A 144,179-nucleotide genomic window follows, 5' to 3' on the forward strand; every position below is an offset into this window, starting at 1 on the left:
GCGTCGAGTTTCTGTTTTCGGTGGATCCGGGTGGGATTGGCGGTTTCTGATCGCCGGGCAGCCCGGCCCACAGCGTCCGGACACACACGCGCCAGTGGTAGGAGAAGCGGTCAAAATAGAAATGGGATCCGCCTGCGTCTTTAGATTTCAGCACCAGAGGTATAGGTAGGAGTGAGGGTTTTTTCCTGTGTTGAGCTTGGAATGCAAGATATGAAAGGTAAGCCAGTAATCAAGTATCTTTAACTTGAAACGGTTTTCAGAAGCTCACTTAACTTCCCTCTAAATAGTTTGGTGTGTCAGTTGTCAGAACTTTAATCTCAGGGCCAAGAAGTCCAGACTCTGTTCTGATTAGAATCCCGTTCTTTGTCCCACTTGGTTTTTGTCTTCCTTCTGCTGTGGCAATAGTCTCGGTGACGTCGAGGTTCACAGCAGGAGATGAGGGATTTCACCGAAACCCATTGGGTTGTTTTCACTATCTATGTGTACAGGACTATAAGGAGGAAAAGCTTAGGAGAGCTAAATCTGTCCCTTGAAGAACAGTTTGAGTATTACAGAGAAAAACAGAACCAACGCCTGGAGGTGCCGGGGATTGAACCCGGGGCCTCATACATGCAAAGCATGCGCTCTACCACTGAGCTACACCCCCTCGCTGGCTACCTTCTTGCTAATACTTTTCTGGAAATTAATTTTATTTCCTGGGGTTCTGGATTCCTGAGCGTCTTGACAATAGCGTTTAATGCCAAGTTTTACGCCGGAGACCCTCAGAAACCAAAGAAGGATATTGATACTCTAGCCTATAGAAGTTGTGCCAGGGATCAGCCCGGGGCAAGGCAAAAGATTGGAACTTACCAGATAAGCTCAAGAAGTTTCCACCGTGGCCTTAAAACGTGGTTGGGTCTCCTATTACGCTTGACAAGAAATCAGATCAAGTCTCGGTATCTGGCTCTTAGATTTCCTCCAAATATGTCTTAGTGGCTCAGTGGTAAAGAATCGGCCGGCCAATGTAGGAGGTGCAAGAGATGCGGGTTTGATCCTGGGTCAGGAAGATCCCCTGCAGTAGGAAATGGTAAACTACTTCTGTATTCTTGCCTGAAAAATTCCATGGACTAAGGAGCCTGGCAGGCTACAGTCCATGGGGCACCAAGAGTCAGACATGACTGAGCACACATGCACAAAAATGCCTTAAACTGAGACATCCAAGGCCACTGAAATTCAGCTTCTTTCTAGCCTAAAACGCTCCGTGGTATTTGCTATTTGTTTGTTTCATGGGAATTTTAAGGACTAGATTTGATGGAGGAAAGCCACAACCAGTAAAACACCTTAGAGCGAAGCATTCAGCCCTGCAGTCTGAGGGGCTTTTTTTTTTTTTCCCCCTCTTCTAACCTATGCACCGGGGTAATTCAGCGGACCCATCAATGATCCAAAATCTCTTCTTCATAAGGCATAATGAAACAACAGCTTTAGCAATGGAGAGGAGTGTTAGACTATGAGAGTGAGACCAAAGACAAACAGCCACAAGATATTAGGGATAAAGATAAAATATGTGTGTGTTTGCTCAGTCATTCAGTTATTTAGGAAGGCAGGAAAAGCCATGTCATTACAAATGGAAAAAATTGCAGAAAATGTTTTAAAAATTCTTTTGGAAATGGGAGAAAGATTGGAAATGGAGAAGATGAGCAAACTTTGCTCTTGTTAAACTCAATATCTATGTGGTGCACGCTTGTGAGAACATTACATGGCAAACTCAATTACTCCCAGCCTTGGATTTGTGAGTAATCAACAGACACATGGATGTGGATGGTGGATAAAGACAGAAAAGTGTGCTCATTAGTGCTATTCGTAGGAAAATAAGCTTGTTCCTGGACATTTCTTGAATACTGGGATTTACTATGATTGAAACTGTGTTCTTTGAACTATACAAGATCACAAGAAAACACATTTTCTGACAGTAGATTTCTAGTGGTTAATACCTTCTCCTTCTGGTTTGCCCATTAATGAACTTTTGCCAATATTCACAAAATAATTTTGAGTTCCTCTTGAAATTGGAAGAATATAATTTGCCTGACAGACTTGTACCTTCAGTATTTTTTAGCTCGTGAACTGCTAAGGAGGATTATTGTGACTGGTGCTATAAAATATGATGCTTTCCAATATTAAGAAGGTTGGCAGAAACACTTCTGGGTCATAATGTGTTGCACCTGGAGAAAACTGCCTGTCTATTGGATTCTCAGGGATTCATAATAATAAGGTATACTTTTTTTTCTTTTTGGCCCATGAACAAGTTGGGAATTTTAAAAATTAAATATTTAGAGCTATAAAAATGTTGAGTAACTATTTTGTACGCCTGAAACTAATATGATATTGTAAATCATCTATACATCAAAAAAATCTAGACTATGGATTCATTTCATATAGAATTCTTATGAGGAATTAAACTTGTAAATTGAGAGACAGAACACACTCATGCCATATATACTCAATTCAGAAAATCGGAAAATCAATGACATACAGATTTAATGCTGCACTGTCCAAAATGGTAGCCACTAGCCACTTTGAGTATTAAACACTTGAAAAGATGAGATGTGCTGTAAGTGTAAAATATATACCAGACCTCAAAGACTTAATATGATATTTAAAATTTAACCCATATCACTAATAATTTTTATTGACTACTTATTTAAGTGATGGTTGATATACCAAGTCATTTATATAGTCTTCTTAAATTAAGACCATCTATTTTTATTTTTAATATGACTACTACAAAATTACAAGTTATAAAAGTGACTCATTTATGGCTTTATTATATTGCTATTGGATAGCCATAGCTACAAGAAGATATTACATGTTTAGGTGTTGTTTTGGGAGAACCCCAGAACCATTTGTGTGGACATGACACAAAGCATTTACTTGCATGATTTCCTTTGATAGTTATAGTAGCATTTTTGACATAACTATTATTAGCCTTATTTTTAAGATATTGAATGGAAAACTAATTATGTTTTGTGAATTACCCAAGACCTCTCACTTCAATAGAATATAAAGGGATCATTACTGAATTAGGCAATACAATTCTCAATGATGCTGTTTGTCCAATCAAATGTTTCTTTATGAGATAAAATGCAAGCTACTGAACTGAGGAGGGATAAGTAGCAGCTAATGGATAGTTTCTAACACCAAGTTCCTGTATAGTGAATGTCTCCATATTGCCCCTACTGCTTCTAAGTTTGTAACAATTTTCCATTTGCAACTTGATGCAGTTCTAATGTTGAAATATTGTTGCTTATTTTCTTCTGACTAATGTCCAAGAATTGTTAGTAGAAAACAGACACTGTGAAACTGAAACAGAAATTCAAAAACAAAATAATTCGAAATGACACAAGGGATAACAAAGAGTTTCAAGGGAAAAAAGTTGAAACAAAAAGGAAAAAATGTATTTGTATCTGAGTCTTGATGACTTTACTGTCAATTTGCTCTCATTTTTCAGTATTCTTGGTCCCTTTGTGAAAGTTCAACAGAATAATTCTTAAAGAAGTGCTTATTTTCATTCTTTCCTAGATAATAAAATAGAAATAAGATGTGCAAATTCTAAATAGAGGTGCAAGATTGAAGGAATGTCTTGTCAAAAGCAAAACTTGTGATGGTCTTGTAATTGTTTAAAAGTTTGAGAATGTTCACCAAAGCTCCTATTCCAACAGTTTAAAAAGGGGGTGGACTCAAGATGAAAACTCATATTTTCTGATTGGAAATTTTTTCTTGTGTATACCACTTCCACATATATACATTTATACAGTGTAGTAGTCCTTTTTCTACAGCTTCCCCACCCCCACCCCCCAACCACCACCACCAATTTTTGTGATTAAAAAGATCACACACATGTCGAGTCCAGCTCGACAGCGCAGGTTCCTGAAAGCACGAGGAGACAAAAGAATGAGAAACACTCAAGAAAGTTACAGTGGGGATCAGGGGACCAACACCACCACGAGGTGAAGGTGCCCAAACTGATCTCAAGCCTGCTTTATTATACTTTTTGAGACTTGCTTGTACCTGTTTACATGAGCATAGCAGGCCAGGTGGCCTTCAATGATAATCCTGTGCAGTTAACATTTAACATTTTTGTATCCCTGTTTTTCTTCCTCAAGGACAGACCCAGTTAATCTTTATGTGCCTCCCAAAGGATGGTTTTCCATCCCCAGGCATACATCTTGCTTTCAAGATGTTTTTTTTGTTCCTTCTTGGATTCCTTCAGGAGACACATAACTGAGTCATGTCCCTTCAGCAAGATTGTTTAATTCTTTTGTCAGGCCTTTTAGTAGGCTTGTCTCCGAGACACACACACATCAAAGCAGAAATGAATTTTAAGTGCAAGAGGTTGTAGCATGTTGTAATTTCTTAGCTCCTAGGAAAATAATTTCCTGGGTTTTAAAACTTTAAATAAAATACCTCAGTGGGATAGCAACCAAAAGGGAGCAACCCACACACACACACACACACACACACACACACATTCTTTGATTGCATTTGCGAAAAGCCGTAAATACTGTTGTCAGATACAGACTCGCGATTGTAATGTAATTGTTATCTAACGGGTTGGTAATTACACGAAAGTAAAACCGAGCTGCCGAAACCCGGGATCGAACCAGGGACCTTTAGATCTTCAGTCTAACGCTCTCCCAACTGAGCTATTTCGGCTACTTGCGGGCACTGTACTTAGCTGTTTCCCCAAAATAGTGGAGTTTTCAGTCGTGAGGGCTAAATTTACCTCGTTCAATATCGCCCATTCATTCGCCCCCATATATACTGGCTCCCCTGAAAGCCATGTCTAAAAATAGGATCCAATTTTAGGAGACAGTGGATGGGTTGATAGAAAAGGAGGGAAGTAGAGGGAAATAGATTAAAAACAAAAAGCTGCATATATTTTTGCTTGGTCACATTTGGCTACTCCACTAACTCAAAGACTGCTCAGAAAACTGAGGTAATTCAGAATGAAATTATCGACTCATCTTTCAGTTTTTTTTTTTCCGTCTTGCTCTTCAATGACAAGGCTAAAAGAATGATTGGGCACGTTAATGTGGAGACCGGCTTCTTGCTTCGGATGGAAAAAATTAGGAAGGAGCCAATTCTCTTTTATTCACTCTCTTTTCCTGGCTTTCCTTATGCTGACACGTGGCCAGTTAGTGCCGGGACCAGAGAATAGAAACCGGAACCACTTAAAGACAATCCGTCAGATAATGTGTTTATTTCCGTATGAGCAAGCAAAACGTGTTTTTTAAACGAGAAAAGTAGATGCATGTGTATGGTTTCCAATCCTCTCATAAAGAAAGGATACACCATTACTGAATGACACCTCTCATAACAGAAAGATCCTGAGGATCCTTTTTGAAATAGTAATCATATTTCTGAGGAAGTCTTCAAAGATTGGATAGTTGGCCAGACACAAAAGCCATTGTCTCAAATCCCACTATTTCTTAAACCTTTAAATTATATCCTCTTAACCTGCAACCCTGGGAGAAATGGAAGGGTAGCAAACCAAATAATACCGTTTCTGCTCTTAAGTCATTTCATCCCATCAGTTCTTTCTAAGGTTCCCGCCCCAGCAGGAACCTCAACTTCCTGGAGGTATTTTTTCTGCAATGACCAGGACATATTTCCTAGTGGAACTTTCCCCCTGACTTCAACCTCTCTCCTCTTCTCTTTCCTATTCTTATAAAATTTTTCAGCTCCTCTCCTCCTTAAGAAAAGATGAACTACAGTCTGAGAGAAGGTATTTCAATGCTTATGTTTAAGGAAAGACATTATCCGTGAAGAACTTTTACAAAACAGTAAGAAAAAGACTAAAATCTCATTAAGAACAAATTAACAGCAGGTCACAAAAAGAGGATACCAAAAATAGCCAATAAGCAATTTAAAAGGTGCCCAACATAATGTGCCGTGAGAGAAATGTAAATTTAAAAACCAAAAACCGAATGAAATAATACTTCTCTTCACTGCTCAATTACCTAAGATATAAGCATCTGAATGCAGAGTTCCAAAGAATAGCAAGAAGAGATAAGACAGCCTTCCTCAGCAATCAATGCAAAGAAATAGAGGAAAACAACAGAATGGGAAAAACTAGAGATCTCTTAAAGAAAATTAGAGATACCAAGGAAACAAGTCATGCAAAGATGGGCTCGTTAAATGACACAAATGGTATGGACCTAACAGAAGCAGAAGTGTTAAGAAGAGGTGGCAAGAATACACAGAAGAACTGTACGAAAAAGATCTTCATGACCAAGATAATCACGATGGTGTGATCACTAATCTAGAGCCAGACATCCTGGAATGTGAAGTCAAGTGGGCCTTAGAAAGCATCACTACGAACAAAGCTAGTGGAGGTGATGGAATTCCAGTGGAGCTATTTCAAATCCTGAAAGATGATCTGTGAAAGTGCTGCACTCAATATGCCAGCAAATTTGGAAAACTCAGCAGTGGCCACAGGACTGGAAAAGGTCAGTTTTCATTCCAATCCTAAAGAAAGGCAATGCCAAACAATGCTCAAACTACCGCACAATTGCACTTATCTCACACGCTAGTAAAGTAATGTTCAAAATTCTCCAAGCCAGGCTTCAGCAATACGTGAACCGTGAACTTCCAGATGTTCAAACTGCTTTGAGAAAAGGCAGAGGAACCAGAGATCAAATTGCCAACATCTGCTGGATCATGGAAAAAGCAAGAGAGTTCCAGAAAAACATCTATTTCTTCTTTATTGACTATGCCAAAGCCTTTGACTGTGTGGATCACAATAAACTGTGGAAAATTCTGAAAGAGATGGGAATACCAGGCCACCTGACCTGCCTCTACAGAAGCCTATATGCAGGTCAGGAAGCAACAGTTAGAACTGGACATGGAACAACAGACTCGTTCCAAATAGGAAAAGGAGTACGTCAAGGCTGTATATTGTCACTCTGCTTATTTAACTTCTTTGCAGAGTACATCATGAGAAATGCTGGACTGGAAGAAACACAGGCTGGATTCAAGATTGCCAGGAGAAATATCAATTACCTCAGATATGCAGATGACACCACCCTTATAGCAGGAAGTGAAGAGGAACTCAAAAGCCTCTTGATGAAAGTGCAAGAGGAGAGTGAAAAAGTTGGCTTAAAGCTCAGCATTCAGAAAACGAAGATCATGGCATCTGGTCCCATGACTTCAGGGAAATAGATGGGGAAACAGTGGAAACAGCGTCAGACTTTATTTTTTAGGGCTCCAAAATCACTGCAGATGGTGACTGCAGCCATGAAATTAAAAGAGGCTTACTCCTTGGAAGGAAAGTTATGACCAATCTAGATAGCATATTGAAAAGCAGAGCCATTACTTTGTCAACAAAGGTCTGTCTAGTCAAGACTATGGTTTTTCCAGTAGTCATGTATGGATGTGAGAGTTGGACTGTGAAGAAAGCTGAGCACCGAAGAATTGATGCTTTTGAACTGTGGTGTTGGAGAAGACTCTTGAGAGTCCCTTGGACTGCAAGGAGATCCAACCAGTCCATTCTGAAGGAGATCAGTCCTGGGTGTTCTTTGGAAGGAATGATGCTAAAGCTGAAGCTCCAGTACTTTGGCCACCTCATGCGAAGAGTTGACTCATTGGAAAAGACTCTGATGCTGGGAGGGATTGGGGGCAGGAGGAAAAGCAGACGACAGAGGATGAGATGGTTGGATGGCATCACTGACTCGATGGACATAAGTTTGAGTGCACTCCGGGAGTTGGTGATGGACGGGAAGGCCTGGCGTGCTGTAATTCATGGGGTCGCAAAGAGTCAGACAGGACTGAGCGACTGAACTGAACTGAACTGAACTGAAGAGAACTGATAATATCAAGAGCTGCTGAGCATGTGGAGCAACTGGAATAGTCACTCTCACACTGCTGATGAGACTGTAAACTGGTGCACACACATTAGGAACTATTTGCAAACACAGACTAAAATTAAATATACATATAAGCTATGCCCCACCCAATAAAAAAACTCCACAGCTGCATTTACACCCAAGAGAAATGCGTATTTTCCTTGAAAGACATATACAGGAATGCCAGTGACCACATTAGACATTTCAGACCGAAACTTTGAGCAGTCTAAATATACATCAACAGTAAAATGGATTTAAAAGTTTTGATGCATAGTATTCATACAATGGATTACTACGAACAATGAAAAAAGAACTACCAATACTAGCAACAATATGGATGTATTCAACTTTTAAAAAAATGAATGAAAAATCCATACTCAAATCAGTACATACTGTATGATACTACTTATATTATTTCAAAACGCACAAAAAACTAATCCATGGTGTTAGAGAGTGGTATTGATTGGGATGAGTCACAAGGAAGCTACCGGGGGTTGAAATATCAATTATCTTTCCCAGAGCTATTGGTTACATGGCATATAACCCATCAAACTGAATAATTAAATTTCATCCATTTTTGTTGATATTAATTAAGCCTCAGTTTAAATAACAAAATAAAGAAGAGAAGGAAAAAAAAAGATATCCTTGGATACCCCTTTGCCTCTAGTACATCTTATCTCTTTATTAGTATTTGAATTTCAGATTGTGGTCTGCAGGCTGATATCTGGCTAAGAATTGTTTTTTACCCATCTGAGAGCATGAGGAACTTTTTATATAAAGCGGACAGTACCAGGACATAGGAGTACTTTTGTTGAATACAGCAGAAACAATTTCAGGGGCTTTCAGAATTTCAGAAATAATAATCTCTGGAATGAGGAAGTGACAGCACCTGAGAGGCACCTGCCAAGTGAATTTTAATAAAAATTTATAAAATGTGTAAGGCTTCCCAGGTAGCTCAAATGGTAAAGAATCTGCCTGCAATAAAATGTGTATATCTGGACAAGTTCTCAAATCTCAGTCTCTGATTCGGAAAGAGTTGAGCTTTTTGCCTTTAGCTAAAATTCGGTGGGAATGTAAATTCAGATACAAGTCTTTAGACAGCTTCCTCTAAAAAATATTTTAGATTCTCTTACAGATTCTTTCTCCCTCAGCATTCCTCTACCAATCCAGGTTTTACCCACTACAGCCAGCTGTGCACCTCGCCCCAAATCAGACCAAGCCTCAGCTTATGCAGGGGAAAGGCTGAGCTGGAAACTTAAGGAAAGTAATTAGAACGCAATGTGGAAATTTACACATGAGTGTCAACACGGAGATTGAAATGCGACTAAAAGTGAGCAAAACTACTGTGCAAATTCCATCGAGGAGCACATAGGATGAAAGAGAGGAGCCCAGCTGACCCGAGAAGGAAGAGGCGGGATGGGGTGAAGTGCAGGAAGTAAAGGAGAAAAGGGACGGAAAGGAAGTGGACAGAGGAAAAGCATCCTCAAAATTATTAGGATTTGAGGGGAGTTTGGGGGTCCAGGCTCCATATCTTTCTGTCTCCGTCCAGGTATGAGAGGAGAGATGCGTTCTCAAGGGATGTAGGCTTGTCACAGAAAAGGATCTGGCTCCTCTAGTCCAAGACCATTTTGGCTTTGGGAGCGCCTCACAGCTCTTTGCATCATTGGATGGACAAGTGGAGTGCCTTGGGGATGTACTTGAGGTGAGTTTTCATTTAAAGTCCCGGAACCGCTGGGATGGGTAGCTTGGAAGCTGCACAGATGCCCCGGTTTTCGCGCTTGGATGCTGTGAATCGACCGGTTGCAGCTGCAGCTTTGAGATCCAAGGAAGCGTCTTACTTCTTAAGGCTTTGCTTGAAACGCGAAATATGAGAAAGTTTCTGTTGCTCCCTCCACATACTTTCAAATCTTGCTCCTGAAGAAACTCTTCCTAACATTTGCAACAGGCTCCTTTACTACTTACATGATGCTAGGAGTCTCAAAGGAGTCTGAAGAGCAGAATGGGAACTGAAGACCTTGGTTGCAGAAAGCCAGTCACAGAACAAAGGGTGATACCTTCAGAGGAAACCATTCTCCCCTCACTCCTTGTACAGGCACAAAGGCAATATAGAGGAATCATTCACAGATCAAGGGGATGACCTCAAAATTGGCTGTACAGGTGACTTGTGACAACTGATGGACAGTTACAGCTTCCTCTGGAGATTAAGAAAAGGAGAGGGTGCATTATGGAAGATCTCCAGGTTTCCTGGCTTTTGTAGATGGAAAAAGAGACTGCTTTCTGAACATTTAACAGATTTCTTGCCTGGTTTTCCCTTTTGTGACTGAAAAAAACACTTTTTTTTTTAAAAGTGTATCCTCCTGTGGATCTCTGCTTAGGCATTGTGAGGCCAGAATCTGAAACTGTACAAACAGCTCTAACCTGGAGATATGCATTGTTCAGTAGTTTGGAAGAGGGGTGTCCCTGGAGAGTAAGTAGATTGAAGTTGAGATAGATGTATTGGGATTGGGAGCACAAGAGTTCATTATCTATCTGCAGAAAACAAAGAAATGAATTTTCCCCTGGATTGACCTTGGACCCTGGAGTTCAGAACATTTGCCATCTCAGACTGGAAACTTCCCTAAAATACCCCTGTGTGCTAAGTCTCTTCAGACTCTTTGCAACCACATGGATTGTAGCCGGCCAGGCTCCTCTGTCTCTGGGCTTCTCCAGGCAAGAATACTGGAGTCGGGTAGCCATGCCTTCCTCCAGAGGATCGGATCAAACCGGTGTCTCTTATGACTCCTGCACTGGCAAGCGTTCTTTACCACTAGTGCCACCTGGGAAGCCCCTTAGAATACCCAGAAAAGCACTATTTCCCTTTATAGATTTCTGCCGAGGTGACTGCCATTTTTTCCTCATTTATCATTTGTTTGTAGTTAAACAACTTTTCTGTAAGCTCCAGTTTGAGGGTCTCTGATGGAAAAAGTGACCACCAGTGCATCAAGTTGTTAACCACTGGCAGTGAAGTCTAGTGAAATATTTTAGTGAAATCTTCTTCACCCTCCTGCAACCTGGGTTAGGAAGGAGCTAGAATAAAAGAACCACAAAAGAACTTGAGTGATTAACTTTCTGACAAGGAATCAGGTGGTCTGTCCATTAGGTCAACACAGACCGCCATTTGCTGATACTTTCAGATTCCATACAAGTGGGAATTGGATGGTTGGGAAAACTGCCACTTGCTTTTTATAACATTTTGGCGGTGGCAACTGCTGAGAATGCTTAGAGAGATTCGGTCAATAACAGAGCTAACAATGGGTAACCTTAGCGAACGGGCACGATTCCTTCCTGTGTAAGGTTAAGAAAGAATTGCCATAGCCAAGAAGATTGAGTGTGACAAAGATATTTCAGGCAGCAAGAGGTCTTAGGGTACGTTGGCAAGAAGAATATATGAAAATGTGGGTACTGGGGATGGAACCCAGTGTCTCATGCATGCGAAGCACTGAGCCATACCCTCAGGTCCTCACTGAGTTCTCAGAAGATTTTTCATACCTTCTAGTGACCAGCATTGCATCTGAAGACCAAGTTATCAAACACAAAACAACCGTAAGTTCAATTCCGCTATTTCTAAACTCCTTAGCTTTATCCTCTCTCAGGCATAGTTGTTCCAGGAGAAAAAAACCTTAATAATAGAAAGGCACTGTTTCTGATTTGCAGTCAGCTTGTGAGGAACTTGCCTCAAAGTTGGATTCCCATCAGATTAGATTGCCTGAATTGCACTTCCATTCTATCACTTGGGTGAGTCCTGGGACAGAACATTCTCCTGCAATGTTTTGAATATTATTCTCTGTATTCTTTTGACTCTTGGATACATTACATACTTCAAAAAATAAAATAAAATTTACTTAAGTGCATGTGAAAATACTCCAAAATTGAGTATGAACAGAAAAAATCTAACTGTATTTCAAAAGGATAATATAACCTCATTCAAGAGAAAAATAGAGGACACATCCAAGTAAACACAGTACTTTATCTCAATTGAAAAGACAAGAATAAAAAGCAAACAAATCATAACCTCTATGTAGAAGGGTTATTATTTGTAGTGTTAAGTGTATGTCAATTCTGATATTTTGTATGAATTTTACTTTTATTTGCTATGTGTGAATTTACCTTTGTGTGATTGGGAAAATTAATACATGTATTGTTGAAATTCAGGGCTTTCACTATGGGGTGAAGGAGGTAACAAGTAACTGTTGGCACTGGATAGAAGATGTATATGTGTGTGTGCACGCAAGTATGTATGTGTATCTGTCATTTTCCCTCTAGATCTGTCTAATAGGGCTAGGAAAGCTAATATCTCAGTATCAATAAGTAATGCTAGCCCAATATCTTGATTTTTGAATATTGATCCCCACTAAAAGGAAACAGAGCTACCAGTAGGATTCACAGACTCTAGGACTGGACCAGAGATAGTATAATATGTACCTAAGATGCCTTTCTATACTATACTATGCTGTCGCTGCTGCTAAGTCACTTCAGTCGTGTCCGACTCTGCGTGACCCCAAAGACGGCAGCCCACCAGGCTCCCCCATCCCTGGGATTCTCCAGGCAAGAACACTGGAGTGGGTTGCCATTTCCTTCTCCAATGCAGGAAAGTGAAAAGTGAAAGTGAAGTCGCTCAGTCGTGTCCGACTGTTCGCCACCCTATGGACTGCAGCCCACCAGGCTCCCCTGTCCATGGGATTTTCCAGGCAAGAGTACTGGAGTGGGGTGCCATTGCCTTCTCCATACTATAATATAAGTGCTCAAAAATCATGAGGATAATTCAAAAGGATCCAGAAACCAACATGAAGGGCCTCTCCTTGGTCAGATTGGGGGCACTTTGAGATGAATAACGACAATAAATGATTACGATCTTTGGATACTTAAATGAATAAATATGGAAGAAGGGAATTTTTTCCTTACAGTGGTATGCCAACTAATAAATGCAGGGGAAATAATGAAGTTTTAAAATCACCATTTACACGGAGAAGGATCCACTCCAGTTATTATTGCCTGAGAAATCTCATGAACAGAGGAGCCTGCCAGGCTATAGTTCATGGGGTCACAAGAGTTGGACATGACTTAGCAACTAAACAACAAAAACATTTGTGATATGTCTGGCTTTCCTACTGTTATGGATTGTCATATCATTGTGGTTGGAAAATAAAGTTAGAGTAATTTCAATTATATTAAATTTGTTAAGACTTGTTTTGTGACCTAACACATTATCTATCATGGTGAGCATTCCATGTATGCTTGAGAAGAATGTGTATTCCAGGGGTATTGGATGAAATGTTCTGCATATGTCTATTAGGTTCATCTGATCTGATGTGTAGTTTAAGTCCAATATTTCCTTATTGATCTTAAAATAGGGAGATTACTTTGGATTATACAGCTAGGCCCGATGTACTCACAAGTGTCTTTAAAAGAGAGGGACAGAGGGATTTCACATACAGAGAGGAGAAGGCAGTGTGACCACGGTGGCAGAGACTGGAGTAAGGCTGCCACAGGCTAAGGAATGCCATCAGCCACCAGAAGTTGAAAGAGGCAAGATTGGACACACACACCCCCAGAGCCTTGGGAGGGAGCACCACTCTGCCAATACCCTAATATCTGTCTAGTGATACTAACTTTGGATTTCTGGCCTCCAGAAGGGTAAAAGAACAAATTACTATTGTTTTAAGCCGCCAGGTTTATGCTAACTTGTTATGGCCTCTGTCGGTTACTAATAGACTTGTACTCTGCCAGCTACCTTGAGAGGTTTTGAGGGTCATGAAGTTTAAACAGTGCACCACTGAAACGAATGTCTTAGGTTCTTGTGAGCAGGCAATGAGTAAAGCAAGAAAATACAACTCAAGCCACAGCTGGAGGTGCCGGGGATTGAACCCGGGGCCTCGTACATGCGAAGCACGCGCTCTACCACTGAGCTACACCCCCTCACTGAATTACCATCTGTGAGGGTTCTTCAGGAAATAGCTCACCACATTCTGTGGGCCTCTCCCCAGCTGATGTTTGTTGTTTTAGCAGTATTATGTGTTGCAGCAGGATTTATGACTTCTTTAAGACAAAGGAAATAAGGGAGTTGTTAAGGATACTGATTCTTTAGCAAATAAAACTTGAAGTGGAACAAAAAATACTGAAAACGTGTCAGAAAATTGACCGAGTTTTCCTTAGATAAAACACTTCTTGCTATTTGATGTTTGCTTTACAGGAATGTTAAGGACAAGATTTTAATGGGAAAACCCCAGGTGAAAATAAAAATCACCATCAATTCTTCCAGCGATTCATTCCCAACACTCTATTCATTTTTATTACATCCCAAAGGCAACTAAGAAGGTTCATAAAATGGTCTAGGAGAACAGTGCTCAAGGTATGAATTAAATGGGCAGATTCAGGATTGGAAAGAAGTGTGGAATTTTAAAAGCAAGTTAGTAGGTAGTAAGACAGAGGTTGGAGAGACCTACTGGGTTTACAGAGCAAGAAACAAAGTGGGAGGCAGATAAAAAAGAGCCCCATCATTCAAGAAATAGGAAGAAAAGCAAAAAAGTTAGTTGTTCTTTTGCATCCTTGGCAGTGAAAGTAAGGAGTCCTAAAAACTGGTGATTCGTTTCATATATGATATTATACAGGTTTCAATGCCATTCTCCCAAATCATCCCACCCTCTCCCTTTCCCACAGAGTCCAAAAGACTGTTCTATACATCTGTGTCTCTTTTGCTGTCTCCATACAGGGTTATCGTTACCATCTTTATAAATTCCATATATATGCATTAGTACACTGTATTGGTGTTTTTCTTTCTGGCTTACTTCACTCTGTATAATATGCTCCAGATCATGATGATGTGATCACTAATCTAGAGCCAGACATCTAGGAATGTGAAGTCAAGTGGGCCTTAGAAAGCATCACTACGAACAAAGCTAGTGGAGGTGATGGAATTCCAGTGGAGCTATTTCAAATCCTGAAAGATGATGCTGTGAAAGTGCTGCACTCAATATGCCAGCAAATTTGGAAAACTCAGCAGTGGCCACAGGACTGGAAAAGGTCAGTTTTCATTCCAATTCCAAAGAAAGGCAATGCCAAAGAATGCTCAAACTACCGCACAATTGCACTCATCTCACATGCTAGTAAAGTAATACTCAAAATTCTCCAAGCCAGGCTTCGGCAATACATGAACCGTGAACTCCCTGATGTTCAAGCTGGTTTTAGAAAAGGCAGAGGAACCAGAGATCAAATTGCCAACATCCGCTGGATCATGGAAAAAGCAAGAGAGTTCCAGAAAAACATCTATTTCTTCTTTATTGACTATGCCAAAGCCTTTGACTGTGTGGATCACAATAAACTGTGGAAAATTCTGAAAGAGATGGGAATACCAGGCCACCTGACCTGCCTCTACAGAAGCCTATATGCAGGTCAGGAAGCAACAGTTAGAACTGGACATGGAACAACAGACTCGTTCCAAATAGGAAAAGGAGTACGTCAAGGCTGTATATTGTCACTCTGCTTATTTAACTTCTTTGCAGAGTACATCATGAGAAATGCTGGACTGGAAGAAACACAAGCTGCAATCAAGATTGCCAGGAGAAATATCAATCACCTCAGATATGCAGATAACACCACCCTTATGGCAGAAAGTGAAGAGGAGCTAAAAAGCCTCTTGATGAAAGTGAAAGAGGAGAGCGAAAAAGTTGGCTTAAAGCTCAGCATTCAGAAAACGAAGATCATGGCATCCGGTCCCATCACTTCATGGGAAATAGATGGGGAAACAGTGGAAACAGTGTCAGACTTTGTTTTTTTGGGCTCCAAAATCACTGCAGATGGTGACTGCAGCCATGAAATTAAAAGACGCTTATTCCTTGGAAGAAAAGTTATGACCAACCTAGATAGTATATTCGAAAGCAGAGACATTACTTTGCCAACTAAGGTCCGTCTAGTCAGGGCTATGGTTTTTCCTGTGGTCATGTATGGATGTGAGAGCTGGACTGTGAAGAAGGCTGAGCACCGAAGAATTGATGCTTTTGAACTGTGGTGTTGGAGAAGACTCTTGAGAGTCCCTTGGCCTGCAAGGAGATCCAACCAGTCCATTCTGAAGGAGATCAACCCTGGGATTTCTTTGGAAGGAATGATGCTAAAGCTGAAGCTCCAGTACTTTGGCCACCTCATGCGAAGAGTTGACTCATTGGAAAAGAGTCTGATGCTGGGAGGGATTGGGAGCAGGAGGAGAAGGGGACGACCGAGTTTGAGATGGCTGGATGGCATCACGGACTCGATGGACGTGAGTCTGAGTGAACTTCGGGAGATGGTGATGGACAGGGAGGCCTGGCATGCTGCGATTCATGGGGTCACAAAGAGTCGGACACGACTGAGCGACTGAACTGAACTGAACTTCATCCACCTCATTAGAACTGATTCAAATGTATTCTTTTTAATGGCTGAGTAGTACTCCAACTGGACCAGGCTGTGCACCCTGCATTAACCACATGTTACTTTTATTGTATTGGCATATAATCTTTAAAATTTCTACCCTCTATTTCCTATGGTTTTCTCATACTAAGTTCCTGACTTTTCCACTCAATCCTCTTCTCCCTTGGAGAAGTCTACGATTGGAAAGGGGGAAAAAATTCCATTTGGACCCAAGCCCTAATATAATAAATAAAACCAATGGTGAAAATTCATGATATTCTTTTACATGTTTTGTCTATTTGCCTTTTGCAACTTGATGAATTCCTGTGCTTCAGTTCAGTTCAGATGCTCAGTCGTATCTGACTCTTTGTGACCCCATGGACTGCAGCGCGCCAAGCTTCCTTGTCTATCACCAACTCCTGGAGCTTGCTCAAACTCATGACCATCAAGTTGGTGATGCCATTCAAACATCTCATCCTCTGTCATCCCCTTCTCCTCCTGCCTTCAATCTTTTCCAGCATCAGGGCCTTTCCCAATGAGTCAGTCCTTTGCATCGGGTAGTCAAGTATTGGAGTTTCAGCTTCAGCATCAGTCCTTCCAATGAATATTCAGGACTGATTTCCTTTAGGATTGGCTGGTTGGATCTCCTTGCAGTCCAAGGGAACTCTCAAGAGTCTTCTCCAACAACACAGTTCAAAAGCTTCAATTCTTCAGCGCTCAGTTTTCTTTATAGTCCAACTCTGACATCCATCCATGACTATGGGAAAAACCATAGCTTTGACTAGATGGACCTTTCTTGGCAAAATAATGTCTTTGCTTTTTAATAAGCTGTTTAGGTTGGTCATACCTTTTCTTCCAAGGAGTAGGCATCTTTTAATTTCATGGCTGCAGTCACCATCTGCAGTGATTTTGGAGCCCCCAAAAATAAAGATTGTTATTGTTTCCACCGTTTCCCCATCTATTTGCCATTAAGTGATGCGACCAGATGCCATGATCTTAGTTTTGTGAATGCTGAGTTTTAAGCCAACTTTTTCACTCTCCTCTTTCACTTTCATCAAGAGGCTCTTTAGTTCTTCGATTTCTTTCATAAGGGTGGCATCATCTGCATATCTGAGGTTACTGACATTTCTCCCAGCAATCTTGATTCCAGCATGTGTTTCATCCAGTCCAGCATTTCTCATAATGTACTCTGCATATAAGTTAAATAAGCAGGGTGACAATATACAACCTTGACATACTCCTTTTCCTATTTGGAACCAGTCTGTTGTTCCATGTCCAGTTCCAACTGTTGCTTCTTGACCTGCATACAGATTTCTCAGGAAGCAGGAAAGGTGGTCCAGTATTCCTATCTCTTGAAGAATTCTCCACAGTTTTTTGTGATCCACACAGTCCTATGTTTGGAGCATGTGAATACATTTCTCTTAATGCAGTAGATACAAGTGGCCAAAAGACATCATAAAATTGTACTTCGAAAACAAAAAGAAAGAAAATATGTCAACAAGATAGAAAATGACCTATTACTCCTATTAAAGAAAGTCTGGCTCCTAAGTGCTAGCTCTTACGCTTTCTTTGAAGAGGTAAATCCTAAAATGAAGACATTTAACTTGGAAAATATCTTATCCTACTTAAAATGTTGATGAAATCAAAACTACAGTGAGATATCACCTCACACCAACCAGAATGGCTATCCTAAAAAAATACAGAAGCAATATATACTGGAGAGTGTGTGGAAAGAAGGGAATCCTCCTACACTGTTGATGGGAATGTTAACTGGTACAGCAGCCATTGTGAAGCAAAATATGGAGAGTCCTTAAAAAACTAAAAATAGAGTTATCATATGACCCTGCAATCTCACTCTTGGGTCTATATCCAGATAAAAACATGATCTAAAAGAATACATGCACCTCAGTGTTCATTGCAGCACTGTTTACAGTAACAGATGCAACCTAAATGTCTATCAATAGAGAAATGGATAAAAAAGTTGTGGTACATATATTCAATGGACATATATACATATATACAATTCAGCCATTAAAAATGAAATAATACCACTTGCAGCAACATGGATGGACCTAAAGATTGTCAAACGGAGTGAAGTTAAGTCAGACAGAGAAGGAGAAATATTATGACATCCCCTACATGTGGAATCTAAAAAACAATGTATACAAATGAACTTACAAAACAGAAAGAGACTCACAGACTTAGAGAACAAATTTACGGTTGCCAGGGGGGAAGGATGAGGAAAAGGGATACTTAGGGACTTTTGATGGACATGTATACACTGTTATATTTAAAATGTATAAGCAACAAGGACCAATTGGATAGCATATGGAACTCTGCTCAATGTTATGTGCAGCCTGGACAGAAGGGGAGTTTGGGGGAGAATTGATACATGTATATGTATGACTGAATTCCTTCAATGTCCACCTGAAACTATCACAACATTGTAAATAGGCTACAACCCAATACAAAATAAAAAGTTTTTTTTTAAGTTGCTGAGCAGCAAGAAAGATATGAGCTTCCTAGTTCTTATTGGAAGTTAGCACCATCTTGACTGCAAAACCTGCAAAACATTTTATTTAAAAGAAACTTGACATCTAATTCAATTATGTATACTGATTTAAAAAATACTAGTAAATATCATATTACCACGAGAGGGGAAACAGTGTCAATTATAAGAATACAAAACTGGTTCAACAATAGAAATACCTTTTTGCAATTGTTTTTACTACATTAGAATAGGAAGTTGGAAAATTATTAATAAAATAAGCCATATATTTATAATATATAATCATTTTAACCCGCACTGGAGCACTCAAACCAGTGACTCTCAAATTTTAACGTGCAGAGGAAACACTTAGGGATCCTGTCGAAATGCTGCTTCTAATTCAGTAAGTCTGAGGGGGAACTGACAGCCTGCATTCTAACAAGGTACCACCAACTGCTTTAGTCCAAGGACCCAGGGTCTGGAAAATTTCTTTCCGATAGAGGGCGCAACAGTCTCAGATAAAATTACTTCTGCAACAACTAAATTATCTAGTTAAGTCCTATTCTCCGGTAAGAGTAAAAACAGACCAAAACTGGAAATTAATCTCTGACGTTTGAGATCTTCAGCCCAAGGTACTTCCCAATGGGGTTATTGATGCCTAAGTGTGACTTCTTCACATCCACTGATGAAAATAAATTTCTCTCCAAGTTAGGAACGCTGTCTTCTTACTCAATCTGCAGTCTAATCGTGGCCAACACGGCTCAGAGAACAAAACAGACTAAAAAAAAAAAAATTGGCTTGAGATCGTGTGTTTTTCTTTTGTTAAATTCTGCCATCTTTGTCTCTTCTCTCCTGCTATTTAAATATTAATAATACGGCAAAGTGAAACCAAAGGCAAAAAGGCTCGTCAATTTGGTGACGGGCTTTCTGTTCGGAATCTCGAGCTGCTGAATGAGCCCAGGCTTTGTCTTTTCGTTTCATCTTTCCCTTCTTACGCAGCCACCCTGACTGTTGCCAAACCGGAGGAGTAGAAAAAGAACAGCACTAACACTAGCAGCAAATAGGTTTCTTTTTGAGCAAGGGAAAGAGTTCAAAAGTGGAGGTGCCGGGGATTGAACCCGGGGCCTCGTGCATGCTAAGCACGCGCTCTACCACTGAGCTACACCCCCTACCCGGTAACAAGCCCTCGGGAATTTATTCAAGACAGAACACAGTTTTGGGTCCGTTTTACAACAATTAACATTAGGCTAAAGTGTAGTGTGTCAAATTTCACTTACTTCCAAAAACCTTAAAACTAGAACTTAAATACAGGTCCTGTATTATACTTTGCTAAAAGAAGAGTAGATTGCATTCTAGACGGAGAGCCCCCGTTGGTGGTCCTGGGACCTTTTTGCTTCTGTCTGGAATCACTTCCCTCCCGCAGTTAGAAGAGCTTGATGAAATATTTTTTCTCCTTTCTTCACTTACTCTTTCCTAGGTGAAAAGCAACCAAATTAGCTCCAGAAGAGAGAAGACGGAAGGACAAATGGAGTGCCGTTTGTTTCGGCCGCCGAGAGAGGGGGTTCCTTGGCCACGATCGCACCCCTTTAGGGATAGAATACAAGGCCATTTAAGAAGGTTAATGTGACGCGCCGACTGAACTGAACTGAACTGAATGTGATGCGCATTAACCCTCGGTTAAAAACTCTGCTGGACTAGTTCACTCACCACAGCCTTCTCACAGGCTCTGAGCCTCTCGCGTCCAGCCCCATAAACCAACAGAGCCTCAGTTAACCTTGGGAAAGTTGTTTAAACGGGCAAAAGACACAATAAGGTACTGAGGTAAATACTTCTCCAGTCAGAGATGAAAAGGATGTTGATAACAATAGCAAATAATGAACTCAGTTCATTATGAACTTTGTTCATGTTAGAAATGAACAAAATAAGTCAAAAAGAAGGAAGGGTTGATAAAGACGAACGAGAAAATGAGGGTTGTTTTGTTTTTTTAAGTAGAACTAGTTAAAGAAAAAAACTGGCTATTTGAAAAGTCGACAAAGCTCTAACCATCATAATCAAGAAAAGGAAAAAAAAAGTGCAGACACACAAAACTAGAACTGATGGGAGGAAATATCTATCAAATAACTATCAAACAGAAAAACTTTTTAAAAATCATAGACACAACTCAGCAAATGACTTGAAAACTTTAGATGAAGTGGATTTTATAAACGCACTGTAACTTAGCATATTAAAAAGCAGAGACATTACTTTGCCAACAAAGGTCCGTCTAGTCAAGACTATGGTTTTTCCAGTGGTCATGTATGGATGTGAGAGTTGGACTGTGAAGAAAGCTGAGTGCTGAAGAATTGATGCTTTTGAACTGTGGTATTGGGGAGGACTCTTGAGAGTCCCTTGGCCTGCAAGGAGATCCAACCAGTCCATTCTAAAGGAGATCAGTCCTGGGTGTTCATTGGTAGGAATGATGCTAAAGCTGAAACTCCAATACTTTGGCCACCTCATGCGAAGAGTTGACTCATTGGAAAAGACTCTGATGCTGGGAGGGATTGGGGGCAGGAGGAGAAGGGGATGACAGAGGATGAGATGGCTGGATGGCATCACCGACTCGATGGACATGAGTTTGAGTAAACTCCAGGAGATGGTGATGGACAGGGTGGCCTGGCATGCTGCGATTCATGGGGTCGCAAAGAGCCGGACATGACTGAGCGACTAAACTGAACTGATACCCAAATTACGTCTTGTAGAGACAGAAAGTCTAAACATGTCATTACGATAGAAAAACAGTTGAACAGGCAACTCCCCAAAAAGGGAACCAAGCACAAATACTTTCACAAAGAAAGTTTACCAATATCAGAAAATCATGATGCTACTTAAAATTTTCAAAGCATGAAGAAGGAGCTCTTCCAGTTCATTTTATAACATGAATACAATGTTCATCGCAAACTTTTTCAGTTTGCACAGAAAATGAAAAAAAGTCTAATTTCACATAATACAGAATGTCCTGCTAAGTCACTTCAGTCGTGTCCGACTCTGTGCGACCCCATCAGGCTCCCCAGTCCCTGGGATTCTCCAGGCAAGAACACTGGAGTGGGTTGCCATTTCCTTCTCCAATGCATGAAAGTGAAAAGTGAAAGTGAAGTCGCTCAGTCGTGTCCAACCCTCAGAGACCCCATGGACTACAGCCTACCAGGTTCCTCCGTCCATGGGATTTTCCAGGCAGGAGTACTGGAGTGGGGTGCCATTGCCTTCTCCATACAGAATGTCCAAGTGGGGTTAATTCCAGAAATGCAAAGATCACTCATTATCAAGGAAGACATTAACAAAGATTCTCTCCTCTACCAATCTCTACTTAGGATACCCTGAACTCTTTCCCAAAGAGAACTTGACTTTTGGATTTCTGTTTTCTTCTCTGTGTTGTTTGTTCACTTTTAGCAAGAATCCTGTTAGGCTGGTTTGGCTAGAATCTTCTATTTGCCTACCTGGTTACCCTTTATATCTATTTGTGTTCCTCATCCTCTACCATCCCCTAAGTAATGTCTGATCACCTTGGACTGCTTTCAGCAGAAATCTTGTTTGGTTGGTTTAGCCAGAATTCTGCCTTACCTCAGATGTTTCCTCTTAGTAATTTTCTATCCACTGAACCTCAACCCACCCTCCCCTGCTCCTTAGCTATAAATTCCCACTTGCCTATGCTGTATTTGAAATTGATTCTAATTCTGTACTGAGGCCTTTCCCCCATCACAATATTCCTGAATGAAATCATTTTTACCTCTTATCTACCATCCACCTCTGGTTTATCTTTGACAATATTAATATAATCCATCAAATTAATAAAAGTAAGGAGAAAAACCATACATGATCATCTCCATAGTTGCACAATAGGCACTGACAAAAGCCAACATATATTCAACACTATAGAGGATTGAATAATGTCTGGCAAAAATTCATGTCCACTTGGAACCTGAAAATGTGACCTTATTTAGAAATAGTGTCTTTAAAGATATAATTGGTTTAAAAGACATCATATTGGATTAGGGTGAGTTCCTAAATCCAATGACTGATGTCCTTACAAGAAGAGAACATGCAGAGACCGAGATACAGAGGGATCAAGGACATATGACGATGGAGGCAGAGATTAGAGTGATGCAGCTACAATCCAAGGATTGCCAGGAGCCACCAGAAACTAAGATGAGGCATTATTTGAAAAAAGATACAGATGTAAGGCAAATCTGGTTAATTAAACACTCAGAAATAAATTTTAAAAACTCCCACACAACTCAGAAGCATGGCAGCAGGAAGAACTCCATGAATGTGCTCATCAGATAATTTGCGGAAATTTTATAAATTATCCAGAAATGGTTCTAAGGGCATATGTCATATGAGAAAGGTTAATTCAAGAAAATGTACTAAAGTTCAGTAATAACAATGAGAATCTTTGTCATTTGAATCACAACCTACTCCTTCCCTCTCTCTTCCCAGGCCAGGCTGACAGAAACTCTACTCCAAACTATACAGCCAAGGAAACAAAGTTCCCCCTCCCCCAACCCATGGCACCCCAACTCCAGTCCTCTTGCCTGGAGAATCCCATGGACGGAGGAGCCTGGTGGGCTGCAGTCCATGGGGTTGCTAAGAGTCGGACACGACTGAGCGACTCATTTTCACTTTTCACTTTCATGCATTGGAGAAGGCAATGGCAACCCACTCCAATGTTCTTGCCTGGAGAATCCCAGGGACGGGGGAGCCTGGTGGGCTGCCGTGTATGGGGTTGCACAGAGTTGGACACGACTGAAGCGACTTAGCAGCAGCAGCAGCAGCAGCAGCAGCAGCAGCAGCAGCAGCAGCAGCAGCAGCAGCAGCAGCAGCAGCATCTTTCCTCCATTTCTAATCATACCCTCAGCTCCTTCTTGCAGAGACTAAGTTCTGGGAAAGTGCAGCTAAGAGGTGAGGGCTCTCATTTTTCCACTCATGGAAAACGGGTTCTATTTTATTGCAGGGCCCCTTCATCCCCATCATGAGACGGAGGTTCCAGGACAGGCGAGAGCTGCCTAGAAAACCTAAGGCTGTTGCCTCTTGCCCAGCACCCAGCTACTATAACAGGAATGTTACTCAGAAAGAAGTATGCTACTGTCTGCCCCCAGCTGAAAAGCTAAAGGGAATCCTTCAAGTTGAAGCAAGAAACTGATCAGCAGCAATACAAAACTGAACAAAAATATACAACTCCTTGGTAAAGGAAAACAGACAGATAAATATAGAATCCTGTAAAATTGTAATGTAGGTGTATAAGTCATCTTTAAATCTGGTATAGAATTTAAAAAGCATAAAACTTAATTATGACCCTAAGTTAATGATTACACCATATAAAAGATATTTTGTGTCATCAATAACAAAGTAAGAGATGGCAAAGATTATTATAACTTTTAGATGTTTTATGTAATTGCATTGATAACCACAAACAGCTATAGAATATACACAAAGGGAAATGAGAAGGAAATCAAAGCATGTCTATCTCAATCAGTTGCAGCAGCTATAACAGAATCCTCATGTATTCTAAAATAAGCCCCCTCATTCTAATAAATATTAAATCTATTGAAAATCAGGAATTAGAATAGAAGTCAAAATAATTTGGTTGAGGAGAGAGAGAAATTATTGATGCCATGTGCTGTTTTCCGTAAGAGGTAGCTGTTTTCAACCAAGAAAGAAAAAAGAGAGAGAGAGACAGAAAATATTCATAGGTGGAAAGAGTTCTGTTGCCTTTTTAATTTTCTGGTTAAAAACTGAAAGGAGATTCTGATTTAAATCCCAAGAGGTCCTCTTGAGGCTTTTGCCCTGAAGCATGATTTAAAGTGGGGAACTGCTTTTCATACACTAGGTCCCTCTCACAACACTGTCCCAGAGACCAAGCAGTCATATTTACTTAGAACCAATGGTTCTTCTCATGTTGGCACAGTTGTTTGTCTCAGCAATTTTTGTAAGCTCTGAAAAGACATGGATCATGTGAGCAAGAACCTACCAATGTGGAAATTCTAAAAAAGAACCCAAAAAAGATGCAGACCAGAGGAGGCAGTTGTCTAGGCTAACTGCTAAGCTTTTCAGAGGCAGGAGGTCTGGCGAGGTCAGATATGTGCGTATTCAAAAGCTGATGAGGCAGACTGAGATCACCAGAGTTATCTGTTGATATGACTGTATTAATGAGTCTCCTAAGATCCCTCTGTCAGGTAGAGAAAGGGGGCTTATATCCCTACTTCTATACGCTGACTAATGTTCCCCCGAGACAACTCTGATTTGTTGATGATCTATATCTTCAAAAATTCAAGGTATACTGTGCTGGAGACATAGCAACTTCTTAACACTCTGTAAAGGAAGGTACCCCTTTGCCAGTATCTACTCAGATGACTGCATTAATAGTTCTAAAGTGAGGATCTTGCTAAAGATTTAGGAGGTAACACCTATACTGAGAGTACATATATCTCGGCTTTTTGTGATTTTGGAATGCTATAATATAGAAACATGGAGATTTTTATTTGTCTTGGCAATCTCAATTAAAAATAGGAAAATATTGGGAGTTCCCTGGCTGCCTAATGGTTAGGATTCTAGACTTTCACTGCCATGGCCTGAATTCAATCCCTGGTCAAGGAACTGAAAGAAGGCATGGCCGTCTCCTCAAGAAACGAAAATGCTAATGATTTTTTAGAGGAAAAACAGTTCAGTTATGAATAGTGACTAGAGAAGGAAATGGCAACCCCCTCCAGTACTCTTGGCTGGAAAATCTCGTGGCCGGAGGAGCGTGGTAGGCTACAGTCCATGGGGTTGCAATGAGTCGGACACGACTGAGCGACTTCATTTCACTTCACTTCATGAATACTGAATCCTACTCTAAAGGCAGAATTTTGAAGTTAAAGACAAATGCCAAGAAACATGATTTTAAGAATCTAGAAGGACATATTAAAAAACAGCAATCTACCATTACAGGGAAATTTTGGCCATCTCAGAACTCATACATAGGAACGGATTTTGGTGTTCCCAAGATGACCATTTGGTGGCACCTAAGTCATTCTCCAGAACTTTGATGCTTTACATCATGTACAGGAAAGCATTTACAACGCAAGGACAAATTCCTCCATTCTCCAAAGTTATTATTAGGAATACCTACCAAGAAGCTCTTTAGGTAGCTGAATCTTTGCTATCTGTATTTATCATACCTCCCCTCCCAAAAAAGAAAAAAAAAATTACTAAAGTTATGGCAAGGCTTCAGTCCTTTATCTCAAAGACACTTTGGATATTTACAAATAAATTTCATTCAGTTGTCCAAATGTTTAAAAAATTAACTATGTTTCACATTCTACTTTGTCAGGTAAAAAGGGCAGAACTTATTTAACACAGTAAAAACTCTATCTAGATGTGAAGTTTATATTATAATTTAAAAGTTACTCAGGAACAATAAGTTAAAGAAGCGCATATAAAATATAAAAACAGAAGGAGGGAGCGGGGAAAGAAGGGGAGGCTGTAATGGGGAAAGAGTGGTAGGGAAGAACAAAGGAAAGCTTTCCTTCCTCTCCTCAAATCTATTCCTTGACCCAGCAACAGCCCAGAAAACGAAGGGATCTAAAGAAAATTTCCTGTGGACTTCACATTTGCTCTTATTTTTTCTGCTTTCTGTGTTTCCTGCTCTTAGATGATACTGCGAAATGTAACTATTGTAGTTGGTTTGTTAATTTGGTACCTCGCTTGTTTTTCGGTTTCCACAGTCCTGTGCGGCTTGGTACTCCCTCAGCCTCTTTAATCGTGTCTTTTGCCAGCTGACTCAGCTACCCAAGGTGGTGTTAAGGCCCTAGGGCAAAAATGGGTCCATATTAAAAATAAAATAGTTCTTGTTTTTTGTGTGATTTAAAAGACCTAAAAGAGAACAAAAGAACCAGAAAACACGACAGGTGGTGGACGTTCTTAAGAAACGAGGATGCGTCTATTGCTGTTAGAACCCAAAACACAAGAAAACTGGAGGTGCCGGGGATTGAACCCGGGGCCTCGTGCATGCTAAGCACGCGCTCTACCACTGAGCTACACCCCCTCCCACCGCAGTGTTTTCAGAATTATTCCTATGACCCATCGATACATCTTCCGCAAAAGAAACTTTACTTCATGTAATTCAATTTTTGAACTTTCTCTACTGAATACTGTCTTGTAACTAGGCTATAAGAACGAAAACTAAATATTATACCGAAAGTGCCCTCTGGTCCTGAGCTCTCTCACTGCGGGTCACCCTCTCCGACACCAGCTCGACGGCCATGCCTGTGGCGAAGGGGGAGCTCCTGACTGGCCGCCCCCAGGGGGAGGTCTGGGATAAGACCTCTGCTTAAATACGTTGCCAGAAAACCGAAAGTATAATGCCGGAGGATAAAAAGAAGCCCTAAACGGAGCCATAGGGATTTAGGTCCAGGTAGGAGAGAAGACTGGGAAGCAATCGTGACAGGCCCGCTTCGGTCGCTTCCCTCATTCAGGTAAGCTCCCGCGTCAAGACTCAGAGTCGGGAACACGCATGGTGGCTGCGTCTCCCGAGCTTTTAACCTCGGGTCTCGAGAACCACCGAGACGTGCGCGTGGAAGAGGAGAGAAAGAAACCGAGCAGCCGTAGAGCGCCCCCTGTCTGAACGGAACGGTACCCAGACGGAAGGCGTTCTATGGCGTAGGCTTGATCGCAAAATGATTTAACTGTATAAACCCTTCAGGCTCCTGCAGTAGTTAGACCCCTTGACCCCCGAGGGGCAACCCTCAGGCGCTTCTCGCCGTTCTCTGACCCAGAAATGAGTATTGGGAGCAAATCCTAATTCATTTTCCAGCTAAGCTTTCTTCTGATTCTCACTCCTGTGGACTCTTGGAGACCTGAAATCACCACCGCCCTTTCGGCTCCTCCCCAACTCCGGATCTGGCCGTCCTGGCGGATCCGACCCGGCCGAGCCCCAGAGGACTTGCGGGGGTCATTGGGTTTTGGTGTTCAGTCGCTCAGTCGTGCCCGACACTTTGCGACCCAGTGGGCTGCAGCACACCAGGTTTCCCTGTCCTTCATCTCTCGGAGCTTGCGCAAACGCCTGTCCATTGAGTCTGTGATGCCATCCAATCATCTCTTCCCCTTCTGCCTTTGGATATACAACGCTTGGGCCACAGGCGACTCTCAGAGAGGCTAAAGGGACATATGAATGTTTTTTAGACAACACTGTGGAGGGGGGAGGGGATTGTCGGGGGGATCCATAAAGATGGAAAATCACCTGGAGGAACTGAATAAAACTATGGATTGCTGGGCCCCACTCTCTAGATGCTGAGTGCTCTCAGAATCTTGAGTTCTTAAGTTATTCAGCTGAAAAAGGGAACCTCCTACACTGTTGGTGGGAATGTAAGTTGGTGCAGCCACTATGGAAAACAGTATGTTGGTTCCTCAAAAAACTAAAACAGAGTTGCCATTTGATCCAGCAATTCCACTTCTGAGCATATACCCAGACAAAACTACATTTCAAAAAGATACATGCAACCCCTAGGTTCATTGCATCCCTATTTACAATAGCCAAGACATGGAAGCATTCTAAATGCCCATGGACAGATGAATGGATAAAGAAGATATGGTGTATATATACAATGGAATATATCTCAGCCATAAAAAAGAAGCAAAGAAGGATGAAAAACAAAAAAACAAAAGCAAACAAAACAAAAACAAACAAACAAAAGAAACAAAGAATGCCATTTGCAGCAGCATGGATGGACCTAGAGGTTATCATGTTAAGTGAAGTAAGACAGTGAAAGACACATATCATATGATATCACCTATATATAGAAACTAAAATATGACAAACTTATCCATGAAACAGAAACAGACTCACAGAAATAGAGAAGAGACTTGTGGGGGAGGGGGGAAGGGACTGAGAGTTTGAGATTTGCACATGCAGATTTGGAGAAGAAAATAGCAACCCACTCCAGTATTGTTGGCTGGAAAATTCCATGGACAGATGAGCCTGACTACAGTCCATGGTGTCTCAAGAGTTGGAAATGACTTAGCAACTAAACCACCATCACCAGGTGCAGACTGTTCTATATAGAATGGGTGAACATCAAGGTCCTACTGTACAGCACAGGAAACTATATGTTCTGTAGTAAGCCATAATGGAGAAGAATATAAAAAAGAATATATATATATATATACACATATGTGTATGTGTGTGAGTGTGTGTGTATATGTATGTATAAATGAATCATTTTGCTGTACAGGAGAAATTAGCATTGTAAGTCAACTATATACTTCAATAAACTTTTAAAAATTATAAATGTCCCTCAGTTGAATCTGATAAAAAAACTTAAACAAACTAGTTTGGGAACAACTGGACCTGAAACTCTAGGAACAGAAACTGACATGAACTAGGATCCTGAAAAAGTTAATACAGGAGGAGGAGAAAACAAGAAGGGAAAAGAGGGCACTGGCAAGCAGGAGACAGAAAGATGGGAGGAAGAGTGCTGAGGAGTGAGTCTTTCAAAGCTATGGTAAACAAAACAGTATGGTAAGGTACTGGCATAAAAAAAAGACACACAGGACCTTCCCTGGTGGTTCAGTGGTTAAGACTCCAAGCTTCCTGGGAGGGGAGGGGAGAAGGGAGGGGGAAGGGTGGCATAGCTGATCAGGGAACTAAAGATTCCTGGTGGGGTGCACCAAAAAGATATAATTCAGTTGCTTTTAATATTAAGGGCTTCCCTAGCTCAATGGTCGGAGAAGGAAATGGCACCCCACTCCAGTACTCTTGCCTGGAAAATCTCATGATCGGAGGAGCCTGGTAGGCTGCAGTCCATGGCTGAGCGACTTCACTTTCACTTTTCACTTTCATGCATTGGGGAAGGAAATGGCAACCCACTCCAGTGTTCTTGCCTGGGGAATCCCAGGGACAGGGGAGCCTGGTGGGCTGCCATCTATGGGGTCGCACAGAGTCGGACATGACTGAAGTGACTTACCAGCAGTAGCAGCAGTAGCTCAATGGTAATGATCTGCCTGCAGTACAGGAGACCCAGGTTTGATCCCTGGGCTGGGCAGTTCTCTGCAGAAAGGAACGGAGACCCACTCCAGTATTCTTGCCTGGAGAACTCCATGGAGAGAGGAGCCTGGTAGGCTACTGTCCATGGGGTCTTGAAGAGTTGGACAGGACTGAGTGACTAACACTATGATAAAATATCTAAATTTAAAAAATGAATTAAAAACTTGAACAATGAAGAGGAGGAAGGAATAAAAAGTACCCAAAAAAAGGTACAAAATTGAGTTCAGTTCAGTTCACTTTAGTCATGCAGTTGTGTCCGACACTTTGAGACCCCATGAATCACAGCACGCCAAGCCTCCCTGTCCATCACCAACACCCAGAGTTCACTCAAACTCATGTCCATCGAGTCGGTGATGCCATCCAGCCATCTCATCCTCTGTTGTCCCCTTCTTCTCCTGTCCCCAATCCCTCCCAGCATCAGAGTCTTTTCCAATGAGTCAACTCTTTGCATGAGGTGGCCAAAGTATTGGAGTTTCAGCTTCAGCATCAGTCCTTCCAATGAACACCCAGGACTGGTCTCTTTTAGAATGGACTGGTTGGATCTCCTTGCAGTCCAAGGGACTCTCAAGAGTCTTCTCCAACACCACAGTTCAAAAGCATCAATTCTTTGGTGCTCAGCTTTCTTCACAGTCCAACTCTCACATCCATACATGACCACTGGAAAAACCATAGCCTTGACTAGACAGACCTTTGTTGGCAAAGTAATATGAGTTAGGGGAGATCAGTTTTTGCTTGCAAATGAAATGGATGCCAAGATGAAAATCCAAGAGAATCCACTAAGGAGTTTAGACTTCAAAAGTTTGTTTTCTCCTCTGGAATATAGTCACCTGTTTCCAAAGAGTGCAACTTGTGCAAAACTCATTTCCAGCTAGCATCAATAGTTTGCCTTTAAATTTCTAAATTTGTTTGTTAGAAGGTATTAAGATTCCTTCAGTCTATATTTTCACTCTTGACCAAACGATTATTAATAAGATCATAAACTCTAAAATGTTCTTTTCTTGAAATCATGTGTCAGAATGGTTTCATTTCTGCAGTATCGTCCATAACAGAACTGAAAATGGCAGGTCTGTAGCTTGTTGAGCTTTACATCTGCCTCCATTTCCTTTTTACCTCTCTGAAATGTAAACTCTAAAGTTTTAAACTCTAAAGTTCTTTTTATGCAGTGCAAATACTGTGATTTCTATATATGATTGGGGGAAGAAAAATCTGTTAAGCAGTCAAAGTAGTGAAGGCAAAGGAGAGGGACAGAGTTGATTTAGAGAAAATGTGTGAAGATGAAATTTGGGGTCAGATAAACCTGACCATTATCTAGGTTTCTGAGAAAAGAAGATGCATTCCTTCTTCCCGTTTCAGTTCAGTTCAGTCCAGTCAGTAGAAAAGCCCCCTACCCAGCCCTGTCTACATAAGTTTTGTACTTTACGTGAGAAGGGTCTCTCACAGTTGGCCGCGTGGCCTAATGGATAAGGCGTCTGATTCCGGATCAGAAGATTGAGGGTTCGAGTCCCTTCGTGGTCGCTTCTTTTCCTATTTGCTGGTCTGATTCCCTGCCAGGTTGGAGAGGCTTAAAATCTGATTTGCTTCCTCTTCCCTCTTGATGCTGTTGCCCAGTTGTGAGTGAGTGCCAACAATTAATCGATCAATGCGTTCTTATTTAACAATTATATATTGGAGGCCTGATGTTTCACGAGTGCTTTAGGCATGAACGAGGAGGGAATAGCACGTGTCCTCAAGGAGCTTACTTTCTACCGAACCCGACAAATGAAATAAACACAGAAACAAAATAACTAAAACTTGTTTCATGTCCTATGAAATAAATAATTTATAGGCTGAAATAAAAAATTAGGGATGGGGGCTTCTTTAGACAGAATTTTATTATTCCTGGCTTAAGGGATAATACTGCTAACTTGCTGAGAATATGAAGGCACTTGGCCTTTACAAAGCTGAAATACTGAACTTTTGAGGGGGCAGGGATCACTTAAAAAATCAACTAAATGGGGAAATGGCGAGCTAAATTTCTGGAAACAAATATCTGACTAGGATTTCTGTAATTGTAGCTCTAAATGGTTTGAAATAGATGTTCTCCAGATTTTCATTAGCTACCATAAACATAATTGCCTCCACCTACTCCCTTTAGAAAAGCATAAAGGCAGAAGCCACCAAAGGCTTTCATTCCAGCTGAACTGTCCTCTAGAGCAACTTCTGTGTAGTCACGAGACCTTTAGTTTTTAGCAAGAGTGCAAATGCCAGAAATGGAACTGAACAGCAGGGAGGGTCTTCAAATAATTTGAAAACAGAACTATGGTATGATCCAGCGAACTCCACTTGTGGGTATATATTCAAAAGATTTGAAAATAGAGTCTCAAAGAGATATTTGCACCCATGTTCACAGCAGCATTATTCACAATAGCCAAGAGGTAGAATGAACCTAAATATCTTTAGAAGGATAAATTGATGAATAAAATGTGGTATATACCACGTAATATTATTGTCTTAAATAAAAGAAAGAAATAGACCTTGAGGACATTATTCAAAGTGAAATAAGCCATTCACAAAAAGACAAATACCGTATGATTCCATTGACACAAGTGTTCAGTTCAATTCAGTCACTCAGTTGTGTCCGACTCTTTGTGACCCCATGTACTGCAGCACACCAGGCTTCCCTGTCCGTCACCAACTCCCTGAGTTCACTCAAACTCATGTTCATCAAGTTGATGATGCCATCCAACCATCTCATCCTCTGTCATCCCCTTCTCCTCCCGCCTTCAATCTTTCCCAGCATCAGGGTCTTTCCAAATGAGTCAGTTTTTCACATCAGGTGGTCAAAGTATTGGAGTTTCAGCTTCACCATCAGTCCTTCCAATGAATATTCAGGACTGATTTGCTTTAGGATAGACTGGTTGGATCTCCTTGCAGTCTAAGGGACTCTTAAGAGTCTTCTCCAACACCATAGTTCAAAAGCATCGATTCTTCAGTGCTCAGCTTTCTTTATAGTCCAACTCTCACATCCGTACGTGACTACTGAAAAAACCATAGCTTTGACCAGACGGACCTTTCTTGGCTAAGTAATGTTTCTGCTTTTTAAAAAGCTGTCTAGATTGGTCATAATTTTTTTTCCAAGGAGCAAGTGTCTTAATTTCATGGCTGCAATCACCAATCTGCAGTGATTTTGGAGCCCCCCAAAATAAAAGTCTGCCACTGTTTCCACTGTTTCCCTGTCTATATGCCATGAAGTGACGGGACCAGATGCCATGATCTTAGTTTTCTGAATGTTGAGTTTTAGGCCAACTTTTTCACTCTCCTCTTTCACTGTCATCAAGAAGCTCTTTAGTTCTCCAAAGATATATAGTCCAGATATACGTGTTTGAAGGAAGCAGCAGGTCACCATTACCCCTTACAGAATTAGGAAAACAATATTATCCTTTAAGAAATTACACCGCTGGCATAGTCAAGCAGACATTCCTATCTTTGTATAGGTGCACATTGTACATTAAAGAGGGCCCTGTCAGACAGGGCCTATGTTATGTTCAAATTTTCTTGTGCAGCCCTAAAAACTTAAATCCTATTCCATCATAGAGTATATGAAATAATCAAATTCATAGAAACAAGTAGAATGGTGATTACCATTTTATGGGAGGGAAGTAAAAATGACAGTTGTTTAATGGGTACAGAATTTCAATTTTGCAAGATAAGGGTTCTAGAGATCTGTTCCACAGCAATATGAATAGTCCTAAAACTACTGAACAGTACATTTACAATGGTTAAGACTTTTTTTTACAATAAATAAATATTTGTTAAAAAACCAGTTGGCTATAAATGTATGGGATGATTTCTGGATTCTCAATTGCATTATATGTTCGTCTTTATGCCATTACCATATCATGTTGGTTACTATAGCTTTATACTAAGTTTTGAATTGAGGAAGTCTGAGTTTACCTTTGTTCTTCTTTTTCAAGATTTTTATATGTTCATATTGCAATTTGGTATGAATCTGAAGATTGGCCTTTTCTGTAAAAAAAAGTTTTTGGAATTTTGATAGAAATGAAATTGAATCTGTAGATCACTTTGGATAGTATTAACATCTTAACAGTATTAAGTCTTCCTATTTAGGAACTTGGAATCTCTTCACTTATTTGACTCTTCTTTAATTTCTGTCATCAATGTTTTGTAGATTTCAGGGTACAAGTCTTTCATTTCATTGGTTAAATCCATTCATGGGTATTTTATTCCTTATGTGCTATTATAATTGAAGTTGCTTTCATAATTTTCTTTTTGGTTTGTTTATTGCTGATATAGAAACACAACTGACTTTGTATATTGATCTTATACTCTGCAACTTTGCTGAATTCATCTATCAGTTGTAGAAGTTTTCTTGTGATCATGTCATGATATTGCCATCTGTAAATAGAAACAGTATTACTTCTATACTTTCCATTTGAATGACTTTGATTATTTTTCTTGTCTAATCGCTTAAGAATGATGTTAGCTGTAGTTTTTTCTATAAATGTTCTGTATCATATTGAAGAAGGGCATGATATTTTAAGTGGTGAAATACAGTTTGCTTCTCACCTCATGTTCCATGAAATGGAGATATCTGTAATAAAAATGTATGAAGTTGGGTTAAAACAGGAATATGGTCATTTCAAGTGCTACCTTTTATAGCATTTATAAGAAATTGAAGGATACTAGAGCTGATGAGTTAACTGACTTCTCTAGTAAATTTCATAGAGAAACCAGACTTGTACTATGGCTTTCCTAGGAACCCGCTGATGGTAGACCACACTCATCTCATTTACAGTCAGATCTCCATATCTGCAGGTTCTGCAGCCACGGATTATAACAACTCCATATCAAAAATGATCAGAAAAAATATTCCAGAAAGCTCCAAACAGAAAAACTTGAATTTACCATGCACCACCAACTATTTACATAGCATTTATGCTGTACTAGGTATTTAATCAAGAGATGATTTAAAAGTATAAAAGAGAATATGTGTAGGCTATAAGCAAATAACTATGCCACTTTATATGAGACTCAAGTATCCATGGATTTTGGCATCTGCTGGAGGCCCTGGAACACCATGGATACAAAGAGACAACTGTATATCCACTCATCAATAGGCTTGTGTTGTAGTGGTTATAGTTTGGTCACATTTGGACCTGCTTTCTATATTGGGTATTCCACATTTTTTTAAAGTACCTTTTTAAATTTCAGCTGGAGTTATCCATAATTTAGTTGAATTTTTAACTTCACTTTAAAAACCTTAGACTTGCTTTATGCTAGTCAATATTGGTTCGGTTGATCATATGAAATCAGTTACTAGGATGAAGTTTATCATTCTAATAGCTTAGTCAAACCTTCACTTATTGATACTTTAACTTTTAATTTCTTGTCAAATTATGGAATGCTTCACAAATTTGCGTGTCATCCTTGAGCAAGAGCCATGCGACTCATTTCCAGCTTTAGTATGTGTGCTGCCAAGGCGAGCACTATTCTGCATTATTTATTCACATTTTAAAAGCCAAACAAGTCAGGCACTCATTCCTGCAAACAATTTTTAGCTAGTATGCAATCAGTGTTTTATAACTTTTTGGACATAATGAGCATCTTTTTCTGAAACAGAAAGCAGGGAATCATGAGTAATATAAACAACTATTTTTACAAGGGAAGTCTCAGAGTAAGTGAATACTTCCAATATTTCACCTATCTTCTGAGTTTCAAAGTTTTCAAATAGCTACAGGCTTTAATTTTCAAATAAACCAGCTTTCTTTTCACCCACCTAGTCTCATACATTTTGACTATTTCAGGATAAAAATCAGTGATCAAACAAGTAGAGTCATGTGTGGTCATAATGACAGAAATACATTATCATGCATATATGAATCTTCAATAGCTGGCATTAGTCTTGGGATCTGGGATATGTATATTCTTCTCCTGAGAGATAAGGAAATCCTGGAATATGGTGTTCCTGAGCAGAATCAGTCATTTGACTGGAATATAAGCAGCATAGGGTATAAATTTATTTTACTCATTTTAAAAAATTAAAATTTAATTTTAATTCTATCCTATTCCATTTTATTTTTATACTTTTACTGCCATGGCTCCAGAACTGCATTCCTTGGTACATAAAAAGCACTCATGATATACTCGTTGGAAGAATGGTGATTAAAAATACCCTAAATGTCTAGGGGGAAAAAAAAGTGGATAAATGTGTACCGCTTTGCAACATTTCATTCTAAGGAAAAAGATTGTGTTTACACGGAAAGAGCCCAAGATACATTAGGTTTAAAAAAAAAGTCAGAGAATGGTATACTTCCTATGACTGCATTTCTGTAAAAACAAAATATTTATATATTATATATACATGAATTCAGAGAAAATAGGAGTGTACAAAATATAATAAAATATTGTTGGTGGTTAGATTTGGAGGAGGAGGAAGGTATAACTTTCACATTTTATTCAGGAGTTAAAACGGCACTCAATTTTGACTAGGAAACAAAACAATAATTATTAGATGCCAGCGAGGGTGTGATTGTGCCTAATTTACAAAGGAAATGTTTGAGAACTAATTCATGACTTTTGAACACGGAGAGACCATGTTCAATATAAAATAAATAGATCTGTATTAAAATCCATAAATTTATATTTATATAAGATTTATAGATCCATAAAATCCATAAATCTATTATCCTTCAATTTCTTATAAATAATATAGATCCATAGATCTATATTAAAATCAATAAAAATCCAATAGATCTATATTAAACATCCATATAAAATATCTTTGCAGGCAGGAGTGTGCAGTGGTAAAGAATCCTCCTGCCACTGTAGGAAACTCAAGAGACGCGGATTCCACCCCTGGGTGGGGAAGATCCCCTAGAATAGCAACCCGCTCCAGTATTCTTGCCTGGAAAACACTATGGATACGAGGAGACTGGAGGGCTGCAGTCCATGGGGTCCCAAAGAGCTGGACACGCCTGAAATACTGAGCACAAACACGAGCACTAACGTGAGCCACAGGTGAGTGGGCTTGGCAGGGAGTGCAGCAGGAAGTATTCAGGGAAGGGCCTCAGTCTGGAAAGAAGCGGAAGAGCAGCCAAGAGAAGCAGGCGGGGCACCGGACCACGCCCACTTTCCTTCTCCAACACCAAGGGGAAGGGAACTATCTTGAGTCCCAAATCTCGCTATTTTAACATTTCCTCGCGCTGTCTCAGAAAAACCAACCTCTTGTACTCTCCCGTCGTTATTAATCGTTCGCCCCAAATCTCGTGACTTCCAAAAATATCGCGATGTTTCAGCTTTTACTATTTTCGTAAGCAACCCCTGTGAGAAAATTTTTTAAGTCCGTTTTTAACACTATGTGTTGTTAAATTGTATATGCATATTGCTCTTCTCAACATATTTTATTTTAGAAATTAGAGGATGGGAGAAAAAGGGTGTGTCAGAAGTGGGATTCGAACCCACGCCTCCATACGGAGACCAGAATCCCCAAGGCGGGGAAGCTCTAAGCTTGAGTCTGGCGCCTTAGACCACTCGGCCATCCTGACACCTCGGAAAAAGCACGAAGATTTTGCACTAAAATAGATACAAAGATCAGCGTCTCTGTGACGTACAGTCTAGGAAGATGTTAACTTCCGGATCGAGACTAAAAGGCCACCCATGGCTTGAAAAGGAGAACAGCTTATGTTTCTGGAGGGAAGGAAAGAAAGAACCGAACGACGTTTAGCCCAAGTCGCTTGGTAGGTTTCCCAGCCTCTCATCTTTACCGAAACCTTGAGCGTGGTTTTTGCCCCAGGCTTATTTTTGAAGACTGAGGAACAACAAAAATCCAACAAAAGCCCCAGATATTATGCGATAGACCATTTTATTGTCTCTGATTCCTTTTCGTCCCCAGATCTGCCTTGCCACTAGAGAAGTGTTTGTTTTGGGCTCCGAAAGTGACGGCCGAGGAACAGCCTTGGAAAGTCCTCGTAGGGCGACAACTCCCGCCGATGCAAGACTTGATGAGACAAGTTTCTACGCAAGAGTTTGACCTATTCCAGATCCAGAGAAACTCAGTGACACGCTTGCTCCCGACCTTCCTGGTCACTCTCAGATATTCCTGATTGAAAGTCTCCGTGGCGTCCATTGCCAGGTAGCAGATAAAATGGCGATTTTAAAAAGGGATGGCGGGGTGAAAATAAGCGGAACGTGCCACACTTCCTGACAGACTTTTCCAGCTCTTTCTCAGCTTTGTGCGAAGTAATATGAGCTTTGAGTCTGGAAGGTCACATATTTTAATAAAACCTTGAAGGGTAAACAGTAAGAAATTATTCTTACAACTAGGCTGAAAACTAAATATTTTCAGATGTCCATAATTATTATTTTAAATTCTACAAGTGGAATCACTAGATCTTTATCCAGTTTAACTTTATATTGGCGTATAGTTGATTTACAATGTTTTGTTAGTTTCAGGTGTACAACTCAGTGATTCAGTTACATATATACATATATCCATTCTTAAAGTTTATCCAGTAAGCTTTTAAAACACACTGCCCACCTACCTCCCCAAAATTTTGAAGCAATTTAGAGTCATGTCCATGGTTTTTCAGGCAAGAATACTGAAAAGTGAAGTCTCTCAGTCGTGTCTGACTCTTTGCGACCCCATGGACTCTAGCCTACCAGGCTTCTCCATCCATGGGATTTCCCAGGCAAGAGTACTGGAGTGGGGTGCCAGTGGGCTGCAATTTCCTTCTCCAGAGAATCTTCTCGACCCAGGGATCGAACCCTAGTCTCCCACATTGCAGAAGATAACCCAAAGATGACCAACAGAATACTATGATTAAACGGTTAACAACAAAACATTTTGCTGGGTGACAGTTTTATTAGTGAGGTTCAGTATTGTTTCAAGGATTTTTATATTCTTCTCTAAATTGCTTACCCAACCTTTGAGGTGTTCATCCTTCCTTGATTTGTAAAATTCATTTTATGAAAAATAAACCCATCTGATAATCTTTATTTACAAAGAACCCAAGAAGAAATTTCCTTTACTAACAAAATCCTATTAAGTCCCTTAAACACTACTTTCCATGTATAGAAACTATAGATATTAAAATCAAGCTGTGGCCCACATTTCATGTCCTTATAATGTTACCATGCTAACATTTACTTTTATTCCTGGTCATTTTTTAGTTCCATCTCTTTCCTCCTTTATGGAATATTAAACTCCTGATATTTTGATTTTATGCGTTAAATGATTTGAAGTACTTTCCAGAATAGGTAAGGTATAATTAAATATGTAAACAATTTTACAATTTATTAACAATATTTATTGTGCAACAGGACTTCCCAGAGGCTAGTGTACATTTTTTGAAAACAACTGAATGAAGGATTTTGAAAGGCCTCAAAATTTGAAAGGGTGGGGCTTCCCTAATGGTCTAGTAGTTAAGACTGTGCTTCTACTGTGTAGGACACAGCTTCCATCCCTGACAGGGTAACTAAGATCCCACATGCCTCGGGGCTCTACAAAAAAAAGATTTTAAAGAGTGGAGGGAACTAAAAAAAGATGACTGTGTTTGTTTATACCAATTTAAATAACAGGATTTAATTTCCAACCTTGAAATTAATTTCTTGACTGTTTTATGTGGAAATGTACTTGGGGCAATACTGTCATATTTAAGTATTATTTGCATAATGTGAAATCTAAGCTATTAATGCTTTATAAATATTCTAGCAAAGTCAGTTCCGCTAGAATAATCTACACTGGTTTGACTGAACTTTCTCACTATTCTTTACAAAGACCTCACAAAGAAATTACTGGGTTATAGGAGGCGCAAGAGTGTAGTGATTTAATTGCATAATCAAGTCAAAATTTATTGCAGGACCATGTTAGTTTGTAGTAACCTCTCAACCTCAAGAAAAAGTGCACTAAGGAAGAAATGCAGATCTAGGCTTTCAGTTTCTCCTGACCAACATGGTCGGCACTGAGTTTTCCTGAAAGCACAGTGTTTCATTTACCCACAAATGGTCTTTTGCCTCATCCCACTATTTCATGTTATTTTTTTCTCTTCTTAATTGACTTTATTAATTTTTCCAAGGACAGAGTCAGGTTCTCTTGTATTCTTAACAGTCAAGTTCATCTGGGGCACCTAACACTGTTTAACTTTTTTTTTGAATCAATGAATTGTCATGCATTTGTGAAGAAGCAACCCACAAATCATTGGTACACTAAGGATCTTTCTAGTTTTATTTTGCTGGGAGATGTGCGATTTCCATCCATACTTTGGTCACGATCCCTGATGAAGATGTTAACAAATGGATCTATTTACTATATGCTAGCTCTTGCTCTTACTTTCATAGTGCTTTTAAGTGTTGCCTTTAAGGCAACTGTCACGTGCATCCTCTCATCTTGTCAGCTGCATATCCTAGATGGCAGTTTCCTTTCATTCTCTGAAACTTCCCTTCTAGGCCTTGTCTACTCTTGGGGAAGATGCTCTTCTGTACCCACCAGATCAGTATCAGAGAAAACAGGAGCAGCTGAAGACTAACACAATTTTCCTGAGGCAACAACAACAACAACAACAAAAAACCCAAAAGAATGAGTGGTTGAAGCATGAATATGTAATTAACAACTTCAGATGTTCTGAGGAAAGGACCAGAGAGGAACCAGAAGAACTGGACCCCATGTTTGCCTAAAGGGGTCCATATTGTGACCTGATGAATTCAAATGCTTACCTTCTTGCAGACTGTCTGCAAAGTTCATTTAACTTCATTCAAAATGACAGGTTAAAAAAATTTGTTTTTAATACCTCTAAACCCACCACCCATAAGAATCATAGGATAAACAGTACAAAGCACATCAATTCACACCCTCCTACTCTACCGTCCTCCACATGGCCCACTGGTAACCACAAACCTTTTGTCCATATCATAGAAAGGGTACTGTAAAGTATACAGTCTTTTTGAGACTTTTTCCCATTCAGCATTGTTCGTAAGATTGTCTTGTAGTATATCCCAGTTCAAATTGGAAGTAGCTTTGCTGAATCCAAAGAGGTTGCTTACCGCTGCTCCAGCTGCTGCTGTTAATAAAAATTCATTAAGATGCTGCTCCTATTAGTACTGAGTCTACTGGAGATAAAGCAGACCCCGTGTGAGACCTTTTGTTAGCCTGGAGACAGCTCCGTCAGTCGAGCAGCAAGGATCAGGGAGTCTTTCCTAGGGGCACATTTTCTTGGCACTGGTACCAAGCAAGGTGCCCTCTTTATGGGCTCTTATTCTTCCTCCTTGTCCCAATGGACTATATTAAGTAAAACTGAAATGCGATTCTGACTGGGTCTCTTTACCCAGTTTTCTAGTTGCGAATTCTTGAATCTAGAGTAGACAGACTTACTGTTAAAGGCTGGTATCCCAGGTCAACAGACTGGCACCCCAAGGCCTCAGTCTCTACCTTTCCATGCAGAAAAGCATAATCCATAGATATTGTGAGGCAGGATACGATGTACGTGGACATGTATTTCACCTTGGTCTGAATCCTGGCCCTGTTGCTTCCTAACTGTACACCTTGGATAAATCACTACCCTCTCTATGCTTCAATTTTCTTGTGTAAAATAAAGGCAACAGTATCTACTTTATCTTGTAGGGTTGTTAAGAGCATTAAATAAGCCATTGTACACAAAGCACTTCATACTATGTGCTGAGCATTGCTCTTTATCTGTGTAGTAGTATTTTATATACATAATATATATATATGTTCAGTTCAGTTCAGTTCAGTTCAGTCGCTCAGTCGTGTCCGACTCTTTGCAACCCCATGAATCGCAGCACGCCAGGCCTCTCTGTCCATCGCCAACTCCTGGAGTTCACTCAGACTCACGTCCATCGAGCCAGTGATGCCATCCAGCCATCTCATCCTCTGTCGTTTGTTAGCACATGTATTTATATCTATTGAGACTATTCAGCAAAAGCTAACCTAGCCTCATGGAAGCCCCTCTCTGAAGCTCCTGGTTATTTCTCTTAAACCTTTTGAATAAATAAATGAATCAGGACATATCACCAATGCATGATCTTCAGCCATGAACCACAATGTTGGGTACAAGACTAAGACCACAAAATCTTGTCGTCTTGAGGTCATGTCCAAAAGCAGAAAAGATCGAAAACCCCTGGAAAAGAGCTGTCCTCTCAGCGTATTTTTCCTCCTTAGAATGTGGTGCCCTCCATGACCCTAAGGGCTTAGGCTGCTGCTTCTGAGGTGGGAAGCAAGCTCTGGGCGCTCTGATCTATACCCCATTGCTGCATACCCCACTGTCAGTTATAAGCACTTGAGAGAACACTTTTCCAGAGACGTGACAGGATTAGCCAATACAAAGCTGTAGGCTATGGAAGTCCAACACTACTTTCCAAGCACCAGTAGAAAGCAGTGACATGGTACTGTTTTTATCATCCAGTTGAAAGTAAAATATTGACCAGAATGAGATTCTCAAACCATAGAGGTTAATAGTGTTGATTTCCTCCAATATCTATGAACCCAGTCCTACCAAGACCCAGAAAATAACAACAGTGTAAACAACATCCATACTCACTTTATTTTTAAACAGAGGAGCATGTACCCAAAGAAAGATAAGACTAAGAACCATCATGGGGGCTTGTGCTAAGTGATCTGCCTTGGCTTTCTGACCTCAGAATGCCTCGTGATCCAATGGCCATAGGGATGGAATAGCCCCTTGATGGTACACACATCAGAAAGGTAAAGTCCCTCTTCCCTTGAAATAGAAGGGAGAAATGGAGACAAGTCAATGAATCCCCTGGAATATTGCCCCAGAGTCCTTCCAGGGATAGGGTATGACTGACCATCAGTCCACAAATGGAAGTGGGAAGGGAGGTAGGAACAATGAGTGGTGTTGAGCAGAAAATAATCCCAGATGATGTGCATCCAGGACTAGGATACACTTTTCATTAGAATGAAGGGAGCTGACAAAGCCCTCAAAAAGATAGAGGCAAAGAGCACATTGATTAGAACATTATCTCCTAACAGAGGTGGGGCTATTTCCCACCATTACTGTAAAATAACTGTAACTAATCAAAACACATACAGGCCTCTTTAATGGAGTTAATAAAACTACAGCAGATTGGGAATCAGGGGTAGAGGTACTAATCTCAAAGGAAAAACTGGGACAAAGGGATCCATGCTGACAGGACTTTATAGTCCAGCTGTGGGTTCTCAGAAAGAAGCCCTGGTTCAGAAACGACAGCAAATACCCATGATCACTATATGGGGCTGAGCCCAGGTCTAAGAATCTTGAATGGCTCTCCTAACCCAAGATTATCCATATTCTTTATCCCCTCCAGTAATGTATAAGACCAAGAAGTGTGGAACACTGGAGGTGGACATCTGGTTTTTTATTTCTGGGCAATCTCGATAACTTATTACATCTCACAATTTTCATGGGAAGGGGGGGATGGCAGAGAACACAGACATCCTGTCTTGCACTGCAGGGCACGGAAAGTGCTAAGAACATCCAGCTGTGATGGGCAGGAAGTGGCAAGGCAACAAGATGCCTCATGCCTGGGGTGGGAGTACAGCCAGCAGCCCTTCTGGCCTGAGTTCACCTCCTCAAGGGGAGGTCTCCATGGAATGACCATGATTCCCAACATGGCCAGAAAACCCATCGATGCCACTCATGGGGCAGATGATCAGAGGAGCTGCGCTCTTCCCTCCAGAGTAACTCAGACTGAAGTAGGGCCGGACAGGCCCACAGAAGGTAGCATGAGAGAAAGTGAAGGTGTGACACCTCTCGGTCACGTTGTAGAAGGAGACCTCGCCAGCATCATAGTCCAAGAAAATCCCCACCCGTTGGAGAGGGGTCCGCAGGGGGAGGGCAGTCATTGGGGAGGTGAGAGCCCAGTATTCTTTCCCATACCACAAGGACACTGCCCAGAATCCATTCTGGGGGGCTGAGGTTACCCCACCTTTTCTGCACACTGAGTCTTCACAGACACCTATGGTCCACTTGGCTTTATCTCCCACCTCTACCTCCCAATAGTGTCTCCCAGCGATGAAGCATGGAGAGCCCAAGACACAGGGAAACAGATTGAACCGCTCAGGGTTGTCGGGCAGGTCCTGCTGGAGGTAACTGTACCGCACTTGCCGCAGGTTATCAGAGAGGATCAGGCTGGGGTAGGCTGTGTCTGGGTCCAGAGTCACATCCACTGCAGAGAAATACAGGGGCAGAGGAGGATTAGCCAAGCACCAGGACAGCCCACTCTGAACACTCAGCTTTTCTCCTATCCCTGAGAAGAGAGTAAGAGCTCTCCAGCAAAGACACATTCATTTTATACATTTAAGTCCACCCTGAAGCTGACATTCCCAAAATTACTGTTTGGATTAGGCAGTTATCTCATTTAGCTAGGATATATTGGAAGTACTGAAATATTTACCTTGCTTTTCCACATTTTAAACCACAATATCCATTATAAGCTGAATTTAAGGTTTTCTTATGTGTATGTCCAACCCCTTAATCCGAAAGCCTCAGGGGCCAGAAGTTTACAGTATTTAGACAGAGAGGGTGTGGTGTAGCACTCTACAACCAATACTAACAGGTCTGCTGTGAAACATGGATATTCACATTATGTCAGATAAAGACACTAAATAGTGCCACATACATCTAACAATCGTGGTGGTTTCCAGTTTTAAAATCACTGACATATTCTCTCACTTGTTCTTCATATCTTGTTCAGAAGGAAGATTCCCTAACATTATCTCTCTGAACCATAGTTCAGGTAGGCTGACTGTCTCCCACAAAAGGCTCATGACAACTGGTGGAGGTGACCAAGAACCTCAGAGGCATGGTTCGTGGTTCAACAATGTGTTCACAACAGTTCCCATTTATTCCCTCATGTCATGGGTAGACCTCGTACCTCCAACCAGACATTTAACTCCAAGGGTAGGTCACTGCCTTATGCTCTTTGGTTCCCTCTACTGTACCCTGTGCAATATTAGGAAATTTAAGACATAAGCAACATATTCAATCTTGAAAGAATTAAATATGGATCACAACCAGGGGACATTAATGAAAGAAGACCCATTGTTTGTAGAGTCCCTCTGTTCATGATGAAGAAGGAAATGGCAACTTGTTCCAGTATTCTTGCCTGGAGAATCCCATGGATGGAAGAGCCCAGCGAGCCCCAGTCCATGGGGTCACATAGAGGTGGACACGACTGAGCAACTAACACACATGCTGTTTGTCCATGAAGAAGATCCCATGAAATAGAAGGTGGTCATGTGAATACAAACCTCAGATGAGTTTGAGATCATAGATTTACCCAGTCTGTGAACCTCAGGTGAAGGTGATTGTCAAGGGGAGGGAGAGTTTCAACTCTAGATCTCAGACAGAGAAGGGATGACTCCAGATTTTTCCTAGACTTTCCCTAGCTCTCAGAATAAGAGGCAAGCTCAATCTTTTTGGAAGGATGCTTTTGTAAACCACACACTGCCCAAGGCTGGGTGGGCACAGCAGTGGACTGGTGTACTAGCAGTGGCAGTGTGCTAATTTTTGGAAACTGTAGTTTCAACTCTATAATCCTTCCTAGCATCTGAATTCAATTTCCTCCTCTTTCAAAGGTCCATGGGTTCAGATTTGAGGCCTTTTAGGAAGCAAATATTACAAACACATAGAAATAACAAATGTTTTGTGATTATTATCATTTTTTAAAAAATAAATGTAACCTAAAGGATTCAAATTAAGGCACTTTCCAAAATCATTCACAATAGTAGTGAATGTTAGTGAATAGTAGTTAGGTTGATAAGGATTTTTACTCCTTTTTCCAAATGGTTTTGTCTCCTATCACCCACCTGAGTATAACTGGGCCTCTCTCAATTCTGAAAAAAAAAAACAGAAGAGAAAAGAAGTTATGGAAGTTATCTGAATATTTCTAGGAAGTATCCAACAGAAGGAGATTTAGGAGTCATCATAAAGCAATGGTTTCCATTAGAACTCCTGCTGTCAGTCCTGCATTAATTTTTTTTCATATAGCGTTAAGACTCCATCTTCCAGCCAAGAGGTCAAAGGGAAGAGGGGCTGGGAACTTTGAGCATAAAGATAACATAAGCTCGACACTGGAAGCATATGGGGTCAAACTGAGGCAAGATTAAGGATTCCACTCAGTGGGTCAGCTGGCTCTGCAGGGAGAGACATGGTTCTAAGTCCACATCATACATAACTCTCGGATTCATAAGCTACCTGTTCTAGGGGATGTGTGGTTCAAGTGACACCAAGCTTGCCCCTACCAAGCTGGGGCAAACTACACCATTTGCAGCAAAATGCATTTACAGTTGACAAAGCATTTTCACAGCTATGTTCTCAATGGGCTGCTTAAGTGCAGAAGAAGAGCAGGAAAAATAAAGGAGAGTCAGATCAAGGAATGTCGTGTCTGAGCTAACCACTTGTGGTATTAAGTGGAGTTTCTCCCTGTTCTGCTTGTGAGCATTCCCTAAAACCATGTTGCCAGATGTGAAAAACATATGTATCTGAAAAGATGCCATGCAAATAAAGTTTTAGCACATATAGGAAATTATAAAAATTATGTGGATTTGTAATTTATAGTAAATATGAAGGGATTATGTACATATAAGGGTTTCAGATTCTATCAAGCTGCCTAGGAATTTCAGCATTTTGTACACAGCGATATGGGCTAAGGCTTCCCTGGCGGCTCAGTGGTAAAGAATCCACCTGCAATGCAGGAGCTGCAGGTTCAGTCCCTGGGTGGGGAAGATCCCCTGGAGGAGGGCATAGCAACCCACTCTTGTCCTGAGAACCCCAGGGACAGAGGAGCCTGGCAGGCAACAGTCCATTGGATCACAAAGAGTCAGATATGACTGAAGTGACTTAGCACGCACGCATATGTGTTATATGCTTATAAGTTACTATGAGCAGAAGATGTTATATTTGAAGAGTGCCCCTTAAATACCTAGAACACTTTATTTAATAAATATACATGAAGGTTCCCTTCTAGAACGCTTCAGAAATTGTAAGTAAACCTAATCCTTATAACCTTGTGAGGTAAGAGCTATCAGAATGATAGCTTATCATTCTGTGTAGAATGTAGAATGCTTATCAAGTGGCAGAGGTGGGCCCAGGACCCAGGCAGCCAGACTCCTGAACCCCTGTTCCTACCCAGGTTCCTGCCCTCGAGGTGTTGCCTCAACCAGCAGCGATGCTCAATTCTTCCTCCTCCCGGTCAGTACCAGTACCCATATGCAGCAGAAAGTCGATAAATTATAACTACAAATACTAGCTCAAATGGAATATAGCTAGGATAGTTTCTCTTGATTCTCTTTCTCAATTAAAAATAATTTTAAAATAATCAAATTAATTCTGCATTAATTGTTGGATTGTATATTTTCCTCTTCCATTACTGTAGATTGAAAAATAAGTGCATTTAGTTAAAAGACTTCAAACTGCAACAAGAGGCTATTAATCAAAAAAATTAACAAAGCCAAAGAAAGATGTGAAATATCAGGGAATCCGGCCATTTCCCATTTTCCCATACTCTGGTGCGGATGTTTATCTTTCCAGGAAACTTCAACATCAACAGTCCATTAAGTAGATAAATTTACCTTGGATTTTCTCCATATCTGACTGCATTTTTTCTATGGGGAGAAAAGAAGATATTCAGTTTGCATTCCATTATCTAGCTGGAAAACACTTCCTCTCAGGCAATACAGTTATTCAGAGCATAAACCCTCAGAGATCCCTCTTCTCATATTACCTGTGAACTGCTTCAGACTCTCAGTCAAGAACAGACACTTCTGAGCAAAAATGTGGATTTTCTCTTGCAGATCTGGAGGTGTGATCCACGGTTCAGGAATCCTGATTCTTTCAGCCCTAAGTTTAAAAAAATCCATGAGTGAATCTCTCACCCCCACCCACACCCCAAACTTCTTTCAGGGTCTAGGACAAAGCCTGGGCTATACTGGCCAGTCAGTGGATTGGTGGACAGTCTTTAATAGCAGCCAGTAAAGCCCTTTTCCTATTCTCTTCCTAGACTGTGATCCTCTGGACCAGAATAGGGGAGTATCTTACCTTCATATTCTCCCACAGCATTAGCTTCTGGCTTTTCAAATGGCATATGCCCTCAGAACGATTCACTGAATTAAACTTGACTATAAGTGGGACCTTGCCAGAAAGCACTAGATTCCATGATCAAGTCCTTGGTATTCATGGCGGACAATGACCCATAACCCTCAGGTTCCCAAATATGGCAAGAATGACATTTTCAGACAGATGGGTACTCTCTGGACAATATCCAGTTACCCATCAACCCCCTCAAAGGGTCTGTGGCAAACACTAACTGCTAATCACATGCCCAATATCCCTTCTCTCATCTTCCAAATTTTACTGGGTTCATGCCTGCCTAGTCTGAATGTGACCATGTGACTAAGCTCTGGCCAATGAGAGCTAAGAAGTATCTTGCACTAATTTGAGAAGTCTGCTTAAAAAGGAATGCAACGTGACTTATCTCTTTCCTGCTGGTTAGCATTCTAGGAAGTTTCTTGGGCTGTAATAATGAGGAGCATAGCTTATGTATGGCAGAAGAGTAAATAGAAAGAAACCTGAGAGTCTGATGATAAACACTGGAGCCACCAAACCAGCCCTGGACTAGCTATCTGCACATTTCTTTAATGGTGGCAAAATGTTTTAGTTATATTTAAGTCAAGTCAAAGATTAAGTCAAAAAATTTTCAGAGTCAAACCCAAACTTAACGTTCACAGATGCTAGAACCTAAAGGATCTATCTCTGTGTTAGTTCAGAACTAGACTGACATCAAAAAGTAAAAGCAGCAAGTGAGGGCAGTATTTGTTAGGGCCACTTGGCAGGGACTAGTACAAGTGCTAGCTCAATACCATCCCATGTCAGCAGCCCTCAAAAAGCTCAGCTCTATCAATAATTCTATTCACATGGCCCTTCTAGCCCATCTCCTCTTCAAATGCTCTCACACAATCAAGCTGCACTTCCTCTGAAGGGTTTTCACCCTTCAGGGTTTTACTTAGCTTCAAAGTTCAGTTTCCTCAGTCAGGCTTTACCCCAGTAGGCATTCCTACAACAAACATAATATTCCCCAAGGTCTATCCCATCTGTCCTTGCCATCCAACACTGAAAACACAATTTAATTGTGGCTTCTTGCCCATTCTGGGCTTTTCCCGCTTGGTCATGTTCCAGCTCCCAGGGAGCTCTTCCTCACTGTCCCTCTGATGATACAGTAGAGAAATAATAAAAACAAGAGCCAGAATCCAGGTAACTCATGACTCATCTCCGAGCTGGTCACACTTTTCTTAGTCTGTATTTTCCCCACTACAGAAAAAAGAGAGCCAGAAACAAAGACAGATAACAAAAGAGAAAGGATTCTGAAACAAAAACTATAAAATACCCTTGCACTTTGCCCGAGGCCCTGTGAGTCTCCACCCTCTCCATAGAAGTGTCCTCATAAACTACCAGCACCCTCCCAAGTGGGCCTCCTACTTCACTCCTCACCCTCTTATTTGTCAATAATTCCTTAGTTTTACTGAGAAGAGCTGCAGTCCATCTAGTTCTTTGCACACTAGTGACTCAGTTCGGGGACAGACAGGATATGTCTCAAATTTGGTAAGATGTCCTCAGGCTCTGGGCTCCTTCCAGAGTTTCTAAGTATGAGGGGAAGTCTACTCAGGCTTGATTTAGCACTGGGGAAAGAGAAAACTGTACCTGCTCAATGTGTCCCCGATGTCCTATAAGAGAAAGGAAAATGAAAACCATGAGAAATCATTTATAATGTCAGTTTTCTCTCATAGATGTTTGTTAGAAACTGAGCTGCAGGCTGGCCCTCCTGGGAGAAACCAGGGAGACAAGGAGCACACACTGTGTAAAACCTGGGCAGAAGAAACTGGGATACACACTATTTGCTATTCCAGCACCTTCCTGCATTCCCTTCCTGCACCCTGGTCAAAGATCTCAAGGTTTCAAATTTACTAACTCAAGCATCTCACTCTTGGACCACAACTGCCTACCTGCCTGCCCAGCTTGCTTTCTTTGACCTATTATTGTGTGTGCACACGCAATAAGTTGCTTCAGTTGTGTCCGACTCTTTGTGACCCTATGGACTGTAGCCTGCCAGGCTCCCCTGTCCATGGAATTCTCCAGGCAAGAGTACTGGAGTGGGTTGCCATTTCCTCCTCCAGGGGATCTTCCCAACCCAGGGATCAAACCCATGTCTCCTGCACAGGCAGGCTGATTCTTTACCGCCTAGCTACCAGAGAAGACCCCGATATTGCCTTAATACAGGCTAATTATTTTAAAAATATCTCTCCACTTGGGTTTCCCAGGTATTGTCCCATGATTAAATTCAAGCTTACATTGTGTCTCCTTCTAAAGACACTTGCTATTTACTTTCCCTTTATAGGTGGTATGTTATAGCTACTATTTTTCCTTTTGTAATTAAAAAGTAATCTCAAAGTGACACTTTGAAATTAATGTTCCAGCCCCTATTGAACTCCCCCTCGGATTTAGCATCTGTAGATAATTATTGTCTAAATTACCTTTCACCATGATAGCTGCCAAATGATCATTTTCTTGCCTCAAAATTCCTTGCACATTACTTAGTCAACAGTTTACTGGAAGGAAGACTTTCCCCTAATTTATTATTAGTGTGGAACCATCAATTCCTACTTTATTCAATGGGTTATAACTCATCACTATTCTTAACTATTTCGGCACTCAAAAAATCTGAGACTTGGTCAGAGAATCTGTCACTTTTTTCCTATCTCTTCTCATCTCATTCTCCAAATTATTATCTGGTTTATCATTCCAGTGTTTACCTTGCAAATACCTACAGATACATGTATTTTCTAATTATCTCTTCTTTCTTACACAAAAAGCATAATCTATATTTTGCACTTTGATTTTTTTCACTTCCCAATACATTATAGAAACTCCTCTATATCAGTTATATCATAGGTATCTTCCTTTTTCTTTTTTTATAGTTGCATAACATTCCTCTGTGTGTGTGTGTCCATACGTTAAAATACTGTTAGACAACAGTGGCCATCTTGCCCTGTTCCTGACCTTAGTGGGAATGTTCTCCTTCTCCACGTTAAGATTCAGTTTACTTTTCAAATGACTTCTACCATGACCACTCTCCCCCATGGAGTCCACAACTTGCCCTCTTCTTTCTCTACTTTTCTTTATCATCCAGTTTTGATTTCATGGTCCATGTGTTCAGAAATATTCTCACAAATACCTTAAAAAAATAAGCAAACCCATGGTTGCCACTGGGTAGAAAGGGATGAGGAGTGACTGTATAATGGGTACGAGGTCTCCTTCTGAGATGATGAATGTGTTCTGGAACTATACAGCTGTGATGGTTGGATAACATTAAGTTTACTAAATGTACCAAGTTGTATACTTTGAAATGGTTAAAACAGTTAATTTATGTTATGTATATTTTATCATAATCAAAAAGCCAGAACAGGGGGAGTTCCCTGACTGGTTCAGTGGTTAGGATTTTGTGCTTTCACTGCCATGGGCCCAGGTTCAATCCCTGGTCAAGGAACTAAGATCCTACAAATAGTGTGGCAAGGCCAAAAACAAACAAAAAACCCCCCCTCACATCTTGCAAAGTCCTAACCCTGGATGAACCCAACTACCAGCTTTCCCTAGGCCTGGAACCAGAACAGTCACAATCATAGAAAGCAAAGCCGGGACGGGAAAAAGTCACACACCTGGACAGACAAATTCTGATATAAACTGACGTTCACTGACCAAGTAACTCGACTATGTCTTGCGAACCAATTTGCTTTCTCATACTCTGAAACAATAATTTCAGAACTTTCCCACAATCCTCAAACTCATTATTTTCTCTAACCCCTGCTCAATGGCAGCCAAAGAGGATAGAAGCCAAGACGTTTTTGCTACCAATCCTCACAACCTGCTGCATCTACCTGTCCCCACCCTCCTTTCTTCTTATACAACAGAGGATATTTCAAAGCTAAGTCCCTCCTACATGCTTCAGTTACCCTTCCTTCTGCCTTCTCAGAAACAGCACATCAGAGATGAGTTCATCCTTAGAGCTTCAGTAAATTTTCTTCACCTGAATCTTTACAACAGATGCTCCTCTCCACATTTTTTTTTTAAAGATATGTTTAACTGGTTTCTTTAAGCATCCTCTTCCCATAAAAAGCCCCACAATTCTACCTCATCTCCAAGTATTTTCTTTTTATCTCTTTCTCAGCCTTATTTATTGAACTAGTCATTTACTCTCGCAGCTTCCATTCACTCGGTCACTACAACTTCTCCTCACGTGGTTCCTGCCCAGACTGCTCCACTCGGGCAGCTCTACAAAAGTTTATCAAGGATGGTCATGTTTTTAAACCAAATGGCTCTCAGCCTTCATGTTATTTCACCTCAACTGCATTAGACTCTGTTGTCCACTGCCTCCTTCCAGAAACATTCTTCCTCCCTGATCACATATTGCCTCTCTGGTAAACTATTCCCCCTGCAAGCTCTTCTCTAACAATTAAATATTGGTGTTCATTAAGCTCAAGATTAAGCCTTCTCTTTTTAATGTGAAGTAAGAGTTGGTGAACTTTTTTTAAGAAAAAGGCCATACAGTCTCTGGCACAACTACTCAACTCTGGTGCAACAGAGAATACAAAACAAATAAATGGGCTATGTTCTAATAATAGGTATGGACAATGAAGCTTGAATTTTATGCAATTTCACATATCACAAAATAACAAACATTCTTCTGATTTTTCTTCCCCAACTATTCAAAACTAAAAAGCACAATAAGCTCGCAGGACACACAAACACAGGTGGTGGCCCATAGTTTCTTGACCCTAAACCCATCAGCCCTTTTTTAATGGCAAAAATGATGATACTTGTTTGTTCAATTCTTTATCATATGATCTTGACATCAGAATTTAAATTTCAGGAGAGCTTATTTATCCACTTAATTCCAGTGCTTGACCCAGAACAGAAAATTCATATGCATTGAATGAACAAACAACAGACAAACAATCAGCTCATTTCCTGTGGTCTTGCTGAGCTGGGTCTACTGCAGCTTTATCACTCATACAACCAAGATTAAATCCCAAGACTGCTTGGGCTGACCACTTATTGTGGTACTTGTTATTTTGTGGTTGTCATAGTACGCACATACATGTTACAATTATAGGATACTGGGGTGAGGAGAATCTTTAAATGACATGTGGGCCAAATTCCTCATTACATGAGTAACTGAGTTCACTGAGGCCCAGAGAGGTCAAGAGCCTTGCCTGTGATCAGACCACTTATCAGTGCAGGACAGGCTTGAGCAGGACAGGTCTTCCTTTTGACCTTTCCACAACACAGTGCAACTGACTGACCCAAGCTGTGCCAACCAGGGCCTCTACTGTACAGTTCCCTTCTGACATGCCCTTGCTACAATCAGAGTTTCAACAAGGGAGTAGGGGGCCCTGGATACTGCTTGGCAGAGGACTTTCAGTCTTACCTGCAGGAGCTCCCTGGTGGGTTGCTGCTGCTTCTCTTCCAGCTGGGCAATCAGGTTGCTGAGGTGGGAGATGTTGCAAGAGAACTGAGTGATGGCACCATTGATACTGTTGTAAATGGCCAAGTCTAGCTCCTCGAGACGGGCCAAAAGGCGATACTCATGCTCCTTCAAGGAGTGATACAGCTGCTCAAACTCCCAAACAATCTTCTCCCTCTCCATCTGGGTCAGGCTCTGTGTAGACCACAGGGAAGGGCAGTGAAGAGAGGAAAGGCTGCTTCTAGAGCCCTTCACATTTCTCCCCTGTCTATCAACCTCAAGACCCCATTATTTCATCCCAGTATACAAGCATCTTGTTCACTCACTTATTCTTTTCCAATGTTTATTGACTGGATATACAATGGCAGAGAACTGAATTACCCCAGTGATAACCAAGGCAGTCTGAAAAAACTAACAAAGAAAAAACCACAGTCTCTGCTCTCAAGGAACTCAGTCAAGTGAGAGTCAGGTTCATGTGATACATGTCATCATGGCTAGTTAAGCACAACGAGGGTGACAGCATTCAGCAGAAGTTGATACAGTTCTCAGAAGCAGTGTTCACAAAGAGTCTTGAAGGATGACTAGAAGTTCACTTTATGGTCAAAGAACAGGAGAGCTTTCCAGGCAGAAGAAATGCCATGGACCAAAGAGTGGAAAGGCAAATGATGGAGTCTGGCTGGAGCACATGAGTGCTTGTGAAGACGGCAGATAAAGTAAGAGATGAGAAGCCTGGTAGGACTTCACTGCAAGTGGGAGCCATGAAAGACTGTCAGAGAAGTCACATGATCAGATGGGTGCCCTGTGGAGGATGGTTTGGAACATACAAGCAAAACTTCTACAACAATCCTCACAAAATAACCTTGATTAGTTTCCTTAAACCTTTCACATGTAATCCATTCTCTCTATCTGGCCTTCTGTCTCACTGGCTTTGAGCACAGTTCTCTACTGGCACAGTTTGTTTGCCAAAGGTTATCTGTCCTTCCTTCTCCACCACTTGTCCCACTGAGAGACTCCACAAAAGCTTATTTCAGAATAAAGGGTCAGCAAACTCCCGTGTTTACTCCCTTGGAGTAAAAGTTTATTGGGAAACAGATCCACTCATTTAAATGGTGTCTTTAGCTGCTTTTGAGCTATGACAAGGGAGCTGACTGGTTGTGGTAGAGGTATAGGCCACAAAACCAAAAATATTTACTCTCTAGTCCTTTACAGAAAGGTAAGGGACTATTTTTTCCAGAACAACCACCCTCTCCCCCAAATATCCCTACCACAAAGGCCTTGGGAAACTAGGAGAAGGGAACAAAGAGAAAAGTTCAGAATAGAATCATTGCCAAGAAAAAGAAGATTCCAACAAGAAGCAACAGTCAAGTTTATGGAAAGCCACTGCCAGCATCTGTCTGCAGAACAATACAAAAGGCTGCTAACCAATGCTCAAGAATTTCACCAGGATCAACCCTGATCTGCACAAAGCTAGCAGATTAAACTTTTGCTAGGTCAGATCTCCAGGGGTTTAAAGTTGACTATTCCATCCTTTTCCCCCCAAATGTGGGAATCCCTTGGTTCTCCAGGTGAATTCCTAACTGCCATGTAAGGTTGTTCCACCCGTACCTGTAAGTTCTGGGTGATCTGACTGCACAAGGTTAAGGAAAGTTTACAAGTCTTACAATATAAGAAAGCGACCAGCAGAACCGATATTATCTACGAATTCTCAGGAACCTCACCAAGAGTTCAGCTCGCGCCTGCTCTCCCTGTGCCCTTCGCCTCTTCTTTAAGTCTTTCACTCTTTTTAGGTGGTCCAGCTGGTTCTGGATTTGCTCCTGAAAAAGCAAAAACAGGTGTACAGCTCAAGATAAGGCAGGCCTTAGCAGTGTGACTCTTCTGCTTATCACCTGTGTAACCCACATTCATGATGCCAAGTTCTTGGTGAGAGCCTGTCCTTGGATCACACTGCCATCACCGTGGCACCACACCTCTCCTTTGGTAGTTTGTACCTTAAATGGTGGGTCACCTACCTGCCTTTGGAAGGATACTGCATGGCTTAGTGGAAAGGTGAATGAACTAGAAGGCTTTAGTTGTCGAGCTTTCAGGGACAGGTACGGAGAGAAAAGGACTTAACTTCTCCTATTTTCCCCTGGTGTGACATGAACCAACACCACCTTCTCAACCTAATAGTGTTCAGTGTGAGTAAAATGGTATTTTTGAAAGCACCATAAATGTTCAGTGAATAATTTTGCATGAACATACTCACATTTACACATGTACATAATTGTGTGGATGTTCTCTGCAGTCCTCATACACAGATTATGTGCACACCTTGAATGTTGTCTTACAACTATTTTATATTTAATACTTTATTTTCATGCTATTGTTGAGCTGTACAAATCTGTTGGTGCACAAGGGGATCCACACAGCATTTTATTTCACTCAGTCTTCATTAAGTCTTATCTCCTATGAGTCACACAGTGGTTAAATGACTTAGGCAGTAAGAAACTTGTTCTTTTCCGGGAGGTTCTAGAAGAGGACGGAGCACAGGGAAGTGCTGGGGGACAGGAGAGGTGATGGGCATCTATTTGATGTGAATACAGCCGGGCAACGTCCGACTGTGTTTTGTCTGAGATCATCTAGGAGCCAACAGGAATGCGAGCGTCTCTGAAGCTTGTCGCTGCGTACGTGGTTTTACAGATATCTAATATACAGTCAAGAGGGGTCTCCATGGGCCGTCATGTGTAATGTGCCCGTGAGAGGGTAAACACAGAGGCACATACGCAATGAGGGTGGGGAGACTTCTGGCTTCATCACCAGCTACAGGTTTTCCTCCCAAATCTGAGTGCCGAGGCTCTGGAGCGGACAGAGGAAATGACGGCTGTGAACCACACGTCCGGCTCAGCCATTTTCTAGGCGGAAAAAAGGAAGCCCCTTTGGCTCTCTCCTCCCTTTGTCCGACTCGCGCTCCGGCCCCTCCCCGGCCCGCGCGCCCGGCCCTCACCTTGAAGCCCTCCACCGCCTCCTCGAGCGGAAGCACGCTGTGGCCGCGGTGCTCGCGGGAGCGGTCGCACACCACGCAGATGGGCATCTGATCCTCCTCGCAGTACAGCTTCAGGGGCTCGCGGTGTTTCTCGCACACGCCCATCTCGCCTCCGGGCCCCGACGGCCGCTCGGTGCGCAACTGCTTCACCAGCTGGGTCACGTTGGCCAGGTGCCGGTTGGGCCGCATGTGCCGCTGCGGGAAGGTCTCCCGGCACTGCGGGCACGACACATTGGTCTCCGCCGCGCCCCAGCAGCGGGCGAGGCAGGCGCAACAGATGTTGTGGCCGCAGTCGAGCATCATGGGCTCCACAAAGTACTGCAGGCACACGGGGCAAGTGGTCTCCTGCTGTAAGCACTCGGCCACGCTCCCGGAGGCCATGGCGCGGGCCCGCGGGGGCGAACGGGCATGGGCCCCGGTGCCCAGCCCAGCGCGGAGCCCAACTCGATTGCTCTCCCTCCCGTCCGCTGTTTCTGGGCGGTGCGGAAAGGCCAGCCGGGCTGACGGAGGGCGACGCCTCCCGGGCCGATCCCAGACGCGCCCGCGCGCTGGAACCGTGGGGTGGCCGGGCCGCTCCCTGAGCCGCTGCGCCGGGCGGAGGGAGTATGGGGATACCGCGGCCCCACCGAGCCCAGCGACTATGTGAAGGGACAGCAAGATCGCCGCCGATCGGACTCCCGGAGCCGGGCGCTCAAAACGCGCAGGACAACGTGGCCGCGTCGGAGCCGATCCCAGCGGCCGCGCAGACCCCACCCCTGCGCGAGCGGAAGGGGCGGCCCGGGGGCGGGGCCTGGGCCGGACCTCCTGCGTGAGGCTGGAAATTGCGGCCTCAGGCCTGGACGGATCCTTTCACAGGGAACCCGGGAGGCCTCGCCGCCAGGGCGGGGGCGGAACGCGCGGGCGGAAGCTCCTTGGGTACGGGTCCTAGAGGCAGGCGGTGTCCACGGGGTGCGGCGGGGTCAGGATAACCCCTGCCTGCACGCTCCAGGCGCCCCCGACGAGCCTTGGGCCTTGGGCCTGGATCCCGGGTCTTTTGTTGGGTTTCTTCTCTGGTGCTCAGGCCTCTGCCGCGGCGAGAGAAAGCTGGCTTTGTGTTGGCGTGGGAAGAAGAGACATCTGGCTTCCCCGGTAGGCCAGAGGGCTGGGAGTAGCCGACTCAGCCCCACCCGGTCTGTGAGGAACTTTATCAAACAACCCCATTGACGGGCGCTCGCAGTTGTGTTTCGTAAAAGAAAGGCTTAATTATTAGATGAAAACATTTCTGTGACAGAAACAGGCAAGCCCAGTTCTGCTACTTCCTACTGTGCCTAAGCAAAGTGGTCTACCATTCTGAGCTTCAGTTTCCTGTCTGGTGAAACGGGAGTAATTATACCCCAGCTCCGTACACTTTTTAACCCTAAGGAGGTTTACCATTAAAATAAAATACCCACTGCCTAGAACTACTAAGTAGAACTTAAACATGCTTGCTCATTAATAAAATACCTAGTGCCTAGAGCTGTACTGAATAGAACTAAACAGGCCTGCTCCTTCCCGAAGTATAGGGGGAATGATAATCCTGTGAGTAACACAGGCTGTTTTCATTATCCAACAAACTTATAAAATTTTTGCGTTGTTCGCCCATCCCTACTTTGGTGTTTCCTGTTTTCCTTTGCTGTTTTCTCGATATTGTCCTTCATCCTCTAAATTTAATTGAATTTGGACAGCCTTGCCTGTGTTTATTTTAATTTCCATTATTATATTTTGAACTAAGTGATTTCAACAATGTCAGTTTACAAATCTTTTTTAAATGAGTTAGTAACTGGTTGAATGTGACCTATTCCACCAGTTCCCTTGTTTATACTCTTTTTCTCTAACCTATTTACACAATGTTTCAAAGAAACAGATCAGATACTTCAGTAACTCTGTGAGGACAGAGACTTCTCTCCAGACCTCCTGGATTGCTGTTATGCCTTGTATGTAATTATATGAAAGGATTTCAATATTTATTGGATTATTAGACTAAAAATTAACTTAATGACTCCAGGGTCACATTCTATGCATACTTCTTATCTTCATCACAGTTGTTCAGTTGCTAAGTCATGTCGGACTCTTTTCAACGCCATGGACTTCAGCACACCTGGTTTCCCTTTCCTTCAGTATCTCCTGGAGTTTGCTCAAATTCATGTCCATTGAGTCCGTGATGCCATTCAACCATCACATCCTCTGTTGCCCCCTTCTCCTGCCCTCAATCTTGCCCAGCATCAGGTCTCTTCCAGTGAGTCAGCTCTTCACATCAAGTGGCAGAAATATTGGAGCTTCAGGTTCAGCATCAGTCTTTCCAGTGAATATTCAGGATTGATTTCCTTTAGGATTGACTGGTTTGATCTCCTTGCTGTCCGAGGGACTCTCAAGAGTCTTCCCCAGCACCACAATTCAAAAGCATCAGTTCTTCCTGTAGTTCAGTTCTTCCTGTAGTTCAGTTCAGTCGCTCAGTCGTGTCCGACTCTCCGCGACCCCATGGACTGCAGCATGCCAGGCCTCCCTGTCCATCACCAACTCTCGGAGTTTACTCATTCATGTCCATTGAGTTGGGTAAGAGCATAAATAAGTAAACTATTGGGAGGGTATTGGCAAACTGTAAGAGAATCTGATTTGGAATGTTTAGGAGTAAATACGTGGAAGAAAATTTGGACAGACAGTACTAATAAATTTGGTTAGATAAAGTCATGAAAACAAAGCAATGGTGATAACATTGCTTGTGGAGGACAGACCCGGTATCTGGGGGGAGGTTCCACTGATGCTTTGCGAACACAGAAATGACAAATTGATGGTGCAGGTCATAGTAAGGCAATACCGACTAGGAGGACCCATCTAGAGACTAATGCAATAGTGACACAAAAGGACATTAGTAGAATAAGAGCTGATAAGGAACAGAGGAATGGGAAAAGAATCAGGATACGCAGTGCCATTCTCCTCAGGTATTTCTAAGGAAAATGAAGGTGAAACAGGCAAGGAGGAGAGAGGCATTGTAAGACAAAGCAATAAAGAGGTGTGTAGTAGTGAAGTATGCAGGAAATAGAGGAGAGTAAGACATTTGATAAAGGAGAGGGATTTGGGGGTAGAGGATGAATTGGAAGATTGGGATTGACATATATACACCATTGATTCTATGTGAAAAATAGGTAATTAGTGAGAACCTACTGTATAGCATGGGGAACTCTGCTCAATACTCTGTGGTGACCTGAATGGAAAGGAAATCAAAAAAAGAGGATATATGTACATGTACAGCTGATTCACTTTGGTATACAGTAGAAACTAACACAACATTGTAAAGCAACTATACTCCAATAAAAACTTAGAAAAAAAGAAAGAGGGATTTGCTTGCACTTTGGAAAGCGATAGAAGTTCTCCTTTTCAACAAGTGTGGCTTTGTGGTTTTCCGACCATCTCCCAGCAACCCCACCAAAAGAGAACCCACAGGGCAAACTCTCAGAATGGACTACTATGGATCTAAAGGAGGACTGAGAATGGGGGGGGGGGATTTAAGAAATTTTTGAAGAATAATTGATTTGTACCAATTCTTCCTCTTATTCTTCCAGATTGATGGGGAAGGAGAGATGACTTTTTCATTTAATAAGTACCTATTAAGAAGTTATTATATATTGCACTCTGTTCATTAAAGCCCAAAATCTTTCTAACTCCTGCAAGGTGATGCTAGTATCATAATCTTCATTTTATGGCTGGGGAAATTGTTAACTGAATTGTCTAAGGTCACAGAGTCAGTGAATGACAGAACCAGGACTGGAATCTGGGTAGACCAGCTCCCGAGAGTAAGCTCTAACCATTATAGTATGTGTCCTCTCTAGCTGTCCCAGGTATCTGCTAGACAATTAAAAAAAAAAAATCCAATACCAGTATTGCTGTCATTTAGTTCTTTAAACAACATTCCCTGGTGTAGGTTATTGCTTTTAACAACCAGTGTGAAGGGTCCTAGATTAAAGAGCAATCTAAGACAAGATATAGGATAGGAGAATTCAAAGCATACTCAGGTAATGCTGATACTGAAAAATGTGATTCCTTTAGTCATTTGATTTTACTTTTTTTTGCCATGCCCTGATGTGCAGCTTGTGGGATCTTGGTTCCCAGACCTGGCATTGAAAACATCAAGTCCTAACCACTGGACCACCATGGAATTCTCTAAATATGATTTCTTTTTGAATTGGCAATTAGCTTCCCCAAATTTAACTGTCTTCCATTTCCTGAGGATAAAATCTTTGGAGACATTGGGGAAGAAAGCTAATCTGACCCACTTTTTCAAACATCAAGACTTTGGGGGATTTCACTGAATGACTGGTAAATACCCTCTGCTTCCTGCCCTTAGTAAGCTCACAGGCCACTGGGGCTAGGTGAGGGCAGGGATGGTTAGCTACCTCCAAGAGGGTTACCATCAGTTTCTTTCCTCTCCATATGCATAGTGACACTGTATCATTGAGAGTTGCAGTTCTATTCTTCTCTTGAATCTGGGCTTGCCTAGAATGCTCTGACCCACAGAGTATAGCAGAATGACTCTACATGATGCTGGGCTTGGCCTACAGAGGACTGACATCCTCTGTCTTGGACTCTTAAGAGTCTTCAGCTACCATGGAAGATGTTTGTATTAGTCTGCTCTGGCTTCTGTAACAAAACATCAGCCTGTGTGGTTCAAACAACAGAAATTAATTTTTTCAGTATATTTTCTGGAGCGTGTAAGTCCAAGGTCAAGATGTGAGCAAGGGCGATTTCTCCTAAGGTCCCTCTCCTTGGCTTGCAAGCAGTCACCTTCTGGTTCTCACACAGCCTTTCCTCTGTTGTCACTTTTCCAATGGTGTGTTTCGCTGTTTTTTGATTGGGTTAAGTGGCTTTATTAGAGAAAGCCAGGATTACAAAGGATTTAAGAGTTAGCCTTGGGGCCTTTCTTCTTGCCAAAGGTGGGCACAATATTGACAAAGCTCTGGTTATACTGCATATACTTCTTGGTCCAGCCCATCTTCTTTTTCTCCTGTTTGACCACTTTGGGATTCTAACCCAGCATCAGCCAGGGACCACGGACTTCACCTCTAAGCATTTGGCCGGCTACTTGTTGGGTGCTCAGAGCCTCCACCCCACACTGGCCCAGGGTAGCCTCATCCTCTAGGAGCATCCCTGCCAGGGGGCACAACTTGAGTGATGTCCTTGAGGGAGGCTACACGAACTTAGATGGGTGACCGTCTCCTGGCCTGCCAATGCAGAAGATGCAAATTCTTGCCTGGAAGATCCCATGGACAGAGGAGGCTGGCTGGCTGGTCCATGCGGCCACAAAGAGTCAGATATGACTTAGAGACTAAACAACCACAACTCCTGGCCTGTCACCTCCAGTGTGTGTAGCTATTGGCCGAGGACAAAGAACTGTGAGTCGGTGACTAAACCGTGGCTACTGCTGCTACCATGAAGATGGAGCCGAGAAAGAGCTTTGTGTACCAAAGTTTTTAGGTTTGATGGATTCCAGTTTATCAACCTATTTTTTTTTCTTTTTGGTTACTACTTCCTGTTTTTGGTTACTGGTTTCTGAAACTCACATCCACATCCAGTCTTCATGCTCAAGGTCTGTAAAAGCCACTCACCTTGCGTCTTTCTGATCTATACTAACCCACCAGTTTTCTCCCCATGTCTACACGGGCTCCATCGCTACTTCCCCGTTGAATTCCCGCCAGTTCTATTGGTTTGCCAGGAACCTTCTCGCGAATAGAGCCTGCTCTCTGCATCCTTTCTGGGAATGAGTAAAGGGAGTTCGCTCCTGTCCAGTCGGGGATCGGTCCCGGGTCATTAGGATCTTCTAGTTTAAACATCCTGGGGTTACGGGGAAGGGCAGAGGGAAGGAGAGGGAAGAAACGTCAAACCATACCCGGGATTCAGAGGTTCAGTCAAAGTTGCTGACTCTACTGAGAAAGAAGGTTTAGTTAACTTACAAGGATTCCCATTTTTTTTCCGGAGAAACAAACTACAAAAGAATTTAACAGCTCGTGAGGAATGCACGTCCAGCGAATCTGAAAGTTTTATTTGTTTACCGAGAACAGTCAACCTGTCAGGATGGCCGAGTGGTCTAAGGCGCCAGACTCAAGCTCAAACAAGCTTCCTCTGACAGAGGTTTCTGGTCCCCGAATGGGGGCGTGGGTTCGAATCCCACTTCTGACAGACTTTTTCTCAACACTTTCTCAGCAATTGCATTCGTTCTTCTTTCTACTTTCCCCCCTCTCAGCCGTAACGACTGACCCCTAATGAGGTCCGACCCTTTTCTTTTCCGTTGCTACTTATCATGGATCTCGTTTTTCTCTGTGCTCCGATTTGTCATGAAAGGCGCTTTTCACCGAACGCTCATTAACCTAGAGGCGTCCTGGCAGAAAAAGGAGCCTGACGGGAACGGAAAGACATGTACACAGACTCGGTGATTACAGACTGTCCTGAGCTCGCGGGCTATTGGGATCCTAGTCTCACGCCCTTTCTCACTGGCCGAACCTATCAAAAATTAAAAGTGCAGACACTGAAAGTAGCTTGGTTCACTGTAAAGGGATTGGAACGTGAAAAAGAAAGAAATAGGGAAGGTTCCACCGAGATTTGAACTCGGATCGCTGGATTCAGAGTCCAGAGTGCTAACCATTACACCATGGAACCGCTCTTGTTACTGACTTGATACACTGTCCATCTGATATCTCTTTGTGCTTCTTTTCCCCCTCTCCTTTTCCATTGAGGTATAGTTGATTTATAATGTTCGTTTCAGGTACACAGTATAGTGATCCAAAATCTTTATAGACTGTACTTCATTTAAAATTATTCTATCACTGTGCTTTTTATTTATTTTTACCAACAGAGATGTATAAAAAACAATTTAAAATGAAATGTGCCACTTTAACCGAAAGCTCTGCTCTTCTTCCTAATTGATTTTTTCTTCTTTTTTAATTTATGGAGGCCTTTTTTTTTTTTTTAAGAGAGGGATGGAAAATCTGCCACTTTTAAGCCGGAGGGCGATAGAGAAGCCAAACTCAAGGGTGGGAGGTTGTGGGAGGTTGTTTTCCCTGAGCCTTCTTCCCATATTTCTTTCCCTTGATGTCTGGGAAGGGCAGGATCCTGATCTGAGAAAGTGGCTACCTCTGGCGGTTTTGATTTTGCCTTTATTTCCGACACATGCCAAAAGCAAAGTGGATTTCCATCTTGCCCTTCAAAAGGGAAAAAAGAAAAATTAACATATATATTTTTTCTCTACAGCTTCGCTTTTCTTTCTAGCATACCTGCAAATGCCTCCACAGCAACCTCAAAGTTCCTTGGTGCTTCCTGCTTAGGTGTAATTATGTGTTTGCCATTTTAAAATCTGTCCTTTCACTCTGAGATGCCTTAAGTACAGGACAGGTTCTCATTTCTCTTTGACACCCGATGGTTCTGGTCCATAGTATTAATAGAAACTTAATCTATAGCTTGTTGCATGCTGCTGCTGCTACTGCTAAATCGCTTCAGTCGTGTCCAACTCTGTGCAACCCCATAGACGGCAGCCCACCAGGCTCCTCTGTTCCTGGGATTCTTCAGGCAAAAATACTGGAGTGGGTTGCTGTTTCCTTCTCCAATGCATGCATGCATGCTAAGTCACTTCGGTCATGTCTGACTCTGTGCGACCCTATGGACAGCAGCCCACCAGGCCCCTCCGTCCACAGGATTCTCTAGGCAAGAATACTGGAGTGGGTTGCCATTTCTTTCTCCGCTTGCTGCATGAACACATAGATTAAAGGATGAATCAATGAATGCATGCATGAATTGAAGAAGGAGTGAATAAATAGCCCGAGTCGGACATTTTTGGAGGAGTGTCTTTTTCCTTCTCTCCATAGGCTAAATCTGACAAGTCTAAAGGACATGATTGTGGCTTTTTGCCAAGTGGAGGGTTCCTTTCCAGGTTCTAGCTACCAGGTACGACATTCCAGTAGCCATAGGGTCCCACAAACGTATCCTGGAGTGTGGATGGCCAAGAGAGGACGTCATAGTGCTGGGCATGGTCATTTATTTCTCTAAATTTTCATTTTATTGACATAACATGATTATCCAGTAATTTTTAAGAACAACATATAATAAAGAGATCATACATGTAGCATCACTGGAAAAAATACTCAGTATAAATTACTACTTTCAGTTCAGTTCAGTCGCTCAGTCGTGTCCAGCTCTTTGCGACCCCATGAATCGCAGCACGCCAGGCCTCCCTATCCATCACCAACTCCTGGAGTTCACTCAGACTCAAGTCCATCGAGTCAGTGATGCCATCCAGCCATCTCATCCTCTGTTGTCCCCTTCTCCTCCTGTCCCCAATCCCTCCCAGCATCAGAGTCTTTTCCAATGAGTCAACTCTTCGTGTGAGGTGGCCTACTTTAGTCAGTCTAAATATTAATTACTGACCCTACATTCTTCATGGACCTCTGGTAATCTCCCAAGAATGAATGGGAATGCTTATGAATTCCTGAATCATTTTTCTGCCATTCATCCTTTTGCTGGATTTACAATCGAGCAAGTTGCCTGTCACAAAACAGGTGCTCAGTAAATATGGATTGAAGTGAATATATTTTGCGGGAGATGGAGAGGGCAACTGGAGAAGGAAATGGCAACGCACTCCAGTATTCTTGCCTGGAGAATCCCAGAGACAGAGGAGCCTAGTGGGTTGCTGTCTATGGGGTCGCACAAAGTTGGACACAACTGAAGCGACTTAGCAGCAGCAGGAGGCTGAAGAGACTTAGCAGCAGCAGCAGAGAGGGCAACAGTGAAATTCAAAGACTTTGCCCAGGTCACTTACACAGTTTTCCTAAGTTCTTCCCTCCATGAACATCAACTCTCTATTCTATTATATCCGTTGGTTTTAAAGTTAAACCAGAACCTCAAAAGCCCGCTCTTCAGCGATAGCCTTTAAATTGTCCTCCGAGGCTAGACAAGGCAAAAGGGGGCATAAAATCATTGTTTTTTCAACCTTAGCACATTTTTTATCTCAGGGAAGGATAGTTGTTATGGAGCTGGAAGATAGGGCATCTGGCCATGCTGCTGCTGCTAAGTCACTTCAGTCGTGTCTGACTCTGTGTGACCCCATAGAGGGCAGCCCACCAGGCTCCCCCATCCCTGGGATTCTCCAGGCAAGAACACTGGAGTGGGTTGCCATTTCCTTCTCCAATGCATGAAAGTGGAAAGTGAAAGTGAAGTCGCTCAGTCATGTACGACTCTTAGCGACCCCATGGACTGCAGCCCACCAGGCTCCTCCGTCCATGGGATTTTCCAGGCAAGAGTACTGGAGCGGGGTGCCATCGCCTTCTCTGATCTGGCCATGGGTTGGTTTATTTATTCATGAGTTTGGAGTTCAGAAGATTGTTATTTTCCTTTGGAATCATCCATGGTTGGTTCACAAGGTGAATGTGAACCTCATATTGCAAGGTGAATGTCAACAAAGACCACTGAGGGGAATGTTTAGGGGAAGAAATGACTGGGTCTGACAATCCAGAAACAATCTGTTCCCTCAAAGTCTGAGCAAGAATGGTTTACACTTACCTGGTAGCAGAGCTGAACCCAAAAAGAGCAAGTCAGTGTGGCTAAATCAGTGGTCAAGAACCAAGTTCAGCTGGAGTGTCCTGTAGAAATGGGGCTTTAGAACACATGACCCTACCTCAAACAGAAGATCTCAAGGTCTTCCTGGTGCCTCAGCTCTATATACCTTACTCACTTCACAAATTAGGAAGATAATCTTTCATCTATTTATTTATTCATTACTACTTACCAGAAATATCTGTTTAGTTTTCATGATGTGGAGAAGTGAGAGAAATATGATTCTATACCTGACAAAGCTTATGATGCATAGAGAAAGGCAGACAATTACACAAAATTTTCCAATTCCAAAAGTTATGGTAAATGCTAAAATAAGTGATAGATAGAGTGATAACAGAGCATGGCCAATGCAAAACAACAGGAATACGCCATTAGTGTCAGGTAGCAATGAGGAAAACCTGCCAGAGGAAGGGATGGCTGAGCTCAGCCCTGCTACAAGCTCCCCAGCTTGTTCCATTTCTCCTTTGCCGTATTTATCAGACTGGGCTTAAATTTTTTTTTAATTTACAGACTTGTGAATTCACCTTTTGGACTTATGAAATAAATATCCACTCAGTCTAACAACTCAAACAAATGTCTAAAGTACAATTTATAATCTCCCTGTCCTCTAACACTGTTACCACTGGAAACAATTTGAAGTCTGTCCTTCCATACATTGTCTATACATTGTCCTAATGTTCTTTGTTTTGGTAACTATACATTACAATGTAATTCATAGTTCCATTGTTGGATTCTTTATCAGTGGAAATTGTGCCTTCTTGTGGCCATTATGCCTCTATTGCTTGTCTTCTCTCCTAGGCACCAGGGCAGGGACTTCCTTCTTTGTTCCCATCCAGGTGCTCAGTGCCTAATTTTAACTCTGGAGAGAGATCAAGGGAGGCTTCCAGGAGACAGCAACTACCTAGCTGAAGGGTGAGAAACTTTGAAGGCAGAGGGAATTGCTTGGAGCAGAGACTGAGGGCGCCCAACAGAAGACGCAGAGACACCTGCTGAGTGGGGAAAGCGCCTCTATTTAATGTGAGGTGAAGGGAAGCTGAATATAAGAAGAGCTGCCACACCTCAGATCAGCATAAATAGGATTTAAAATGTGAAATGAGAAGGCTGCAGGGATGCTGAGAACTGCGGCCGGGCAGGACCTGTCTCCAGTTACAAATGGATTCAGGGAGACTGACCGTCGTTCATCAGTTCACCATTTATGGAACAATGCATCCATAATAAGCACTACTGCATTTACGGGGCCTAAGTACTTAGGAGGTGGTACACAGTAGGATCTGATTTTTTTCTTTTCCTTTTTTACATAAAAGTACGAATTACAGAAAGTCTGTTATATGTTCTATACTCCTGGGTGGTGAAAATACGAGGGAGTAAATACCATGCCCAGTAGATGCTCAGTAACTTTTTGTTCCTTGGAATAATCAGTTGAAGGCTTATCATGAGGTGGACACTGTTTCAGGGGCAGTGCCTATAGGTGTCATCTCTGGTCTCTGGGAAAACGGATGTTGTAGGAGGAGAGGAACCTACCTGAAGTTGAAGCCTGTGAGAACTGTTGTGTGCGCTGGACTTGGAATGCATAGACCAGCTTGAGGTGCAAAAAGACCCTGGCAGCGGTGGGATTCGAACCCACGCCCCCGAAGAGACTGGAGCCTTAATCCAGCGCCTTAGACCGCTCGGCCACGCTACCTCCCGCGAAGCCGGCTTTAACGTGCGTATCATCTGACCCAAATTGCGACCCGTTTCAGGTCCTTTTCCTCTCTCTCGCCCCGCCAGGCCCTCGCCACTCGGCACTGTCCCCGGGGCCCTTCCTCCAGCGTTCCCCTCCCCACTCCCACCACAGCCCGAGAACCCCCTGACCCCTGACACTTTACTTTCTCATGGCTCCCAGGTTCATCTTGAATGGTGACGCCGCAGGTGGCGCGGGAAGAGGCACCTGCCCCATCTGTCACCAATGTAGGAAAAAAGAGTCACGCAGACTGAGAGTTCCAGTGGATGCTGTGGGCTCCAGATCCACTTGGACTCCGGAGCAAGCCCCCGGACTATAGGAGTGAGCAAGTCCGGGAGTTTGGTTTGAGCCTGGAGAAAGGCCGACAAAACAAACAAACAAACAAACAAACAAAAAAAAAACAAAAAAAAAAAAAAAAAAACAACAACGAGGAAAGAATCTCTAGGGTCCCGCTTCACCCGCCCTCCTTCATCATCTCAAGAGACCAAACTCCTCCACGGAACCTCATGAGGGAGGCAGAGAGTGCAGACCTTGCTACTGAAGTCCTGTTTGCTTTTCAGAAGGTAGCGCATCTCCACAGGTGCTGGTTATAGCAAACAGAACTTCTGCAAAGTCCAGATTCAGTTGCCCTGTCTTCGCAGGACAGTTTTCAGGGGAAACGAGCTGGGCTGGCAGTCAGGCCCTTACCCTTGTTCTGCGTGGCTCTGGCTTCCAAACTTTGGATATTTTAGACGCGAATTAAACCACAGTTCCATCTTCTTTTGAGGCATTGTGATTCCGATAATTTTTTTTCTTGCAATAAAGTTGGTAGACCTTTTGTTGAAAGGGGCGGTACAGTTGCCTCCTTAGCGCAGTAGGCAGCGCGTCAGTCTCATAATCTGAAGGTCCTGAGTTCGAACCTCAGAGGGGGCAACGTGTAGTTTTAGTTTTTTGTTTTCTTCTCCTTCCGTAGGTCTTAAAAAACAAAACAAAACACAAAACAAAAACGAGGAAATTTGCTTTGATGAAACCGAACGGGTAATTTTCTTTTACAGAACCGTGTAATATTCAGACACAAAATAGTAATTTCAGTAAGATTACTCCAAAATTCTTGTTCCAGCTGTAGACCTTGACTGATAACATAGGGGCTAAGGGATACCACACTGTATCCAACAGAAGATGCTCCTGATCTCATGGAGTTTATTTGCTATGTTTGAGTGGGACATGACAGACAAGACAAATCTGGATTTTTAACAGCAGCCTCAGGAGATCTGATCTGAATGCAATCAGCTGAACACGTTTTTGGAATCCTTCAGCACATATGCAGTTATCTCATGTTGACAGTTGTGGAGAAGGTCACTTCCTTTCAATATTCTGATCACTCAGAGCGTGCCTGCTGCTGCTGGTGGCAGAACCCTCAGGTATTCACAAGGCAGATCAAAATCAGAGCAAACACTCCATGCTTTCCAGAGAATTCGCAAAAGATTCCAAGTGCCCTTTCCTATTCTATTTCTGCCTCTCCCAGTAAATTGCTTTTTAGGGCAATGAGTTACAGAGAGAAATGATTTTGACACTGCTTCCTCTCTAGGTCCCAAGGAAGAGTCTGGGCCCAAGTGTTCCCAGTACTGCCATTCCCCAGCACTGCCACACAGTCAGTCAGTAGGCCAAGTCTATCATCTCTTGTCCCATGCCGCCACATTCTTTATGTGAAACCAGCATGCTCTATTTGAAATTATCTCTGACCATGTTGTTCCTCCCTGCTTAAAATCCCCGATGACTTTATATTGTTGCAAGAATGAAGTCTGTATGATGCATTCCTAGCCATAACCTCTGAGCCTGTCAGTCTCTGTTCTGTCTCTCTCTTTCTGTTCAACTTGCCCCCACTTTTATCAATACTGTCCCAAGAAGAGATCTGCACATAAGTACAACAGGCCTTCATTAAGTTCTCAAAGTGTTCTGCTCTTTGCACTTCCTGGAATGTGGCAGCCACATTTTTGTCTAGTTTATTACTATAAACTTTACAGTACAAAGCCTTTGACTCTCAGTTTAAACATTGTGGTCTGGGAAAATTCTTCTCTGACCCCCTGGAAGAGGTCACCTCCCCTTATAATCAATCAATCCACTGTCTTGGAGATCTGGGGACAGGGGGCACTTTATTGTGCAGACTTTTATTTTTCTACCTCTATCCTTTATTCTAACTTAAGTCTAGTAATGTTTTTCTTTTTATCTTATTACAGTGAAATTGTGTAGACCACCTCAAATCTATTTTGAATAGTGGCATGAATAAATACATAATTGGAAATGTACCTCCTATCATCGTGTTAAATGCAACCTTTGAGGAAGAAATTTCTGTTGCAGGATTTGAGGGAGGAAAGTGGATGAGAGATTAAGTAATTTGTCTAAGGTAGCATGACCAAATGATTAAATATGATATTCTAATTCATGTAGTTTACAATAAAAATAATAATGATAATAACACTTACCTTTCACCTAACCATTAGCAAATCCCAGACACTATTCCAAGAGTTTACTTGTATTGAAAGGAAAGTGAAGTCACTCAGTCGTGTCTGACTCTTTGCAACCCCATGAACTGTAGCCCACCAGGCTCCTCCATCCATGGAATTTTCTAGGCAAGAGTACTGGAGTGGGTTGTTCATTTAATTTGGAAACTCAGGTCATGAGATTATATGTTTGTTTCTCTACACATCTCAGTAAGCTGTACTTTTTCTTAAGCACATTTATCACAGTAACCAAACATTTATTATGTAATTCGTCATTTACAAGGCTGACTCACTTCTAAAGAGTAAACTCCACTAGGGCAGAGGTGGTGGCCTTCCACTCCATAAGCCGAGGGCAAAGCTGTTTGCTCAAAATAAGTTCTTAAAGCCTACTTATTGAGGGCTTTTTTTTGTGTGCTAGGCATTCTTAAGGGCTAGGGGGAGACTTGGAGCTCAAATTTTGAAGATGAAGGACAAGATGGTCCAGGTGATATCTCTAGTTTTATACAACATTTAGAAAAAGTTGGTTACTATCTCTCAGGTATGAGAATTATTTTTTTTCTCATGACCTGGGGACAGAAGTAGTTGTGAGTCCTATTCAAGGTTGCAAAGATAGACTTAGGAATAAAGATAAAGGAATATGAACAAAATTAAACTTTGTACTTTAAAGTCCGTGTACTTTACTTTTTCCATGTTAGGATACTTAGGAAACAGGCTACCACTAAGGGAGCCCGGATAGCTCAGTCGGTAGAGCATCAGACTTTTAATCTGAGGGTCCAGGGTTCAAGTCCCTGTTCGGGCGCTTTCCTAGGCTTTTGGTATCCAGCTCTGACTCCACCTCCGCATGTATTTCCGCGGAGGAAAAGTGTTAAGTGACTCTCAAGCAAACGTTGAACTGAATATGTCGGATGACTACATCAGAACGGTCGCAGCTAACGTTTAAGAAGAATCTTAGTACCATGGCCTTGTACCAGAACAAAAAAATTTCCTGAAAGTGAAGTAAGAGTTGGTTGATAATGGATGGCTGAGAAGGCATTTCTGGACTGCAAAGCTCCGTAAGGGTAAAAAGAACATCTACCTGATAATGTGGCCCTATTTAGAAAAATATCATACTAGGATCAGAATTCTATTGTTTTGAGGGGCTTGGCTTGACTATTTCGGTGGTGAGTGCACTGGACCATCCTTGCCTGATATCATAGTCATTAATATTTTTTTTCCAAGTGTGGGTTTATTTTAAAATTATGAAGATTTATATATTATTTTTATTACATACAATAAAGCAGTTTAGTTTACAGTAAAAGCTTTCACATTTAAAGTTTTTATTTTAAAAACATATTTTAAAAATGTAGACCCTTAAAAACCACCAAAAAAGCTGAATATATCTTGCAGTGTAGGTTTATCCTTAAATATTCACATCTCAAATGCTGTTTAGAAAAAAGATTTAAAAACTGGCTAAAAATCATTTACACTTAGCAATGATTAAAATCTCATCGTCTCTGACGGAGCGTATTAATGGCACATAATGAATTTTCTGTCACAAGCATTTAACAGTTTAATGGGTACGTAGTTTTACCAGTATACAAAATGGGCTTAGATGGTCGGTGCAGTTGTTCTGGAGTGATCACTGTATCAGGAAAAGCACACCACACCAAAAACAGAACATCAACTTTTAAAAGGTCTTTTCAAACAGTTTCCTTATTTTCAAACAGCTTTCAGCTCAGGAGAGAAGAACAGCACTTAATTACTGCATCCCATGCATATGGGATGTATGACAGATTATACCTGCAATATGCAGAATAACACGGCCAGCCCCTTCTTATGCCACCAAAGGGCAGCGCACAGGGTGAGCACGAAACACAGGAGCATAATAATTGTTGCAAGCAGTCTCGTTGTTTCAAATATTTTCTTTAGTTGTTTCACGGGTCCCATTAAAAAGTATGTACTGGCTAATGCAGCAATATTTCCAAAGGTATAAAACACTGCAAAAAGCTTTATGCCTCCAGGGAGCCACAGCAATCCAGTTCCAAGGATGGAGAAGAAGATGCCACTGACGAAGCATATAGCAAACCACTTCAGCCTGGTGTTGAAACTAAGCATCGAGGCATCAAGCACCTGCGCGGTCAGGCCCTGCTCCTCATCGTCCTGGCCACCTAGGACCCACCGCAGCTTCTCCATGGCCGCGGCCGCGGTGCCCGGCCCGCACCTCTCTTGGCCCCTAGTCATTAATATTTTATACTTCCATTACTCTGATTACAAGTGCATAGAGCAATCTTTAAATATAGAGTTCATTTTACATGAGAAAGAATATGCTGATCAAACATCAATATGGCTATAATATGTTTATACTCTGGCTTGGAATTTCTCTAATATTTGGCTATTGTGATCAGTCCTGAAAGTCTGAAGAAATCAGTGAATTAAAAAACAGCTTCTAACTGTATAAAGGAGAGGAACAGATTCGGAATAGTGGTGGCTCCAGTGAGAATCAAAATTCTCTAAGGAACTGCCTAACAGCCATACAATCCAGTCCTTTGGCCTCTCTGCAATCCTTAACTGCATTGCTTAAACTGTAGCAGATGTAGGCTCCTGGAATCGGAGACTGAGGCTCAAGAGGACATGGTCAAAATGTTCCCCAGGATACAGCTCTTCCATTCTGCACCAGAATGAACTGTTAAGAGAACTGCACTGAAATATAGACTGTCTGAGGTCCGGATAGTTAGCAGGAGAAGCCTTAGTATTGTGCTCTCTTTTTCCAGCACAGACTAAGCCAGAGAACTGTAGGATGAATTTCAGTAGGTAGGGCTTCTTGTGGGGATTATTGCAAAAATCCAAATTTGGTGTGTTGATTGCCTGGAGTCGCAAAGAGTCAGACATGGCTGAGCGACTGAACTGAACTGAACTGAATATAGTGATAGAGAATGCTGGAAATGCTCTCGGGGTCTCAGCAATAAGACACACAATCGAAAATGGCTCACCAAGGCAGTTTACTTCTGCAGAAGGGAGTCCTACAGACTGAGGTCTGGAGGCAAACACACTGAGTCCACTCGGTTTTTATCCCAAAGACGTAGTTTCCCTCCTTTTGCTCCTCATAGGTTGAGGACCAGAGTTAAAATCTTTCCTGAAGATCACCTAAGTTTTTATCGGACAATTGGTCTCTATGAGGGCCACGAGTAACACTTATTAAGTTCCTGATTGGAGGATTTATATTAACTACTTTCCCCATTCTTTTAGTTCTTTGCGCATGCCCAGGATAAAGCCGGTGAAATTAGCCTGCCAAAATGTTCTTATGAGGAAGGAGAATCAAGAAGTGAAAAGAACAGAGGATTGGCAACAAGCCTCCATTTTAGGAATCTTATGCACAAGCTGGCTATATACCTTTGTGTTCAACTATTCTAAGAATGAATCACTTCTTTATTTTTTATAACTTCTCCTTTGACAGAAAAAAGCTTTCTTACAGGGAATGTGGCAAACACACACACACAAACAAAAACAGCAACATTTAATATGCTAATTAATTCACTGGCTTATTTGACAAGTGTTTATTGCAGAAGGGAAAGGCTACCCACTCCAGTGTTCTGGCCTAGAGAATTCCATGGACTATACAGCCCACGGGGTTGCAAAGAGTTGAACACAGCTGAGCGACTTTCACTTTTATTGTTTGTCAGATGCTGTGCTAGGCACTGGAAATACAAGAGTGGATGAAACACACTTTCTTATAAGGACACCAGCCACTGAATTTAAGGTACTCCCCCCACCCCCAATTCAGTATGACCTCATGTTAGTTTGGCTAATTACATGTGCATGCATGTGTGCTAAGCTGCTTCAGTCGTGCCCAGCTCTGTGCGACCCTATGGACTGTAGGCCACCAGGCTTCTCTGTATTCTCTCCAGGCAAGATTGCTGGAGTGGGTGGCTCTGCCCTCCTCCAGGGAATCTTCCTGATCCAGGGATCCAGCCCTCCTTTCCTAGGTCTCTGGTGTTGACAGGCGGGTTCTCTACCACTAGCGACACCTGGCAAGCCCGATTACATCAGGCAAGCCCAATACAACTGCAAAGACTCTAATTCCAATAAGGTCCTTTTCGGGGGTTTTGGGTGGGGATGTTTTTGTGGAACACTATACCGTGGGCTTCCTGGTGGCTCAGTGGTAATGAATCTGCCTGCCATTGTAGGAGAGGCAGGCTGGATTCCTGGGTCAGAGAGATCTCCTGGATAAGGAAATGGTAACCCAGTCCAGTATTCTTGCCTGGGAAATTCCATGGACAGAGCCTGGCAGGGTACAGGCCATGAGGTCACAAAAGAGTAAGACATGATTTATCTACTAAAGAACAACAACAATTTACTGTAGTACAGGTGGGAAACCAGTTAGAACCAGATTAGATAGGGAGGCCAGGGCAAGGAGACAGCATATATATTTGAAGAGGAAACAACTTACTGAGAAAACTGAATATCAGATTTTAATATATCTGTACATTTTTTTTTCAATAAATTAGAGTGCACCAATAGGATACTGCTTCAAGAAGGAATAGTAATCAGAGGAATTTGGATAAGAGGTTGTCCATTGGAAAGAAATGAAGAAAACAAGTCACTACACATAAAGAGGCACATGTCTGCATATTTTTGTACCTACCAATTGGGAGGAAGATTAAGTTTAATCTTAACCTCTTCGAGGGCACTTTCAGCTCAACGGCCAGGAAGCAGACTTTGACGAGAGGCTGTGACTTTTTGACGCCTGAGGGAAAAGGCTTGCTGCCCCCTCTGAGGTTCGAACTCAGGACCTTCAGATTATGAGACTGACGCGCTGCCTACTGCGCTAAGGAGGCAGGTGGCAACGTTTGCTCATTAAATATCTTTAACACTGGATTTTACTTTGCTTAAACTTTGGTCTTGCTGTACATTTCCCTCACTTAAATTTGGAAATGCAAAGCTGTTCTGCACAAGTGCAATAGCTTCTACAACCTGAGTCAGGTGAGGATTGTCGCTGTTGATCTCGCTCGTTCTGAACTGATGACCTCCACTTCTCACAACCGAAAGAAAATTTCCTTAACGTCTTGCCCAGAAACCTGCACTAAAACTACACCGGCGTCCATCCCTGTGGTCTCTAGAGAAAAGGAAAACTGCCCACTTCCTTTCTCATGATGCCTCTTTCCTTCAATACTCGATTCTTCTGCATCCGTATTTTGAACACTTTTAAGTGTTCCCTGTCTTAAATAACAAAACACTTCCTTTGACTCGGCGCCTCGGTCTCAAGCCGTCGCTCTATTTCGTTTGCTCCTTCGCAGGCAAATTTCCCAGAAAGCGGTTTGTCCTCATTTTTAAACACCTCCCCCAGTCCCATCAGTTTTTCAACGGACTACAATCTTCCCTGACCACTGCTCCGTCCAGAGGAAGCCCGTCCGGACGATGTGGCACTTGATGGTTCAAAGAGTAAGGTGTCCTTGCTGCAAAGTCGTGGGAATCTGATGGTATAAGAGTTGTAGTTACAGAAACAAGAATAGGTGAAAAGCCTGGTTTACTTACTGTATTGGAGAAGGAAATGGCAACCCACTGGAGTATTCTTGCCTGGGGACAGAGAAGCCTGACGGGCTACAGGCCATGGGGTCGCACAGAGATGGACACGACCGACGACTAACACTTTCACTTGGTTTGCAGGGAAAGTCTCGGGAAAACCCCACCTCCCGGGAAACCTCTTCCCCAGTTGAGAAAAGTCAGTGTTTTCGGGGTTCAGAGATGGGCTACGGACGGTTGGGGAAAGGACAAAAAATCCTATTACAACTTTATAGCGCCGGGGTTCCCCACCCCGGAAGGCGGAAAACAACATTGATTTACCGTCAAATGGATGCGGCACGTCTTTCTCAGCTTCTGTAGTTGCAGTCGCAGTTTCCCCCTGGCCGCTGATAAGGGCAATCGTAATTTCTCGTTCGCAACAATGGGCGGTCCATTGTTGCATCCCTCTGAGTGCTGCGGCTTAAATAGGCAAAATAAGCGACCCGTAGTCGTGGGCGTCAACAGTTTGGCTGTGCCTGTAGATTAACTGTTGTGCTTTTTGTCCAAATAGTGTTAGCTTTGTGTTTAACATTGTGGATATTATGACCATATTTTCTAAGAGTCTAGATAATGAAAGTGGGAACAAACGAACTCCCGTGGGAATTCCAGCATGACCCAGATCACTGAAAAAGTCTAAATGACGGTTTGAAGAACACATATAACTGGATTAGGGAGGTAAATTACCGAAGCAACTGCACAGTATGCAGAAAAGGATTTGGATTTGAGCATGGTGAAAAAGGAGGTGTGAAAGTACATGGGGAGACTGAATCTCCCAAATCTGGGTTTAGACGGGCAAGAACTTTCCAATCAGGTTTTCTTGTCTCCAAATGACACCAGTGCTCATTCAGAAATAGAGTTGGGTATAACACTTGAAAAGTCTGATTCAGAGGTTGCAATGGCACCCCACTCCAGTACTCTTGCCTGGAAAATCCCATGGATGGAGAAGCCTGGTGGGCTGCAGTCAAAGGGGTCGCTAAGAGTCGGACATGACTGAGCGACTTCACTTTGACTTTTCACTTTCATGCATTGGAGAAGGAAATGGCAACCCACTCCAGTGTTCTTGCCTGGAGAATCCCAGGGACGAGGGAGCCTGGTGGGCTGCCCTCTACGGGGTCGCACAGAGTCGGACACGACCGAAGCGACTTAGCAGAGGTTGCAACCGGGAGGCAAACAAAAAGGTAAATTTTGATACCATGTATTGGTCTCTTGCAACATGGAGCTGAATCTGTCTGATGAGCTTGCTGTCTACAATATAACAACTTCAAGTGATGTGTCAAAATGCAGTGACCAAAAACTGTTTCCCTAGCTCCTAGGACTTCACGTGAAACATAGTGTCGAAAATCATCTTCTTGATTTGTATGTAGATTTAAGAAAACCGCTACATACTTAAATGATTGTTGATATCTTGTTTAACTACAAACTAGGTCTTGTTCAACTATCTGCACAATTTGCAGAGGTGCAAATGTGAATTTTGGCAAATTCTATTTAGCCTTACCGAAGAATATGAAAAAGGTCTTATCTGCTAAATGTCCTGCACTCCGTGTGCATACAGCATTGCTTTGAAAGACTGTGGCTTGTTTACTCATGATGTTGAGGTTTTCATGGTTTATTGAAGTTTATACTCAGTTTTATTTTCTTCAAAATGTGCAGAAGCACTTACTGAGATTTTTTAACCTCATACAAATGCAATGAGATAAACTCTTTGGGCCTCCAATGTGGCTGTCATTGTTGCTGGCCATAGAAAATATGCTAAAGTTTGGCCTGCTGTAAAATCTTTATTTTCAAAGAATGGGATAAGAAGAATGTACTTCTCTAATTTGGAAATGCTTTAAGGATGGGAATGGAAAAAAGTACTACAGTAAAACAGAAATGTATATGCTCTTTCTCCAGTATTGTTTGATGTTATGTTGATCGTGACAAAACTCATACACTGAAAAAATGATTCATTTTGTGGGAAATACGACTACTTAAGAATGAAATAATAATAATACCAGAAAGGGGCAGCCAAATAGCAAGAAAAACAGAATTTTCTTATTTGCTAAAAGTACTGCTACTGCTGCTAAGTCACTTCAGTCGTGTCCGACTCTGTGCGACCCCACAGATGGCAGCCCACCAGGCTCCCCCGTCCCTGGGATTCTCCAGGCAAGAACACTGGAGTGGGTTGCCATTTCCTTTTCCAATGCATGAAGTGAAAAGTGAAAGTGAAGTTGCTCAGTTGTGTCTGACTCTTCGCAACCCCATGGACTGCAGCCCACCAGGCTCCTCCATCCATGGGATTTTCCAGGCAAGAGTACTGGAGTGGGGTGCCATCTCCTTCTCCTACAATATAACTTATTTGGAATCCAAGTTTTATTTCACACATTTTAATTACTGCTATGATTATTTATCAAGATTAAAAGAACTGGAGAAGTAGCAGGTGTGGGGATGGGTAGGAAATCAAGAGACCTTTGAACACACCAAGTCTGTGATGCCTTTTGAACATTCAGTGGAAATGTCAGTCATGTAAATGGATCTGCTTAATGGAGAGACGGGGTTGAAAATTAAAGTTTGGGAATCATCAGGGTGTAGGTGGTGTTTAAAGTCAGGTGATCAGGTGAGCTCATGAAGGGGGAAGATAAATGCGGGGAATACATGAGGACTCAGTCGGGACTTTAGAGAACTCCATAATTTAGAGACTGGGAAGAGGAGGAAATAGAGAAGGACCTTTGAGGTAAAGTTCAAGTCTGTGGCATTGAAGATAAGGCTCACACTGTGTCCTCATTATCTACTAATATGTAACAAAGAGTTCCAAAACACAGTGGCTTGTGGTATGCAGAATAATGGCCATTCTAAAGGCATTCTCTTATCCCTGCAACCTGTAAATGTTATCTTCCATGGTAAGAGGTACTTTTCAGATGTGATTCAGGACCATGAGATGGGGAGATGATCCCAATCACGAGTCCTTAGAAGTGGGGTGGGGGAAAAGAAGAGTAGGTACAGAGATATGATTTTGAGAAGGACTTCGACCCATCATTCATGGCTTTGAAGAGCCAAGGAAGGCAGCAGCCTTTAGAAGCTGGGAGTGTCCATTAGCTTACAGCCAGCAGACAACAGAGACTGCAGTCCTACCACTGCAAAAAACAAACTCTGTGAAACAGGAATCAGATTCTCCCCTTGAGCCTCCAGAAGGGAATGCAGGCTGCCAATACCTTGCCCTCACTTCTTCTTCTTTTTTAATTGTTTTATTTTATTATTGGAGACACAGAATGTGGGATCTTAGTTCCCCAACCAGGTGTTGAATCCATGCTCCCTTCATTGGGAGCTCAGAGTCTTAGCCACTGGACCACAGCGAAGTCCCCAAATGTATCACTTCTGACCTGCAAAATTCTAAGATAATAAATTTGTGTTGTTTCAAGCCACTACATTTGCTGTGATAGCAGTAGAAAACCACTTTATTATCTCTCTTCATTCTGTTGGTTGACTGGATTCATCTGGGCAACTCTGTTCCATGTGATGTCAGCAGGAACTTTGATCCTCTGAAGACTTGATTGGGCTGAGTTGTTCAAGATGGACAGCTCATGTGATGGGTGTTGGCAGTTGGTGTTTATGATCTGCTAGGAGTTTCGTTGAGACTGTTGCCCAGAGTGCCTGATTGTGGCCTTTCCATGTGGCTGGGTTCTGAAAAGGAGCTTCTCAGGTTGAGCATTTCAAGAAACCTCATCAGAAGCTGCTGGGGTTCTTATGACTCAGATGGGCCTAGAATGGGCAAAATGTCATTTCAATGAAATTCTACTAGGTCAGCCAAGATTCATTGTGAAAATGTGCTACACAAAGGTGTGATTACTGAGAGACCTGCTACATTGGGGTCGGTTTTGGAAGACTAACTACCACATAAGCTAATTTTTTTTCATCTGCAACATCATAGTCTTATTCTCTGGCCTGTACATTGTTGATGCTCTGCTCAGGTCTACTTGAACTTGGAACTAGGGATTTTGACACCTTTTCAGCTTTGTACCTGTCCGACTCTTTGTGAGCCCATGGCCTATACAGTCCATGGGATTTTCCAGGCCAGAACACTGACCTTGCAGAAAGGCAATGGCACCCCACTCCAGTACTCTTGCCTGGAAAATCCCATGGACAGAGGAGCCTGTAAGGCTGCAGCCATGGGGTCGCTAAGAGTCAGACACGACTGAGAGACTTCACTTTCACGCATTGGAAAAGGAAATGGCAACCCACTCCAGTGTTCTTGCCTGGAGAATCCCAGGGATGGGGGAGCCTGGTGGGCTGCCCTCTATGGGGTCACACAGAGTTGGACACGACTGAAGTGACTTAGCAGCAGCAGCAGAACACTGACCTGTATAGTCCATGGGGTCGCAAAGAGTCGGACACGACTGAGCAACTTTCATCATTTCATCATCAGCTCTGTACCTGTTGATGCTTCATGAAAAGAATCTTCCCATGCCCTATGGATCTGACATAATTCCAACACGTGTGATTTTCCACCACATCACCAGGCAGTTCTTTACACCAGCTGGGTGTCCTACAATTCAACTCAGTTCTAACACTATCTACCCAGAGATAATGTCAGATTTTATCAATTAGGAGCTGGGTTCCACAAGACTGCCCTCCACTTCAGATGCCAATCATGAGTCCAGGTTGTCAGCTGTGCATATGATCAACTGATTATAGATGAGAGTTTTTAAAAACTCCTCTTTGAGTTTGACTAATTTTCTAGATAAAAGAACTCAGAAACATTTTATATATGAGTTTCAGTTCAGTTCAGTTGCTCACTCATGTCCGACTCTTTGCGACCCCATGAACTGTAGAACCCCAGACCTCCCTGTCCATCACCAACTCCCAGGCAAACCATTCCAGTGTTCTTGCCTGGAGAATCCCATGGACGGAGGAGCCTGGTAGGTTACAGTCCATGGGGTTGCAAAGAGTCAGACATGACTAAGCGACTTCACTTTCACTTTTCATGTCCATCAAGTTGGTGATGCCATCCAGCCATCTCATCCTCTGTTGTCCCTTTCTCCTCCCACCTTCAATCTTCCCTAGCATCAGGGTCTTTTCAAATGAGTCAGTTCTTCACATCAGTTAGCCAAAGTACTGGAGTTTCAGCTTCAGCATCAGTCCTTCCAATGAATATTCAGAACTGATTTCCTTTAGGATGGACTGGTTGGATCTCCTTGCAGTCCAAGGGACTCTCAAGAGTCTTCTCCAACACCACAGTTCAAAAGCATCAGTTCTTCAGTGCTCAGCTTTCTTTGTAGCCCAACTCTCACATCCATCCATGACTACTGAAAAAACCATAGCTTTGACTAGATGAACCTTTGTTGGCAAAATAATGTCTCTGCTTTTTAATATGCTGTTTAGGTTGGTCTAACTTTTCTTTCTTTTAATTTCATGACTGCAGTCACCATCTGCAGTGATTTTGGAGCCCCCCAAAATAAAGTCTATCACTGTTTCCACTGCATCTGTCTGCCAAGAAGTGATGGGACCAGATGCCATAATCTTAGTTTTCTGAATGTTGAGCTTGTATGAGTTTACTGACTTATTATAAGGGGCTATTATAAGGGAGAGTTGCAAAGGGCAAGGTATGGGTAAAGGGAACATGGAACTTCCATTCCTTCTCTGAGCTGGTCACAGTCCTCACATTTCCAGCCCCAAACTCTTCAAACCCTGTCCTTTTTTTTTTTAAATTTTTAAAAATGATGCTTCATTATATAGGCTCTATTATTAAATCATAGGCCACCAGTAATTTAACTGACTCAATGGACATGAGTTTTAGCAAGCTCCAGGAGCTGGTGATGGACAGGGAAGCCTGGCATGCTGCAGTCCATGTACAAAGAGTCAGACACGACTGAGCAACTGAACTGAACTGAACTAGCCCCTCTCCTCTCCCTGGAGGTGAAGGTGGGACAGAGTTTCAACCCTTCAATCAGATTAGTTTCCTTAGCAATCTGACCCCTCCAAGTTAGTTGTTCCAAAATTCCCTCATTAATATGACAAAAGGCACCTTTATGGCTCTCATCAATTAGGAAAGTCCTAGGGTTTCAGAAACTGTTCTGTGTGGAAGACCCAACAATATTTATTATAAATCTTAAAAAAATTTTTTTAATTTTTACTTTATTTTACTTTACAACACTGTTATTATAAATCTTGATCTCACCTTCCCTACCTGCCTAATCGTAGCTCATCTTTAAGACACATTTCAGCTATCATCTCCTCCAGTAAATCCTCCCCATCTTTAGGTTAGGTGCCTGGATTGATGATGTCCTCTACACAAAATCCTGCCCTTACATCTATGGAAGAATACAATTTTTAATTCTGGCTGATTTTTTTTTTTTTTAAATCAGGCCACAAGCCCCTCAGAAGAGTACATTTTGTGCTCTCTGATTCCCCAGATGGACAGCACAAAGAGGGGTCTCAGTAAATGTTGGCTGACAGAGCAGTAATTGAACAGTTCTCTACATTTATTATTATCTCTGTAAAAAATCTGCCTGCAATCCAGGAGGTCTAGGTTCGATCACTGGGTCAGGAAGATCCCCTGGGGAAGGAAATGGCAACCCCTTCCAGTATTCTTGCCTGGAGAAATCCGTGGACAGAGGAGCCTGGCGGGCTACAGTCCATGGGGTCGCAGAGTCGGACACGATTAAGCAACTAACACACATACTGCATTTATTTATTACTTACCGCAAAGCAGCAAACAAATGCATCCAACATGCTACTGTACATATGTCAAGGTTTCAACCAGGCAAAAAATTATGCATGCAGGAGGGCGGGAACTAAAAAGGGTGCGGGGTGGGGGGTAGTGGGATGGATGCCTACGATCGTTTGGGAGGGCACAACAGTGGGTATCTTTTATTTTTCTCTATAATGTTCTAATATAAAGTTGTCACTGTTAAATAAGTGTAAAACCATCCGGTTCCAAAGCGTCAACAACTTTGTCATTTGCCGCACGGGCCGCTGATTGGCCGCACCTGGGAGTTTCTTAGAAATGAAGAATCTCAGGGCTCACCCCCAGATCCACAGCATTACAACCTGCATTTTGGCGAGATCCCTCTGTGATTTTGTACGCACATTGAAATTTGCGAAGAAAGCTCAACGCTCATTCTCTGATAAATTTACGGCCGTTTATGCAAAGATTCCCAGGACAACACAATAATAAGAAGCGTATTCACATTTCTGCCCTTGCTTTCTGCGTCTCTTGAGCCCTTTCTAGCAATCTTGAGGAGGTAGTGGGCTGGGAACAGGGGAGTCGCCGCTCGGGTCACGCCGCGCATCACTGCAGGGTAGCCGGCCGCAGCCTCCAGGCCCGCGGCGCCTCGTTTCCCCGCGCCGGGCTCGGTGGCGCGCGCCTGTAATCCCAGCTTCTTGGGAGGCTGAGGCCGGCGGATCGTGGGTGCCCGGGGGTTCGGGACTCCGGCACTGTGTAGAGCGGGCGTCCGCACTGGGCCCGGCACCAACATGGGGCTCCCGGGGGAGCCCGGGGGTACCAGGTTGTCTAAGGAGGGGGGGACCCGGCCCAGGCCGGACACGGAGCAGGTCAAACTCCCCGTGCTGGGCGGCGGTGGGACCGCGCCTGCGAGCCGTGCCTGGAGTTCTGCCCGGACATCCAACGAGACCCGGTCTCTTTTGTTCACCTTCCCTTTACAGGATTCTGTCTTAAAAAAAAAGAATCATTTTTTCCTCAGCATTATTCTCGCACATGGCCAACCACCTGACTTCAGGGCGGTGCGCATACTGCTGTTAAAAGATAAACTGAGGCATTTTAAATTAAAAAAAAAAGACTTTATTTGAGCAAAAATCGATGCCAATGGAGCAGCATCCAACCTAGCGGATAGGAAGGAGCTCCGAGGAGCTGTATAGAATGGAAGGCTCTAGTAGACAGAAGTGAGCAGGAACAAGGAAGTTATATTTGGGAAAAAAGATGATTAGTAATTACTAAATTTCTTTCCTTTAGGGGATGGCAGGAGCTAGATTATCTAACTAATACTGATCAGGTAATTCCTGATTGACTGGTTTTACATTACATTTCCAGATGGGCAAAAATGCTAATTAAGTCTGGGCTTGGTGACAACGAGGCTTAGCATAAATGACTCCATTTTGGGCCTGCCTTTTTTTTTTTTTTAACACTACCTGTTTGCTTTATCTTTAGACGTTGCACACAGGGGTAGGGTGGTACAGTCAGGCATACTGGAAGAAACTCTTCTTAATGACTTATTATCCTGGGGATTTCTCCACTCTGCAATCGGCCTTCCCCAAAACAGTAAGGCTATATTGCATTTTGTAAACACTGCTTCATTATATTGCATTACCTGCCAAGTGTATAATCCAAGACAGATGTGCAACAGGTCTGGACTTCAGGAACTTCTCACTCAAAAACCTGTACACAAAAGTTCTTCCTCGACTGGACAGAAGACTGAAGAGACATTTCACCAAAGCAGATATATAGATGGCAAATACACACACGAAAAACTTTTCAACATCATTAGCCACTAGGGAAGTGCAAATTACAACCACAATGAGTTGTTACTAGATACCTATCAGAAGAGCTACAATAAAACTAGTAACAACGCCAAAGGTTGATGAGGCTATATATGTTGCTGATAGGAATGTAAAATGGTGCAGCCACTCTGGGAAACACTTTGTCAGTTTCTTTAAAAACTAAATATGCAAGTACCACGCTACCCAACAGTTGCACTGCTGAACATACATCCCAGAGAAATGATGACTGATGTTTAAATAAAAACTATCCGCAAGTGTTTACAGTATATTTATTCATACTGGTAGAAACCTGGAAACAACCCAAATGTCCTTCAGTGGAGAATGTTCAAACTGTGGTGAATAATATACAGAATACTATTCAGTAATAAGAAGGAATGAACTATGAAAGATTCAACAACTTGGATGAATCTCCAGAAAATTACAGTGAGTGCAAAAGCCAGTCCCAATAGATTATATTGTATATATGGTTCTATTTATATAACATTCTTGAAATTGCAAAGTTGTAGAAATGGAAAGCAGATTAGTGGTTGCCAGATGCTGGGGTGGGGGAAATCAGCGGCTATAAAAGGGCATCCTGAGTACCCTAGTGGTGATGGAAATGATCTGTATCTTGACTTTATCAATATCAATACCCTGGTCCTGATATTGCATTATAATTTTCCAATGTGTCACCATTGGGGGCAACTCAGTAAAGCATACATGAGATCTTTCTTTATTATTTCTTATAACTGAATGTGAATTTACAATCATCTAAAAGTTAAAAATGAATTTTAAAAAGACAGAGGTCAGAACACTGAGAAGTAGCCATTTCTAAAAAGAGTCTAGAAGTTGGGGAGAGGGAAGATGGAAACAGAGCAGCCAGAGAGTACAGAGGAGAAAATGTTCAAGGAAGTCGGTGTCATGAAGGCAGAGTTGTCAATAGTTTGCATTCTGCACAAAATTAAGTTTAGGGGGGAAAAAAGCCAAAGCATTAGAAACTTGAGTGGCTGATGGTAATGCTTTCTTAGGATTGGAAGGCAGACATAAGCTGATGAGCAATTAAGGCAAGGAAGCTGAGACAAATACTGTTCCTGACACAAGTTTGGTGGTGAGTGGAAGGAAAGCCTCTGGGGAAGAAGCCTGAGGGCAAGACAGGAGGGCATGTGTTCTCTTCCTCTTGTCTAAGATGAGGATTAGGCATTTTATAGTCTGAACAGAGGCAGGTAAGAGGGAGAGAGATCAAAGACCCAAGGGTAGAATGGAATTTAGGAGAAGGTTGTCAAAAGCTCAGCTGGAGTATTAACTAACCTTGTAAATGAGGGAAAACTTTTCCTCTGAGTAGGAAGAGGTTGGAATATGTGAAGAACCAGAAAATTAGGAGATAGGGGAAGAGGAAACCACAGGAGTATCATGACTCTTCTTTCTTTCAAGGCTCTGGCTCAGTTTACCATGCACCCTGCTCCGCGCTCTCTTCCAGCCAGGAGCCACCTCTTCAATTCAACTCAGATGACTTCATTTTCTAGGAAACTTTCTTCAGTTCTCCTGCCTTGCCTCTCTCTCTCTTCAGAATTGCATAGGAGTCCACTTATTCAATAAATTTTTACTGAAGGAAAATGACGTCGAGAAAATTATGTAACTGATATTCCTCATATTAAATTTCCCTTTTTCATATCTACCTGGGATACTGGTCACTTTGCATTAGAACCTGGCAGAGAATAAGATTAGGAGGAAAGGGGGAATCATTAAGTAGAAATGAGCGGGAGAAAGTGGAGTCCCCCTGACTTTGGCTTATGGTTGCTGGACTAATTCCATGGGGATGAAGAAGGTGTAGGTTTGAAGAAAGAGGAGCATAGCATAAATGGAACAGAATCCGAACCAAGAAAGAAGATACACACTAAATATTACAAAAAAGAAGGGAAAGTGGTTTTCCTTTAGCACATTTGAAACTACTTCCATTTGGTGAAATGTAGAAGTCCATCCTTGGAGAAGGAAATGACAACCCAATCCAGTGTTCTTGCCTGGAGAATCCCAGGGACGGAGGAGCCTGGTGGGCTGCCGTCTATGGGGTCGCACAGAGTCGGACACGACTGAAGCGACTTAGCAGCAGCAGCAGCAGCAGCAGCAGCAGCAGAAGTCCATCCTTAGGTTTCTCCGACTGAAAGAATTGTCTTTTTGCACAATCCCCTTGTGTCTTCCTATATGGATTTGAGGAAAAAAAAAAAGTCGCCTTTTATTTTGGTTCTGTGTGTATTTTGTTTACAGTAGTACATTCAGTATTTTAACAAACATTAAAATGACTCGTTTGCCTGCCGAAACCCGGGATCGAACCAGGGACCTTTAGATCTTCAGTCTAACGCTCTCCCAACTGAGCTATTTCGGCTCCGCCCACACTGCTTTAAAATAATGTGTAATGACTTTATTCCCTGCCCGTTTAGTCACTACTTATTAAGAATTTGTTTGATAAACATTATTATAAGCACTTTGAGGAAGTCAAAGATAAAATTTAAATGAACGTTCATCTTCTAATGGCTCACCAATTTATAAGGAGAAAGAGAAGACAATTACAAATTAATGTTTTAAGAACTGCTGTAATGACTTCGTTAACTCTACAATTTATTTCTGAGTAAATCCACAGGTCTGGCGCAGGGAAAGAGACTCTATGAAGCTACATGCCCCCATTTCTTCTTCGGCGTTGCCACATCTTCCTCTTTTCCATATTTTATTGGTTGGTGCGGACGGGAAGTGAAGTCGCTCGGTCGTGTCCGACTCTTTGCGACCCCATGGACTGTAGCCTATCAGGCTCCTCTGTCCATGGGATTTTCCAGGCAAGAGCGCTGGAGTGGACTGCCATTGGACGGGAGGTCCTTGTAAAAACGAAAGTGATCCTGTTACAGTGCCACTTCGTACCTAGGAAGCATTAGCCTCGTAGGTTTTTCTTAACAACCTTCTATCACCTTCCCTGGTGGTCTAGTGGTTAGGATTCGGCGCTCTCACCGCCGCGGCCCGGGTTCGATTCCCGGTCGGGGAATAGGTCATCTGTTTTTGTTTTTATGCTACCAGTGTTCCCGCATAGGGGAAACTTTAGTAGTGTATGCAAGCTAACTTTTAATTTTCATATGAAACATTTTCGGTTTAGAAACCCTGTAATGGTTTTGATATTCCAAGCTCAAAATTACAAATGATGTAAATTTCAACGGTTTACAAAAAATGAGTAAATGAGTTAGTTATTTGTCATTGATCAAAAAGCTGTCCACTATTCCTAAATGCCTCCAAATTTTAATTTATTCGATTGGATGATCCAGTGAGAGGGAAATTTTGGAGGCAATTGATTAGCTTTAGGAGTTGATCGAGATTAGCATAACATAATGAAAAAACAGTTACGAATGAAGATGAAAGAAATCGAGAAGCTATTTTCTAGATGTTTGTCTTCACTGGTTGTGGGAGAGTTTCTGAATCAGGGAGAGCAGCTTGAATTTTGAAAAGCACTCTCTCTAGTGGATTTTCTAGTTTCACTGCTTTGGGAGAAGGGAGATCGCTGGAGAATTACTGGCAGGGTAATTGAATCTTAGGCCTAGGCGAGCTCCAGACTGCCTGATCTCCCCAGCGTCTCCACCTCTCTTTAGCTACGAATTTGCAAACTGTCTGGGGTTTGCTAAGAAAGAAAGTAGGGGAAGGCTAGATCATTAAAGGAAAACTATCAAAAACTAAGACACAGGCAAAGTATTGAGCATGTCTGAATGCTCACCTGAGAAATTTATTGATAACTATTTGAGGGAAAGCAGATCCTGTTAGTCTCCTGACTTTTGACAGTTTCGTGCCTTTGTGATAACTAGCTTTTGTCTGACAGTATTGGGGCACGAATATTTGTTACTTGGTTTGTCTAAATAACAGTCACAGGTGTATTGCTTATTATTTCCTTCTCATTTCTTATAAAAGTTCAGTGCGCATTTGAACTTTTCACAAGTTTCCAAATAGAAATCATGGTGTCCTTGATCTTACTCTACAAACAGATGGTGTTTTTATGATCTTGTTAAATGAAACAGTAGCACTCTTTCTAACTAATTGCACATTTTCTGCTCTTTCCCAACTCCCAAATATAAATTCCCAAGTTTCAAAACCTCTTTGAGCTGGGACACTCCTTTGTTATTTTGCCAACAGTCTTCTTATGTTAATACATTTTAACACCTATGTAATAGCAATTTATGTAAGAAATTTTATTTTTCTCCAAGCATAAAAGTAGTAGTTTGTCGAATTTCTGTATACTGAAGCTGTTGTGTTTTTTTGCTTAATGTTTCACAGGGAATCAACCTATAGGCCTGATGGCAAACACCTCTTGAACAACATCTTCTTTTAATGATGTCATATTTTGTCTTCTTTCTATGTAGCAAGAATCTTTTGCTTCATTTCTGTTTAATATCTGTTTTTTTAGAGAGGAACTGTGTAGAACCCTTAAATGTGTTTAATGCTTTTCTAAATATTAATTTTTCCACATCAACTTAATTGGATTAGCGACAAAGGACTCTTCTTTGAAAGCTACCTGAATTTTCTTCTTCTGCGTGGAGATCATTTCCCCTTCACTTCTTTCTCTCTGCTTCCATCTCTCACTCCTTCATGAATCTCTGTCTTCCCTCCAGGAGAGGGCCTGTTGGAGAAAGGGGTTGCAGGTTCAATCTTGACCCTGGCCCCCCTCCACCCAAACTTTCCCTATTACACTTCTCACCAGGTCTGTTTCACTCCAACATACATTCCTCAGTGCATTCATAAATCCTTCCAACCAGGCCTTTCCAGATCTATGCTAAGTTAGCTCTTCCAACTAAATGTGAAAGCAGCCCTCCTGCATTTACAACCCTGAGTTATAATTACCTGATGAATGTTTGCCTTCCCTGGTAGTTCTGAGGGTGAGGATAGCACTGGTCAAATGGTTCTACTGAATACTCAGTGTACAGCTTAGTGCCCCGGTGCCCAGGAACAATACTTGTTGAATGAATGAGTGGGCTCTTGATGCCCAATCTTTGATATAGTCAGTTTATCTCAATTTATTTCTTCAATTTTCTTTTTTCCCCTTGTTAGTTTATCATGTAGGAATGCAAACCTCAGAAAGAGAAAACTGGTCTCTGAATTGATGCCTTTGATGGATCAAGATGACGCTGATGAAGTATTAAACTAGTTAGTACCTAGCAGAAGGATATCATTGCTCTTTGTCTTTGAGGGTTAACTTGTCACAAAGTGGTCAGTTCAGTTCAGTTCAGTCGCTCAGTCGTGTCTGACTCTTTGCGACCCCATGAATCGCGCAGCACGCCAGGCCTCCCTGTCCATCACCAACTCCCGGAGTTCACTCAGATTCACGTCCATCGAGTCAGTGATGCCATCCAGCCATCTCATCCTCTGTCGTCCCCTCCTCCTCCCGCCCCCAATTTCCCCCAGCATCAGAGTCTTTTCCAATGAGTCAGTTTCCATCAAATTATGTCCATACTGCTATTCAGAACTGGTGGGAGTACATATTAATAGTACTGATAGTGGAGGGGAGTCTACTGGTGTTGTGAGGCACCGAGAGGGAGAACCAGGGAGAGGGCTCGAAATGACACAGCAGATGAAAAGAGACGCTCCTAACTTGGGATATATGGAGAAACTAGGGAAAGAAGCTTTAGGAAGAGTAGGGGGTCACTATGTTGCTTTTGCTCTATTGAGAATCCTTTTTCTTAGTGATTTTCCTAAGGTAATCTCCTTAGAAAATAACACCTGGTAATTGCTAAAGTATTGCAGCTAAGGATAATGCATGCATGCATCCTAAGTCACTTCAGTCGTGTCTGACTCTTTACGACACCAAGGACTGTAGCCCGCCAGGCTACTCCTCTGTCTATGGGATTCTCCAGGCATGAATACTGGAGTGGGTTCCCATGCCCTTCTCTAGGGGATCTTCCCGTTTCAGGGATGGAACCCGCGTCTCTTCATAGTTTTTATTCAGACCTTGGCGTTTCAAAATGAACAGCCCAATGCCTTTGGTCCTGGGGGCATTTCTGCAGAGACCGCGTTAGTCCTGAGAACTGGGCTCTCTGCTCCTTTCGCCGGGTTGTCTTTTCCCCCTAGCGTTCCCTCATCCAAAACGATTCCTGGACTGGCAGCTGTGTCGCGGCTGCGCGGAACATCGCCGTCCACTGCGGACCTGCAACCCACACGACCACCTGCAGCTCTTTCCTCCAGGGTTGGTTACAAACGGGAGGGCGGCTCAGATCCCCTGGTTTCCTTTCCCGCTACTCTCAACTGTGGGGAAACAAGGCATCAGGGATCAGGCTGGGTGGTGGTTGAACGCCAGGCAGAAATTCTATGGCAATATTGGTGAGGAGAACGCCAGGTAAGTGTCCTAGGAGGGGAACGTGACGGAACCGAAAAGGGAAGACAATCACTCTTAGTGAAAATGAGGAAAGGCCACCACCCGGAAGAGGTAGCGTGGCCGAGCGGTCTAAGGCGCTGGATTAAGGCTCCAGTCTCTTCGGGGGCGTGGGTTCGAATCCCACCGCTGCCAAGGCTGTTTTCTTTATTGTGAGACTGCCTGATGTTAGACGACTTTTCTTCATGCCCGAAGTGGGCAGTTCTAATCTCCTACAAAGTCAGTGCTTATCTTCCCCCGTTTTACCCAAGGGCCATAGGTAACTACCCCAGAACAATGCTCAACGGAAAACATGCGCTCAAATAATCTATTAGTCTATACATTGTTGTTTAGCCTATCTATTTGAGCTGCCGGTATATTTTCGGCATCATTCTAGGCCCCGAGGATACAACAATAACACAAACAAAAAGTGCTTTTATGCATACAATCATTATTACAAACAAATGACTGGATGTTAGATTCCTGGGAATGCCCTGCAATTCAATATAGATCCTTCCAGTGCCTCCGAGGGAATACTTTATACTCAAAATAGTCACTATCCGTTCTCCAGCTTCTCTCAGCTCACTTACTTAGTGTCCTCTAATTTGGAAATACTTATAGGATGGGAATGGAGAAAAGTATCAAAATCGTCTTTTTTCGGCTTGTTTGAAAAATCTTTTCTTGACCCGAGGGCATACAAACATTTTCCGAAATTTACAACTATATAGCAGAGTCGTCTATCCTAATTTCCCTGGAAGAGGAAATGACAACCCACTCTACAATTTTTGTTTGGCAAATCCCATGGACAGAGGACCCTGGTGGGCTACAGTCCCTGGGGTCTAAAAAGAGTCAGACACAACTGAGTGACTGAGCATTCACCCCACTTTGCTGCTGCTGCTGCTAAGCAGCTTCAGTCGTGTCCGACTCTGTGCGACCCCATAGACCGCAGCCCACCAGGCTCCCCCATCCCTGGGATTCTCCACTCATGAAGACTGGAGTGGGTTGCCATTTCCTTCTCCAATGCATGAAAGTGAAAAGTGAAATTGAAGCCGCTCAGTCCAGTCTGACTCTTAGCACCCCCATGGACTGCAGCCTACCAGGCTCCTCCGTCCATGGGATTTTCCAGGCAAGAGTACTGGAGTGGGGGTGCCATTGCCTTCTCTGTCACCCCACTTTAGGATTCTTTGAAAATGTGCTGACTTTTCCACAGGTAAAATATCCGAAACTTCTTCAGTGTTTTTTCATGATGTTCATTTTCAGTGTTAAAGAAATATCAAAAGATTCCTGGAGTTTGAGCTAGTAATTTGGGGATTTTTACTGCAGGACTGAGAGTCAGTTGGGAATTTTAAAGGCAATTGTACAGCTGAAGTGAACAAAATATTGTAAATCAACTATATACTTCAATGAAAACAAATAAAGCCAGGTGTCACGATCACAGGACTATTTTAGGGAGATAACGGTCACGTTGAAAATGGACTCATGAGGATGAAGTCTACTCTATTTGGGGTCAATACAAAGGTTGCTCAACTTTCACAATGGGATGTCAGGCTTGCCACCTCCTTCAGTTAACCGGTATTTGTTTGTTTGTTTGTTTGTTTGTTTTTTTTTAGAGTTTCCTTACTCTTTTTTTTTTTTAATTTTTTAAATTTTAAAATCTTTAATATGACTCTGCAGTCAATAACACAAAACAGCAACACTCTAGGATTGTCCAGAATTTAAACTGGAATGGAAACTTTGCCAGATTCTGTTAGAAGATGGACTAAAGAAGCGACATGAAAGGATGCACTTGAGGGTTCTCATGATGGGCTAAGGACTTTTGAGTCCAAAATCTAAATGCACATCATAATTTGGAGGTAAAATAAACATCCTGAACATGTATATACATTTTACAAAAGCATATATGCTGTTGTAATTAATGAAACCTCAGATTTCTGGAGAACATGACAACATTTTGCCATCAAGCATTAAAATACAACTACTTGTAGTATGTGTATGCATGAGGGACAGGGTGTTGGTGAAAAGTTTTCATCATCAAATAAGGGGTCTTCATACTCAAAAAAGACTGGAAAAGCACTATGAATCCTCCAGACACATCCTGAACTCTCTTCTTAAGTCACATTGTATCATCCAAAAGCCACATATACAGAATTTCATCTTCTATAGAAATAATTTTAGAGTTAGAGCCTAAATGTTTTCATCTCAGTTTTCTTCAACAAACTATATAAGAAGTGCCTATATAAGGAACATGCTCTAATATACTGTAGACACTGAACCTAAAGACCAATGTTTAATCTGTCTATTGCGTAATAAGCCATGTAATTCCCTTTGCAATTTGCTACTAGAAAATTGTATATCTTGGACTTCTTGTCCAATTAGATAAGGTGTAACCATTTCCCAAAATGTTTTCTGTGAAACAAGAGGGCATGAAGGTGTTCCTCCAAATAGGATTCTTTTTGTCCTTCCCTTTGGGAAAGCAATGCTTCTTACAGTTCCTTTGTTTAAAATTTAGAAATGACATCAGTATATTATAAACCCTGAGAAGTCTTTAAGGGAAGAAAAATCCCCACCTAGCCAGCATTTCTTAAACTTGTTAGTTTTAAAAAACATTAGCTTGTAAAACACCTTTGACAAATACTGGGTAACCCACTGCTCATCTCTTTCTTGACCAGTCAGGGAACTTAGAACAAAATTTAATTCTGAATTATGGTCATTATGTTAACTGACACACACTTGCATCCTCTTCTAGGATTTTCAATTTCTATCTTAGTAGCCTTATTGAATGTGGTGGTTTAGTTGCTCAGTCATGTCTGGCACTTGCAATTCCACAGACTGTAGCCCACCAGGCTCCTCTGTCCATGGGATTTTCCAGGCAAGAATACTGGAGTGGGTTGCCATTTCCTTAGCCTTATTGCATGTGTGTATTTAATTCTGTCTGCAGTAATAACCTGTAGCATTTGAAAGAGAAAGGATAGATGTTAAGAGACACTGAAAGACTTGAAAAGATACATTTATTAATCCTTGTGAAAGACTATTTCATATGTCATGCAGATAGATAAAACAAGTATTTAAGAAATCAACACCCTGAAGACCTTTTAGTACATTTATAACAAAGTGGGACAGGCTTCATGCTCCTTCCATACGTAAACTTCCACTTGAGCTGTGTACACTTGATTTCTCTGTGTGTACTCAGTCACATCCAACTCTTTGCAACCCCATGGACAGTAGTCTACCAGGCTCCTCTGTCAATGGAATTTTCCAAGCAAGAATACTGGAGTGGGTTGCCATGTTGTGCTCCAAGGGATCTCCCTGACCCAGGAACTGAACCTGCATCTCTTGCATCTCCTGCATTGGCAGGTGGATTCTTTACCACTGCGACACCTAGGAAGCTCACACTTGACTTCTACTTATTTGTAATTAAAAAAATCTGCCATTGCCTTGTCTTCCTTCTCTGCTGAATCTCAGAAATTCTGAATCTATATAGAAGAGTACCATTTAAGTTTTAATTTAAAATTTGCTGGAACTTCCCTAGTGATCCAGTCAAGACTCCTTACTTTCACTTAGGGGAACGGGGTTGGTTCTTGGTCAGGGGACTGAGAACTGTGGCCAAAAAATATAAAAAAAACTTACTAAAAGTGATTAATGTTTATTAATCAAAAACATGTTCTGTGCTAAACTGAGGTATAGCCTCACATTCAAGAAATGTGGTATAGGATTACAGAAATTGCTCAGAGAAGTCTGAGCATTCAGCAGGCATTTGTTTAGAATTTACCAGTTACAGGATCTGTGACAGGTTTCTTAATTTTTTTATACCTCAATTTCCTCATCCCACAGGGACACTGTATGATTAAATGATTTAAAACTGTAAAGGATAGTGCCTGGCATGTGTAGGACACTAGTATGTAGTATTACAGTACTATTATTGAGAGACAAAACCTTGGAAGTGAATGCTCACCGAAGAAACACTAAATGGGAAGGTCAAGGACAAAGGCTTGGGAGATCTCACAATTAGAGGGGTCAGAGAACCAGGAAGAACCAACACAGGAGACAAGAGGGATCAGTATAAGAAGTAGAAGGAGAAATGAGAAAAGTGTAAACACCAGAATCACTACTCTCAGGTGTTGGTGGTCAAAATATTGATGAATGAAAAGGTCTGAGAACCAGTTACTGGAGAGGGAGATTTCCCACTCTCTCCAAGTTTGTGGGTTTCCCACACTCTGTGTTTCCTTTTCTTATGTCTAGTAAGATTTGAGCTCACTCTGAAAGCTTTTCCACACTCCTCACATACATAAGGTTTCTCTCCAGTATGAACTCGCTTGTGTCCAATCAGGGCTGAGCTCTGACGGAAAGACGTGCCACACTCATGGCAGGTAAATGGCTTCTCACCCGTGTGGATTCTTTCATGCTGTCTCAGGACTGAGCTCTGATGAAAGACCTTTCCACACACCTCACACCTGTAAGGTTTCTCTCCAGTGTGGATTCTTTGATGATTGGTCAAGTTTGATTTCCCACTGAAAGCTCGGCCACACTCTGAGCATTTATAAGGTTTCTCTCCAGTGTGGATTCTTTGATGGATGGTAAGACAGTGTTGATCTTGGAAAGTTTTCCCACAATCCCCACATCGATGGGGCTTATCCCCAGTGTGTCCTCGTTCATGAGCCCGGCATTTACAGTTATGATGAAAGGCTTTCCCACACTCCTTACACTTGTAAGGCTTCTCTTTGGTGTGGATTCTTCTATGTTTGGTGAGCTCTGCTTCGTTGCTGAAGGCTTTTCCACACCGAGGGCACCCACAGTGTTTCTCCTGAGTGTGGAGTCTTCTGTGTTTGCTTAGGTCTGAGCTCCAGCTGAAGGCCCTCCCACACTCATTGCACTCATAAGGTCGCTCCCCAGTGTGGACTCTTGTGTGTTTGATGAGGTCTGAGCTCCCGCTGAAAGCCTTCCCGCACTCCTCACATGCATAGGGTTTCTCCCCAGTGTGGCTCCTGCTGTGGATGATGAGGGAATGCTTAAACTGAAAGGCCTTCCCACAGTCACTACATTCGTAAGGCTTCTCTCCTGTGTGGATGATCTGATGCATCCTGAGACAGTACCTGGTCTTGAAGGCCTTCCCACAGTCACTGCACGGGTGTGGCTTCTCCCCACTGTGGGTCTTTTTATGTCGGCAAAGAGCGGATCTACTACTGAAGGCCTTCCCACACTGGGTACAGTTAAAGGGTTTCTCCCCTGTGTGGATTATCTGGTGCATGAAAAGTTGATTTTTGGTCTTGAATGCTTTCCCACACTCATTACACACATAGGGTTTCTCGCCAGAGTGAATTCGCTCATGGAGAATTAAGTCAGAATGCCAACTGAAGTTTTTGCCACATCGGGTACACTCATGCTGTTTCTTTTCCGTAAGAATTCCATACAGAATACATTCTGAGTTTGGACTGAAGTGTTTTATAAGTCCCTTCTGGTTCTTTCCTTTCCTGAAAGTCACTTTCTCACAGCTTTCTTTCTCTTCTCTCCGTTTCTCCCTCATAGGCATTTCCCATTGATTCTCTAATTTGACATCTTGTACACAAACTTCTCCAGCCTCTGGATCCTGGGAAACAACTTTTAGGAGACTTTTAAATTTCACCCAGCATACTTCTCCATTTTCAAAAACCTCCTCTTCTGATCTTGCCTTCTCACTCTCAGGCAATGTCTTGGCAGCTGATACTTAAACAAGAAAATAGAAATGTCAGATGTCCAGAGGAAAGGAGATAAGTGCGTTGGAACAGGGGAAGCAATGGTAAGTTGTTGGAAGAGTAAATGACTTTCTCACGCTTGAAGAATTGCTAACATTATGGCAAAGGTCAAAGGAGGCTGAAACACTGAAAAGTATGAAGATATTCAAAACTGAGTAAACCTGACATAAATCCTTCCAAAGTCTACTCATGTTCTAGAATCTCCTAGTTTCGCAAACGATAACTTCATACACCTAAGCCCCTAAACAGGAAACTGGAAATCATTTTCAACTCATTCTAATACTCACTAACATTTTACAAATGTTACCGGTGAAGTGAGCTGCAGAGGTGGTGCTCAAGTGCCAGTGTAGCCCCCTTTGTAAGGATGTGTCTGCTTTGTTCCTGACAGTGGACCTTGGAGAGGTATATTTCTGTGGTGTACCTCTGCCCACTTGGGTAGGACAGGTTAGATCTGGGGAAGACCTGATCCAAACCAGGCCAGATTCTCTCCTCATGAACTCTGGAATCATGATATGAAAGCAGGTAAGGCCCGGCTCTGAAGATGGCTAGATCTTTAGCACTTACATTTGAGTGGTGTTGGGATATGGGTGTTGTATAGGGGATGGAAAGCTCTGCCACTGGGACTGACAAGCAGAGATTGATCTGCCAAGAAAGAAGAATGGAGCAGACCCACAGAATAGCAGAGAAGACAGCTGGAGAGCAGAGCCTGATGGCATTCCAGGCCTTCTTAAGCCTCCTGTATACTTGCTCTTAAGTTCCATGACACCCTGAATAATAAGTAAATTTGTTTCTTTTGCTGAAGCTAGCTTGAGTTAATTTTTACTATTGGCAACCAGAGTCCAAATCTATCTCTTTTTATCTCCTAACTCTATCCCTTCTTCATTGCTATTTCTAGTGCATTCTCACTAGCTAGCTTCAATACCCCTCAAAAGTCCTTTAGTCTGCTTCCTCTCTAATCCATCTTGTACACTGCCTCTAGATTATTCCTTCTAAAAATCAAATCTAATCACATCACTTTTTAGCTTAAAATACTTCAATGATGCTCCATAGTTAACCAGACAGGAAGTAAAATGTACAGTCAAGAGCCCCAGCTCACTGTCCTAGTTCTGACACCTAACAACTGTGCCAACTTGGGAGGATGATGCAACTTCTCTCTGTGACCCATTGTTTTTATCAGTAAAATGGGATCTAGGTTACCCTAATGAAATGAGTCAATGTATGTAAAGCACCTGCAACACTGAACTAAATACTTAATCATCTTACCTGTTAGTATAAGAATAAAGTTCAAGGTCTGTAGTTTACCAAAAACTCATTCAGTCATGATGTTGCCTCTGTCTACTGCTCCTGTAGTGTCTCCACTGGCTACTGCAAGTCCTTTGCTCTGGTCATACTGAACTATTCACAGTTCACATTCTTATTCCCCTCTGCCTAGAAGGACTCTCCCCTCCTTCAATGAAGTGACCTCACTTATTCCACATAACTTAGTTCAGTTATCATTCCTCCTGCAGTCTTTTGGTCCCCAGGTCAGATTTAGGTGTTTTTCCTCTCTGTTTATGTATACCAGGTGCTTATCCTTATCTATATATCTCAGTAACTCCCATCATACTGGACTGTATAATTACTTCTTTACCTATCTGCCTTCCCCAGTAGAAAACAAGCTTCTTGAAGTCAGGTCCCATATCTTACCTGACTGTCTATCTGTAGAATGTTATGTAATATCTGGCACATAACAGTTGCCCAATTATGCTTTTTAGATGGAAGGTAGGACGGAAGAGTAGGTATTTGGATAGGGAAGCTGGAGTTGCCCTGTAAGCAAAGGACAATTTTTTTTGAATGATAAATGTAGAAAATAGTTTAAATGAAGAGCTGGTAATATTTAATGACTCACTACATAAGAGGTTCAGGGAATGGAAAGAAAAGTAAGAAAGAGGTAGAACCAGATATAGAAATAGGGAGAGCTTAATGAAGAGACAGCCTTGGGGGGTGAGATGAGTTTGACTTTAGATATGTTGCTTCCTAGATGACAATGCAATATTCAAATAAAAATCAGGAGTTAGAAACATGAGACGGCTGCCCAGGAAAGAGGTACAAGTTAGCACTGTCAGTCATCTTACTTCACAATAAGAGAGAATACAAAAAGACAAGGGTCAAAGGCTCAGGACTCTGAAAGAGGGAAGGTCCTGAAAAAACAAACAAACAAACAAAACCCCCTAAAATCCAGAGGCAGAAAAGCAATGTTCCCTGAGCATTGCAGTAAATGATACACAGAGTGCAGATAAATTGTCAGAGCCTTTTTGCAAGAACTCGCAAAAATTCTATTAGATATGTTGCAAAGAGCCAATTAGATAATGACAGAATAGTTACCCAAATAATATGTTTTCTCTGCCTTTAAGATTTCCTAAGTAGATTTCCTCTGGGCCCTTGAGGATGGATGGCCCACCACTAAGAACATAACCATTTTGTCACATGGAACACACAAGGGGACAGAGAGCTTCTCTAGCACTCACCTGGATAGGAGCAGCTCAGGAACTCCCAGTCCTGTTGATCCTGAACATAGGACTCTGCACCTTGCTCCAGACAGGAGATCAAAGGAGGTTTAGAAAATGAAAATCCTGGTTGTACAGAAGGAAGAAGGAATAAGTGTGTATAGCAACAAAGAACTGTCCTAACATTTATCTTGATCCCTCTGTTTGCATATGAAAATAGGAAAGAAATGTTTATTTGGGCAGAGAAAAGGGTTTATTCAGGGGTCTGGTAACCTGTAAATGAAACAGGTTGAAGGACTTTCTCAGAAGTCAATACTCAGAAAGGCAAAGAAAGAGTTTCTGGAAAACTGCTGGTTGGTTATATTTTCCCTGTTCTTTTTAGTAGAATGGGAGTTTGTAGAGGAAGGCTAATCTGCTTTCAGTCACTAGGAAGGAGTTCATGACTAGGCGATGGATACAGAGCATTTAATGGAAAATGAGAGGCTTGAGGAGGCAAGAATCTAGGGAGAACAGAAGCTAAGGATTTCTGTTCTATTCAGAGAGAGTTCACTTCAGAGAATCAGAAAACAGCAAGTAAGTTAGCCAGGAAATTATCTTGCTATGTAAACAGGGATAACTCAAAACTAATTTGGGAGGAAGATGCTGATGATAAAGAACAAGGGCTCTGATTTTCAATATGAGACCCCATACACATCAACAAAGCAATGAAAAGAAAAAAGAAGGGAGAAAGTACTAAGCCAAGCACAGGGAAGGTTCTTACCGAGTGACACCATGTTCCCATAATTTTCCAACATCACATCTTTATAGAGGTGCCTTTGAGCGTGGGTCAGACACTGCCACTCCTCATGACTGAAGTTCACAGCTACATCCTCAAATGTCACTGACTCCTGAAATAACATGCGCCTGCTGTTGTGGGAGGCAATTTCATAGTTCCCTCAGGAAACAGAGGCAGAAGAAAAGAATTTGTAGGGAGAAGGTTTACAGAAGTGAAAGTCTGTTACTCTTTGGTGTGTATCTGGGGATGAGGTGAAAAGGAACATGGGCTTTCAGCAGCAAAAAATAACGAAAGAACAAACAATCCACAAATGGTCTGTCATCCGAAAAAGCATCCCTTATGAGAGGGAGCACCTGGGAGTGAGGACAAGGCCACATTTAAGAGACAGTGATATATTTTCAGGAAAGAAGGAAGGGGCCTTAGCTCACCTGAGGCTGGCTCATCACTGTATGTTTTGCTCCTGGCAGGTTTCCTTGGCTTCCATCTCTGGCTAAGGCAGGGCACTGAGGAAATGGTAGAGCTGAGAGAAGGGATATAAGTCTAGAGTCAATTCAGCATAGTGTTAATGAAGCCTACTTTCATCCTCTCCTCCCCCAACCTAGAAGCTTATGAAGCTCTGATCTAGGGGGTAAGTTGACTGAGTTACAGTATCCTCTTTCTCCGATATTCCTCTAGTCTCAGTTTCCAGTGTGAGGTATCATGACCTGGCTAGCAGCCAAGCCAACTGTAAGTGCACTCTTCTTTTCTCTCACCTACTAAATCCTTTACTCTGTCTACCTTAATCCTAGAAGACCTAAAAGGCCCAAATCACTGACTACCAGCTTAATATGATAGCTTGGCTTCCTGTATTTGAATGTTGCAGTAATTTGGTCCAGAAAGACTTGGGGTGGAGGTGGAGGGGAAAAAAGGAGAGGTATGGATCAGAAATATCCACGGAGGGACTTCCCTGGTGATCCAGACACAAATTTGATCCTTGGTCAGGGATCTAAGATCCCACTTGCCACAGAGTAACTAATCCTGGGCACTGCAACTATCAGGTGAAAGACCCTGCATCTGCAACTAAGACCCAATGCAGCCAAATAAATATTTTTTTAAAGGAAATATAAGTAAATATATATAAAAAGGGATAGGTCCAAAGCTTCCTTCTTTATGTAACTTACTAGTTGGTCTACTTCCACTTAGTTCACTAGAAAAATTTTTTCTCTCGTTCTTATTAGAGAAAATCACTTTCCCCCTTTGATTCTGAGTCTTTTTCCTATTAATTCCCTAGTATTAAGCAATTCAGCTCCCTGCCCCCAACTGCCCTCCCAGTATAGTATAACACACACCACTTTTTAAAATGCAAAAGAAACTTTTTCAGAGTGTACAAATGACCAGGTATAATCCATATGGTTTGGGAAAAAGTACAGTTTCACATTACGGGTTAATGGGGCCCTGTTTTATTCCTTGCAGGCCAACCTGGCCTTTCTGTAGCTTCAGTGTTTATGGTGGTTTATCTTTCTTGATAGTTATCAACATACTCCCTAGTCTAAGACCATTCCTTTCTGGTCTGAAGTCACCTATTGGTAAGACTCTAGGGTTATCCCTTGGCCTCAGGACCCCAAAACTCTCACTTCAATTTCACCAAAACCTCAATTTAGGAAAAAACTGGCTTCTTTCTTCAGAAATATGTCAAGAAGATTCTTCTTTGGTCTATGTCACCCTTAGCTTTTGATCAAAACAGGTCTGTGTTCAATCATTGTGGATTCCACACAGTTTCCCCACTATCTCCTCTGAAAGTCTGTTACTTTATAACTCTTTGTCTCAAAAAGTTGGTTGGTTGGGAAACCAACCACCTGGCAGGCACAGAGCTCACAGCAGATACACGCTTTGTTCCGAAATGTTCCATAACAGTTCTTTTCCTTATAATATCAATAAACTTTAACCTCCCATTTTTTTTTTCAATCACCATTTTATAATGAAGATTTTCAAATATACAGAAAACTTGAAAGAACTGTATAGGAAACATCCATATACTCACCACTGACATTCTACTATTAACATTTTGCAATATTTGCTTTATCATATATCTGTCCATCTAACTATCTATGAATTCATTTTATTTTTTGTTGCATTTCAAAGTAAGTTGAAGACATCAGCATACATCACCCCTAACATTATGACAGATATCATTAACTAAAGTTGAATATTTGTTTACATTCTTATTTTTAAAGTAAAATTTATATACAGTAAGATGTATAAATCTTAAATTTTTGACAAAGCATACCCTTATTTAACTCAAACTCTCCTCCATATACATCCCAGTTGGATTTTTACCATATCTTCTTCATAAATTACAAAAGTTTTGTTACTTTGTAGTGCCTTTTTTCCTAAGTGTTCCTTACATTAAAAACTATTTTAAAGTGTGGTAAAAAATATAAAAGAAAATTTACCATTTTAACTATTTCTAAGTATTTCAATAGTGTTAAAATATTCACAATGAGGGGTGGAGGATGAATATGTGGAACAGAATTTTTAGGGCATCAAAATAGTCTGCATGCTACTTTAATAGCAGATATACAGTATTATTCATTTGTAGAAACCCATATAACTGTATAGCACAAAGCATGAATCCTAACATAAACTGTTGCTGCTGCTGCTAAGTCACTTCAGTCATGTCCAATTCTGTGCGACCCCACAGACGGCAGCCTCTGTCCCTGGGATTCTCCAGGCAAGAATACTGGAGTGGGTTGCCAAAGGGAGTTTAGAGTTTAGTTAATAATTATGTGTCAATATTGGCTCAACGCTTATAACAAAGGTACCACACTAAAATCATAAGAATGCGCAAACTACCGCACAATTGCACTCATCTCACATGCTAGTAAAGTAATGCTCAAAATTCTCCAAGCCAGGCTTCAGCAATACATGAACAGTGAACTCCCTGATGTTCAAGCTGGTTTTAGAAAAGGCAGAGGAACCAGAGATCAAATTGCCAACATCCGCTGGATCATGGAAAAAGCAAGAGAGTTCCAGGAAAACATCTATTTCTGCTTTCTTGACTATGCCAAAGCCTTTGACTGTGTGGATCACAATAAACTGTGGAAAATTCTGAAAGAGATGGGAATACCAGACCACCTAACTTGCCTCTTCAGAAACCTATATGCAGGTCAGGAAGCAACAGTTAGAACTGGACATGGGACAACAGACTGGTTTCAAATAGGAAAAGGAGTACGTCAAGGCTGTATATTGTCACCCTGCTTATTTAACTTCTATGCAGAGTACATCATGAGAAACGCTGGGCTGGAAGAAGCACAAGCTGGAATCAAGATTGCCGGGAGAGGTATCAATAACCTCAGATACGCAAATTACACCACCCTTATGGCAGAAAGTGAAGAAGAACTAAAGAGCCTCTTGATGAAAGTGAAAATGGAGAGTGAAAAAGTTGGCTTAAAGCTCAAAATTCAGAAAACTAAGATCATGGCATCTGTTTCCATCACTTCATGGCAAATAGATGGGGAAACAGTGGAAACAGTGGCTGACTTTATTTTTTGGGCTCCAAAATCACTGCAGATGGTGACTGCAGCCATGAAATTAAAAGACACTTGCTCCTTGGAAGGAAAGTTATGACCAACCTAGACAGCATATTAAAAAGCAGAGATATTACTTTGCCAACTAAAGTCCATCTAGTCAAGGCTATGGCTTTTCCAGTTGTCATGTATGGAAGTGAAAATTGGACTATAAAGAAAGCTGAGTGCAGAAGAATTGATGCTTTTGAACTGTGGTGTTGAAGAATACTCTTGAGAGTCCCTTGGGCTGCAAGGAGATCCAACCAGTCCATCCTAAAGGAGATCAGTCCTGGGTGCTCATTGGAGGGACTGATGTTGAAGCTGAAACTCCAATACTTTGGCCACATGATGCGGAGAGCTGACTCATTTGAAAAGACCCTGATGCTGGGAAAGATTGAGGGCAGGAGGAGAAGGCGACAACAGAGGACGAGATGGCTGGATGGCATCACTGACACAATGGACATGGGTTTGGGTGGACTCCGGGATTTGGTGATGGACAGGGAGGCCTGGTGTGCTGCAGTTCATGGGGTCGCAAATAGTTGGACACGACTGAGCGACTGAACTGAACTGAAAATCATAACAGATCTCCAGAACTTTTTCATCTTGCAAAACTGAAACTCTATACCCATTAAACAACAAAACAACAACTCTATTTTTCCTTTTCCTCAGCCCCTGGTAAACACTGTAGTGATTTTTTTCCCCAGGAGTTGGTGATGGACAGGGAAGTCTGGCATGCTGCAATCCATGGGGTCGCAAATAGTCGGACAGACTGAGAGACTGAACTGAACTGTGCATTGCGGCTTGTGACATCTTAGTTCTCCCATCAGCGGTTGAACTTAGGCAACAGCAGCAGTCCTAACGACTGGAGTGTGAGGGAATTCTCTTCACTGTAGTGATTCTTAAACTTTATTTCTTAGTTCCTGAATTTGAAAGGTCAGTTAAAAATGAACTTGGGGGAATTCACACATGGGTGAGAGTCTTTTCCTTTTCTAAGGACACTCATCTCATCATTGGGGTCCCACCTTCATGACTTCATCTAAAACTGATTAGTTCCCAAAGCCTCACCCCTAAATATCATAACACTGGAGTGGGGGTTAGGGCATCAACATATGCATTTTGAGGGGATAGAAACATTCAGCCCATGACAAAACTATTTGTTAAAGCAATGTACAGATATTATCCAGGATGAGATTAACTTATTTACATATTATGCTAAGTAATTGTAAACTTTATGGCCCTAAAAATCACTTATAGGAAGATAATTCAATATCTTTTGAGAAAAAAAGGACTGGAATACTTAGGTCCGATGTGAACCATAAAATTATATATATTTTTAAACTTTAAAAAAATGAAATAAAATTGACAACCAAGTTAAGCAATATCCATTATTTTCTACCTCTTAAAATTGTGATAAATATGTTCTATAGTATTAATTTTTCCTTTATGATTACTTTACAGTAGAAGTTTCAAGATTTCTCTTCTGGAAGTTCCAATAATATGCTTAGAAATTCATTTTGCCTTTTTTTTTTCTTTGCATGTAATATGTATCATCCTAAAAGCCTATTTTAGGAGTGTCCAGGTGCCTAGTCCTCTGTCTAATAGCCTCTAACAGCCTCTGTCTATACAAACCACTAGTGCCACCTGGCACTAGTGGTAAAGAACCCGCCTGCCAATGCTGGTTAGGCGTAAGAGATGCTGGTTCCATCCCTGGATGGGGAAGATCCCCTGGAGAAGGGACTGGTAATCCACTCCAGTATTCTTGCCTGGAGAATCCCATGGACAGAGGAGCCTGGCAGGCTACAGTTCATAGTGTCACACAGAGTCAGACACGACTGAAGAGGCTTAGCACAGCATACAAATCTTATCCACTTTTCTCTTCATATATGCCACCAAAGAGCATTTCTAAAGCCCAGTCCCACATTTCCCCTTCTTTATTTTTCCCAAAGTTTCACAACAAAACCTTTGCTCCTTCTTTTGCCATGGCTTTTTCTTCTATTTCTCAGTTATACCTATACTATAATGTAAAAATCTCAGGGTTAACAGATGTACAGAAATAAAATGACATACAATCAAAATTTACATGTTAGTAAAACTGTGGTTGGGGAGGCATTACCAAATTATACAAGTTTAACATGTGCAAATATACATATACACACATGTAAGCTACTTGCCAAATATATATCGAGTTGAACATATAATAAGTGGATGAATACATTCACTATCTTCCATAAACTGCTTTGAAGAATCTTTTCTTGTGAATTTTTATTTTCTTCCAAATTTGATTTAATATGAGGGCAGAAACAGAATACTTTAGTTCCTGTCAATACCAGGCCAAGCCTAGCACAGAAATACTAGATTTTTCTATAAATACTCAATAATGAGCATATTTCCAGGCCCCAGGAGCATCTCTCACCTAGTCTGTGTTCCTGCCCCATTTTTAGCTGCCATAACTCCTGCCACAATACCCTGTGTACATTACCTCTTTCCTGTAGGAACATGCTATCAGGGATGCAAAGGTGATTTGGTGATCCTGGACTCTCATCTGATACCACGATCTATTGCAAGGAATAGAAAACATTTGGAGAAGTTATGGAGGGACAGAAAATTTATGGGAAGCTGCATATTGGTTGGTTATGCAACCAATTATAAGGTTCTATTCATGGAAGTCAACTCTCCAAACTACCAAAAGGGGTGAGAAAAACATGGGCTCAGTCTCTGATATACCTAATGAAAAACAGAAATGGCATCCAATTATTCTATAACTTAAAAACATCACCATGTAATCCAGAAAAAGTATTTTGAAGGAGAAAACTTCCTTACAGTCAATCCAAGCCCACCACACTTCCAACGCTTTCCTCCTTTCCTGGACTCACTTCTTCCTCCTTGTGATATACTGCAGATTCTCCTCTTTTTACCTGCTGCATGTCTTCTTTTCCAGTCTTCTTTCTTTCTTTTCTTTTCCAGTCTTCTAACACTGTCCCAGTTTCTTCTCTGCTGGTTGGACCCAGCTCCTAAAGTCAATCCTGGCTTTGCCCAGATAACCAGTTTTGAAGTGGCTCCAGTGGATACCAGCCTCCTTTCAGGTATACAAGCCTTGGTGAGACCAGTCAAAAGACTGCTCCTGACCCATAGGGCAGCTGCTTTTTGGTTTGATGTATCAATACTGCCCTAGATGTGGGGTTCATCAGCAGTAACAAGCTAGTGGTGATCCCATACCTTGTTTTCCTGTATATTTGATGAAGGGAAGAGAGAATAGAGGGATGTGACCAAAGTGAAAAGAAGGAATCCCTGAGAATCTGGATTATCTATGAGAGATGAGGGAGAAGAGGAACAAACTGAAGATGATGATATATCCAGAATACAACTTCTCCTGCCACCATCTTGGCCCAAGCCACCATTGCCTGCCTTGACCTGTATTGTGTTAGCCATCAAACTGGTCTCCTGCTTCTGTCCTTGTCTTTTGTCTTCTACTTGTCTTTTCTCAGTACAATAAAGTGGGCCATTTAAAACTTGAGTTGGATTATTTCACCTCTCTGCTTAAAAGCCCTCAATGCGTCTATCTTACTCAAAATGAGGAGTAGCACATAAGGCCCTAAAGAATCTCATTGCATCGTCTCTGTTCACTCAAAATAAAAGCTAAAGTCCTTACAGTGGCATATAAGTCTACAGGGTTGCTATTACCTCTCCTACTATTCTTCCCTCCCCCCCGCCCCATTCAACCCCCTTCAGTCCCACAGATCTTTCTCTTCCTTTTTAGGTACGGTTCCATTTTACGGACTTTGCGCTGGCTGTTCCCTCTACCTCAAGCTATCCTCAGGATGAATAATCTTGCCTCCTTCAACTGTTTGCTTGCATGTAATCCTCCCTAGGAAACCTAACCTAGGTGCCCTATTTAAAATTACAGCCTAGCCCCTCCTTTCCAATCACGACATGCCTTGCTTTCCTATACAGCACTTTCCAACAGGTGCATAAATTAATTATTTACTTTCCATTGTTTATTGTAGGTGTTCCTTTCACTATAATGTAAGCTCCTAGGCTTTTGAGAGCACGGACTTTTTGTCTATTTTGTTCACTGATATATTCCCAACGTTTAAAACAGTGCCTGCACCAGCAGTCGCTCAGCTAGAAACTGGCCAAATGAAAGAACGCACGAATGGATGCTGGGGAAGAAAATAAATGAGGAAAAAAAAAAAAAAAAAAAAAAAAGTAAGGGGCCGTTGAGAGCAAGAAGAGCGCGAGGGAGGCGGAGGAAAAAGCCCTGGTGGGGCACGAATCCGCGGCGGACTCCAGACCCCGGGGAACCTGGCCCCAAAGCCCCGCCCCACCCCTGCCCGCCGTTCCGGGCCCCTGGGAGGAGGTGTATTAAGATTTAAGTGAAGCAGGTGGCGGTGTCGGCCTCCTCCAACCGCCCCTCGGCGGTTTCGGAGACCCCAGCGGCAGCTTGGAAGCCCGTCAGCTACAGTCCCATCCCACGTTGGCTGGAGACACAGACCTTCCTGCCGATATTCTCCTCTAGAAATGACAGAATAAAGGAATCTATTCTAGCTCCACTTCCTAGTCCTGCAATAATCATTTCCGGTGACTTTCTAGGAAATCATCAACTCGCTGGTTGAGGAGTTCCCTAGAAACCCTCCGCAACCGCAGCCCCAAACGTGTTATTTCTTGTTTTACGTTCTTCAGAATGCATCTGTTAAAATAGAACCACAATGTCATTATCCCACCTATCAAAATTAAAATAACTCCCGGGTACCATCTAATACTGAGTCCATTTTGAATTTCCCAAATAGATAAAATATGCCGCTTTTTTTGAATCAAGATCTAAAGTGTATGTAATTTATTTGGTTATTTGTCTTAACTCTTTCTAAATTTAGATCTAGAATAGTTCCTCCATCTTTCACTTTCTCCCCCATCGTACACATTTGGTCATTTGTCCTGAATATTCCGCATGCTGGCTTGGTCTAAGTTCATCCCCATTTAATCTGTTTCTCTAGCCTTGTATTTGTTAACTAGATGTTAGCTCTAAAGGTTTAGAGTTTGGTTTACCTTTATGGGTAAGCATTATTTTTACGTGGTGCTACCTACTTCCTTTTACTTTACATCAGGAGGCATATAAAGTCAGATAATTTCACTCTCTGTGATGCTGAGATTGATCAGTGAATCAGCACTTGCTAGTTGGATCCTTTCAGGTAAAGTTCATCAACCTTTCATCTGGTGGTTTCATCCACTTATGAACTTTGCCTGAATCAAGTATTTTATTGCAAAACCGGGATTTTCTAATTCAGTATTTTCCCCCCCACATTTATGATTTGGAATTCCTTTTAAAAGAAGGATTCTGTCTCCTTAACCTATCAATTCAGGGTTGTTTGGTTACTCTGAAATGTGAGTTCTAACAGAAAAGACAGAATAAATGTTTACCTTTCTATTTAATTGCCAGTTTTCAGGGTAAACAGCGGTGCCATAGGTGCCATGGCTGCTGTTATTATACATTAACCATTCTTCAAAATAACCATCAATGAGCACTGCCTTCCAGTATTCATACTTTTGTGTAGCTTCTTCCCATATTATACCAGGGTTGGTTTGTGTGTCCGATTGAGTATGGCAGAAATGATGTTATGTTACTTCTAATATTAGGTAATAAAAGAAACTGTGGTGTCCATCTTGGTGTCTCTTTTTCTCCCATAGTCTCAAATCACACACTGGGGAAAGCCAGCTGCCATACATTAAGGAGAGACCCAGGTGGTGAGGAACTAAAGCTTTCCAACAGCCATATGAGTGAGTTTAGAAGTGGAACTGTCAGCTCTTTGCCAAGCCTTCAGATGACTGTAGCCTCGGTCAACAAATCGGCTGCAACCTTAAGACAGAACCAATCTTTATGCTGCTCTCAGGTTCCTGACCTGTAGAAACTATGTGAGATAGTATTTGCTCTTTGACTCTAAATTTGGGGGTAGTTTATTATGCAGTAATTGGTAACTAATATTTCTTTTTGTTTTCTCTTTTTGAGCATCATTAACTCACAGATTAAAAAAAACATTCAAGGAGGTTTTTTTTTTTCTTTTTCTTCAAAGGAGTCATTTAAAAAAATTATTTATTTATTGGAGGCTAATTACTTTACAATATTGTATTGGTTTTGCCATACATTAACATGGATCTGCTATGAGTGTACACGTGTTCCCCATCCTGAACTCTCCTCCCACTTCCCTCCCCATCCCATCCCTCTGGGTCATCCCAGCGCATCAGCCCTGAGCACCCTGTATCACGCATTGATCCTGGACTGGCGATCTGTTTCACATATGATAATATACATGTTTCAATGCCATTCTCTCAAACCACCCCACCCTCGCCTTCTCCCAGAGTCCAAAAGACTGTTCTATATATTGGTGTCTCTTTTGTTGTCTTGCATACAGGGTTATCATTACCATCTTTCTAAATTCCATATATATGTGTTAGTATACTGTATTGGTGTTTTTCTTCCTGGCTTACTTCACTCTGTATAATCGGCTCCAGTTTCATCCACCTCATTAGAACTGATTCAAATGTATCCTTTTTAATGGCTGAGTAATACTCCATTGTGTATGTGTACCACAGCTTTCTTATCCATTCATCTGCTGATGGACATCTAGGTTGTTTCCATGTCCTGGCTATTATAAACAGTGCTGTGATGAACATTGGGGAACACGTGTCTCTTTCACTTCTGGTTTCCTCAGTGTGTATGCCCAGCTGTGGGACTGATGGGTCATATGGCAGTTCTATTTCCAGTTTTTAAAGGAATCTCCACTCTGTTCTCCATAGTGGCTGTACTAGTTTGCATTCCCACCGACAGTGTAAGAGGGTTCCCTTTTCTCCACACCCTCTCCAGCATTTATTGCTTGTAGACTTTTGGATCGCAGCCATTCTGATTGGGTGAAATTTGCATTTCTCTGATAATGAGTGATGTTGAGCATCTTTTCATGTGTTTGTTAGCCATCTGTATGTCTCTTTGGAGAAATATCTGTTTAGTTCTTTGGCTCATTTTTTGATTGGGTCATTTATTTTTCTGGAATTGAGCTGCAGGAGTTGCTTGTATATTTTTGAGATTAGTTGTTTGTCAGTTGCTTCATTTGCTATTATTTTCTCCCATTCTGAAGGCGTCTTTTCACCTTGCTTATAGTTTCCTTTGTTGTGCAGAAGCTTTTAATTAGGTCCCATTTGTTTATTTTTGCTTTTATTTCCAATATTCTGGGAGGTGGGTCATAGAGGATCCTGCTGTGATTTATGTCGGAGAGTGTTTTGCCTATGTCTTCCTCTAGGAGTTTTATAGTTTCTGGTCTTATGTTTAGATCTTTAATCCATTTTGAGTTTATTTTTGTCAAATGAGTCTTAATTGCAGTCATTATTATTTTTTCTTTTTGATGTTTAAGTGATTCCATCTTTTGCCAGTGGGAGTACCTTTATTTTGTTTCATCTAACTCTGAATCTTTGATAGTTTTTTTTCTAAAGTTCTGGCAGAACAAGATATTTCAGGATTATTTTCTATATCTCCTTCTCCAGACCTGGAATTAGCCATTTCTCCAAGGAGTCTTGGTTCCTTTCAAAGTGGGATGAGTGATTGCATAGCTTTGTGAATGGTTATAACTTCTTTTGCAGCTTATCAAACTCAAATAAAATTAACTTCATTGTGAGATTGAATTCAGACTAAATTACTTGGTAACCGGATACATGAGAACCTAAGCAAGGTCCATGTTTCCCAAATGAGACAATATACGGAAATCACTTAACACGTTACCTGGCATCAAATTTCATGATTCAAATAATAGAACTGCAAGTCGGAAAGAGACCCTAGTTTTGACCAAGTACAATTCATTCATTCACTCTTGAGAAACCTGAGGCCCAAGAGATTAAAATTCTGCCTAAAACTACAAAGAGGATAAAATTAGAAAAGAAACTAATGACTCCAGAGTCCTGGATCTCATACTGGGGATATTTTGATAAAACACAGTCTTCCAGACCTATTGGGGCTTCTATCTATTCAAAAATAAAGGAGATTTGAAAGCACTTGGCACATTAGTTATAAAACAATGTTATGGAAAGTTCACCAGTCTTATGTTTTGAAGACCTGATTACTGGCTCTGCCACTCACTAGCTTGATATTTTGGGAAAGTCATTTAACTGCTTTGCATCTCAGTTGCTGCATGTGTAAAACTGTAATAAATTCTTTAATCTCAGCTCATTGTAAGGATAGGGTTTCCCTGGTGGCTCAGTGGTAAAGAATCCACCTACCAATGCAGGAGATGCTGGTTCATACATGGAGAAGGAAATGGCAACCCATTCCAGTATTCTTGCCTGGAAAATCCCATGGACAGAGGAGCCTGGTGGGCTATAGTCCATGGGGTTGCAAAAGAGTTGAACAACTAAACAACAACAACACTGTGAGAATGAAAATACAATATATTATATATGAAAGTGCATAGCTCATAATTGCTAAATAATGATCATCATATTAAAAATTTTATTCAATTCTCCAATTTAATACAAATGTATCCTTCTCCTCTAAAGGAAATTTGGCTTTGATTAGACTGATCCCTAAGTACCTAATTCTGAAATTGAGTTCAGGGAATACTGCACAAAGGCATTGAGCAAGAGTCTGCAGGAAAGATGCAATACATAATCACTCACTGTCAGCGGACATTCAACAGTAAGGAATCCACATGTTGTTTTCTTCTTCTGTGTGCTGTTTCTCAAGGGCCCTCTGTTCCTTATCAGTTCCTGGAAAACAGGAACAGGCAGAGTTGCACGCAGTTCTCAGGACTGAGGTCATGAGACAGAGCACATGCGTGGATTCCCTTCAATGCCCTTTTACTTTAATGTAATCTATTCAGTCACCTCCCTATTACTCAGGATATGAATTGTCTTCTGGCCCTGTGATGATTGTTCTTCGCCTAGTTTTGTTTTTACTCAACTTTATTTTTGCTGCCTAAAGCTTCCTTGTATGGATATATATAAAGCACACGCTGCTACAAATAAAGTACCCTTGTTTCACTTGAGACTCGGGTCCCCTGCGTCCTTCTTTTTGTCAACTCCAGTCCTTGGGTCCTGGTCTATAAAGACCGTGACAAGTGGCGCCCGAACAGGGACCTGGTGAACGCCCTTGGCAGGCGGACGGAGTGACTGTTAGGACCTACAGAGGTCAATAAGTGCGGGGTTATGGGACAAACGGCTGGAAAGCCCCACCACTTTTCTACTTGACTTCAACATTTATTTAAGGTTCGTGTCAACAAATAGAGGCTTGTCTCCAAAAGGTGGTTGAACGTATTCCCTGGTTCCCCAATGAAGGCAATTTCGATTTCAGTGGACAATGTCGTTTCATGATGTGGCCCGAGATCGTGCCAATTCTAGTGCTCGAGCTGGCACTCCCTAAAACCAAATTACTTTTGAAATGTTAACCGGTAGAGGGTGATTTGATGTGGTGAAAGCTCAAATACAATGCCCTCCTTTGTTGCATGAGCAATTGAAAGAAGTTGCCCTTGAAGCTTGGGATCGAATTACTCCTCAAGGGGAACCTAAAGGTAGCTACACTAAGATATTACAAGGGCCTAATGAAGCCTATGCTGATTTTTCAGCTAGACTGGAAGTTGCTATTTCCCGTAGTGTAATCAGACAGAAATGAGGAGCCTATTTGGACAGAGCAATGGCCCCATACAAAAGCCCCTTAGAGGCTACTAAGGAACTTATAGATACGTAATTGAAATTAAAACATATTGAGGAATCTTATTCCCCTTGGAATTCTCCCATTTTTGGAATGAAAAAGAAATCTGGCAAATGGTGTCTCTTAACAGACCTTAGAAAAGTTAATGCTTCTATGAAACCTATGGGTGCATTGCAACCAGGAATTCCATCACCTACCACTATTCCTCAAAACTGGCATATTATTATTACAGATTTACAAGATTGCTTTTTTACTATACCCTTACACCCTCTAGACTGAGAGAGATTTGTTTCTCTCTTCCTTATCCTAATCATATCAGGCCTCATAAATGGTATCAATGGACCGTGTTGCTTCAAGGAATGATGAATTCTCCCACCATGTGTCAATATTATGTAGCCAAAGCCCTTGAACCTGTGAGAAGACAATTTCCTAACTTTCTTGTTATTCATTATATGGATGATATATTGTTTTCAGCTCCATCTGTTTTAGAAACTCAACAGATGTTTGACATAGCTCAATGATGCTTAAAAGACTCTGGATTAATCATTGCCCCTGAAAAGATTCAAACCTCTACACCTTACCATTACCTAGGATCTATTGTTAATAGACAACATATTACTCCCCAACTAACATAGATTCATGTTGATAAATTATCAACCTTGAATGATTTTCAAAAACTTTTAGGTGATATAAACTGGATTAGACCCTCTTTAAACCTTGCAAGTTATCAACTGACTAATCTATTTAATACTTTGAAAGGAGATCCCAATTTAAATAGCCCTTGTTCACTTTCACAAGAGGCATGAAAGAAACTCTGTTTAGTACAAAATAAATTGCAATAGCAGTTTCTTACTCATATTAGACTTCAATTACCTCTAGAGTTGTTTATACTCCCCTTTCTCCATTCTCCCACAGGACTTCTTGCCCAAGAAGAATATCCAATAAAATGGATATATACTCACTTTAGAGGGACAAGGTCACTTACACCCTATCTTGATTTGATCACTCTAATCATTATCAATGGAAGAAATAGAGCTAAGACTCTAATTGCCTCCGATCCTCATAAAATTGTAATACCTATTAATAAATCTCAATTTGAGAACGTATTACAAACTTCTACCAATTTCCAAATAGCCTTCTAGGAATATTCTGGAGAAATTTCATTTCATTATCCCTCTAACAAACTCTGGAATTTCTTAAAAAATACCGGATTTATTATCTCTCACATTGTTATATCACAACCTATACCTCAAGCTGATGTTTTCTATATAGATGGGACTAAAAATGCCAAAGCCTCATTCTGGTCTCTCAAAGAATATAGTCTTTTATACTAAATTTCATTCTGCTCAACAAAATGAATTATATGCTCTTATTCAGGTTATTCACCTATATCCTTACCGTATTAATATAGTTTGACTCCTTATATTCAGTTTTTATATTAAGAAATATAAAAACCTCTACTATAAATTCCAATCAACCTATTATTCAACAACTTTTTATCGAACTACAGTCTCTTATTAGGAGCCACACTTCCCCCATTTATATTACCCAGATTGGAACACATTTCTGCCTTCCTGGCCCCTGACTCATGGTAATGAACAAGCTGATAAACTCGTCTCTTTTGCTACTCCTGACATGCTCTATTGCACAATAATGCTGGCACCTTACACCAAATTTGAAAAATTCCATACTGCCATGCCAAGAAAATCAATAATTGCTTTACTTGTAGACTCCTACATCTTCGACCCATTGCACAAGGTATCAATCCTTGAGGATTACAACCCAATGAACTATGACAAATGGATGTAACTCGTTGCCCTGAACTTTCTCCATTTTCTTTCTTACATGTCTGTATCGACACAAATTCTTCTTTTATCTGGGCCACACCTCTTCGAGATGAGGCTACACAGCACGTTATAACTCACCTATTAGCTTGTTTTGAAGTAAAGGGAACTCCTAGTTCTATAAAAACAGACAATGGCCCTGCCTATGTTTCTAGGCAATTCAAACATTTTTTACAATCATTTTCTATTAAACATATTACAGGTATTCCTTATAATTCATAAATACAGGACATAGTTGAATGAGCACATCACACACTGAAACTACAAATAAAAAAATTTAAAAAGGGAGAATACACAGGAACACTTCTATCTTTCTTATCCAGAGCGGATTTTACTAGATTCCAATGCAATATATTCTTTACTCCTATAACTACTGTTAACACAGCTTTATTTGTTTTACATTTTTTAAACTTATTGCAGGGAGATATCTTGAGAAGAGCAGAAAAACATTTCGAGGAATTTAAGGACACCTCTCTTCCTCTGCCCATTTGGTATCAAGACGGGCTAACTAAACAATGGAAATCTGGAAAATTAATCTTACAGGGAAAGGGGTATGCTTGCATTTCTGTAGATGGATCCAACAAAATCAATTGGCTCCCTCTTCGGAAGATTCTCCCAGGGGAGCCTCTAGCATGCAAAATAGAAAACAAAAACAAAAACAAAAAACAACAAACCGACAAAATCCCCAGGAAGAAAAAATTTCAATACAGGCAATGGAGGCTCTAAAAATCTCCAAGGAGCACTGCCCTCAATGTCATCAACCTCATGATCTCCCTACTTGGGGACAGATAAAAACCCTTACATGGCACCCCACTCCAGTGCTCTTGCCTGGAAAATCCCATGGATGGAGGAGCCTGGTGGGCTACAGTCCATGGGGTCGCACAGAGTCAGATACGACTGAGCGACTTCACTTTTCACTTTCATGTACTGGAGAAGGAAATGGCAACTCACTCCAGTGTTCTTGCCTGGAGAATCCCAGGGATGGGGGAGCCTGGTGGGCTGCTGTTTATGGGGTCGCGCAGAGTCGGACATGACTGAAGCGACTTAGCAGCAGTAGCAGCAGCAAATCAAGCTGAAAATCTGGTTTCTCAAGAGGGAATTCCTCAGAATCCAGAAAATATTTTTGTTGCTATGCTTGCTTTTGCTTCCTCTGCTCAAGCTGATTTGATTAATCATACATATTGGGCCTATATACCTAACCCCCTTTATTGCAGGTTGTAGAATGGACAAATAAAGGATCGGTCGTATCCACCACTGACTCAGAACATATGCCTCCTCCTTGGAGCTTGGAGGGGCCCTCTCATCCTGAGGAAGAAGGAAGACTAATTAATATTTCTCTAGGTTATGAAATCCTTCCTTTATGCATGGGTCCAACAGAATTATGTATTAATGTTAGTTGACAAATGTGGGCTTTCGTCCTGCCTCCAAAAAAGAACTTTCGTACATTGCTTGGACTGTTTACTGCCCTATCTCTCTATGAGAACCATGCCAACACTACTAAAACTCTAGGAAAAGGACAAAAGTCATTATGCAAGGGGTTTACTTATAAGAACTTTAAATATACTCCTATTTACTAGGATAGATGTCAAGCTAGATCAGGGAAGTTAATGTTTGTGGCCGATTACAACATTGTCGATTGGGGAGCCCATGATATGTGGTTATCTAACTGCTCAGATGATATTAACAGCGCTATATGTGATTATGCTACTCAAGTAGCATGGAAGGTTACCAAAACTATGATGGAACATTTCCATGACAAAGGACTTGGCTGGCTAGATGGTGGAATGGCACCTCCTCACCCTCAAACCATCCTCAATAAATGGATTGGGCCTGAACAATGGGACATCTAGAAACTTGCTGCGGGCACCAAAGAACTTGGAACTTGGACTGGATACTTCACAGGGACCAGTCGTAGTCATAGTGACTATTCCTTTCATTATAATCATTCATATTTCACACAGGCTTATGTTCCCCTTCCTTTTGTTGTAGCCATATGGAACTTAAAGTTCAATAAGTTCTGTAACTTCTATACATTGAAAACTATATACTTGTCTTAACTTCTCTATTTCTATAAAAAATGAATCCCTTTTGATTCTTTGATCTTGACGTAATCTGTGGTTGCCAGTAGATCTCCAACGACACTGGGAGGAGGGTCCCATGGAAGGACTTGCCTCCCGGTTAGTCACTAAATTACTCCAGTGATCTAAACGATTCATTGGATGGCTAATTCTTGGCATTTTGGGATTAATAGCCATTGGCACTACTGCCACTCTAGCAGGCATCACTTTACGAACTTCAATTCAAGCACAAAACTTTATTCAAAATTGGACCAAAGATGCTCATACTATGTGGGCCACTCAGGCTCAGATAGGTGAAAAAGTTCAAGATAAAATACAGGAACTGAGAACAGCCATCCAATGGGTCAGAGATCAATTAGTAGATTTACAAAAACAAGTATTACTAAAATGTGATTGGAATTCTACTTAATTTTGTATCACTCTTTTTCGGTTCAACTATAGTGCTTACAGTTGGGAACAAATCAGATTTCACTTGCAAGACAAACATGATAATGCTTCCTTAAATGTACAATTATTAAAAAAAAAATCTTTAGAGCCTTCTCTAAGAGTCTGCCCTCTTCCAACAATTTGGAAACTTTAGCTGAACAACTAGCTGATCAATTATCTGGGCTAGACCCTCGAGGATGGTTCCAAAGCATTACTCATAGTATTGGGTCTGGAACTGTAACATTGATAATTGTCCTGGTAATTATATTTGTAATATACCAATGCCTTTTAACTAAAATTGTTCAAACTATATAAACTCAGTTGGTCAAGGCCTTTTTCACAAAAATAATAAAAAAGGGGGAATTGTCAGGGGACATTCAACGTTAAGGAATCCACATGTGCCAGAGTCCAGCTCCAGCAGACAGGGGATCAGCCTGAAGGGATGAGAGGTGTCGCTGGGAAATGATGTAGCCTCTGACTCGAGGTATGGGACTACATGTTTATTTCAAGCATCAGGTTCTCTTTTATACTTTTTCAAAAGCATTAGGTTAGAGGTTTGACATTTTCAGCTCCCCCTCGCCCAGATTATTGTCTCATTGTTGCCCTTTAAACAGAGTTCCTGCTTCAGCGATTCTCTCAGAATCGTGTTTACTTGTGATTACATTGTAACTCATGCTGATGTCTGGGCTGCATACCATATTCCTCAGTTTATCTCTTATCTTTCTAAATCCTGCTTGCCCCTAGTATCCTAAGCTCACTATCTCCTAAAAAGTCTTCTAAATATTCTTAATTATTCCTAAACCCTAAACTCAGCAAACTTCCTTTGCCATAAACATTTCCCTCACAAACAAGTCTCAGATAACAATCCCTCCCGTGGCCACAAGCTGTGGCCTATGTGCTCATCCTGGGACATTATTTGTAAAATCCTTAAACAAATGTCACTGGTTACCTTATAGATTATTTTCTGGGCTCACAACTGCAGAAGGCTTTGTGCTTTCTCACGCTTCTCTCAAGAACAATAAGCACCCTAATATTCTTTCCAGGCAACTCAACCAAAGAAAGGAAGAAACAAGTCAGAATCACAAGAGCTAACTCCTTCATCCTGGGTCTGTGCCTGCAGAATGAAGAGAGGGGGCTGGGGCCGTGCCTCCATTTTGTCAGTAATGCCTAACGTGGCTCCTGACACACGTGTTGTTTTCTTCTTTTGCGTGCTGTTTCTCAAGGGCCCTCTGTTTCTTATCAGTTCCTGGAAAACAAGAATGAGCAGAGCTGCATGCAGTTCTCAGGACTGAGGTCATGAGACAGTGCATGCATGGATTCCCTTCAATGACCTTTTACTTTAATGTATCAGTCAAGTCCCTATTACTCAGGATATGGATTGTCTTCTGGCCCCTGTGACAATTGTTATTCGCCTAGTGTCACTGTCTTTGTAGGCCGGGACCTGGGGACTGGAGCTGATGAGAGGAAGGATGTAGGGGAACCAAGTCTTGAGTGACACAAGGGTGCTTTATTTGCAGAAAAGCATGTTTATATTTCTTCATACAAGGCAGCTTTAGGCAGTAAAAAAATTGAGCAAAAACATAGCCAAGCAAATAACAACCTTCAAAGGGCCAGAAAGCATTTCATATCCTGAGTAAGAGGGGCATAACTGAGTAGACTTCCTTGGTGGCTCAGACGGTAAAGTGTCTGCCTATGATGCAGGAGACACAGGTTTGATCCCTGGGTGGGGAAGATACCCTGGAGAAGGAAATGGCAACCCACTCCAGTACTCTTGCCTGGAAAATCCCATGGATGGAGAATCCTGGTAGGTTATGGTCCATGGGGTCACAAAGAGTCAGACACGACTGAGCCACTTCACTTTCACTTTCAAGGTCACTGAAGGGAGTCACTGAAAGGAATCCAAGCAGGTGCCCTTTCTCATGATCTCAGTCCTAAGAACTGCATGCAGCTCTGCTCATTCCTGTTTTCCAGGAACTGATAAGGAATAGAGAATCCTTGAGAGACGGCACACAAAAGAAAAGAATAACATACTGGATCCCTTAAAGCTGAACGTTTCCTGACAGCCTAGTTTTGTTTTTGCTCAACTTTATTTTTGCTGCTAAAGCTTTCTTGTATGGAGATATATAAAGCACATGCTGCTACAAATAAAGTATCCTTGTTTCTTTTGAGACTTGGGTCCCCTGTGTCCTTCTTTTTGTAGACTCCAGTCCCCAGGTGCTGGTCTATAAAGACCTTGACAACTCACTTTCCAGGCTGAGTTGATACAGTCTTTCTTCCTGATATCAATCTTCTTAACAGTATTAACATCCAGTATACATATCACAGGGTACATTTATGAAAGACTTTGCTATAACCTTTGCGGACATGAAGATACCTTCCTTACATAGCAGATCCTCAGACTACCACTTAAATAATGTAGCCCAATTGAGATATAATTCATTTACATTATTCTTGGTTAATGCTAATCTCATAAAGTCTCCTAAAATAATTAATGCTGAAATTTTGCCAGGGATCCATGTCAAGCTTTTCAGCCTAATTCCACAGTTCATCTCTCTTTCTCTTTTATTTAGTTCTTGAAAATTTGGATATTTGCCAATCTCAGCCAAGAGTCACACTTCTTAAAAATGGCCTTCAGGGGCCCTGTGGTCAATCTACCTGCAATTGGTATTTTGAATCCTTGTAGCCATTTTATTTGGGTATGAAGACTTGCACTCATTTAAGGCAAGTAGTTATTCTTTCATTATCTCCTTGTATGTCCCAAAATTTACTTTCCTCATATTAATGTTTGTCCTACTATTTCCAATTTGAAGATCACTGTCCTTGATGGAGGAACAGAAGCCTGATTGGTGTTAAGTAATTCTATAGCCCCTCTTCTGTCTGTTGAAATTACTAAATTTATTTCCAGGGTCTTTTAAAAAAAGTCAGCAAATATTTCAGTCTTACAAAACAATGATATAAGAAACACTTAACATCTATCTTAAGACCTAAATATTACAGATATAATTATATCCCCTTGTCTACTCTTCTCCAATTCCTCTTCTCTTCAGGTTAGCTACTACCTTGATATTGATGTTGCTATTTCAAAGCATGTTTAAATATTATTAGTACATATGTGGGTAGCCATAAACATTTTATAGTATAATTTATCTGTTTTGTTAATTTTATACATATAGTTTCACTCTGTACATATTTAAGTTTGAAAGGCTTGATTTGATTTAGGTTCAGTACTTTTGGAGCTTACATTCATGTAATTCTGTGTGCTCCATTTTCTTTCGTTGTTTTCCCTCTTCACACGCTGAAGAAAATCAGTTTCATATTTAAGCTCATCTGTTCTCCACGTGGCATCAGTTCCAATCTAGTAAGCAGGGACTGGGACCGTCCAGCTTCTTAGGGTTTGCAGCCTTGGACCAAAGAGAAGAATCCTCCGGAGGTCCTAGCAGGGCGAGCCGCGCATTACCATAGAGACCGCGGACTGGAGATGCGCTATCTGCACTTCCGAGCTCAGCCCCTAGACTCTGAGGTAAGGATGGGGTTTTTCTAGCCTCTTCTGAGGAGGTCCTTCGGCGTCTTCGGCCCCACCGCGGCGAAGACAGGACCGGCAAGACCCGGGAAGATGCGGAGGTCGCGGGGCAGGTCTGTTAGGCCCTTTCCGGGATTCTGGCGGGAGCCTCTTTCTGGCCTCCTGGGGCTGGGTCTGCGATCTGAGGTGGGATGGGATGTAGGAGGTCCTGCCTGCTGAAGCCTATTTTATCTTTACCTCTTCTAGTCATGTTTCCACCCCTCCACCCCCCTTGCTCGCCCTTCTTTAGGCTTTCTTTAATATTACAATTAAAATTTTTTTATTTGGCAAACCGGTTAATATAGTATTTATTTTGAGTCAGGCCTTGGTTCTAAGTGCAGTATATGCATTAACTCCTTTAATTCTCAAACAATCCAATGAGGTAAGTATTATCACTCCCCCAGTTTTTAGATAAGCAACTTGAAGCCTAGGTATACTAAAAACTTACCTACAGTCACATAGCTGCTAAGGTGAGGAAAAAAAAAAACAAAACTAAACGATATGGTGCTATTAACCTCAACACTAGTTTCCTCACAAATTCTGAATCTCTGATTAGAGCTTTAACTTCCTCTTTGTCACTTTCTTTCCTGTCAGGCTGCTCGGTTCTTTTGTGAGTTTTGTTGATGTGGTATTGCTCCTATTCATGACGTTCCCTCTCTCTTTTTTTCCCTGCCCTTTTCTTTCAGGCCAGTAACCTAAAATGCAGAGTGGAGCTTCTAAACTTCACTGGTCTCTAAAGCCATACTGCCAGTGAACAAAAAATGCAGAGAGGCTCCTGCCCCTTGGCTCAAAATATCAGTTACTGGGAGAAGGCAGTTATTTTGATGGGGTTCACAGGGATTTTGCTCCCTTGAGGAGGCCTATCCTGAGCAGCATGCCTTGGATGTCCTACCTGGAGAGAGATGGTACTGGATATGGTTACATGATTCACTTAGTAGAGAGATGGTCACAGGAGTGATGGGAGATGGAGAGCCAGATCTGGATGGAGAAGAATGGGTAAGGGGAGGCCAGGGGAGAGAAACAATGAATGATGTGATTTTCTTAATGGTTAAAGAAAATACTGACAAAATGCTTCATTTGAGATTCTCCCTTAACTGCTTTGTAATTGACTGTATTGATAGTCTTTAAAGTTGCATGCTTTTGTAGGAAAGACTGTGTGTATTGTCTTTTCCTAAAATGGAATGAAACTTGGATTTTCCTTTTCACTGTAATCCAGAGAGATTGCTCTTTTATATCTTTATTGGGATTTTAATTTTAACATGTAAATAATCCTTTTAAAAAATTTACTTATTTGGCTACACCAATTCTTAGTTGTGGCATGTAGGATCTTTGCTGCAGCATGGGAACTTTTAGCTGTGGCATGTGGAATCTTGTTCCTTGACCAGGGATTGAACCTGGACCCCTGCATTAGGGACACAGTGTCTTAGCCACTGGACCCTGGCTTTTGAGTCACTGTTTGCTCAACACTGGCCCATAGTCATCCAGCCTGAAAATATCATTCCTTTTTCTTGAATCCTGCAAAACAGAGGTGGGGAGCTAGCAGTCATCTTTCTGCTTATGAGGTGAATTTTGGTGGAAAAGGAGCATACCTTAAAAATGATGGTACCAAGAGCTGATTTTTAGTTGTTACACATATGACTATTACCAAAAAAAAAAGACCCAAGTGAACACTGGGCTGTACTATACCTGATATATCTATGGGAGGAGAGGCCAACCTTCAGTTTAATAACACCAGCTTTCCCTGTCAGCACCTTGTACACCTGGAGCAGATGCTAAACAATTCATTTGTTTATTCATTTAATTCATGCATTCATTCACACATTTGTTGAGTGTATTTGAAGTGCCAGGTGATGATTCTGGTACCAAGTATGATACCTCAAGGTACTTCAGTCTGGTTGGTGAAACAGACTAGAAAATCTGTGATAACAATCCAGTGTGATAAACACTGTGATAGAAGCAGGTACAGGGTGTTGTGGGAGTAGGATCAGAGGTAAAATGGGAATAAAATATGTGGCTTAAAAATTTTTGGCTTTATGTTTGAGTATATGTATAGGGTATATCAGAGAAAAGGATTTGAGAAGCATTGTGCTAGACTGAGATTTTTGAGGCAAGAGACTGGAGTTATCCCTAGAATATCATGAGATATGATTTGTGTTTAGTAAGTATTTGTTGTATGAGTACATCCCTGGGTTGGAAAGATCCCCTGGAGGAGGGCATGGCAGCCCACTCCAGTATTCTTGCCTGGAGAATCCCATGGACAGAGGAGCCTGGAAGGCTATGGTCTGTTGGGTTGCAAAGAGTTGGAAACAAGTGAAGTGACTTAGTACACATGTGCTTATACCGAGGATATGGTAAGTCCCCTACAAATGAACAAGTTCCATGAACAAGTTTTGTTCTGAGAGTGTGTTTGTAAGTCCAGTTGTTCATAAGTCCAACAAAGTTAGCCTGGGTACCCAACTAACTATATACTCAATCAACTGTTTAGTACTGTACAATAATAGGTTTATAATACTTTTCACACAAATAATATATAACAAACAAAAAATAAAACATTTTAAATCTTATAGTACAGTACCTTGGAAAGTACAGTAGTAAATTACAATAGCTGGCTTACAGGGGCTGGCATCTGTCGAGTCCAGCTTGATAGCACAGGTTCCTGAAAGTGCAGCTCAACGAAAGAATGAGAAACACTCAAGAAAGTTACAGCGGGAATCAGGGGACCAACACCACCCCGAGGTGAAGGTGCCCAAACTGGTCTCAAGTCTGCTTTACTATACTTTTTGAGACTTGCTTGTACGTGTTTATATGAGCATAGCAGGCCACGTGGCCTTCAGTGATAATACTATGCGGTTAACATTTAGCATTTTTGTATCCCTGTTTTTCTGCCTCAAGGACAAAGACCCAGTTAATCTTTATGTGCCTCCCAGCCGTCAAAGATAGGAACAATCTGTTGATGGCTTTCCATCCTCAGGCGTACATCCTGCTTGCAAGATGTTTTTTGTTCCTTCTTGGATTCCTTCAGGAGTCACATACTGAGTCATGTCCTCTCAGCAAGATTGTTTAATTCTTTAGCCAGGGCTTTTATCAAGAACTACTGACTGGACATGGGAGAGGATGTGGAAAGTGGTAGAGCTGAAGGATTGTCAGCAATAGGAGATAGAGCAGGCTGCAGTTTCACTCACACCTGACATTGATGGCACAGGTTCTGGTTCTGGTTCGTTGCTTTGTTCAATTCTGTCTACTTTCTTGAAAAATGATTCCATGATGTCTGCGTCATAGCTTTTTTTCTTGTCATAGATGACATAGTGGCACTGGATTGCATTCTGAATGACTGCTGCAACGTTTGTAAACCATTCTACATTTGAGTCTTATGCCTCAAAAACTAACAATGCCTCCTTAGAATCCCCTTGCCATTTCCTGTTTTGAATGTCTTCAGTTTTTGAGTTATTTCTTCCTCTTGTCTTTGTCCTTTCTCTGGGCACATTCATATCTTTGAAGATTCACAACTTGAAGGTTTGTATGTAGGGGACTTCCTGTAACTTTATTTTGAATTTTGATGAAGAAATTATTCCTAGAATAGGTAGAATCTATGCCAGAGAGTCTGCGTATTCTTTACATTCTTGTTTGGGAGACAAAACAAATATATGACCTAATTAGCTAAGATTTAACAAAATAGTGTATACAGCAACTCACATACTAGTACACAATGAACAGTAATTTTTAAGAGAACTCAGAGACAAACTCAGTCCTTGTATGACAAAGGTTGGATTGAGTTAATTGGGAGGTTTCCTATAGGAGGGCTGTTTAGTGACATATAGAGAAGAGGAGTTCAGAGATATAGTTTGAAAGAAAATACTGAAAATAACCTAGCATTCAAAAGAGAATGTACTCAAAGTGAGATGTGTGACATTCAGTTCAGTTCAGTTCAGTTCAGTTCAGTCGCTCAGTTGTGTCCGACTCTGCGACCCCATGAATTGCAGCACGCCAGGCCTCCCTGTCCATCACCAACTCCCGGAGTTCACTCAGACTCATGTCCATCGAGTCCGTAATGCCATCCAGCCATCTCATCCTCAGTCATCCCCTTCTCCTCCTGCCCCCAATCCCTCCCAGCATCAGAGTCTTTTCCAATGAGTCAACTCTTCGCATGAGGTGGCCAAAGTACTGGAGTTTCAGCTTTAGCATCATTCCTTCCAAAGAACACCCAGGGTTGATCTCCTTCAGAATGGACTGGTTGGATCTCCTTGCAGTCCAAGGGACTCTCGAGAATCTTCTCCAACACCACAGTTCAAAAGCATCAATTCTTCGGCACTCAGCTTTCTTCACAGCCCAACTCTCACATCCATACATGACCACAGGAAAAACCATAGCCTTGACTAGATGGACCTTAGTCGGCAAAGTAATGTCTTTGCTTTTGAATATGCTATCTAGGTTGGTCATAACTTTTCTTCCAAGGAGTAAGCGTCTTTTAATTTCATGGCTGCAATCACCATCTGCAGTGATTTTGGAGTCCCCAAAAATAAAGTTTGACACTGTTTCCACTGTTTCCCCATCTATTTCCCATGAAGTGATGGGACCAGATGCCTTGATCTTCGTTTTCTGAATGTTGAGCTTTAAGCCAACTTTTTCACTCTCCTCTTTCACTTTCATCAAGAGGCTTTTTAGTTCCTCTTCACTTTCTGCCATAAGGGTGGTGTCATCTGCATATCTGAGGTTATTGATATTTCTCCTGGCAATCTTGATTGCAGCTTATGCTTCTTCCAGCCCAGTGTTTCTCATGATGTACTCTGCATGTAAGTTAAATAGGTCTGGGCTAAACAGATTGCTTGAGTTGCTCTTGTTCTTGAGCCTCCTTGGTGGGATCACTGCAAATGTAACCTGTCTTTTAGTCTCATTTTGTTTAGTTTGGAGGGTATTTTGAGGTTATGAAAAAATCCGTCTTTATGTGCCTAAGATTTTCCATTTTATTTTACCGTGTATTTTATTTCCTGTTGTTTTCTTCTTCAACTCATTTTTGTTTTCCTTTATCTTTCTTGGATAGCTCTCTCCTGGTGTTTCTTAATTTTGTCTGTTGGCATGTCCGTAATATTTAAACAATGTTTAGGCTTAGAAAATGCCTCACCATAGCTCATTTTTCTTCTTCCATATAATCACCATCCATTTTCCCCCCACATGAGTGCAATAAACAAGTGACATTTTCTTTTTTTCCTCCCTCCTTTCTTCTTTTCCTCTTTTCTCCTTTTTTTCTTCTTCTTCTTCTCTCTTTCTCTCTCTCTCTCTATTTTAGTGTCCAGTGATAAGACCAGGCTTGGAGGTAGGGAATCAACTGAAAAACTATCTTTTGAAAATGAGAAGTGACAAAGGGTCATCTTGACAAATACTCAAAAAAATCAAAGTGGAAAATCTACAGGAACACTGAAGGATAAGAATAGAAATTCTAGGAAGCTGAAAGACAAAGGTAAGAAAATCCTCATTTCAGAACAGAAAGATAGCGATTTAGAGGAAGGCTTGCATATAAGCTCAGAATATGCCAGGTATGAGAAAATTTCAAATGGGAACAGTTTCTTTGAGTGTAGTACAGGTTGTAAAGGGCTTCCCTGGTGGCTCAGAGGGTAAAGCGTCTGTCTGCAATGCAGGAGACTCCGGTTTGATTCCTGAGTTGGGAAGATCCCCTGGAGAAGGAAATGGTAAACCACTGCAGTACCCTTGCCTGGAAAAGCCCATGGATGGAGAAGCCTGGTAGGCTACATACAGTCCATGGGGTCACAAAGAGTCAGACACGACCGAGTGATTTCACTTCACTTTACAGGTTGTAAAAACATTTGTCCGTAGTCAGATCTTATTCTCCATGAGAAAATGTATGCCAAAGAGAAACTGAATGTGTTGAATATGGAAAAGCTTTCAGGGTGATTCACCTCTGCCGGGGTCCAGCCCTGGTGGATCTGGGGTAATTTGAAGGGGAGACGGAGTAGGCATCCTAGAAAAAACTTATTTAATTACAGATATATAGAGAGATTAGAAACAGATAGTGTAGTAGGAAAATTAGTGGAGAAAAAGAGGCTGAACAACTTGGTTTACGTGGAATACCAATCACCACCTACATAGGCCACAGGCGTCTTTCCATTCTCTCGAAGGAGAGGAGGCACTGAGGCCTCCCCGGTCCGATCTCAGAAGCCCAGGCAGAATTAGCAGGCTTGGTGAGTACCCACATTTCAGATGGGAATTCAGCCAGGAAAACGGGGAGCAAGAAAGAAACAACACAGGGGAATCAGTCTTTCCAGAAACTGATCCCATTTCTTTATTTTTCAGGTTTGTTTATATACCTTTTGTTATACATAGGGATGAATACAGAGTCATGCGGGGGTCAGCAGACCTGACCCTTGCCACAATCAGGTGCTTCATATAAAATTATACAAAGGTCTTATGGGTTTTACATCATTTTTTGGCCATGAGGCCTGCTAACATTTTATGATCCTTTCTTTCTGATAACCAAAACCTTATTTTTTCCAGGGGTGTTTTTTCTTAAACCAGGCGCCACCCTCCAAATAAAGTTGCAATCCTATAGGGTGAGGGTGTAGTGAGTTACAATCAAGAAAGGAACTGATTTAACCCAAGGTTAACATGATCAATCTTAAAGGTTAATACTTATTTCTCCTATATGCTATTTATATTTATTATAAAGGTAGGGAATATGGAGATTTAGCAGCAAACATCAGCCCAACAAATGAAAACCTTTCACTAATGTTCCCCTTAAGATCTATTTAGTCTTAAGATAGTGATAAAGTTACATTTTTACATAGCAAGGACAGTGATTTATAACAAAGTACAGTGATCTATAACAAAAGAGAAAATTCATTAACTCAAAAAGTCTAGTATTGCTAACATCAAAAACTACTATATTTCCTTTTCTATATTCCAAATACATTGATTAATATATTTCCAGGTGCCTAAGGATATGGAGGCCTGGTGGCAATCATTGACTCAACAATGAGAAAAGCCCTATGTTAATTAAGACTCTCAAAATACTCCAAAACTCTCTGTGCTGTTTATGGTTGAGAAGTAGTAAACAATCATGTGCTAGTGGCAGGAGTATGGATAATCCTGTCACACAAGCTAGTTTGCCAGCAGAGAGGTTTGACCTGAGACACCCTTATCACACCCAGGGCAGGGAATTAGCAGCAATTATTGGCACAACAAATGAAAAAACCCTTCACCAATATAATTCCTAACCAACCCACTATACTAATAATTTCTAGGTAGACTCTGGCTTTGGGGGTAGATGCTCGGGAACAGGGGGTTTCCTGAGGCTTGATCATGCCTTTGCGTATGCCAAGCCTCCTTCCTCATGACCTTTGCCATGGGCGGAGTTCCTCACGCTGGCTCCCGGTACCCTCACACTACATAAAAGAATCCACACTGGGGAGAAACCTTGCAGATATGAAAGTGTGGGGGAACGCTTTCAGCTGAAACTCTGCCCTAATCCAACACTATAAAGAGTCTACAGTGGGGAGAAACCGTATGTGTGACTAGTGTTACAAAGCCTTTGGTGGAAGCTCAGCTCTATTTAATAAACACAAGAGAATTCACACTGGAGAGGGACCTATGAATGTGAGGACTGTGGGAAATCCTTTAAGAAAAGCTCAACCCTATCTAAACACCACTGAATCCATAATGGGGAGAAACCCTTTGAATGTAATGAAAGTTGGAAGACCTTCAGTAGCAGGTCAGTCCTTTCTCAGCATAAAAGGATACACAGTGGAGGGAAATCCTCTGAGTGCAGTGACTGTAGGAAAGCCCTTAAAACCAAGAGCTGCCTTACCATGCACCAGAAAATCCACTGTGGGGAGGAGACTTATGAGTGCTCTGACTGGCAATCCCAGTTTAGACACTACCTTATAGTGCGTCAGAGGATTCACACTGGAGAGAAGCTCTGTGAATGTGCAGAAGTGGGAAGATCTTCAGTAGGAGTCCAGACTTTACCAAATGCAAAAGAATCCACATTGGAGAAAGAGAAAAACCCTACCAGTGTGCTGAGTGTGGGAAGGCTTTCAGTTGCAGATCTGACATCAAATATAATTTACTATGGGGAGAAGCCATATGGTTGTAACCTATGTGGGAAGGCTTTGGGTGGGAAGTCATCTTACTGAACACAAAAGAACCCACAATGGGGAGAAGCCTTATGAGTGTCAAGTGTGTGGAAAAGCCTTCAGTTATAGCTTAGGCCTAAGGCACCACAGAAGAGTACATATTGAGGAGAAACCCTTTGGATGTAGGAAGACCTTTCATCCGAGCTCAGAACATAACGTACATCTATGAGTCCATACAGGAAAGAAACCATATAAATGTGGAAAGTATGAGAAAGCTTTTAGAGTGAATACAGATCCCAGTGAACATAAGAGAAGAACGCATATTGAAGAGAAACTTTCTGAGTGTGAAAGTAAAAAATTAAGTCCAGTGTTATTTTCTCAGCCATATCCATATTTACCTCCCTGTAACATTTGACACCAAGGAACCCTTATTTTTTTGGGGAACTTAACCTTATTTAATATTGTATCCCGCCTCGGTATTCTCAGTTGCTTTTATCCTACCGTACTTTTTCCCATGCCTCTTAATAACTTCTAATACATACTTATGATGTTTATTATGTATATTATCCCTTTCCTTGAATATAAACTCCATGAGGACAAAAAACTTTAGTCACTTGTTTACTGATATATTCAAGGTCACTAGAACCTTGTCTGGTAAATACGGTGGGGGGGCGGGCACGATAAGATATTTTTTGGTTGGAATGCTTGGTTTCCATCATATGCTTTTTCAGGGTTGCCTTTCAATGTTTACAACTGTTCCTTTCCTCTTGCTTTTGCTGACTCCTTTTGGTTCCCCTCTTCTAAGTTGTGGCTGAGTATCATGCTCTATTCTTTAGGCAAGCGGTCTTAATTGTATCTTCTGACCCTCACTCCAATCCTGTTAAACTAAATGATGCTCTGCTATCATCTCTATGTCAGCAGTATGTTTACATAAACCAAACACATGGTATTTCTGTATTCATGGGGTCATTTCAAGGCAGATGGTGGAATGGAAAAAATAAATACCTATGTTTATAGCACTCTCTTGAAAGTCGTCTTCCTTTTTTTTTTCTCAAGAAGACATGCAAATCATGTTAATGCTATATTTAAAATATATCCTGAATACATTTCTCACTGTCTCCATTTAGGTCATGTCACACTGGTCTCCCTACAAGATAGATGCAGACAGACTACAGAGCAGTCAATCAGATTATTTGAACATGCAAATCAGGTGCTGTCAAAATTCTCCAGTGGCTTCCCATCACTCCCCACTTTCATAAAACATTTTTGTCATATTTACTTTGCCTCTCTCTGAACCATTTGGAAATGAGTTGGAAATACCATGATACTTATCCCTAAATACTCCAGAATGCTTTCCTGACAATAGTGGCATTCTTTTCCATAGTCACAATACCATTATCATACTCAAGAAAATTACTGATTCAATAATACATCTAACATCCAGCCCACATTCAAATTTCCCCATTATCCTCCAACGTCTTATAGCTGTTTTTTCTGGCACCAAAATCAGAATTCAGTTAAGGTACACACATTGCAGTAGTTGTATTTCTTTAGTCTAATTTAGAACTATGTGGAAATGACAACCCACTCCAGTAGTCATTCCTGGGAAATCCCATGGACAGAGGAGCCCGGTAGGCTACAGTCCATGGGGTCACAGAGTCAGACATGGCTTAGTGACTGAACAACAATGCTGTCTAATGCAATGCTGTCTAATAGAGTAGACTGTAGTCACATGTAACTACTGAGCTGAATGCTATTAATGTGATTGAGATGTACTGTCAGTTAAAATCCACACTAGTTTTGATTTTGTACAGGAAAAAAGTAAGATATCTCAGTTTTTGTATTGATCACATATTGAAATAATATTTTGGATATACGAATTAGTTAAATGATTAAAATTCCAGCTATTCATTTAAACCTTTTTAAAAATGACTGCAAGAAAACTTAAAATACTTATATGATTTACATTTATTGCTTATGTGGTATTTCTTTTGGATATGTGGAACTAGAACAAATCACTCAACTTTTCTTTCATGGGAGAAGGCAATGGCACCCCACTCCAGTACTCTTGGCTGGAAAATCCCATGGATGGAGGAGCCTGGTTGGCTGCAGTCCACGGGGTTGCTAAGAGGCGGACTCTACTGAGCAACTTCACTTTCACTTTTCAGTTTCATGCATTGGAGAAGGAAATGGCAACCCACTCCAGTGTTCTTGCCTGAAGAATCTTAGGGACGGTGGAGCCTGGTGGGCTGCTGTCTATGGGGTCACACAGAGTCAGACACGACTGAAGTGACTTAGCAACAGCAGCAGCAGCATTGATTGTTTAAATAAAGAGTTGAGGCAATCTGATTTATAGAAAATGGGTCCCCACCTCTGAGATCTAATGCTTGATGGTCTGAGGTGAAGCTGATGTAATAATAATAGAAATAAAGTTCAGAATAAATGAGCTTGAACCATTGCAATCCTCCTGCACCCTGCCCCCTACCCCCGAGTCCATGGAAAAATCGTGTCTTCTATGAAACCTACCCCTGGTGCTAAAAATTGGGAACAGCTGTTATAGAACCATCCTACATTCTGAACGATCACTTTCAGAATATAGTACGTGAAGTATAAGGCCTCTCATTTTAGCTCTGTCCCTGTAGAAAGAATCTCCTACAGTTCTGCCACTTGCTTTACACCGAGTTTCTTGCTGTTTGGCAAACACGTGAAACATACCTTTTGCAATTCCTGGGAATTCTCTTTCCTATATATTTTTGCAAGACTGACTCCCTTACTTCATTCAGGTCTCTGCTCACATATCACATACTCAGATCTTCCTGACCATCCTTTCTAAATAGCACTTTCCATGATTGTTTCCCCTTACCCTGCTTTGCCTTTCTTTTTAAAATTTCACCTTTATTGAAGTATAAAATTGTAGGATATTTAAAGTGTACATTGTGATTTGATATGTGTATGCATTATGAAAAGATATCACCCTCTTCCCCACCCATCTAATTAATTAATACACCATCATCTCACATATTTATTCTTTTAGGGAGAGTGAGAACATTTAAGTTCTCTCAATAAATTTCAACTATAAAATACAATGTTATCGGCTACAGTGACTGGGTTTTACATTAGATCTTCAGACCTTATTTTTCTTAGAGTTGAAGTTTGTAACCATTTCCCTCCCCTCCTTTTTGGTCACACCATGTGGCTTGTGGGATCTTATTTCCAAAACCAGGGATTGAACTCAGGTATATGACAGTGAAAGCACTGAACCTAGCCCCTGGACTGGCAAAGAATTCCCCTGGTAACCTTTCATAAATCTTTCTCTATTTCTCCATTCCCTAGCCCCTGTCGACCATTTTTCTACTCTTTTTTTCTTTTTAACTCCACATATAAGTGATATCATGAAGTATTTGTTTTTCTCTGGCACGTTTCACTGAACGTCCATCAATATTTTCACAAATGGCAGGATGCCATTCTTTCTCATGGCTGAGTAATATTCCATTATATATTCTACATCATATATACGGCATCTTCTTTATCCATTCATACCCGTTGATTGGCACATAAGTTGTTTCCATATTGTGGCTATTGTGAATAACACTGCAATGAAAATGGGAGTGCAGAAATAATTTTGAGTTCTGTTTTCATTCCTTTGGATATATACCCAGAAGTGGGATTCCTGGGTCATATGGTACTTCTATTTTTAATTTTTTGAGGAACTCATTATACTTTTGAAAATAATGGTTTATACCAGTTTACATTGCTACTAGTAGTGTACAGGGTTCCCTTTTCTCTATATCCTTACTAACACATGTTATTTGTGGTGGCTTTTTAATCATAGCCACTTTGACAGGTATGAGGTGATATTTCATTGTGGTTTTAATTTGCATTTCCTGATGACTAGTGATGTTGGGCATCTTTTCATGTACCCTTGGCCATTTGTATGTATTCTTTGGAAAAATATCTATTCAGGTACCCAGTCTATTTTAAAATTGGCTAATTGCTTTTTTGCAATTGAGTATGTGAGTTCCTTATAGATTTCATATATTAAACTCTTAAATATATGTTTTACAGAGATTTTCTCCTATTTCATAGGTTGTCTTTGCATTTTGTTTTTAAACTCTGCTTTTGGTGTCATATCCAAAAAACCATTTATTTCCTGTAATGTTTTCCTCTAGGAGTTTTATGGTCAGGTCATGAAATTTCAGTCTTCATTTAATCCTTTTCTGAGTAAATTATTGTGAGAGGTGTAATACTTTGAGTTGAGTACTGTGAGAGGTCTAGTTTCATTCTTTTGCATGTGGCTATCTAGTTTTTCCAGCATCATTTATTGAAGAGACTGTCCTTTGGTCATTGCATGGTTTTGGCTCTTTTATTGTAAATTACGTATCTGTATATGTATGAGCTTATTTCTAGGCTTTCTATTCTTGTTCCATTGATCTGTGTGTCTGTTGTTATTCCAATACCATACAGTTTTGATTACTGTGGCTTTGTAGTATAGTTTGATATCAGGAAGTGTTATGCCTTCTAGTTTGTTTTTTCAAGATTGGTTTGGCTATTTAGATTCTTTATGGTTCCACACAAATGTTGGATTGTTTCTTCTATTTCTGTGAAAAATACCATTGGAATTTTGATAGTGATTGTATTGAATCTGTTGATTACCTTGGGTGGTAGTATGGGTATTTTAACAATATTAGTTCTTATGATCTACCCTTGAGAATATTCATGGGTGTTTGAGAATATGTGTTCTGCTATTCTTGGATGGGATGTTTTGTAAATGTTAAATCTGGTTTAGTGCATAGTTTAAGTCCAATTTACACACAGAGAGTTGAGGGTGAGGTTTGAGGTACTCCTACATTTTTTTTTCTTTTTGCTAATAGATTCAGAAAAGAGTAAGTCCATCCCTGTCAATTGCTTCTGATACTCTTCCCATATGAGATTCTTAATGGACTTATATAAACGAAATAATAGTCGAATAGAAGTAATTTTTACAATAGTTAATATTTATTGAGAACTTTAATTACCGACTATACTAAACACTGTGTGAGACATTTTTCTTAATCTTCTGTGTGGCAATGAATAGAACTACTCAAAAGTGATCCTGAGATGTCACTCTAGGTTGCCTAGGAAAGGAGCTAGCTGGAACTGGGGTTTCCCCCTCTTCCTGGAGGGAAGGGGTGCACTTAAACTTAGTTTTCCATTGGACCAGTGCCTTACACTCCCTAACAGGATAGGCTCCAACTTTCCAGGTATCCATGGTGTTCAGGTGCCAGGCAGCTGGCCTTCCTCAAACTTTGGCATTTAAACCCAGACGCCGGGAAACCAAGTAGTCTTGATGTCTCACTAAGAAGTAGAATTCAAGTTTATCTTTTGAGAAGATAGAGCAGTTGTGTCAGGAGTAGAGCAGTTTAACCCTGGTGCTGATTCTCCTCTCCCTGAGATTATGAGAGTGTGGAAGTAATTTGCCTCTTGTTCCTGACTCTTGGTTTCCTGTGTTTCCCCAATAAATCTTGTTCTTTGGTTCTCACTGTGTGATGTTGCAGTATTTATCCTAATGCTTGTTGCACCACATTCTTGCAGCAAATTTATGAATTAGAGATGCTGGGGATATCAAGAAGATGTGGGTAGAGTTTGCCATCTTTTCGGGAAAGAGTGTAATTATAAAAGTGTGTGTGTGTGTGTGTGTGTGTGCACACGCGTGCGCGCGTGTGTGTATCTGGAGAACTGGGTGTAGGTTGGAGGATTGGTTGATGAAGGAAAAATTGCCTGACCCTGTGAAGATCGGGATCCCAAATGAAGAAGAGAGCAAAGTGATCCGGGCCTCAAGAACCTCATGCCCAAGCAAATTCGGCCGGAGTTAATGGGCTGCAGGTCCTCTGATGAAGATGGGTGAATTTCAAACTGGAAAATCTGGAAACAAAAACCTGCCACTAAGGGAGACTGAAGGCCAGACTCACTGGTACAGAATTGTTATGAAAAAGCAAAGGGGAGAGTCAGTTTCCTTATAAGAACCGCTGTGACCTCCTTAGCTCTTTTTATGTTATTTTTTTACTTTACAAAGTGAAAGTGAAGTCGCTCAGTCGTGTGCGACTCTGTTCGACCCCATGGACTGTAGCCTACCAGGCTCCTCCGTCCATGGGATTTTCCACGCAAGAATACTGGAGTGGGGTGCCAGTGCCTTCTCCAATATTGTATGGCGAAACCTCCTTAGCTCTTATTAGAATGTCAGTGCTTGTATCTTGAAGGACCATTTTTCAAAGCACCACCTTGTGGCAGTAAGCCGAAATGGCAGTAGTGAACTTAGATCCAGTCCTTTCCTGGTCGGGTATGCGAACTGATATAAACTCATTTTTGGAATTTCATGTTTGGAGATCGTTCTGGGGGAAAGGCAGCGCAAAATGGAGACAACGTTATGTTAATATTGCAATTGGGGGCTGATGTATAAATTGCAAAATAATGACAATAAAGAAAAGCAATGGGCCATATTTAAATTCATGAAATATTTCTTACCAGCAGGACAGCAAGGATGGAAACTTTTCTTTGATATTTTGGTTGGTGCACAAAAACTTAAAACCCATCATTTTCATGTGACTACTGTGAATGTGCACTTAAAATATTAGATAAACATATGTTAAATATTGTTATTCTTTGATGTTATTTCCTTTGATGATACTACTGTATCTTAAAAAAAGTATAAATTCCCTTGAATCCTCAACTCCAAAGAAAAATTTATATTTTTGCAGACTAGTGGTAATAATTAGTGTCTTCTTCAAGAAGTATCTGCTGTTTCTGACAAATGTCAAATAGCTGATATTATTCTCTCTCACAAAAGAATTGTTTTTCCTAACAAAGGTTTGCCTTTGTTTAACAGAACTGAAAGCACAGGTGAGAAATAGCCTAATGTCAGTTTTCCCCAAATATTTGATACTTCAGGCAGATGGTGGATTCGTTTGCATTTGAAATGACATAGCAGTGGCACTTTAGATGTGAAGGCTCTTTCATTTACAGAGATGATTTTCAATCTCTGAAATGATCAACTTGTAGAGAAGTTTAATTTATTCTGCAGCATAGAGATCCCCAGATTTTGAATGTATTTACCAGGAAAATAAAGTAAAAATGGGATTAAACATATGATTACTAAATTTTTGTTTTGTCAAGTAAGAGCATCAAAACCTTTCCTCCAAATTACCTTCTACTGCCAGTATAATTTAGGAAAAGAAAGAACATTATAAAGCGAAAGTGGAAGCAGATAGTGTTAAATCAGGAATAATCTTTTATATTGACCATTATAAATGGTCAACTTACAGTTGTTGTTTATTTGTTATGTTATGTCTGACTCTTTGTGACCCCGTGGACTGTAGCCCACCAGATTTCTGAGGCTAGACTACTAGAGTGGGTTGCCATTTCATTCTCCATGGGATCTTCCCAACCTAGGAATCCAACCTGTGTCTCCTGCATTGGCAAGTGGATTCTTTACCACTGAGCCACCAGGGAAGCCCCAGCGTAGTAGCCCTCTGCTCTCTTAAAACTTGAGGCAGAAGGTGGAATGGGTATTGGTGAGCTGTTAGTCTCCACCACAATGTCTCCTTTGGCAGAATCAGGTGAATGAAAGACTGTTATTTCTAATAAAAGTGATATGTCTGGGAAGAAAAAAGTCAGTATAATCTTATTTTAGAATAGATGCTTATGATAAATAATTTCTCAATATTTTGTATGTTGTTGTTACCATATTTCATAATTTATTTATCTGTAGTCCCTGATTAATCTTGAAGCTTTTGAATACATGAATTGCATTTTATTTATGTATATTTATTTATCTGTCTCCTTATCATTTATCCCTACTTCCTATTTATTTACAGAGTCAGTACCTAGTGCAATTCTTGGTAAGTGGTAAACACCCAAGAAATACTCTTTGAATAAATGATTTGATTCATCTTCTGTTGGACAAGGTCAATATTATATCTTTAGCTCTCTACACTCTGATTTTTCCATCTAATTAATGACTTTGCTGGCCATTTTTTTATCCACAATATTCTCCTTATTGCACTCTTTACATCTTTGTTTCTCAAAGTATATATCAGAGGGTTAAGACTGGGTGTGACAATGGTATAAAAGAGAGTAAGGAATTTCCCCTCATTTTGTGAGGTGCTAGTTTGCGGCTTCATGTACATATAAATTACTGTTCCATAAAACAGAGATACTACTGTGAGATGGGAACCACATGTATGAAGGATCTTTCGCCACCTTGCTGCTGACTTGATTCTCATGACAGCTTGAGTGATGACTCCATATGAGATGAGAATTAGTGACAGAGGTACCAGAAGAAATACCACCCCAAGAGCAAAGACAACAAATTCGATTACTTTTGAATAGACACAAGCCATCTTGATCAATGCTGGCATCTCACAGAAAAAGTTATCCACCTCTCGGTGCCCACATCTTGGCAACTTCAAAGTCAAAGAGCAAAGAATTAAGGCACTGCCAAGACCACCTAACCAGGCAATCAACACCATCTTCTGGCAAAGCTCCGGGTGCATTATTACTGTGTAGTGAAGAGGTTGACAGACAGCAGCATAGCGGTCATAAGCCATTACAGCCAAGAGAAGGCATTCTGTGGCTCCCAAGTCAAGGGCAAAGAAGAATTGGAGCACACAGCCTCCATATGTAATAGACTTTTTTGGACCCCATAGATTTACCAGCATCTGGGGGATAATGCTAGTTGTGTAACAGAGGTCCACAAAAGACAAATTGGATAAAAAGAAATACATGGGCGTATGGAGCTGGGTGTCTAGGTAAGATACAAGAATGATAGTTGTGTTTCCTACCAGGGTTATAATATAGAAGATGAAGACAATCACAGAGATGATGTGTTCCAATTGGGGCCGATCAGAAAAGCCCAGAAGGATGAAGTCTGTTCTGGAACTTCCATTGCTGGTTCCCATTGCTCCTTTTGAAAAACTAGGAAGCTATACCATGATAAGAAAACATAGTGTCAGCCTTAGGTAGAACTAAAAACCTCTGAAGTTTGCCATGAATATCCAAAGGTCACTTATTTGCATGCTTTTTCCCATTTTGGAACACCTCTTAACATATCTGCTGTGTTCATTTTCCAAAATCTCTACATATTTTGTTATATCCATAGTGGTTTTATTCTTTTTTTTTCTTTTTTAATTTGCCATGCCATTTGGCTTCCAGTTCCTTGACTAGGGGTTGAACCTGGGACCCCAACAGTTAAAACGTGGATCCGAACCACTGGATTGCTAGGGAATTCCCCAGAATGCTTCTAAAAATAATTTTTGACCACTGAGTCACACAAATAGTTTTCTTATAAAGCTGTTGAACTTAAGGTAAAGGTTAAGTGACATTTTCCTGGGGTAAGCTCTATTTTTTGCTAAGAGAATCACTTTCTATATTAACTTTCAAACGTCTACATCTCAACCATTATAATTGTAATCATAATTATAATCACAACCAACATCCTCCTCCTTTTCCCCCCCTCTTCAACATTACACTGTTGTTCTTGTATTCATTTTGATGTTCTTTAATATCCTGCCCTTTTTTTGTGCATGTGTTTTTGATGCCAGATAAAAGTCCTTAGTACTATTAACCTTTATTCACGTGTACAGAGGCTGTATAATTCTTTGAACACCTTTTATGGATGTTATTACACCATGTAAGTAGCCTTATTGATTTGTTGCAGAGTTAAAAGTTGAATTAATTCCAAAAGGTTTTGGTCCCCACATACACATGGCAGCAATCTGTGTTAGTTCCTATTTGCCTGGCCATTCAGCAAAACTAACACGGCAGTTAACTGAAACAAAAAGCAGTTTATTAAACAATCAGTGAGTTGTTTCTCCCCATGGTATTTACTGACTGCATGAGTTTATCCTCTGGTTGCTTTGGAACTCTATAGGTAAAACTATCACCTAATTTCAACTCTAAAAGAATATAGAAAAGGGATAAAATTATATCAGTCTTACTATGATTAGATACAGTATCATATCTTTATTTTTATTTATGAATTTTTTAATGTATATAATCTTTGACCATGAACTTCAGACCTAAATGTATACTTTACATTTACAGTGTCTTTGGGGCCAAGGAATAATTACCTATTTGTTGTAGTTATAGTGAGATAAGGTAAAGATAAATTACCTACAGTATATCATTGTTATAAGCATTTTACTTAGAAATTACACATTATAATCATGTAGAAAGAACTGTTGTTACTAAGTAATATGAGATAGAGATGTAGTTTTTCTCAATATAAAATGGAAATTTAATTATGAGTGTCTGGTTTTTATGGAGTAGATGTCAGAATAAGTTAAGCATAGTGCTTAAGAGCACAGTTTCTTGATTCAGAGTGGTTGGGATCAAATTCCAGCTTCACCACTTGGAAGCATTGTGTCCTTGGGCGATTTATTTAACCTGTCTCTATACTAGGTTCTCTATGTGTTATGTGAAGTGAGATTGTGAAGGTTAATATTTGTGAAGACACTTGGAAGTGAATCCTTCTGTGGAAAGATTTCCAATGAAAGCCAGAAATCCTTTGTTCATGATTAATTTTAAAAATGAAAGCTATATTCACCTACCCCCAAATCCTTGTTACTCTATCCCTCATTTCCTTTGTCTTTCATGGTGATGATTCACCATGTGGTCTATAACTAAACTGGAAAACGTAAATACTTTTTTTGGCATGATTTTTTAGGTGCCCAAGCATATTTATATATACAAAATTACTTTCAAACACAGTGTACAGTTTGAACCAATAAGCTTCAGAAGGAGGAAAGGACTTGGTTTCCAAAATGACTTGATTATAGAATGCACTTGACTTTTTTTGACCACTTCAGGTTGGGATAGTGTTGGGAATTAAAAGGCCACAGTATTTTAGAGTTGAAATGAACCTTGGGCACCATGAATCCAGCCTCCTATCCTGCACAGGAAAGCCTTCCACAGGAAGATTCACTTCCACTCCTATTTTCATAAATTCAGTAACAGGAAAGTCATTTGCACGTGAAGCAGCCTCTTTCCTTTAATCAGTGTCTCTTACTTACTCATGTAGAACTCAAAGATGCTTCTAACATCCAGGCACCAGCTCTTTTTCTTTTTTCTGGAAATAAATACAGAATAAGTCAATTTCACATGGCTTTATAAAGGTAGTTTTATTATAAAATAAATCACATATATAGAAAGGAAAATAAAAGCTTGGTGAGCTAAGGTGAATATTTTTGTAACTGACACCCAGGTCAAGAAACAGAATGCTGCCAGCCACCCTGGGAACTTCTCTTTGTGCCTCATGCCAATCATAACCCTTCTCTGTCCTTGAAAGTATCCAGTATCTTGATGTTTATAGTAACCACCTCCTTGTATTTTACTAGTTTAATTACTTAAGTGTGCATCTGTAGACACTATTGTTTAATTGGGTTCATTAAGAATTTTTGTATGTCTTTTAAGTCTCTTTTAATATTAGAATCAACTGTTAAATATACACTTACATTTATGTTCCCAGACCAAGTGCATAGGTCACTGAACGATCTTTAATTACTATGTTCTTCTGGTTGCAGTCCATTGGATGCAACATGGTTTATCAAATGCCTCAGAATAGTGAGTTTAGAAGTAAACACAGTGCACCAGGTGTGCTACACTGTTGAAGAGAATAGTGATAGTCTATGATTTACACATGCCTTCTAAAATGTAGCCAGTTTTAGCAGGTGGAAAACATTAAAACATAGTCTTAATTTAAGCTTTGGATTATATAAGGCCCCTTGTTCAAAGTGCTGTCAAGACAAGAATTATACTTTATGTAATTTAATCTTGTGAACCCAAATATAAGACTTCATCTTATGCTTTTTAATATTTTGGTTTAAGCATTGAAGTCTCAAAATTTAAATATCATTTTAAATTTAAAAGTCAATATGATATAAAAAAGAGAACCTGAATTGAAGAAATAGATGTTAAAAAGAGGCATGCTATATTTTAATTAAAACTCACTTTCATTTTTCATAGTATGAACTTCAGTTTCTAATAATGTAGCATAACTTTACATTGTACTTTCTTCAGTGAAATCTAAGACAAATGAATCAGACATATTTAAACATAACTTGAGTGTACACAATGATATGGAGATAAAACTAGGTACATAAAATTTATAGTTGTCTAAAATTTTATAAAAAATAAAGAGATATTAAATGGATCTTTTATAACTGTAAAGTAAGAGGTAGATTGCTGTAACCATGCAAAGCCAAAGCAGAAAAATACAGTGTAAAAGTACCTGAGAGTCCTGAACTCTAGATTCAGACCATCAGTGATGGTATTAGAACACCCTTCAGCTACTTTCTCACTGTGTGAACTGAAGCAGCTAATTATTGTCTTTAAGCCTGAGTTTCCTCATCTGTAAAATAGTTATTCTAGAGCACCTGCTATTGGAGAAGGCAATGGCAACCCACTCCAAAATTCTTGCCTGGAGATTCCCAGGGACGGGGGAGCCTGGAGGGCTGCCGTCTATGGGGTCACACAGAGTCGGACACGACTGAAGTGACTTAGCAGCAGCAACAGCAGAGCACCTGCTTTATAGAATGGTTTGTGAGGATAATTAAATGATATATTTCACATAAACTGTTTAGTAAGATGCTCAGCATAGAGAGCATTTACTAAGTTAAAATATTCACTAATTGCTCTTGTTGAAATTTAATATAATCTTCATTCCTGAGAGGGAATTAGTGTATTAGGGTTTATTTTTATCTCACATATCTGTCACATATTTGCTTTCATGTTAGACTGAGAGCTAACATCTGTACTACCTAGGATCTGTTTTCTACTCCATGTCTTCTGTTGGAGATAGCAGCGAATACTTACCAGAAGGAAAAAATATTAGAGTGTAATTATACTTTTATGAGGGTAGAATTCACAGTTGTCATGCTCTTAAGTAGTCCAGATGTACTCCTGTGCACACTATGATGATCCTTCATTTCATTGATAATTCAGAAAAATTGTTTGGCGAGTCACTGAGCCTATGAAATATTGGAATAGCCACCAGTTTCTCATACTATTAATAAGATTACAATCACATTCGTGTTTAAATACAAGAGCTAAACTGAGGTTAAATAGAGGTCTCCATCTAATGTGGATGTTGGAGAAAAGCTAGATGCAGGACTGGTTGAAGAGCTGAAGAATTAGGTTTTGTTAAATGTATTTTTGATAGTATATTTGTAGTCTTTTAGTGTATACTTTTGTTAAATGCATTTGTAGATAGATTTTTGCCTGATTAAACAAAGAGAGTGCTATGTTGGTCTGCGTATACTACAAGAATCATAATGATGGAGCAGGGAAATATTTGTGTGCAATTTTAAAGGCTACTACGTGGATGTGATTTAGACCTTGGGGACTGGTGCCCCACAGAGGTGATTAACAAATCTTTGACTATGGTCAGAAGCTGATCTAAACAACAATTTTATGAAAATTTCCCTTAAGACTTTGGGGTCTATCTATTTTCTATTTAGATTTCTTCCATGGAAATTAATTTCAGAGGTAAATATATATATTGTGCTTATGTTTCTATGGAATATTATACATATAATGTAAACCATATTTATTAAAATAACACATTTAATTGAAATTTGGTTTATTCAAGAGGTAAGATATCAAGTTGGAGAAATACAGGCAATTATCTAGATATGTGTCCATAGGAAATAAAATATTTGATTAAAAAATCATGGAATAATTAAAAGTCTAGGTTTATGAGCCATAGAATCATTGTTTCATTTTCAATGAATTAAAAATAATACCATGAACACGTGTCAGCTTGCCCTTCTGTTCAAGAGCTGAAAGTTTACTAATAGCTTAGAGCTGGCTATGTGGCTTCACACTGTCCAGTCTGTCTTCCTGCCTGACTCCCAGGGGAATCATGGTCTTGAGTTTTGTGTTCATCAAATACTTACATTAGGATATAATTTATACATTAACGCACTCCCATACATATGTGTGGAATGTCTAAATAGCATATATTTTTTTGCATGTGCAAATTTGCAGAATTTGTCTATCTGTTCTTGGAGTTTTTTTTTATTAGGTCTTTAGGATTTTCTATATCAAAGATCATGTCATCTGCAGAGACAGTTTTACTTCTCACTTTCTGATTTTGATGCTTTTCATTTCTTTTCCTTTTCTAGGATTTCCCAGCTATATTGAATAGAAGTGGCAAGAGTGGTCATTATTGTCTTGTTCTTGATATTAGAGGAAAAACTTACAACCTTGTACTATTGAGTATGGTGTTTGCTGTGGGCTTGTCATATATGATTTAATCTCTTTTCTAGTAATTGGTCTGTTTAGATTTTTTACCAGTCAGATCAGTTCAGTTCAGTTGCTCAGTCGTATCTTTGTGACCCCATGGCCTGCAGCATGCCAGGCTTTCCTGTCTATCAGCAACTCCCAGAGCCTACTCAAACTCATGTCCATGGAGTCTGTGATACCATTTCCTTCTAATTCAGTCTTAATAGGTTTTAGTTTTAGGAATTAACCAGTTCTTTTAAGTAGTCCAATTTATTGGTGTAGTCTTTTTTGATCCTTTGTATTTTGTGTGGTAGCAGTTGTAATGTCTTTTTCATACTTTTATTTATTTTTGTCCTCTATGTTTTTTTGCTGATGGAGCCAGCAATGCATTTAGTAGGAACTGCATCCTTTTGTTGCCCTCCAAGAGTCCTAGCTGCTGCTTTTTCAGGCTCTTCCTTCCTCACAGTCACCACTCCCCACGAGTCTTGCAGCACATCTTGGCATACTGAAAACGGTGAGAAAGAAGTTGGTTTGCTTGTCAGTGTCTTTGTTGTACAGCTAGGGAAGCCGGTTGCTCACTCAGGTACTCTCACATTCTCCCAGTGGAGAAATCACAGGCTAAGGAAGTCTCCTTTGGCACTGAGCTATGACACCTTGGAGGAGAGGTGGTAGGTAGTAAAGTAAAACTGTTCTTAACCTCATCAGTGTGTCCATCTTGTATTTGTCTCTGCTCCAGGGATGTGCTGGTACTTCTCACTGGACTCCCAGAGTTTCACAAAAGCAGTGTTGTCTGTTGGTGATTGCACAGATCATCCTGAATATGCAGGAACCTTAGACTATGGCTTCCTTTTCTAATTCCTTAGTGGTGTCTTTGGAAGAGACAAAGCTTTAATTTTAAAAAGTTCAACACATGAATTTTTCTTTTATGATTAGTCTTTACCTACTCTAAGCTTATGAAGATATTTCTCTATATTTTATTGTAGAAGCTTTATAATTTTAGCTTTTATTTTTAGTCAGGGATTCACTTCAAGTTAAAGTTTTCTGTATGGTGTGAGGTAGAAGTTGAACTTCAGTATTTTCCATAGAATATCCAGTAATTTCAACACCATTCATTGAAAGATTCTCTTTTTCTTATTAAA

General features: G+C 41.2%; 3 protein-coding genes, 1 long non-coding RNA gene, 16 other non-coding genes and 1 pseudogene across 22 annotated transcripts; 7 read left to right on the forward strand and 14 right to left on the reverse strand.

Annotated features, from left to right (window-relative positions):
- TRNAA-UGC lies at positions 575-646 on the reverse strand. Its single transcript has one exon. It is a non-coding gene; the product is annotated as a tRNA-Ala (tRNA).
- On the reverse strand, positions 4,617-4,689 carry TRNAF-GAA. Its single transcript has one exon. It is a non-coding gene; the product is annotated as a tRNA-Phe (tRNA).
- Positions 13,764-13,835, reverse strand: TRNAA-CGC. Its single transcript has one exon. It is a non-coding gene; the product is annotated as a tRNA-Ala (tRNA).
- Positions 19,884-19,955, reverse strand: TRNAA-AGC. Its single transcript has one exon. It is a non-coding gene; the product is annotated as a tRNA-Ala (tRNA).
- On the reverse strand, positions 26,774-26,845 carry TRNAA-AGC. The gene has a single exon. It is a non-coding gene; the product is annotated as a tRNA-Ala (tRNA).
- On the forward strand, positions 31,285-31,357 carry TRNAR-CCG. The gene has a single exon. It is a non-coding gene; the product is annotated as a tRNA-Arg (tRNA).
- LOC102169815 lies at positions 37,209-41,448 on the forward strand. Its single transcript, XR_311007.3, has 3 exons — positions 37,209-37,578; positions 37,734-37,973; positions 40,286-41,448. It is a non-coding gene; the product is annotated as an uncharacterized LOC102169815 (long non-coding RNA).
- Positions 37,279-37,386, reverse strand: TRNAL-CAA. Its single transcript has 2 exons — positions 37,349-37,386; positions 37,279-37,324 (listed from the first exon to the last, which is right to left on the reverse strand). It is a non-coding gene; the product is annotated as a tRNA-Leu (tRNA).
- On the reverse strand, positions 42,374-57,134 carry TRIM27 (tripartite motif containing 27). 2 transcript variants are annotated; one of them, XM_018038518.1, is made up of 8 exons: positions 56,352-57,134; positions 55,087-55,182; positions 53,333-53,563; positions 49,552-49,574; positions 47,579-47,694; positions 47,427-47,459; positions 45,663-45,689; positions 42,374-44,020 (listed from the first exon to the last, which is right to left on the reverse strand). In XM_018038518.1, the coding sequence occupies exons 1-8, from the start codon at positions 56,769-56,771 to the stop codon at positions 43,425-43,427; spliced, it is 1,542 nt and encodes a 513-aa protein (XP_017894007.1). In that variant the 5' UTR covers positions 56,772-57,134; the 3' UTR covers positions 42,374-43,424. The 2 variants fall into 2 exon arrangements, with proteins under 2 accessions (XP_017894007.1, XP_017894008.1); XM_018038519.1 differs by lacking the exon at positions 47,427-47,459 and having other exon boundaries at positions 56,352-57,119.
- On the forward strand, positions 62,469-62,579 carry TRNAL-CAA. Its single transcript has 2 exons — positions 62,469-62,506; positions 62,534-62,579. It is a non-coding gene; the product is annotated as a tRNA-Leu (tRNA).
- Positions 62,985-63,056, reverse strand: TRNAQ-CUG. The gene has a single exon. It is a non-coding gene; the product is annotated as a tRNA-Gln (tRNA).
- TRNAL-AAG lies at positions 67,602-67,683 on the reverse strand. The gene has a single exon. It is a non-coding gene; the product is annotated as a tRNA-Leu (tRNA).
- TRNAM-CAU lies at positions 68,562-68,634 on the forward strand. Its single transcript has one exon. It is a non-coding gene; the product is annotated as a tRNA-Met (tRNA).
- On the forward strand, positions 70,929-71,001 carry TRNAK-UUU. The gene has a single exon. It is a non-coding gene; the product is annotated as a tRNA-Lys (tRNA).
- On the reverse strand, positions 71,410-72,474 carry LOC102170010 (annotated as a pseudogene). Its single transcript, XR_001297196.2, has one exon. The product of XR_001297196.2 is annotated as a vesicle transport protein SFT2A pseudogene (transcript).
- Positions 74,944-75,016, reverse strand: TRNAM-CAU. Its single transcript has one exon. It is a non-coding gene; the product is annotated as a tRNA-Met (tRNA).
- On the reverse strand, positions 86,517-86,589 carry TRNAF-GAA. Its single transcript has one exon. It is a non-coding gene; the product is annotated as a tRNA-Phe (tRNA).
- TRNAE-CUC lies at positions 87,166-87,237 on the forward strand. The gene has a single exon. It is a non-coding gene; the product is annotated as a tRNA-Glu (tRNA).
- On the forward strand, positions 90,651-90,732 carry TRNAL-AAG. Its single transcript has one exon. It is a non-coding gene; the product is annotated as a tRNA-Leu (tRNA).
- On the reverse strand, positions 93,577-107,624 carry ZNF311 (zinc finger protein 311). The gene is made up of 7 exons (XM_005696700.3): positions 107,604-107,624; positions 106,027-106,336; positions 105,591-105,666; positions 99,995-100,086; positions 99,552-99,678; positions 98,813-98,917; positions 93,577-96,276 (listed from the first exon to the last, which is right to left on the reverse strand). The coding sequence occupies exons 2-7, from the start codon at positions 106,033-106,035 to the stop codon at positions 94,688-94,690; spliced, it is 1,998 nt and encodes a 665-aa protein (XP_005696757.2). The 5' UTR covers positions 106,036-106,336; positions 107,604-107,624; the 3' UTR covers positions 93,577-94,687.
- Positions 136,693-137,719, reverse strand: LOC102174177 (putative olfactory receptor 2W6). The gene has a single exon (XM_005696796.3). It carries the CDS (start codon positions 137,715-137,717, stop codon positions 136,740-136,742), a length of 978 nt encoding a protein of 325 aa, XP_005696853.2. The 5' UTR covers positions 137,718-137,719; the 3' UTR covers positions 136,693-136,739.

Source organism: Capra hircus, chromosome 23, assembly GCF_001704415.2.
Source record: "Capra hircus breed San Clemente chromosome 23, ASM170441v1, whole genome shotgun sequence".
NCBI classification, from domain to species: Eukaryota; Metazoa; Chordata; class Mammalia; order Artiodactyla; family Bovidae; genus Capra; species Capra hircus.

What these genes read in the sequence shown, in the direction of transcription:
- ZNF311 (XM_005696700.3), bottom strand. An exon ending in CATGTTCCTACAGGAAAGAG is followed by an intron (nt 100,087 to 105,590) that starts GTAATGTACACA and finishes CCCTTCTCTCAG; the next exon opens with CTCTACCATTTCCTCAGTGC. An exon ending in TGGGAACATGGTGTCACTCG is followed by an intron (nt 98,918 to 99,551) that starts GTAAGAACCTTC and finishes CTGTACAACCAG; the next exon opens with GATTTTCATTTTCTAAACCT.
- TRIM27 (XM_018038518.1), bottom strand. Translation starts at nt 56,771, where the DNA reads ATGGCCTCCGGGAGCGTGGCCGAGTGCTTACAGCAGGAGACCACTTGC. An exon ending in AGGCGGTGGAGGGCTTCAAG is followed by an intron (nt 55,183 to 56,351) that starts GTGAGGGCCGGG and finishes TTGCTTTTTCAG; the next exon opens with GAGCAAATCCAGAACCAGCT. An exon ending in GAGTCTGAAGCAGTTCACAG is followed by an intron (nt 47,460 to 47,578) that starts GTAATATGAGAA and finishes TTCTCCCCATAG; the next exon opens with AAAAAATGCAGTCAGATATG.
- LOC102174177 (XM_005696796.3), bottom strand. Translation starts at nt 137,717, where the DNA reads ATGGGAACCAGCAATGGAAGTTCCAGAACAGACTTCATCCTTCTGGGC.